We start from the raw sequence: 144,179 nt of genomic DNA on the forward strand, positions 1-144,179 counted from the left end.
CGAAATGTCAACTGTTCATTTCCCGCCATAGATGCTGCCTGACCTGCTGAGTTACTCTAGTATTTTTTGTGTTACTCAAGCAGTATGGAACCATGTCCTCCATCATTCATAGGAAAATAAATGGACCTTTCTCACAACCCAGAGCACAAGCAGTATTGAATACATTGAAATCTTGGAAAGACCTCATTGCGGATGTTTGGTTAGGCCCTTGTGGAGATGTGAATCCAGAAAGCTAGGATGGATATAATTTAAAATAAAGCCACATTGTTTATTTTATTTTGAGTAGAATCAGAAGATTTTTAAGAATAACAAAAAATAAATATTGGAGAGCAGAGAGTGATTTGCAAAGGCAAGGTTAAATTGCTTGGACAGTATAGTTCAACTTTGAATGTGAACTGAATGTGTTTGGGTATAGAGACCTCCGGGGGGAGTCTGTAATTTTAATGAAGAGACATTATCTGCTGTCAATATTATGTACACTTTTATGCTGCAATATTCATCACATTTACTACTTTCATTTATATTTCAGTCTGTTGTATGTTATGGCTTCCAGTGCAATACTTATCTCACTGGTAGAGTTTTATCTTTGAACTGGAAGCATATCAAACCATAACCCAGCTATTTACAACACATTGATGGTTAAGACTTTAAGTTGGAAGTGGCGCTGTTTGGATGAGACTTTCAGGGCCTATCTCCTCCCTCCATTGGATAGAAAAGAATTCAGCGCACATTGCTAATAAGAACATAAGATTTTTCCAGGATCCTGGCCAACTATTATTTCTCATTTAACACTGAGAAACAAATGATCAGGAATTTATTTCATTGCCATTGGTAGAATTTTGCTGGACACAAATTACTGTCATCTTCCCTACATTACAACAGTGACTTGTATTTGTGAAAGGAAATCTATTGAATGCTGTTTTTTTAAGTAAAATTCCACAGTGCAAATACTGTGGAAAAAGTATATAAGAATTCACTACTGTTCCTTATCTTTTGTCCATCTGTCCTTTTTCAGGAGCTGCATTCTCAAGCTGATGGTTTGCACTTAGAATTGAAGCGAAAAGAAGCCCATTTAAACACATTGCAGACTGAAAAAGAGAGACTCAGCAACCAGCTTAAACAATCAAATGGCAAGTTCTGTGATTGACATTTGTACACAAATGCTATTTTACTGGGCTGATAGGTTTTTTGGCCTGGAGAAAGCCTCTAATTAGTACACAGCTTTTAATTTTGGGTTAATACCAAAGTTACTTTATATTCAAACCTTAAAATTCCAGCCTTTTTGTCTACCATAATCAGAATGGCATCTTTATCTGCAAAAGAAACCGATGTTTTATAAAGCTGTACCATAACCTCCTTGCTCTCTTGTATTCTGTTCCATGGATAATGAAACCTGATATCCCATATGCCTTCTTCACTACCTTATCTACTTGTGCTGTCACTTATAAGGATCCTTGGACTTGTACTCTAAGGTCCCTCTCTTCCTCAACAGATTTCCTCAAAAGGGCCCAACCATTCATTGTGCATGTCCTACCCTTATTAGCCTCCCAAAGTGCATCATTTCTCACTTATCAGGATTAAATTCTGGCTCCCATTACTCTGCCCATTTTACCACCTCATCAATAACTTAAAGACTATTCTCATCACTATCAGCAACATGATCAATTTTCATGTCATCTGCAGACTTACCAATCACACCTCCTGGATTCGTAAGAAAACTGTTAACGTGTATGACAAACAGCAAGGGTCCCAGCACCAATCCCAGTGGTATGCCACTTGTCACGGCTTCCATTCACAAAAATAATCCTCCACTTTCACCCTCTGTCCCCTATCGCTAAGCCAGTTTTGGATCCAATTTGCTAACTTGCCTTGATTCCCATGGGCTCTAATCTTTTGAACCAGTCTCCCATGTGCAACCTTGTCAAAGGCCTCACTGAAGTTCAGGAGGACTGCATTAACCACGCTGCCCCCATCAACTATTCTGTCACCTCTTTGAAAAATTCTTTCAAACTGGTCAGACAGGATCTCTCCCTAACAAGGCCATGCTGATTATCTTTGATTAATCCTTGCCTTTCCAATATAGATTAATACAGTCCCTTAGGATAACTTCTTAGTCACACTCAAACTAGTTACCAGGCTTATCCCTGCTGTGCTTCTTGAATAGAGTTACTACCTTTGCTGTCCTCAAATCATACGGCACCTCACCTGTGGCCAGTGAAGATTTAAAAATCTTTGTCAAAGCTCCAGCAATCCTTGCCTTCCATAGCAGCCTAAGCTACATTTCATCAAGCGCTAGACATTTATCCATTTTTAAGCCAGATAAGGCACCTAATACCTCCATTTCAATGCTAATGTGTTCTAGAATTTCACTGTGCCCTCTCCCCGAATTCTCCAGCTATAAATGTCCTTCTCAGTGACTACAGATGAAGATTATTCATTATGACCTCACCAATACCCTCTGGCTCCACACACATTGCCATTTTGGCCCCTAATGATCTCCACTCTTTCCCTGGTTACCCTCTTGCCCTGAATATATTTATAAAATGATTTGAGATTTTCCTTACTTCTGCCTGCCTGCGATATTCCATGCCACCTCTTTAACCTACTGATCACTTGTTAAGTACCCACTTCACTTTCTATTCTCCTGAAGGGCCTCCCCTGTTTTCAATTCTCTTTATCTGCCATATGCTTTCTTACTTTTTCTTTATCCAGTGCTCAACATCCAGGGTTTCCTGAACTTACTGTCATTTCCTTTCACCCTTACAAGAAGACACTTGTCATGAAATCTCAATATTCCACGTTTACATGTCTTTTACTTGTCCTTCATAGACCTACCTACCTACCTATCAATGGCTGCCCCCAGTCTACTTTTGCCAGGACCTTTCTTGGAATTGGCCTTTCCCTGATCCAGGACCTTTCTTTCCAAAGCAGTCTCCCTCTCCATAATGACTTTAAAAGTTACAAAGTTGTGCTCACAATTTCCCAAATGCTCTCCCACTGACACTTCAACCTACGTGCCTGGGTGCATTCCATTAAGCATTCCAGTACTGGATTAAGTCCAGTACTGCCCCTTCTCTAGTCAGGTTATCTATGTGCTGGCTCAAAAATCTCTCCTGAGGACTGGTGGGGAGGGGAATCAAAATGGCTAGCATCTGGTTTCTCCATATCACTACGGCTCTCCTATTTTTTTCCTCCCTTCCTATATAGCAGAGCCATCTGTAGTACCATGGGTGTTTGGCTCTTGCTGCTTTCCCGAGAGGTCATTCTCCCCAACTGTATCTAACATGGTGTTATATCTGTTTGGGAAGGGGATGGCCACCCCTGCACTCCCTGCCTGCATCTACTACTCCACCTGGTGGTCACCCTTTGCTTTTCTGCCTATGCAACCAATAACTGTGGGATGACCAGCTCGCTAAACTTGCCGTTCACTATGCCTCTAGCATTGGGTCTCTGATTTCCCACATAGCACAGCAGGAGTGTACCACAGGGCCGGGTTCTCCTACCATGGATGACCCTCAAATTAGTTGAAGGGAATAACTAATTATGTTAGGGGCTTTATTTCACTCCAATCTAAAGTCCCTAATTTTTACTAAGAGAATTAAAGCAGTAAAGAAAGGTAGAAATACCTACCTGTTGCTACTCACCAGACACCCTCCTCAACAAAGCCACCACCCTCAACAAAGCCGGCAAAACCACACAGTCCATCCTGTCGTGAGTGACTGAAGGTCAAGCCTGAGAATCAGATTAAAGTCTTGGCAAGGCAAAGAAAAAAGATTCACCCTGTAGAGGTGAATCCTTGGCCTGTAGGGAAAGCCAGACCTCATCTGAAAGTCTTTACCACAACTGCCGATAGAACCTGTTCCTCTCAATATAGGGGCCAGGAAGTTAAGATCAACTGCAACTTTCAGGTAAAATGCGCTTAGAGGGTGGGAAATAATTAAATGGATTCAGAATGATTCAGACTGATATAATAGGATCATTATTTTAAAGTCATACATTCTTCCTAGAACAGGATAATATTGTTGAAGGTTAAGTGGTATTTAGGTAAATGAGGGGAAAAGGCACTAAATGGGTGCTGTGCTAATAGGACACCCCATTGAAAGTCTGAATTTCAGCTTTCACTTTTGTACTGAATTGCTGATTACTGGGGTAGATTAGCTATGGTCATATTGAATGGCAGGGCAGGATTGAAGGGCCAGATGGCCTACTCCTGCCCCTATTTTCTTGTTCTTGTGTAATTTGAAATTGCCAGGCAGAACTACAACAGACACATTTCAGGTTAGCACTCAAGTGCTTTCTCATGAAGGAGTAGCGTGGTCTCCATACACACTTCCATTGAAGGTGTGGAATGCACAGGTTCAGGGATCAAGGCAGAGATGTTTAGGATCTACAGAGAGGAATTAATCCACATCCACTCCTGCAGCTGCTGGTTCTGCTTGGGCTGGCCTCATCCGCCTCCCAATCCTCTTGTTGACCAAGAAGCTGCTTATAACCAAGACCTCATTGGACCTTTGTGAAGTGTCCAGTGAGATACCATTTGGTGAAATCCTTCATGAATTTCTGAAGCAAAAGCATGAATGTGACTTTGTTGTGCTTGAAACTTTCTGAAACAACTTGTTTATCCCTTGTAGCTGGTTGCATTGGGTAAAGGTATTAGCTGAAGTGCTAGCCAACAAAATAGCATGCACCCTTTTATAATGTGTGTTCATAGCATTTTAATTGGCAGCCAGGACACTTAATCTTCCTGACATCTGTTCCTAGTGGAAGCTTCAACTCCGTCATCAAAATGGATTCATGTTCTAAACACAGGCTAATCCATAATTGTAGTTCAAAAGTCCCACCTTGGCCACCTCAGAGATTCCTTTGTGCTTAAAATCACCACTTATGAGTTTCTTTAAAATACATGCTGAGGAGGTGGGAGATGCAAAAACTAGCACAACTAGCACCAGGAGCATGTAATTGAAAAGTTCACAACTAAAACGTTTACAAAGGTACTACGGGTGTAGGAATTTATAGTAGAAAAATTTGCCAGAAGGTGCAGAGTTAAGTAATATCACAGAAATGAAAATAGCAATCTTGGTGATAGCTTACCCATGAGAAGAACAACAATGGTTTATGTACTCTGCTATGTAGTTGGAGGAAATTTTTGCTCATTCAGTACAGGATGTTGGACCAGTAGTACAATAATCTGGACAGTGGAGGTGACGTATGATGACCCTGTGCAGGCTATGTGAAGTGCCTTGCCATGTTCTTGCAAGGTAAAGGTGTTACATATAAACAATAATTTTTTGATAAGTAGGGAATAATTTTCAATAAATTACCAGTCACTGGACCTAGTCTGTTGACCTTACTTGCCACCTGTGGTGCCCACCCACCTGCCTTCACTAACCTGATCCAGACACAAGAGAGCCAGCAAGTTAATCCTCCATGCCAGTGAATGCTTCTGTGAAATGAGGCTGACTGCAAGTCGCAACAAGGCTTCAAGCAGTGTGTCCTGAAATCCCACCACTGGAATGTCCTGACAGCACTCCTGTCAACAGCCTTTTAACTCTGGCAATTCAAATCAGTTCAAATAGACTTAAATAATTTTTAACAAGTAATAAATTTAATTTTAAAAATCTTAAAATTCTAGAGGTGAATTAAAAACATTAATGAGACGTAAAATAAAGAAGAACAGGTAAACCTATTATTTCCATTTTTTACTCAACTCCATTCCAGCCCCTCATCAGTATGTCTGTGCTGCCCTGCCAGTGATGAATTGGGAGGTTGGATGCACCTGTATCTGACCTCCTGTTCATCTCTGGCTTACACATTTCAATGTGCTAGTACAGAAGTTAGAGACAAGCTGACTGACAAGAAAGAAGTAGTTTCCTATGCAAAAGGAGAGAACAATTCAGCTCATTATATAGTGCATAACCTTCAGCAACATAAACTATTATTAGAGGTGCGTCAAGATAATTCTGTTTATCCTGCAACATTCTCACATACATAGGCTTCCTTAGTAATGTCTAAGGATGTTGCTTATTTACAAACCACAGATTCTCAGTCAAAGGAAAAGCAGTCCCTTGTGGAAGAGATAATGCAGCTAAAGAAAATGAAGGAGCTCACAGATAGGGAGCTCTCACACAAAGAAATGGAATTACTACAGAGCAAACAGGAACTGGAACGACAGATTGCTGACCTAAAGAACACCGAACACAAGGTTATCAAATTAAAGGAACAAGTAAGTTCAGCATGACAGCAATAGATAAGCTTAAATCACTGATCATTCAAATTAAAGGAGGAGGCATCTGAGTGGAGCTGAAACTTGTATAAAAGGGGAAGTGGAATGTCTGTTTATTTCCAATGGCAGATAAATTTGCGAATCTGGCTTTGCCTCCACTGATTCTGGGATCCTGGTTACAGTTTTGAACTGCACATGAACTTCGTCTAGTCAGTGGCCCTTAAAGACCTCTCAAAAATATGTGCCTGGAGAAATTATAATCTCTTGCACCCCAGTGTTCAGCTGTCTTCTAAAACATGATCTAAAAGCTTGATAACAAAAGAATCATCTGATTTTCCCGTCCTCCACAACTAACTGGCAAGATGCCAGTTTAGTGCCCATAACACACATTTAAATTAGGTATGAATCAAAATAATTCAAACCTGTCAGCACTGGGAATAGTAGACAATGTGGGGGAAATGCAAAATTGTCTTCAAAAGTGAGGAAACACAACAATAGGACAATTAATTGTTTGGGGCTAAATCTTGCATATTAGTAATCAGCTGATTCCAAACAACCATACTGAGGCTACAAAAACAAACAGAGAAGCAGCTGATAAGCGGGAAAACTGTGACACACAGAAGGAAAAAAAAATGTTATTTTCCTTCTATCCAAGTTATCCTTTTCTTTCAAGGCTGTTTGACTCCTCACCTCATTGTGTCACACCAATTTTCTACCACCACAACTACTGGCAATCAACTCATACTGCCAGGTCTCTCAGAGTAACGAGAAGTACTTTGAAAAGAGAAAATTCATGTGGAAAATAAACGCTAACGTAGAGTAGTTGAACAAAATGACCTGTTATTTTATTCTAATCAACCTCTAAGATAGCCTTCTCCACTGTGTTCAAAGTCCAAGACTAATGTTCCAGTGATTTCAGAACCCAGCAACACCCTCGCTCTGCTCTGTCACACAGTCATACAGCACATAAACAACTCTGCTAATAATCAAACATCCATTTGCACTAATCCTATACTAAGCCTGTTTTTTTTATCATCTTCACATTCCCATCAACTTCCTACCATATCTACCACTCACCTGTACACTGGGGCAATTTGCAGTGGCCAATTACTCTACCAACCTGCTCATCTTTTGGATGTGGTAGGAAACCAGTCACAGGGAAAATGTGCAAACTCCACACACAGAGTGCCAAAGGTCAAATATGGGTTGCTGCAACTGTGAGGCAGTAGGCCTACTATCTGCACTACTGTACTGACCCTCTGATATTATCGAAGACGCTAAAACTCTTCTCAAAGATGGCTTGATGCTGACATTCTTCCCAATACTATAAGACCATAGTTTTCCAATTCTAGACCCCAGGTTCCAAGGCCATTCCCAAAGCTAATAAATAAATGGTCCTCTCATATTAATCAGCATAACAGAGCACACAGGTCTTCGCTGTGAGTAACACCAAAAGATGTTCATCAATAAGCTAAAACAACAATTTCCAAATTTTGAAAAGTGCTCTATAAAATCAAATGTTGAAACCCACCTGATTTTGTATGGAAATTGAAACCATGCTAATTGTAGTTCATTTGTTAAAATTGGCTCTTTCCAGATTGGACAAAGATCAGATCAAGAGAAAGTGGTTGTAACACAACTAGGGGAAGAGCGTATGAAGCTTTTAAAAGTGCAGTCGGCTCTCCATGAAATGGAAGAAAAGTACTATGCCAACACAGCTGCCGTGCAGGATAAAATCACACGTGATTACAGGTACTGTCTTAAACAGAGAAAATTGGTGAGCTAGGAGATGGCTAGTCAAAGATGACGGATTTCAAAATAACGTTATTGTCTTTGCTGCCCTCAAACCACAGTATCAGTAATCTGCACTTGATCACCACCTTAAATATTTCTAGAAAGAGGAAAGTACCATTCAACATAGTTGAGGAATTTTCCACGTTTTCCTGGTGTAGAGTAGGTTGCATCAAGAGCACATGGAAGGCCTAATTGGTGGCAAATATATAACCAACAGGCCCCATATGAACAGCTTTTGGCTTTCAAATAGCAATGTGCAGATGATTTTAGACAAGGATAATTAAGGCAAGTCAAAAGGCAAAAGCCCAGTTCAGTCCAAATTTGTTTCTCCTCATTTGCATAGAATGCTTCATCAGCTGCTTCCCATCACTCTCCTTCATTAGCAACTATGTTTCATTAATTCACATTAAGGGATGATATGATATTCTCTGTGTATTATTGCTGGCATGCAGCCTATAGAAGTTATGGGTCAGAAGACCTGCCATCTTCCTTTCAGTCCAATAGCTGAACGTTCTTCAAAGTTATCCATTTACAGTATTTATTAACACAAGACAGCAAAGCGTGGCAACTGTCAATGTCTTACACTTAACAAAAGCAAAAGAAGATCCTTGCTTTGGAAAGTTGTGCTTTGAGTCATAGAGTTGTACAGCACAGAAACAGGTCCTTCAGCCCAGTTCGTCCATGCTGACCAAAATGTCTATCCAAGCTAGTACCACTTGCCTGTGTTTGGCCCATACCTCTCTAAACCTTTTCCATCCATGTACCTGTCTAAATGTCTTTACACAATGTAATTGTACCTACCTCTACAGCTTCCTCTGCCAGATCATTCCATATACCCTCTGTGTGGGCGAAAAAAAAATTCCCCTTAGGTCCCTTTTAAATCATTTCCCTCTCACCTTAAATCTGTGTAGTTTAGTTTTAGACTCTCTTGCCCTGGGGAAAATGACTGTGACCATCCACCTTACCTATGCCCCTTGATTTTGTATACCTCTATAAGGTCACCACTCAGCCTCCTACATTCCAGGGGAAAATGTCCCAGCCTATCCAGTTTCTCATTATAACTCAAGCCTTCCATTCCTGGCAACATCCTCATGAATCCCTTACAGCTTAATGGCATTCTTTCTAAAACTGGACGACCAGAACTGCACACAATACTCCAAATGTGGTCTCACCAATAACTTGCACAGTTGCAACATGTGTCCCAACTCCTGTACTCAGTGCTCTGACTGACAAGGCAAGCGTGCCAAACACTTTCTTCACCACCCTGTCTACCTGTATCACAGGGAACTATGTACCTGTGCCCCTATGTCTTTCTGTTCTACAACACTCTCCAGGGCTCTACCATTTACTGTGAAAGTCCTGCCCTAGTTTAACTTCCCAAAATGCAACACCTCACACTGTGAGTATATCTTCATTTCCACCTGAGCAATGAAATTGGTGATCCAGGTTGAAACTCTGTGCACCAGCCCCTACCATCACCTCCCCCTTCCCTACTCCATTCTTGAAACACCTCTGACTCTGAGATAAGGATTAAATATCATTTTCAATTCTAAATGCTACGTTTTATAATGGATGTTAAGAATTTGGAGGAGTTCTAGTGCAGCATAAGGTATTGTAATGTTTTCTTCCTCCACCAGAGATGAAATCCGTCTCCTTCGTCAACAGCTGCGTGAGAAAGAGATGATGAGGGAACAGGACCGTTTCCTCAGAAGCAAAATGACAGATGATTGTGCCACTTTGATCAAGGAAAATGCCCAGCTACATTCACAGATTCTTGAGCTGAAAAAGCAATTAGACAGGGTATGTAAAAACTCTTCCTGTGTTTAAAACTAGGTTGAGTAGTTAAACGGAGCTGAATATTTGCATTTGGTTAAAGTTAACTACCTGATATAGTTGAGGTTAGATTCAGGTTACTGTTTCTGAGGACAGTTGGTTGAAAGAATGAGGGAAAAATTAGTTCAGTGGTACTTAGGCTGACGATCTATTCAGTGGTAAATGCAAAAGAATGATACTTCATTTGTAGTATTTACTTCAACTCTGAATCATGACAAATATTTTTAAAAGTGCTTTATATAATCCAATGTAGGTATAAACTACTATCAATTGTTATATTTGGATAACTAGGATTTATATATTCCAAGGTCAATATTTTTTATTTGCTGGCATGGCTGACATTTATCGTCCATCCCTAATCATGCACTAAGCCGCTTCAGAAAACAATTAAAAGTCAGCCGCATTGGTCAGTTTGGCCTCGGAGGTAGGTCAGAGAAGTTAAGGATGGAAGATTTCCTTATCTGAAGAAAATTAGAGAACTCGTGGGTTTTTACAAAAATTGGAGAGTTCGATGGTCACAATTACTGGTATTAGCTCTTTATTGCAGATTTTAATTAATTATATGAATTTAAATTTCCCAGCAGCCCAGATCAATAGTCCAGGCCTCCAGATTCTAATCCAGTAATATAACATGATGTTACTGTACCACACAATATGAAATTTCCTGACCAGGATGTGGAATCTCACTGACAATGGAGTATTGGTAATACGGGAGTCAGTGGATGATGGTGGGAGGCCTGGAAAATTCATTGAAAGGAAGAGAAATGCAGTAATTGCTGGACCAATGAGACTTTCAATCAGTTAAAAAGAAGAAGCTGTAGCATAATTCTGAAGTAATAACATATAAAAAAAGGAACCAAATGAAGTGTTGCAGCTTTCTGGAAGTATGATTTTGAGATTTTAGCTCGGCTGTCTAAAAATAACGATGCAATTCTAAGGCAGGTTACAGAAAACCAATAAATTCAGCTAGCCATGCCATGTTGTCAGAATGGCAGAGACCTCCCATGGAACAAAATCCCATGTGAAGGAAGGAATTTAATGATCCTACAAACACAACAACAATAAGAGATATTGCAGGCAACTGTCTTTGTGAAACTCCTACAGGCAAAATATTGCTCCATGCCTGCATAGCATTCCCAGCCAATGTTTTAGAAAAGTTTGCGACTGCATTTTGGTAGGCTATGATTAGGCCAAACTTTGTGGTCCAGGATTGCCCCATGATTAAAAATTGGTGTGTTCCATAACTGAAATTAAGCCAGCGATTGAACTCCTTGTAATTGTCTCTTGTTCCCAATCTAATCTTGTGCTTGTAGTTATGTTTTGTTTTCTCCCATACCACAGTGGGGTCCCATTAGTTCTCTGTGTATTTTACAGCATGATCTGCTTGAACCTAAGTCATGTTTTCAACTGGTTGACACTTTCCACCTGTTGACAAGCTCTGTCCGAATTAGGATTTTTTTTATCCTAAGCCCAGGGATACAGAAGACAAATGTTGCTCTAGTTGAGGTTGACCAACTCAAAGTATCCAATCAGATCCCTCGATACTATACCACATTTACCACCTAGGGCACTGGGGACTTCCAAATGATTGCATTCTTAATTCGATCTCATTGAAGAGACTCTTCCTGTATGGGAAGCAGTAAGAAATAATAATCATATTTGATGGAAGAGATTTTTCTCCTTTTTATTGGTACTTTTTATTAATGACATTGCTGCATGATGCATTGCAGGAGAGGATGGTGAAAGAAGAGACTGATTTTTGCCGTACTTCAAGTGTGGTTCAACTGATTACTGTGAAGGATCATAAGCAGCAACTGGAGTATGAGGTGAAGAGACACAAGGAGCTCCTGGAAATTAAGAAAAACAAATTTCAGGAACTTATGGAAAAGGTAATTGATGGAAAATAGTCATTGAAATATTTCAGTGTAAACCAAATAAATAAATTCGTATTTTTGATTAGGTGCTATATTTATTGTTGTACTCAGATGTTCTGGGTAATTCTAAATTGCATTATGTTCATGCTACTCACCGGCTTAGTACTGATCTCATTATTCATTTCCTTTTACAAATGGATTGACAAACATTAATTAAATATGTGAAAGTGATTTTTTCTGAAATAATTCTAACTTTGTTGTAAATGCCATCCCTCAGATTCTTCTCCTTGAACAAGGGAAGACCTCGCTGGAACTGAGCAAAGCCACTGTGCACAGTCGTGTAGCTGAGATACAAAGCAGAATTGCGAATACCGAAGAAGAGAACCTGCAGTTGCAAAGAGACAAGGCTCTGCTGGTTGACCTCATCGCTGATTTACAGAAGCAGGTATCTATTCTTAACCTAATTATTCATTCTCTATAATTACTGATAAACTGAAAAACCTGTCTCCCTTCACATTACAGAGGCCAACTGCATTCTTCAGGTTGTGAAGTAATTTTATTAATCAGTTGATACCCTCTGTCTTTGCTGACAGCAGTTGGGAAAAATAATTTTTAAAATGTAGCCATGAAGAATGCGCAGTTATACGTAGGTTGTCTGTAATGCAGATCACAAAGATGTTACTTGGCTTTAATAGCTTGGTTTTCATAGCTTGGTTTCTCTAGTCCGGCATTCTGTGGTCTGTCAACTCCCATGGTCTAGTGTGTTTTGAATTTGTAGTACAGATCTATATTAATTAACTAATTCTAACTAATATCTAAAATTAACTGAGATCTGTAATAATCTATAGCTAATTAACCTACCAGTGCAAGTTTCGCAATCTCAGCCGACAGCATTTTTGACTTACAGAAACCTCGGTTCTGGGCAGTTCTCAGAACCTTCCAGCTTCCATTTCCCACAGGTGTTCCACCATACTTAAAAAGAACAGTTCTCTTGCTCAAAGGAAGATGATCAGAGGACAACTTCTCTGGTCCAGCATTTTCTGTGGTCGAGTACCAGTCAGGTCCCAAGGGTGCCGGACTAAAGAGTTTCAACTTGTAGTGCTGATGGAGCTAATCTCTATTATCTGCTCTTTCTCTGCATTATTTGATATCATTACTACCGATCTACTTATCCAATGCTGTCCTAAACTATATTAAAACCAATCCCTCACCTGCCATATGCAGAGTTTCACATTCTCATCATCTGTTATCATATGTTTTTATTAACCTAACTTTCTCATTACTTGTATTAACTCTGATTTAGATTCCTTCACAATTTTCACTCAGATGCTTTCATTATTTGACATGAAACTGTGCAATTCAGCACCACTTACTTCCTGTTGTGGGCCTGTCACATAAAAGTTAAGTATTCAAGAGGCCTACATCATTAGACAGTCCTGAATGGGCCTAATACAATTTGATTTGTGCATTATGCTTTTGCAGAGAGCACAAAGGAATATAGCAGCTATTTTCCTGAGGGTGTTGGGGAAAAGAGGGTCAGGTCATCAGAATGGGGCCTAGGTGTGCAGAATGAGAACCATGGACTGGGACCTGGGGTATGATGAGGCCCTTGGATCAAAGCCTGCGGAGTAATATGGTTCTTGGATCAGGAACTGGTGAGATGTGATCTGGCCTGTGGAGTGGGGTCCCAACAGTTATGAATTGGACCCTGGATGCTGAGGTCAGTAGCTGGGTGGGTAGACAGTTGGACTGTGGTCAGGAGGTTGGTGTATTAGGGGATTGACCAAGGATCAAAGGGTGGTTGTCAAAGGAATTTGCAAGTAAGTGACTAAAATAAAGGGGACCTCCCTGAGTCCTTCTCCTAGTACTGGACTGAGACACTTTCAGAAAGCCCCCTTTAAATAATTCTAATGCTGATTAAGTAATGCTACTAAAAGCTTACTACTCAATGAGGTCCTGCCAACAGGCAACATCGGATCCGTGTGGACAAATTTTCTCGACAATGCACAATCTGAACTTGCCTGCAGGTGCACATATAGAATGAAGGATACAATTTGTGACCATAGGACGCTCAAAGCGGCTGCGCAGGTTGACTCTGTGGTTAAGAAGGCATATGGTGTATTGTCCTTCATCAATCGGGGAATTGAATTTAGGAGCCGGGAGGTATTGTTGCAGCTATATAGGTCCCTGGTCAGACCCCACTTGGAGTACTGTGCTCAGTTCTGGTCGCCTCACTGCAGGAAAGATGTGGAAGCCATAGAGAGGGTGCAGAGGAGATTTACAAGGATGTTGCCTGGGATGCGGAGCATGCCTCATGAAAGCAGGTTGAGGGAACTTGGCCTTTTCTCCATGGAGAGACGGAGGATGAGGGAGGACCTGATAGAGATGTATAAGATGATGAGAGGTATTGATAGGGTAGATAATCAGAGGCTTTTCCCCAGGGCTGAATTGGTGGCCACAAGAGGACATAGGTTTAAGGTGCTGGGGAGTAGCTATAGAGGAGATGTCAGGGGTAAGTTTTTTACTCAGAGTGGTGAGTGTGTGGAATGGGCTGCCGGAAATGGTGGTGGAGGCTGATACGATAAGGTCTTTCAAGAGACTGTTAGATCGGTATATGGAGCTGAGTAAAATAGAGGGCTATGGGTAAGCCTAGTAATTTCTAGGGTAGGGACATATTCAGCACAGCTTTGTGGACCAAAGAGCCTGAATTGTGCTGTAATTGTTCTATGTTCTATAAGTGCCTGGCAGATTTTACCTGGAAATGAATGTATTCCACTGGGGGAGGAAAAAGTTAATATTTGTGTAAAGAATCATTTCTAGCCCATTCATTTTTTTAAAAGTTTTCCTTGTGAATATTAATCTTACAGTGATTCTTCCATGCCCTTTGTGGATAAATATCATACTCTTGAATGTTTTTCTCTGTTTATAAAAGAAAATTAAAATACTTGCAAAGAAATGTCTGCTATTAATGCTCCTCTTTAATCACTGTCTCTCCACCTTTTCTCCATCATGTTATTCCTCATGCTAATTTCCTTTTAATTGATTGACTGTCTAGTTTTGTTTTCCCTTACTTTTGTTAATTTCCCTTTTTCCTTCCCATATATCTATCACATGTCTCTCTTAACATCAAATTTTGCTGTAATCTCTCTTTCTGCATAGAATACCACCTTTTAGTCTAATCATTTTGTGTTGAATTAGAAAATATTTAATTTGTACTTAATCCAATGTTGTCCTTTACTATGGACCTCCAAGTACTGGTTGATTATTTTATCTGCCCTTTTTGACAAACAAATAATCTGTGTTAAATCGTCTATCATCCTACTTAATTACCTAATTGCCATCCATAATTTTTATTTTTAAATCTTTGGCCCTGAAAGTTCTCAGTAACAATGGCATATAACATAAAGCAAGCAGAGCTTGGAATCTGTGCAGGACTCAGAAATACCAAAACCCATCCCAGGACAGAAGTTAGAGTTAAGTAATGCATCAGTATTTGGAATATTACTATATCAGTATATTACTATATTAAGAATTACATTAAACGGTTGTTCCAAATGCCTTGGTATAATTGAATAGCTTTGGAAGAGTAATCTTCAAGACTTGGATTCTAATTTTACCCAGATTGATAAATAAGGTCATCAGCCTCCTGTCTCTATGTTAGAAAAGGAAACACTATCCTGTCTAATCCCACTTTGCAATTCCAAGTCCATAACAGATACAGAACTTAATGAGTGTCTACAGGTAATTTTTAAATGTCTCTGCCATCATTTAAAGCAGTGAGTTTCCAACACCCCTGATCTTGAAAGAATTTCTCCTCATCTTCCTTTTAATGTTTCTACCAATTTTCTTAAACTAATGTCCTTCATTATTGACCTCACTGTTCTCTCAGTTAGTAGAGAACAGGAGGATGACATTAAACCCATCAGGTCCAAGCTGCCTCCTGGCAGAGCAATCCCATTAGTCCCATTACTCCACTTATTTCCCTGTAAAGCTGCAACCTATTATATCCCACACACCTATCAACTTCCCTTTAGTTCTTAAGGGAGACTTACAACAGCCATTTAACCACCAGCAGATCTTTAGGATTGGGAGGAGAATAGAGTGCCCATTGGAATCCAAGCAGGGAGAACATGCAAACTCCACACATGCAGTACTTGAGGATTATCGGAAGGCAAAAAAACTGCAGCTGCTGCAGGTCTGAAATAACAACAGAGCATGCCAGAAATATTCATTCAGCCGGGCACCTCTGAGGAGAGACTTCTGCATTAGTGTTTTGGGTTGCTGACCAGTTTGATTGAATTTTTTGAAGAGATAACTCATTGTGTTGATGAGGGTAGTGTGGCTAATGTACTCTGCATGAACTTCAGTAAAGCTTTTAACAAATTCCAACATAGGAGACAAGATAAATCAGCAAATTGGATCAAAAAATTGGCTTGGTAATAGGAGCCAAAAAATGATGGTGAAGGATTGTTCTTGTGAGCATGTGGTCAGTGGTATGCCATCGGGATTGGTGTGGAATCCTTAGGGCTTGCAATATAAATTAACAATTTGGATGCTTTCATAGGAGGTGTGGTTAATAAGTTCACAGGTGAAGGGAAAATTTGTGGTGTGATTAACTGTCTCACGCTAAAGAATGATATTGTTGACTTGGTAAGGTGGACAAAGCAATGACAGATGGAAGGTAGTCGTGATAAATCTTGGGGAATCTAATAAGGCTTGAACATGCACAATGAATGGTAAAACCCTAAGGACCCTGAAGGGACCCTGGAGAGGGACAGTGCAGAGGGACCCTAGAGTACAAATCCAAAGATCCCTGAAGGAGGCAACAGAGTATATACGATGGTTAAGAGGAAACTTGCCTTCATAGCATAAAATATGAGAGCAGGGAGGTTATGGTACAGTATTATAAAACATTAGCTAAGCTACAACTAGACTATTGTGTACATTTCTGGAAATCATGCTATAGGAAGAATATGATTGCACTGGAGAAGGTGCAGAGGGGAATCACCAGGATGTAAATTGGTTTATTATTGTCACATGTACTGAGGTACAGTGAAAAACTCTGTTTTACATGCCATCCATCCAGATCATTTAATCACATCAGTGCATTGGGGTAGAACAAAGGACAATAATAATAGAATGCAGAATAAGGTGTTCTATTTACAGAGAAAGTGCAATGCTGGCAGACAATAAGGTGCAAGGCGATAACGAGGTAGATTGTAAGGTCAAGAGTCCAATAGTCTTGTGACAGTGGGATAGAAACTGTCCTTGAGCAGGGTGGTAAATGCTTTTAGGTTTTTGTATCTTCTGCCTGATGGGAGGGGAGAGAAGAAAGAATGTCTGAGGTGGGTGGGGTCTTTGATTGTGCTGGCTGCTTTACCGAGGCAGCGAGAAGTCCATGGAGGGGAGGCTGGTTTCCATGATGTGGACACAGCTCGGCACAACTCTCTGCAGTTTCTTGCGGTCCTGGGCAGAGCAGTTGCTATACCAAGCCGTGATGCATCCAGATAGGATGCTTTCTGTGGTGCATCTATAGGAATTGGTAAGGGTCAATGGGGATATGCTGAATTTCCTTAGCCTCCTCAGGAAATTGAGGTGCTAGTGCACTTTCTGGGCCATGGCATCTACATTTTGAACCAAGACAGGTTATTGGTGATGTTCACTCCTAGGAACTTGAAGCCCTCAACCATCTCTACCTTAGTGCCATTGATGTAAACAAGAGCGTGTGGACAGCCCCCTTCCTGTGGTCAATGACCAGTTCTTTTGTTTTACTGACATTGAGGGAAAGGTTATTGTCATGTTGCCTGAGGTGAACTGTTTCAGTTATGAGGAGAGGCTGGATATGCTGGGTTTCTTTTCTTGGAGTAGAGGAGGGTGAGGGTGGAACCAAACAGAGGTACACAAAATTATGAGAGGCTTAGAACGGGTAGACAGTAAGGAACTTTTCCTCATAGAAGAGGTGTATAAAATCAGAGGACATAGATTTAAGGAGAAGGAATTTAGAGGGAAAATGAGATTAATATGGATGGGTAATAGATGATCAGCATGGACATGGTGGGCTGAAGAACCTGCCTCTATGTTATTTGACTCTTTCCCTGATAAAACATCATGAACCTGAAGGGTTAATTCTGTCTCCCTCTCCACCGAGGCTACCTGACCAGTGTTTGTAGCATTATCTTGTGTCAACAATTACCCTCTGTTTCCTGTGGCTGAGGCAGTTTTGCATCCAACTTTTCACTTTCCCATGGATCCCTTGGGTTTTAGGTTTACTCTCACTTCTACCACATGGAACCCTTTCAATAACTTTCTTAAAAGCCATGCAAATATCAATGTTGATGTATTTAAAATGTTAGCATACACTTAATATCCACTTCAAAGAACAGACTTCAATTAAGACAAGTCAATTAAGAGGTATTTTGTGCTTGGTTAAGTGATTTTGTCCATCAGCATCAATAATTAAGAGGGGCTCTAGAGAAAGATAATTTAACCCCTGTTTGATATACGTACAGTGAATCCTATTATTAATGCCATTATGGATTGAAGATGCCAAAGCAGGTGATAAAATAGAACAGGCTTGAAAGCAGAATACATTTGCCTGCATTATATACAATTTTTATTCCAGTTTCTAATGTAACCACTAGTAAACACCTAGTGGCACAATATTGCAATTGTCAGCAAATCATTTATACAGCTGTTGGGCAGTGGATCGGAGTTTAAAAATGGAAAAATTTTGACATGCCACAGCTTTTTAAAAGGAGGCCATTAAAATTACCATTTTGTGGTGACTCACCGTTTAGTCGGGCGAACCGGCTCGGCAGTTGGGTCGCGCGGCGTCGGAGCGACGAGGCCCAAGATGGCGGCGGGCCTCGTCTTTCCCAAGCGACGGGGAGAACCCGCGCGCAGGAAAGTCTTGATGACATAGTACTTAGGTCATTGCCGGTTGCTTTGGGCGGGAACAGTCTCCCTTAAAGGGCCCGCGCAAGGCGGGAAAATAAACCACTTCTTGTTCGACAATCCTCCGACTAGTGTCTTGTTTTATTTCACGGTAGCAACCGCTACATTGGTGACCCCGACGGTCCAAACGGACTTTGGACCCGCACAATGGCCGACAGTGCAGCAGCCAACGCAGTGGCCCTCAAGCTGCCCACCTTGAGATGCTGGCATTGGCCGAGGGACACAAGCCATGCCTGATGTTCGAGCAGGCCTTCCTCGAACAGCTCCCCGATGACATCCACCTGTTGTTAGCTGACGCCGACTTCAGCAACCCCCGTGAGGTGACCGCCCGGGCAGATGTCCTGTGGAGGGCCAAGCGCGAGAGCGGCTCGTCCGTCAGTCAAATCACCAGGCCGCAAGCCCAACGCCCGCCTCGCCCGGCCCCAGCAACCGAGCAACCACACCCCAGGAATGCAGACGACGACACGGGTGACCAGCTGTGCTTCTACCATCAGAGGTGGGGTGCAGAGGCCCGTCGATGCCGCCCACCCTGCAAGTTTCAGGGAAACGCCAGGGCCAGCTGCCGCTGATGGCTATGGCGGCTGGCCGCCGACAGAGCCTCCTATGCGTTCAGGACAAGAAATCTGGACAGCGTTTCCTCGTTGATACTGGAGCGGAGGTCAGTATTTTGCCCCCGACCGGCCGCGACACTCGTAACAGGCCACCTGGTCCTCAACTCAATGCTGCCAACGGTACAACGATACGGTCTTTCAGCACCCGTACACTTCAATTACACTTTGGCGGCAGCCGTTTTACCTGGACCTTCACCCTTGCCAAGGTCACCCGACCATTCCTAGGAGCTGATTTCCTTCGGGCCCACAACCTGTTAGTCGACCTGCGAGGGAAGCGGTTAGTCCACTCTAGCACCTTCCAGACCTATCCCCTGGGAGAAATCAGCACACCAGCCCCGCGCCTGGACTCCATTTCCCTTTCTGGCGATGATTTCGCCAAGCTCCTAGCCGAATTCCCATCAATTTTGGCACCTTTGTTTACGAATTCTAGGCCCAAACACGGGGTACGACACCACATCATTACTACAGGGCCACCCCTTCATGCCCGAGCACGACGATTACCTCCAGACAAGCTCCGCCTGGCAAAGGAAGAGTTCCGTCACATGGAGGAGCTGGGGATTGTTCGCAGGTCAGACAGCCCCTGGGCCTCCCCCCTGCACATGGTCCCCAAAGCCACCGGAGGGTGGAGGCCCTGCGGCGACTATCGCAGGCTGAATGACGCTACCACCCCAGACCGCTATCCCATCCCTCACGTCCAGGACTTCGCAGTGAACTTACACGGGGCCCGCATCTTTTCCAAAGTGGACCTCGTTCGGGGATACCACCAAATCCCGGTCCATCCGGATGACGTCCCCAAGACTGCGATTATCACCCCATTCGGCCTGTTTGAATTCCTTTGGATGCCGTTCGGCCTTAAGAACGCCGCGCAGACCTTCCAGCGGCTGATGGACGCGGTAGGCCGAGACCTGGACTTCGTGTTCATTTACTTAGACGACATACTGATCGCCAGCCGTAACCGCCAGGAACACCTTTCCCACCTCCGCCAGCTGTATTCCCGCCTCCGCGATTTCGGCCTCACAATCAACCCGTCCAAGTGCCAATTCGGACTTGACTCTATCGATTTCCTCGGCCACAAAATCACCAGCGACGGGGCAACACCCCTACCCGCCAAGGTGGACGCTATCCGCCATTTTGCCCGCCCCGACACAGTCAAAGGCCTACAGGAATTCCTTGGGATGGTCAACTTTTACCATCGGTTCATCCCTGCAGCAGCCTGTATCATGCGCCGTCTGTTCTCGCTGCTGGCTGGTAAGGGCAAGGACATCACCTGGACTGACGAGGCTGCGGCTGCTTTCGTTAAGGCCAAAGACGCCCTGGCAGACGCCACGATGCTTGTACACCCTAGGACTGACGTCCCGACTGCCCTCCCGGTAGATGCGTCCAACACCGCGGTGGGTGGGGTACTGGAACAGCTACTCGAAGGCCGCTGGCAACCCTTGGCATTTTTCAGCAAGCACCTTAGACCGCCCGAACTGAAGTACAGCACTTTTGATCGGGAACTTCTAGCGCTGTATCTGGTGGTCCGGCATTTCCGATACTTTCTAGAAGGCAGGCCTTTCACCGCTTTCACCGATCATAAGCCTCTGTCCTTTGCCTTCTCCAAAGTCTCCGATCCCTGGTCAGCTCGTCAGCAGCGACATTTATCCTACATTTCCAAATTCACAACTGACATCCAACATGTCTCCGGAAAGGATAATGTCGCTGATGCACTTTCCAGACCAACCATCCACAACCTATCCTTGGGTGTCGACTACACGGCCCTAGCTGACGCACAGCAAGCCGACGACGAACTGCCCAGCTACAGAACCGCAGTCTCGGGTCTACAGCTCCGAGATTTCTTGGTTGGTCCAGGTCAGCGGACCCTACTTTGCGACGTTGCGACTGATCAGCCCCGCCCTATAGTCCCTGCAGCCTGGCGGAGACGCGTTTTTGACTCGGTACATGGGTTGGCGCACCCGTCCATCAGATCTACTGTCCGACTGGTCGCCAGCAAGTTTGTCTGGCATGGCCTGCGCAAACAGGTCAGTGAGTGGGCCAGGACTTGTCCGCACTGCCAGACGTCAAAAATCCAGCGACACACCAAGGTCCCACCACAGCAGTTCGAGCCTACCCGTAGGAGGTTCGACCACATACACGTCGACCTCGTGGGCCCTCTGCCGGTTTCAAGAGGAGCCCAGTACCTCCTTACCATCGTGGACCGGTTCACGAGGTGGCCTGAGGCAACCCCCCTGACTGACATCACAACTGATTCCTGCGCCCGGGCACTGCTCACAACTTGGGTCTCACGTTTTGGTGTTCCGGCCCACATCACTTCAGACAGAGGCACCCAATTCACTTCCAGTCTCTGGGCTGCATTAGCGAACCTGCTAGGGATGCAGCTGCACACCACCACGGCCTACCATCCTCAATCAAACGGGTTGGTGGAACATTTTCACCGCCATCTGAAATCAGCCTTGATGGCCCGCCTGAAGGGTCCTAACTGGGTTGACAAGCTGCCTTGGGTCCTGCTCGGCATACGCACTGCCCCCAAAGAAGACCTCCACACTTCGTCAGCTGAGCTTGTGTACGGGGCGCCCCTAGTTGTCCCCGGGGATTTCATACCTGCCCTTCGGGACCAAGGGGAACAACCCCCAGCAGTCCTACAAAGACTGCGCGAGAAGCTTGGCAACTTGGCCCCGATTCCCACCTCACGGCATGGTCAAGCCCCATCCTGCCAGCCCAAGGAACTACGGGACTGTAAGTTTGTTTTCGTTCGCAGGGGCACACCTCGGGCGCCATTGCAACGACCATATGAGGGACCGTTCCGAGTCATACGGAATAATGGATCCACCTTTATTTTGGACATTGGAGGCAGGGAACAGGTTTTCATGGCGGACCGCCTCAAACCGGCCTATTTGGATCTGCAACAACCTGTTGAGGTTGCAACGCCGCGACGCAAAGGCCAGCCCCCTAAGCGGCAACTGGCATAGCCCACGGACCTTGGGGACTGTGTCGCCTGTTCTGGGGGAGGTTGTGTGGCAGCTCACCGTTTAGTCGGGCGAACCGGCTCGGCAGTCGGGTCGCGCGGCGTCGGAGCGACAAGGCCCAAGATGGCGGCGGGCCTCGTCTTTCCCGAGCGACAGGGAGAACCCGCGCGCGGGAAAGTCTTGATGACGTAGTACTTACGTCATTGCCGGGAACAGTCTCCCTTCAAGGGCCCATGCAAGGCGGGAAAATAAACCACTTTTTGTTCGACAATCCTCTGACTAGCGTCTTGTTTTATTTCGTGGTAGCAACCGCTACAATTTGAATCTTAACAATGAGGATACAATATCAACAACTTAGTGCAGCCTGAACATGTGTCAAAATTACCAGATTTATTGAATTTTTGGTCCCTGCACAGGAGGATTGAAAGCAAAGCTTACAAGGTTTATGATCGTTCAGACTATTCATTTATTCTTTTTAGAGGATAGATATAGATAACAAATTCAAATTTGCCCCACCTTAGTTTAATACATTGGTGCATCGAATTCTCATATGTCTATCTATTGCAAATGAAAATTTTTAAGTATTTTGGAGCATTCAATATGGAAAGGGAAGACAATAGGGAAGAAAAAACAAACTTTATTTCACATCTACTGATTGCAGAGCTAATTGGATTGAAGTCCTTTTCAATACAACTAAACACAAAAATCAAGGCTAAAGAGGCCATGCTGCACTGTTGGAGATGCCACACTTTGGATAAAATGTTACACCAAGGCCCTCACAACTATAGCAAGGTTTGTGTTTCACACTATTTTATGCTACTGCATATGTCCAGGCTCCTCCATGCATGTTAGATGCATGGGGAACCAGGATGAAAAATTATGCACAAAATAAGAAGAGTAAGTTCCTAATTTCCATTACAGTTGATCTTTCTTTGAAATCAAAACACATAGTGTACCGAAAACATAACGCTACATGATCCATTTTCTAGTCATGCAGGTCTTTCATTACTTTCCTTTAATAGCTGAACCATTTCTGGATTGAAAAACGAAGTTGCGAATGTAATCCAACTCTCAGGGAGTTTTATGAATTTTCACTGTCTAAGCTCTGACTTTACTCAGACATGAGGCTGCAGTGATCCATTCTGATGTGGCAAAGACAGAGAAGGTCCACTTTACTTACTGGGATTGTTATTTGTGACTCAGTTGGTGAATGCAAGACTGCTTAGAAAATCATTTGGTTCAAAATCCTAAATGGTTACAACTTCTTCAATTGCCTTTAGATCCCGTAGACTTCCTCCTGTCCAGCCTGAAATCCAGTAACCCAGCCAAATGAGCTTAAGTGTGCCTTAGTATTTTCTTTCTGCCTTCCTCTCCAGAAATACATTAAATGATAACAGAAAGTTATGTTGCAGCTTTATAAAACTCTGGTTAGGTGGGATCTGGAATATTGCATTCATTTCTGGTCACCCCATTATAGGAAGGACTTGGAGGCTGTGGAGTGGGTGCAAAAGAGGTTTACCAGGATACTGCCTGGATTAGAGGACATGTGCTATAAAGGAGAGGGCTGACACACTACGGTTGTTTTCTCTGGTCTCACGGAGGCTGAGGGGAGACCTGATGGAAGTTTATAAAATTACAAGAGTCATAGATAGGGTAGAGCTGGGTCAAAATGTCTAATACTAGAGGACATGCATTTAAGGTGAAAGGGGGAAAGTTCAAAAGAGATGTGCAGGGCAAGTTTTTTACGCAGAGGTGGGTGCCTTGAATACGCTGCCAGGGTGGTGATGGAGGCAGATGCGACAGAGGCGTTTAAGAGGCTCTTAGATAGGCACATGAATATGCAGAGAATGAAGGGATATGGACCATGTGCAGGCAGAAGGAATAAGGTGTCTTAGCTTAATCAGTTCAGCACAACATTGTGGGCCGAAGGGCCTATTCCTGTGCCGTACTGTTCTATGTTCTATATGCCACCTGTTCCTGATGCCGACTTGTCCTCTTGCTGGAATTTGAGACAGCTTCAATGCCAAGGCAGAATCTTGGCTTAAAGTCTGCCAAATATCAGTGAATTTTATACCTGAGATTAAAAATTCAATATCCTGCTCCTAATTCATTAATGGATATAACGTCAAATTCTGGGAAGTCCTATGTCATCTAATTCTTTAATTGGGTAAAAGAAATATTAATTATGCACACTCAGCGCACTGGCTGATGCCGCTGGGAGGAAATTGAACTTTTGGCCTTGGTGTGAAATGGGCACTATCGGATTGGCAGCACTTATGCGCTTCTTTCAGTTTAATCAATCTGCTGCAATTGATTTTTTTGTTCATTATGTTTATGCAGGAACACATTGAGGTTTACAGTAAAACACTGGTAAAGGTTTTGATTATTTTAATGGGAGGACAGTAAGATGTTTTAAGGAATAATGTTTTATTTTCATCTGAAAATACAACCTGTTTGACATGTGAAATTACTTCTCATGCAACTATGTCTATCAGTTCAACTATTAGTTTTTGTTATGAATTGGTCAATTACGGCATCATCTTATAAATGTCTGGCAGAAGACTGACGATAATTCAGTTGGATCGGTGTTGGTAACACGAGAAACACTAGAGGGCAGCAATAAGCCAAACAGCCATTTAAAATAAGATATCTTTATTAGTCGCATGTACATTGAAACAGACAGTGAAATGCATCTTTTGCGTAGAGTGTTCTGGGGGCAGTCCGCAAGTGTCACCACACTTCCAGCGCCAACATAGCATGCCCACAGCATCCTAACCTGTATGTCTTTGGAATGTGGGAGGAAGCCGGAGCACCTGGAGGAAACCCACGCTGTCAAGGGGAGAATGTACAAACTCCTTGCAGATAGCGGCCGGATTTGAACCCTGGTTGCTGGGGCTGTAATAGTGTTACACTAACCGCTACACTACCTTGCCTGCCTATTTACACCTGCTTGAAGTGTGCTGAAATTGCAATCATATTATAAAATACCATGTTACATACTCCGTTAGTGTGTTTTTTACCTGCACATGGAGCTTTAAGAACATCTGCCACTAAAGGCAATTATAATATACAGCCTTTCATACCAGTTTGGTGAGACGATAGCATTCTTGCCTCTTGGTCAAAAGTCTTGAGTTCAAATCACAGTGGGATTTGAGTACACAATTTAGATGGAAACTTCAGGGGAGTGCTGGATTCTCTGCCAGGTGCCTGATCTGTAAAGTTACCGTTAAGATCAAGCAGCATGTTTTGTATATTGCACTGTTATTGACTTGTATTCTGGACCAAACTTTATTTAATTTAATGGAGACACAAGAGACTGAAGATGCTGGAATCTGCAGCAAAAACCAAACTGCTGGAAGAACTCAATGGGTCAAGCAGCATCTACGGAGGCAAAGGAATGGTCAACGTTTCGAGTCAAGACCCTACATCAAGAATGAGAGTGTAGATGGAAGATAGCTAGTATATAGAAGTGAGAGGGAGGAGTGAGACACAAACTGGTAGGTGGAAATAGATAAGGGATGGATGATGTGATGATGGGCAGGTGGAACCGGCTGCAGGAAGAATAGGGGATAGGAAAGGGAGAAAAAACCCAGGTGGATTGGTGTGTGGGTAATGGCAGATTGAACCAAATGGGGGAGGGTAGTTTCCAGGTAACGAGGGAAGAGTGGATGGAAAAGGTAAATAAAGGGAGCAAGAACCTGGGTGGACAGGGTGGGTTCAACTGATTCACTGAAATTTTGAATTGGAATTTTTGTTCTTGACCAGTCATATTGATTTAAGTTGAGTAAACAAACCTAAAAATAATAATTGGTATTTACGAGCTACAAATATCAACTCCTTTTTCACAGTTTTCAAGTAAGGAAGAAGAGCTCTCCCGAATCTACTCTGAGATACATTTATTTGATGAAGACATTTCCACTCTGAAATCCCAAAATACACTGGAACAGTCCGTTCAGTCCGAAAAATGGCGGGAACTCTCCAGAGTGTCCAGTTTGGCAAAATTAACTGGGCCAATGAGCAGGAATGGTAGAAAAAATGCTCACTAAAGTTTTAGTCAACATGTAGTGTAATTTACAGCTTTATATAGATGAAATAAATAAGCTAAAACCTGTGCATTCCAAAATATAAGAATTTTTTCTTTGACAATTAGCTTTAATATGCAATTTGTAACAGACCTGCATTTTGTTTTGTATAACACTGTAAACTGCTACTTTGTAACAAATACTATGAACAAATAACATTGCTGTGTCTGCTTCCTTGAACAAACAAACAAAGTCCATTTGGCACCTAGTTGGTTCCACTGTCCATCATCATACCAGGGTAGACCACAACTCTAGAATCATTATGGAAATTATAGAAAATCTTTTCCCCAAGACATCCACTTCTCGGCTCAATTCACCTTCAACTGTTCATTGTTAGACACTCATTGATTTTTTTTCTGTCACCGAGTTATATATCCATTTTGCTCTCTGTTGCTCACCTTCCTTTCCTCTCGCCCATCATGTCAAATCATACCCAACAGCACTAAATTTAATTCTGAACCCTGTTTGCTAATTTTTCCTTATTCTCTCTGCATGTACCTCAATCATGAAACCCAATTCATGGAAGCAAATCATACAATTGCTACAGCCCATCAAGTCTGTACCATCAGTCCCATTATCCCACTTTTTCCCCACAGCCCTGAAAATTATTTTCTCTATCTAATCCCCATTGAAAGCATTGATTCTATTTCCACCATCCCTAGAGGCAGTGAATTTTAGATAATAACACTTTTTGTGGTATATTTCCCCTAAAATATTAAATCATTTCCCCTGGTTCTTCAATCATCCCTTCACGGGAACACTCTTCCTCTGTCTCTCTATCTAAATAAACCAGCCACGATCTTATTATTAAATTTCCTTTCAACATACTGTGGAATCTGCAATCTATTTCCATAAAATTCCCCAACATGTTTTTCTTTATTTTTGTTTCTTTTCTTTCCAAAGTAGACGTGTTTGGACCTTGTGGTGAGTTGCAGCCACTCTTACACCACGGGGCTCCCTGCTCATCCGATCTTTAACCAAAATCTTGTTTCAGAAATTCAATCATTTTGCTGTGTTCTGCCAAATACTTAATGTGTTGAAACATGCAGATTCTGATTCAACCTGTTCTATATGATGATTAAATAATAGCTTTCTTTGTACCCAAAAATACTATTTATGGTTAATTTAAAATTAGCACATTGGCCTAACTTTTCATCTTCTGGATAACTTCACAAAAAACATATGCATATTGTACAGGCTGGGTGATCCACAGCACCAGGCAGTGAAAACAAGAATCTATTCATCATATCTTAGATGAGATATGACACCAATTTCTCCTCTGCATACTTGTGAAGATGTGAAAGATCTTATGGTAGTGTTTAGAGAAAGGAACAAGCACATCTGAAAGACAATCCTGTCCACTACCTCCCTATCAATGACACTTCATCCCAAACCCAGGATTTTACAGGGAAATGCTTGCAAGTTTACAATTCCCAATGTTCCTTTCACCTGTTTACCAGGGTGTTTCCAACGGTGCTTCAACTTTGCAGTGCAAAGAGAGGAAGCAAAGTTATGACAGTCCCCATCACTCAGGATGGGGAATTCACATGAACAATCTGTGCCGGGTTAGACTAGTGCAGGAATGGCTTCACTTATTTGAATGGAGGTGAGTGGCTGTAAGAAACTAAGGTAAGTTTTAATTTCACTTTTTGAATTGCTTTTGTTCATTTAAATTATTAAATTTCAAGTGAATTTAAGTATTTAATTTTGCAACAAAATTATTATAATATTTAAACATGTTTAATGGTTTGATTATTTTCTCATAATTCTTGAATGCTATGGCAATCAGCTAAACCAGGGATGAGACTAAGCTAACTTCCAACTTGCTTTCAGCATTTTGTGTAAGGGGACTTGTCCAGAGGAAATATAGGGCTTTGCTGCTGAGGATGGAGCCACCTTCATCTAGCAAGCTACCTGAGGGAAAACGGCATGTAGGTCAACAGCAATTTAGGGTTTGGTGCTGACTACAAATTCTAGATCATTATTGAAAGTATTGTTAGTGCTGCAGCAAACAAAGTGATCACAGTTCACTCCTTTTCATATGATATTTGAATCAAGGCACGTATAAGATATTTATTTACATGAACATCGAAACACACAGTGAAACATGTCTTTTTGCATTACTGAGAATGTGCTGGGGGCAGCCTGTAAGTGTCGTCACTCTTCAGGTGCCAACATAGCATGCCCACAGCTCCTAACCTGTATGTTTTTTTTGGAATGTGGGAGGAAACCGGAGCACCCGAAGGAAACCCATGCAGACACAGGGAGAACGTATAAATTCCTTACAGGCAGCGGCAGAATTGAACAGGACATATCCTTGATCACTAGTGGTAAACATAAAGTCTTTAAATTCAGTCTAATGGCTCGATGGAATCGATTATGTAGAAGGTGAATTCAACCAGGGGTCATTACTCACAAACATCCAGCACTAGTGACCAAAGGTGAATTCCTCTGCCTAATTGTAGTTATTGTAGCAGTATAGATCAGATGTTACTTAAAAGATGGAACACAGAGTACTTTTTGAGACTAAACATTTGAGAGGATGAAATTATCTTTGGCAGTATTGTGGGTTGAATAGTTATGAATCAACCATTATTTTACATTCCACTCTTTTCCACAGTACATGTCAATCACGCTGATGAATTCACTATCATTTGTTTTGTTATACTGCTGAGATCACTTAGTTCATGAACTGTCCATTCACTTGTACCTATCCACAGAGAATTTGAATAATTAGCTAATTTGTGAAGCATGTTGGAAATTATAGGGCTTTTATACAATATGGCAAAACACTGTGAGCCAATTAAGTACGTATGCATGTACAGTGGAGGAAGGAAAACTATTTTAATAAAGAAGACGGTATACTCTCCAATTGTTATTCAGTGAGCTTCGTAGCTCCGCGTTACCTCTGCAATTGTGCAACATATTATGTAGTGCCAATAATGAACAATTTTTAGCAGTATGTCTTTTAAATTTATATATTGCATTTAATCTTGCACCTCAGAAAGCAAACTGGCACTGAGATTTCACTGAGTTGTGCATGCTACAACTGCAGCATCGGTTAGATCTTGTGCTCACTTTATTTGGCTAAATTGTGCAAAGCTGTTCTCATTCTAATTTGTCTTTATTAGGCCAGTGGGAAAGCAGATGCCAAACTCAGGAATTGCAATGGCAGAGGATGACCTGCCCAAACTGCTGACTTTCAGGATGTTCTTGGCAAGTGTCTGACCTCCCTCAATGCATCATGCATCTGACACACACTCAATAATGCCTGACTCCCCAGGCAGAAATACGCTCAAGAAATCTAACCAGCATAAGTTCCCTCCCAGGAAAGAACTGTAACAAGGAATATTGCTCCAGTTCTATGGGAATTTTGTACCCACAGGAATAACTAGCCACCTCATGTAATACTGTCTAATATTTGCAACAAGGGAGATAAGATATCTTTATTAGTCACATGTACATCGAAATACACAGTGAAATGCATCTTTTGCACAGTGTTCTGGGGGCAGCCTGCAAGTGTCACCATGCTTCTGGTGCCAACATACCATGCCCACAACTTCCTAACCTGTACGTCTTTGAAATGTGGGAGGAAACCGGAGCACCCAGAGGAAACCCACGCAGACACAGGAAGAACATATAAACTCCTTACAGACAGTGGCTGGAATTGAACCCAGTTTGCTGGCGCTGTAATAGCGCTATGCTAACTGCTATGCTGTGTTCAAGCACCAACATAATTTCCCTAGCACTAAATTTGAACTGGAGTATAGAACAAACTGCTGGAGGAACTCAATGGGTCGACCAGGATTGATGCATGGTCTCGATTCAAAATGTTAACAATTCCTTTCCCCTCACAGATGCTGCTTGGTCTGCTGAATTCCTCCAGCAGTTTGTTTTATTTTTGCTTCAGACCCCAGCATCTGCAGTCTCTGGTGTCTCCAATAAATTTAAACTAACTGGCCTGTAATTATTTGGTTTACCCTCTTCTCCCTTTTGAAATGATGATATAATTAATAGTCCTCCAGACCTCTGTAAACATTGAAGATTAGAAAATGATGGTCAGAGTTTCCACAATATCTTCTCCTGTTTCTTTTAACAGTAAAGGATATACTTCATTCAGGTCTGGTAATAGTATCCACTTTCAAGGGTACTAAACACTTTAATACTTGCTCTCTTACTATTTTGATTGCATCCAGTGTTTCATACTCTTCCTTCTTTAACTTTAAGATCAGCATAATCCACACATCTGTGAAGATTGTCACAAAGTATTTATTAAGAACTTACATCCTGTGCCTCCATTAACAGCTTATCTTTTTGGTGCCTAATAGGTCCTACTCTTGGGTTAATTGTCCTCTTGTTCAATGTACTTATAAGATAAATCTGTATTTTCTTTGGATTTTACTTACCAGTATTTTTACATGCCTTCTCTTTGCTTTCCTACTTTCTCTTTTAGTTTCACATGCACATTTCTCATACTTGGCTAGGCTTTCTGCGGTATTAACCTCTTGGTGATATAAGCTTCCCTTTTTTTGCCTTAACCTCTGTTCACCTTGACATCCAGGCTGCTTGAGTTTTGGCAGACCCACTGTTTTTCTTTATGGGAACATGGTTCTACCTCAACCCATTGAATCTCCATTTTGAATGCCTCCCATTGTTCTGGTCTTGATTTATCTTGAAGCGGCTGTCTTCAGACACTTCTGCTAAGTCATTTCTCACAACAATAAATCTGGTTTTGCCTCAGTTTAGAACCTTACCCATGACTATGCTAAATCAAACTGAATTTCAATCACCAGTACAAAAATACTCTGTCACTGATTAAATGCCTGGAAATCCCAGCCATTTATTTGCACACAATTTTTATGTGCATGTTGGTCCTTCAGGAAATTGGCCTCAGTATTTCTGGATGAGGTTCCCTCAGCTTGGCTGATAGTGTCTTGGCAACAGTTATGCACACAATGACATCATATGGTTCACTGCTGGTGGGAATTGGACCTTTTGGGAGAAACCTACAACTTTTGTTATTTACTCTCAAAAAAAATCAGGAGCACATGGTTGGGAAGGTGACACCAAGTAAAGACTCTGCCAGGACACTTTGATGTCCTGCACACATTCCGCAACCTCATTTGTTAGCTTTGTATTTGATAATTCTCTGGAGCTCCCTGCACTGGCGACAGTCTTTCTTTGAAATTACTTATGATCTGCATACAACGAGCACTGGCCTTTGATCAACCTGCAATAGCTTGGGGCCACGCACCACAGGAGAGGTTTAGGCCAGTCCATTGTATTGGAAGATGGCCAGACATAGTGAAAAGTACCATGTTCCCTAACCCCATTCATCCCTACCCCTTCCTCCAGTTTTCCCTCACCTCCATGGCAGCCATTTCTGCCTCTGTTCTGTGGTTGCAATGGAGAATATTCCTTAAGCTCTGATTCACTTTCCAGCAGTCAGCACGGCAATGATACAGAAGCAGCAAGCTCCACAGGCACCTGTCATTGAGAACTCAGGTAATGATTCTATACATGGCGCAGTGTGAAAACACTGGCACTAACCATTTTTAACTCACCCTTTCACCAATTTTGCTGGGGGTGGGGTTTGCAAGTCACTTGATTGGGCATTAGCGTAATAAAGAGTGTTGGTTTAAAGCACAAAAATAAAGTGAACTATTTCCAGTCAACTTGCTTTCCAGCCACCTAGCTTTATTCTCTAAAACTAAATTCAGGGTTGTACCTACCAACTACCCCCAGCCTCCTCCCCTACCACCAGCACCACCACCGCTAGCCTTCTTGTTGGGTTGATAAGTACTGGCAGTAAAAAGTTCTTGTGAAAATAATGTAGGAACTCTGTGCCCTCTATTTCTTTAGCACTGATTTAATCCAAATTAATATTAAGGTAACTGAAATCCCATGATGTGATTGCCTTATTGTTTTCGCGCTTGTCAGGAAAAGTGCCTGGCAACTTGCTCTTCCATCTCCCTCGGATGGTTTGGAGGTCCACTGTACATTCCAGTAAGGTTTTGTTCTTTAATTTAACCAAAGTGTCCTCATTTGATGATCCTCCAGCCATTTCACTAATTCTCACAACTGTAATTGTCTCTTTAGCCAATGTTGCTGCTCCAGTCCTCCTCTGATCCCCTTTGCTGTCTGTAACTGGGAATTACGAGCTATCATGGCTGTCATCATTTAAGGTATGTTTCAGTAATCATTAAAATATCAAACTTCCATGTTATTATCTGTCCCCTCAGCTCCCCAGCCTTATTCACTACCCTCCTTGTATTTGGCTTTATACTGTTACAGACTTTTTAAAAATCTTTTCTCCAGTCTTTGTTCCCAATTAGTCTTTTAGAATCAAACAACTTTTATGATAGTATGTTGAGTTGAAGGATTTGCCATTTATTTGAAGATGGCTACACAAAAGTTATGGAAATTGTGGTGAAGGTACGACATTTGATAGGTGTAAACACTTCATGGATAGGCTCTTATCCACTGCAGCCAAACCAATGTACAGCTGACCAGACTCCCACGTTCGATCCTCTGTAAAATCACACCTCAACCCATTCACATGCTATCCTGTTCTTGCTGAACTACTGATTTAAAAAATATTTTGATTTTAATGTTCCCATATTTTTTCAAATGGTTCTACAACCTCACCCTTCCCTATATCTGAACATCTCCTCTATGATGAAATATGTGCAATATTTGTTCCATCCTGTCCTCTTGAGCATCCTGAATTTAATTGCTTCATTCCTTATTCACAACCATTCCTTCAGATGCCCAAGCCCCAAGTTCTGGATTACCCTTTCTGCCTTTCTAAATCTCCTTCCTGCTTTAAGACGATTTTAAAATTTACCTAATTTGACCTAATTATCGTTATGTGACTCCAGCAAGTTTTTCTTTGGCAATTAGCCCATAAAGCATCTTAGAATGTTTTACCACATTGAAAGTTCTATAAAATATCAGTTGTTGCTGTTGCAGAATCTCTACACTATCAAATTTAATGTGTTGTAGCAGAACTGTCGCTTTTCTTGCAACAGAGGTCATTTTCAATCAGCGGTAATGTAAAACAAGTGATAGCTAATCAGTAGTCTGTTTTATTACCATGGATACAATATCACCACATGTTTGTTGTTAACAATAACCTACTCAGCTGATACAGCTTTGTACGTGTTCAAATTTATTGATAAGAGTTAATACTGTTGAAATAACATTATTGCATTTCATAGCACTGTGAAAAAAGGTATATGGAAATTGTTGAAAGAGATTAGCCATAAACTGCTTTGTTTTTTTTAATCCCTAGATGAGAATCATGTGATTTGAGTTACAAATGGATTTATATAAGGTACCTATAATTAGGATCGCAAAGTTACTTTTGATGAGTTACCAGGACAAACATCTACCATGGTGGAACCTATTGGCCAGGAAGCAGTTATACTCAAAGGTAGGTGAAAAGTAGCTTTTGTGAGGAAGACAAAATTCTGCTGATAAGCTCTTATAGTCTTAGCTTTGCTTTCTAACAGCTTTGCAAATGTGTTCAATCAGTGGAAGAAGAGTGAAAAGCAAAGAACCATGAAAAAGATTCAATTACTATTAATTTAATTTTCAAAGTTTAATTGGAGTTTTCTCTGTTTTAAACTAATTACTGCAGCAGCAGTTGTTTGAAGAAATCAAATCCTCTATGAATCTCATATTCTAATTTCTAATGCCAGTGACCCAGATGAAGAGAGGGAAATATGTTATGAGCAAAGATATTAAGAGACAAAGAGACCAACACAGTTTCTTTCCTCAATCTAATAGCTTTAAGTTAAATTTTGAAAACAATCATGACTTTTGGAGGGAAACAGATACGATAGGAAAAAATGAGAGAAATAGGTAATAGATGAAGATGGGGGGGGGAGCGGGGGTGTGGTCTCTGTAACCTGCCAACTTCAAAAATGTTCCTCAAAAGATCTGAATGTAATACAACCATGTGTACCAGTCAATCCAGTGGTTATTGCTCACACTAAGATTGAAGGCTGCATCCAAAGAAGATGAAAGAGAATTTTTCCTTAATCAATAGAAGCAATACACCGATCCAACAAATACAATCTGTTGTAAGAACCATTACAACAGATGAGGATTTTTAGGACAACTTTCATTAACTGGCCACAATCAGAAGGGTTAAAGGGGAATTGAGGAAAAAAATTATTTAATTAATCTAAATGTCCATTTTTGACCAGGATGGACACGATGTGTTGAATGTCCTTCTTCTGTGCTATGGATTTCTGTGATCCTGTATCTTTTTGTGAAATGAAGTGTATTTTCCTCTGCTGTGACTTTTAATTACAATTTCTTGTTTAATTGACGGTACCTTCAGTACCATTTGATTAATGTAACTAATCTTAAATACACACTAGGAGACTCCTACCTCCGCACAGAGGATGACATTGCCCAATCATAATGGAAGACCTTCAAAAATATCTTTACACTTGCGCATGGCTTGTCAGTGGAACCCAAGGCACTGGTGTCTTTTTATTTAAATAATTTTAACTAGTTTACATTGAGGAAGTATCATACTCTTAATATTTATTTCTACTTTGAAGATGCTACAATAGAACACTTAATACTTGAAAAGATTATAAAATTCCATTAATAAAACTACATTGGAAAAGGTAACTATATAATACAAAAAATATTAGAAGACATGCAGATTGCATTATGAAAACTGAATGTGATTATTTTCAGTTGGTTATAATATAAGCAAAGTGGCATTCATTGCTATAACTCCAATGGGAACCTATCATATAATCATGCTAATATGTAAATTACTGTGCTATGCTCAGGGTTCTCAAATGTAAACTCATATTTCAATTTTTTATCATTTTTTGTACATGTTCCAAGTTTTACTCAATGTTTGTGAATCACAAGGACATTGAATAACTCCAGCCACACTGTCAGATTTGGCAGCCTGTCAGTCTGACAGTAGGACCTCACTGACTATTATCACCATGCAATGAATGCCACAAACTACCTGGAAAATACATCTTCTGGGCCACACTGGAATAAACAGGGTGAGCGAGGAGCAGGTGAGGTAGTGGAACATCTTCCCCCATTGATTATATTTAATTGAATTATCCATCTTTACAAGCAACTTCACAGGATTTACAACTAAGCTTTGTGAGACAAAGCTTCTGTTGACCTATTAGGCCTAGAAATTGAATTTTAGTGTAAAGATAACTATGTAATATGATCTGTGCCAGATAGCTCGACCTCACATCCAATTGATCTGTTCCATGCACACACCTGAAACAAGTAGAACATTTTTGCCCACTCACATAATCCATCTCTAATCATTTGAAGGCTCTTTGTCTCATCCTTACATCTTGCTAACCCGTCTATTTTTGAACCATCCGCAAATCTGGCTACAGTACATTTGGTTTCTTCATTCACGTCATTAATATAGATTGCAAGAAATTGAGGGCCCAGCCCTAATCCCTGTGGCCTCCCATGAGTTAGTGATTGCTACTCGCTAATCTAAAAATGACCCATTATCCCTTTTCTGTTTTCTGTTAGCCAATCCCCTTTACAGGCCAATATATTACCCCCAACTCTGTGTGCTCATGTGCAGTGATCTTTTATGTGACACCTCACTGAATACATCTGAAAATCCAAATGAACTACATCTACTGGTTCCCCTTTATCCACCTTGTTTGTTACATCTTCAAAGTCTCACAAATTTGTCAAACCTGACTTCCCTTGCATAAAATCATGTTGACTCTGCCTAATTGTCTTATAATTTTTTAAATCTATTTCCACCTTTCTAATGAATTCTGACATTTTCCAAGTGATAGATGTTAGGCTAACTGGCCTACAGTTTCCTTCTTTGTCTCCCTCCTTCCTTGAATAGTGGCATTACATTTTGTAGCTTTCTGATCCTCTCAGAACTCTCCAGAATCCAAGCAATTTTGGTAGATTACAATGCATCCACTATCTCTGTAGCCACTTCTTTTAAGAACATTTGATACAGACCATCAGCTCTTGAGACTTGTCAGCCTTTAGCCCCATTAGTTTTCCTAGTTTTTTTTCTACTGATTGAGATTGCTTTAAGATCCTCCCGCCCTATAGCCCCTTGATTATCTATCATTATTGAGATGATTTCAGTGTCTTTACCATGAAGACTGATCAAAAATAATAATTTAGGATCTCTGCCATTTCTCTACTTCCCATGATTAATTCCCCAATCTCAACTCCTAAGTGATCAACATTTACTAGTACTTTTTTTTGTGTACCTATCAAAGCTCAGACTCTCTATGCTGGTTTGTAAAAGTTTCCTGATCCTCTAGCCTACCATTTATCACCACAACACTGTATGCCTTACAATTTAATACCGTCTTTAACTCCCTTAGTTAACTACACGTGATGCATCCTTCTCATAGAGCCTTTCTCACTGGATTTATGCTGATTAATGAAATATCTTTTTAAGTGTCTGTGAATAAATAAGAACTTTCATTTTTCAGACCAGTGAGGTTAAAAATCATATGGAGTTAAATTTGGCTTTCTTTTGATGTCCTTGGGAGACTTATGTTTCTACTGCTAAGAAAAATCCTCCCAGGATTGAGTTTCCCTCCGGGTGCTAAGAATACTTAGAGTAATTGAGCACTACAGCACAGAAACAGGCCCTTTGGCCCGTCTAGTCCATGCTAGCCTGGTTTTCTGTCTAGTTCCACCTACCTGCACCCAGACCATAGCCCTCCATCCCTCCCTCATTCATGTACCTATCCAAAATTCTCTTAAATGTTACAATTGAACCCGCATCCACCACTTCCGCTGGCAGCTCGTTCCACACTCCCACCACTCTCTGAGTGAAGTAGTTCGCCCTCAGGTTCCCCTTAAATATTTCACCTTTCACTCTAAACCTATGACCTCTAGTTCTAGTCTCACCCAACCTGAGGGGAAAAATCCTGCATGCATTCACCCTATCTGTACCCCTCATAATTTTGTGTACTTCTATAAGATCTCCTCTCATTCTCCCGCGCTTTAGGGAATAAAGTCCTAACCTATTCAACCTACCCTTGTAACTTGGGTCCTCGAGTCCGGGCAACATCCATGTAAATTTTCTCTGCACTCTTTCAAGCTTATTGATTTCCTTCCTGTAGGTAGGTGACCAGAACTGCACACAATACTCTAAATTTGGCCTCACCAACGTCTTATACAATTTCAACATAACATCCCGACTCCTGTACTCAGTGCCCTGATTTATGAAGGCCAATGTGCCAAAAGCTCTCTTTATTGGTATTGGTTTATTATTGTCACTTGTACCGAGGTACAGTGAAAAGCTTGTCTTACAAACCGATCGTACAGGTCAATTCATTGCACAGTGCAGTTACATCAAGTTAGTACAGAGTGCATTGATGTAGTACAGAGTGCATTGATGTAGTACAGGTTAAAAAAAAAACAATAACAGTACAGAGTAAAGTGTCACAGCGACAGAGAAAGTGCAGTGCAATAAGGTGCAAGGTCACAACAAGGTAGATCGTGAGGTCATGAGGTCTACCTGCGATACCACCTTCAAGGAATTATGGATCTCTATTCCCAGGGTCCCTTTGTTCTATTGCACACCTCAGTGCCCTATCAGTCACTGTGTAAGTCTTACCCTGGTTTGTCCTCACACTTGTCTGCATTAAGTTCCATCTGCTATCCTTCAGCCCATTTTCCCAGCTGGTCCAGATCACTTTGCAAGCTTTGACAGCCCTCCTGTCCACTACACCCCCAATCTTGGTGTCATCCGCAAATTTGCTGATCCAGTTTACCACATTATTATCTAAATAGTTAATATAGATGATAAACAACAACGGGCCCAGCACCGATCCCTGCAGCACACCATGTGCTGTGTGCAATATTGCTCCAGTTAAGCCTGCTATACACATTATATTCCATCTGCCATGTTCTTGCTCATACACACAGCTTGCCTATATTGCCTAAAACTATTTACATCCTCCTCCCTACCCCTAATCCCCTCAGATCTGTATTGTCAATAGATTGAAAAAAATGACATTTAATCCCCTCAGACAAATCATTTTTATAAACTATGTGCAGCTGGGACCTAAGCACCAATTCATGTGGTACCGCACTAGTCACAGCCTGCCAGCCCCTGAGGGACAGATGTTCTTCCTGCAGTTTGTTATGAACGAAGGTTCACATTTATGCCTCCGAATTGATTCCGATAAAATTACCCACTACTGAAGTTAAACTAACAGCATGTAGTTGCACAGCCTGTCCCCTCCTCTATCTTTAAACAATAGTAACTATATTTCTAAATAGTAGTCCTTCAATACTCCGGCACTGTGTCTTTCACCAGGGATGATTGAAACATGATGGTCAGAACTTCTGCAATTTTCTCCCTTGTTTCTTTTTACACTGTGAGATCTAATTTACCCAGGTCTTGTGATTTATCCACCTTCAACTCCTTGATATATCCTCTTTTATAATGAATACTCTATTCAATATTTCACACACTACTTCTTAAATATAGCATAAGCATTTCCTCCTCTGAAGGGGTGAGAACAGAGGTGGAAAAAAATTGGATGAGATGCAGTGAAGGACTCAGTTAACTACAATAGAAGAGAAGCCACTGTTAGGAAGAAAACATCTGAGAGGCACCTGTAAGGTATATATCATCATCAGTGCGGAGACGAGAGAACTGGGAGAATAGAGTTCTTAGAGAAGGTAGGTAGGTATAGTTGAGATAGCAGTGGGAATCTGTAAGCTTGTAATGGGTGTTTGTTGATAGCCTAGCCCCTGAGATGGAAACAGATAAAAATCCAGAAAGGGAAGAGTCAGGGATGGACATGAGAAAGTGAGAGCAAGGTGGAAACTGGCAGCAAAAATAACAAAATAATTGAATTCTGTGTGAGTGCAGGAAGCGGCACCAATGCTGTTGTAGATGTATCCAAAAAAGATTTGAGGGAGTAGACCCAAGAAGGATGGAAACAGAGATTATTCCATAATTTCCACAAAAAGAGGGGTGAAGTTTGGACCATGCAAGGGCTCATAGCTGCATTTTTGATTGGGAGAAAGTGACTGGGATTCAGGGAGAAGTTGTTACTTGTGACAACCAGTTCAGCCAGAATTAGTGTTGGTAGTACTGTTCAAGGAATAAGCAGAGGACTCCCAGACCATCTTGGTGTGGAATGGAGGAAAAGGCTCATTAGGCTGAATGGACAATTCCTCTGAATATGTTACTTTATCACTTTGCCCCTGGATTCCAAATATTGCACAACGTACATAAACCAAAGGCGAGTCTCTTTTCTGATTAGCCTCAGTGGTGTTGTTGTGTACTTCAGCTGGAAGCCCTCCGAGCGGCGGCGGCGCTGCTGTTGTGTCCCTCTGGCGCGGGTCCTCCGGGCGGCGGCGGCGCTGTTGTGTCCCTCTGGCGCGGGTCCTCCGAGCGGCGGCGGCGCTGTTGTGTCCCTCTGGCGCGGGTCCTCCGGGCGGCGGCGGCGCTGTTGTGTCCCTCTGGCGCGCGTCCTCCGGGCGGCGGCGCTGCTGTTGTGTCCCTCTGGCGCGGGTCCTCCGAGCGGCGGCGGCGCTGTTGTGTCCCTCTGGCGCGGGTCCTCCGAGCGGCGGCAGCGGCGCTGTTGGGCTGTCAGGTGTGAGCCCAGCTGTGGCCGCCCTTCAGCGAACGGTAGGGCGCAGGGAGCCGTGAACCGAGCTGAGCGGTCGTTGAGGGGGAGCGGTGGGAGAAAACACCGGCCCCTCTGGACAGAGGCTGATGGACGCCACAGAGCGAGGCCAGTGCAGCCGCTGGAAGGACATGGACTGTCAGCGCAGTAAGTTTCCGTGAACAGATGGACAGCGGGCAGGGTCGGTGTGTGCCGGCCGCTCCGGGGATCCAGCTGCCCGCCTCCTGCGGCCCAGCGTTCCCCGGGCTGGGCTACCGACTGCCCACCGGGCCGGAGTAGCGGAGGGTTGGTGTTGGAGCCGGTAGGAGGGTGGAGCTAAGTGTAGGTGGATGGGAAAGGAGGGTGTTGGGTGCCAGGGGAGGAGGAGTGGAGGAGGGGGCTGTTAGGTGCCAGTGGGAAGAGGATGGGGGCTGCTGGGTGCCAGTGGATGGCAGGGGGAGGAGGAGGAGAGGGGGCTGCCTGGTGCCAGTGGGAGGGAGGAGGAGGGGGCTGCCGAGTGCCAGGGAAATGGAGGGGGGAGGAGGAGGGTTCTGGATGCCAGGGTAGGAGAGAAGGGGGAGGATGCTAGGTACTAGTGGAGGAGGGTGGAGTTGGGTATTGTTGTAAGGGGGAACAAAATGGATGAGTAGGGTAGAGGGTGGAGTTTGCTGCTATTGTTGGGATGAGAAATAGATCGGGTGGAATTTCGAGTTGATTTATATGTGGGGAATGGTGCTGTGTGTTAGAGATGCAGGAAAAAGCTAAGAGTCCTGTTGAGATCAAGTCTGGAGATGAGGTGCTTGGTATTAGGGATTGGTTGTGGGAGGATGTGGTGGGGATAGTATGAGTTAAATGAGGGGTGAAGATGCCTGAGGGGTAGAGATAAATAGTTGGTGAAGGGGAGATGGGTGCCTTGTTAGGGGTTTTGGGGAGCAAATGGTGGGTTTCAGGTTAGGAAAGGAGGTAGATACCATGGGGTAGTAAGGTTGGATATCAGGAGGGGTGATTCTCTGGGAAAGAGTTGGGTTCTTGTGTATGGTGTGCTAATGAGGTCCCAGTGGTAGTAGTTGAGAAGGTTTAACCTTGTTCATAATGCTAAAAGACAGTTATTCACAACCTAAATATGGTATATAATCAGTGATATTGTACCTATTGTAAGACCATTTCCTAATTTAAGTTTGATTTAATTTGTTTGATTTGATTTAGTTCAATTTTATCTGCATTCATTTTGAAGACTTAATATCGAATATTAACTTTGCAGCAACATTAAAGCAAATTAGCATGAATTTGATCAATGTTTTTGGTATTGTACTGATTGTTTCAGTTATACTGCAAATTTTGAGAACCTGTTCTATTATTTTGATCACACTATCACCATTTTAGAAAAGTTTTTGAAGGGAAAGGAAAATAAATGTGCCACAATAAATCGCTTCATTCACCTCTATTTCTCACTGATTTCTTTGCATTCATCTGAACTTGGCATTGAAAATGCGATGAAACTTAGGATTCAGAAAAATAAATTGTGTGATTAAGATACAATATGTTAGTACAGCTTAATAGAACACTTTAAGTGTTTTGTACCAAGTGTTAGAACTGAGGAGTCCACAAAGTGTTTTTTTTTGCATTTGAAGCACCGTGTATACAAAACATGTTTCCCTCCAACTTCCTCATCCAAACACACAAAGATGATTTGTAAAAATGCACTGAAAGCCACAGCATGAGCACATTTCCTATCCAGTGGGTTATTCAGAGGCTGATTTTTAATTATAATGTGTTTGAGAAATGATTTATGCTCCTCATGAATTCTCCCTCTTACTACTACTCCTTCCTGCTCTCAACATTCCTTCCTTTGCCCTTCTCCAAGTTGTGTTTATCTAACTTCTGCTTGCATCTCTGATAGTTACTTTAGTCATGTGTACATTTCATATTCTTACAACTCACAGATTACAGAAGTTCCTCCTGAAGTCACCATTTCAGCTCTCTACTATAACCAGTATATTTTTTCACCATTGGGTTTTTTCATTTGTAGAGTAAGGAGTCCCAGTCTTTGCACTAGTTCCTGACTGGCATTAGTTTTGGTATCAACAATAAAAATGTTTTTCACTCCAAAAGTTGCTTTAACCTTCAATGAGAATCAAAAAAACTGCAGATACTGGATATCTGACATAAAATACTAAATACTGGAAATACTCAGCAGGCCTGGTGGTTTTTGTGGAAAGAAAATCCGTTAATGTTTCAGGTCTAGGACTCAACCTGTCTCTAATCTCTTTCCATTCTCTTCACTGCTCATGTTCCCAGTTATCATCAGCCAACTTGGAAGTGTTACATTTGGTCCCCTCAACCAAATCATTCATCAGGTTGAGAATAGTTGGGGCCCAAGTACTGATACCTGCAGCACCCGACCAGTCATAGCCTGCCACCCTGAGACGGATTTGTTTATTCCTATTCTTCAAGTGACGTGGGTGTTAAACATCTCAGAGGATCTATCTTGGGCCCAACACATTGGTGCAGTCACGAAGAAGGCACGCCAGTGGCTCTACTTCATTAGGAGTTTGAGGAGACTTGGTATGTCACCAAAGACTCTTGCAAATTTCTAAAGATGTACAGTGAACATTCTGACTGGTTGCATCACAGCCTGGTATGGAGGCTCCAATGTGCAGATGGAAAGAAGCTGCAGAGGGTTGTAGACTCAGCCAGCTCCATCACAGGCACAACCCTCCCCGCTATTGAGGGCATCTTCAAGAGGCAGTGCCTCAAGAAGGCGGCATCCATCATTAAGGACCCTCACCACCCGGGACACACCCTCTTCACATTACTACCATCAGGGAGGAGGTACAGGAGCCTGAAGACCCACACTTAACATTTTAGGAACAGCTTCTTCCCCTCCACCATCAGATTTCTGGATGGTCCATGAACCCATGAACACTACCTCATTATTTCCTCTTTTGCACTATTTATTTTCGTACCTTATAGTAATTTTTATATCTTTAGGCACTGTACTGCTGCCGCAAAACAACAAATTTCACAACGTATATCAGTGATTATAAATCTGATTCTGACATTTAAAGCTAAACACTTTGTGGGGATTCAATCTCTGCTTCAAGTTTGGCAGTTAGTGTCACTATCCACCTAATGGTCAAGCTAATTGCAATAAATCCTTCTGATTGGAGGTGGTATTGCACTGCTGCAAAATAATAGGGCAAATAGGAGCTAAAATTAAAGCAAAATATCTGATGCAGAAGATCTGAAATAAAAAAAAGAAAATGCTAGAAATTCTCATTAGGTCAGGCAAAATCTGTGATAGGAGAAACCGAGGTAACAGAGAGAAACAAAGATTGTCTAATTCTGATGAAAGATCAACTACATATAAATGTTTTGCAAGCAGCTAAGGAAATCCTTAATGTAAAAGCATCAGAAAAGTCAATGTGGGACACCGGTCAGTTCCCACTTCCTTCTCCCTGCAAAGTGGAAACTGAAATTGAAGTTCTGGTCAGTGCAGGAGAGAATTTCCTATCTTCAAATTGACAGAGTGATACAAGGAGAGCTGCGGTATCATGGAAGGTGATTGTCAATGCTATTACTTGGCATATATCAGCACAAAAAGTTATTGACTTGCTAAACAATGGAACAGATATCTGAAGATTGGATATAGTAAGAATTACAACTGTATTTTGGATTTTTAATCATATTTCTTATTGATGAGAAATACTTTGGTTTGAGTTTTGTTTTGGTTGTGTTTGCAAAGCTATTATCTCCAAGCCCAGCACTGAGAAAGGATTTTTGATCATTGTCTTTCCTAGAGAGGGGAAAAATCTGCAGGTAGATCCATGGCTTTTAGATCAAGCTTGCATTCAAATATTGCAGTTATGATTCATAAATTAAATTGGTTTATTATTGCCACATGTACTGAGGTACAGTGAAAAACTTTGTTTTGAATGCCATCCATACAGATCATTTCATCACATCAGTCCATTGAGTTAGTACAAGGGAAAACAATACAGAATAAAGTGCTACAGTTGCAGAGAAATTGCAGTGCAGGCAGACAATAAGATGCAAGGCCATAATGAGGTAGATTGTGAGGTCAAGAAGAAGCTGTCCTTGAGTCTGGTGGTATATGCTTTCAGGCTTTTGTATCTTTTGCCCAATGGGAGGGGGGAGAAGAGAGGATGTCCGGGGTGGGTGGGGTCTTTGATTATGCTGGCTGCTTTACCGAGGCAGTGAGAAGTGTAGGCAGAGTCCATGGAGGGGAGGCTGGGTTTCGTGATGTGCTGAGCTGTGTCCATAATTCTCTGATGTGATGAGCTCTGTCCACAATTATTTTGTTTAAATAAAACAGCCTGCTGATACATGGAAGCATGGCTCTTTTGTTAAGAAATAACAATTTGTACATATTAAATTAAATGATTGTTTTCTGAGCAACTAAACTGCACAAGAGGTTAATTCTGATTCTGCCTCACTCAAATATGGTAGAGGCATTTCAGAGGCTGTTAGATAGGCACATGAGTGTGCAGATAATGAGGGATATAGACATTGTGTAGCTAGAAGGGATCAGTTTAGTTAGGCATTTAATTACTAGTGTAATTAGTCTGTCACAACATCATGAGCCGAAGGCCTTGTTCGTGTGCTGTACTGTTTAATGCTCTATGTAAATACAAGTAGTCTGCCTTCTAAACAAGTGGAAGCACACAAGGATACCTACAAAAATTTGATATCTATTTCCAATGTCAATGAGAACACGCTATTGAATATTCTGTTATTTGATCACCTAGTGTGGGTCAACTTAAAAAGATACGATCATTAAGGAAAATCCCAAGGCCTTTTTCAAGTACGTGAAGGGTAGAAGGATGGCTAGGATGAAGGTAGGTCCGATTAAGGACAAAGGTGGGAGAATTTGCCTGGAGGCAGCAGAAGTGGGAGAAGTTCTCAATGAGTACTTCTCTTCGGTATTCACCAGGGAGAGGGGTCTTGATGATGCGGAAGGGAGTGCTGGTAGGGGTAATGTTCTCGAGGTTGTTGATATCAAGAGAGAGGATGTGTTGAAGTTGTTAAATAATATTAAGACAGATAAATCTCCGGGGCCTGACGGGATTTTCCCCAGGCTGCTTCGAGAGGCTAGGGAGGAGATTGCTGAACCGCTGGTAAGGATCTTTGAGTCCTCGTTGTCTACAGGGGTGGTGCCGGAGGATTGGAGGGTTGCGAATGTTGTCCCCTTGTTCAAAAAAGGTAATAGGGATAGGCCAGGGAATTATAGACCGGTGAGTCTCACGTCTGTGGTGGGTAAGCTGTTAGAAAGGATTCTAAGGGATAGGATTTATGAACACCTTGAGAATCATGGACTGATTAGGGACAGCCAGCATGGCTTTGTGAAGGGAAGATCTTGCCTCACAAGCCTGATAGAGTTCTTTGAGGAGGTGACGAGGAAGATTGATGAGGGTAGTGCGGTGGATGTGGTTTACATGGATTTTAGTAAGGCATTTGATAAGGTTCCTCATGGTAGGCTTCTTCAGAAGGTCAGAGGCCAAGGGATCCAAGGAAGCTTGGCTGTGTGGATTAGGAATTGGCTTGCATGTAGAAAGCAGAGGGTTGTGGTGGAAGGAGTGCCCTCGGATTGGAAGGCAGTGACTAGTGGTGTCCCGCAGGGATCGGTTCTGGGACCTCTACTTTTTGTGATATTTATAGATGACTTAGATGAGGGGGTGGAGGGCTGGGTTAGTAAGTTTGCAGACGACACTAAGATAGGCGGTGTTGTGGATAGTGTGGAGGGCTGTCGGAGCTTACAGAGGGATATTGATAGGATGCAGAGCTATACTGACAAGTGGCAGATGGAGTTCAATCCGGAGAAGTGTGAGGTGGTACACTTTGGAAGGACAAACTCCAGGGCAGAGTACTGGGTGAATGGCAAGGTACTTGGCAGTGTAGAGGAGCAGAGGGATCTAGGGGTTCATATTCACGGTTCATTGAAAGTTGCCTCACAGGTGGAAAGATCAGTTAAGAAGGCCAATGGGATGTTGGCTTTCATAAATCGCGGGATTGAGTTTAAGAGCCGCGAGGTGATGATGCAGCTTTACAAAGCTCTAGTTAGGCCACACTTAGAGTACTGTGTTCGGTTCTGGTCGCCTCATTATAGGAAGGATGTGGAGGCGTTGGAGAGGGTGCAGAGGAGATTTACCAGGATGCTGCCTGGATTGGAGAGTATTGAATACGAGGAGAGGCTTAAGGTGCTAGGGCTTTATTCTCTGGAAAGGAGGAGGATGAGAGGAGACATGATAGAGGTATATAAAATATTGAGAGGAATAGATAGAGTAGACAGTCAGCGCCTCCTTCCCAGGGCACCAATGCTCAAGACGAGAGGTCATGGCTTTAAGGTTATGGGTGGGAGGTTCAGGGGAGATATCAGAGGGAGGTTTTTCACCCAGAGAGTGGTTGGTGCATGGAATGAACTGCCTGGGGTGGTGGTGGAGGCAGATACATTGAACAGGTTCAAGAGCTTGTTGGATAGGCATATGGAGGAATGTGAGATAGAGGGATATGCGGGAGGAAGGAGTTAGGTAGTGTGAGGGTGGTCTGATGGACGGCACAACATGGTGGGCCGAAGGGCCTGTTTTGTGCTGTATAGTTCTATGGTTCTATGGATCAGATTATGAGACCAATTGAAGCCACTGAACTAGAGAAGGGCAATCAGAAGATTTTAATTTGTTACTGTCATTTAAAAAAAATTGTTACCAGGATGTTGATGTTTCTGGAGAGGCCAGCATTTATGGCCTTTCCCTAATTGCCCTTGAGAAGGTTGTGCTAAAGTGCCATCTTGGACCACTGCAGTCATGCTGGTGGTTCATTCTGCATACAGTAAGGCCACTAGTGACAATGTTATTTGAGGGGCAATAATTGGCCTAGAAACAAAGCTAGTTCAGTGTTTTCTGAATGTAGAAAATATCTAGCATTTTTAATCCAAATTTTAAAAATCTACTGCATGTTTTTTGCCTAGAATATTCCTTTTAATTTACTTTTTTGCCACTCCATTAGGAAACTGATGGTCTTATCTGTGGCTATCACCTAGAATTTAAAGGTTAAACTATTGTTTACCCAATGTGGGAATTCTGTCTAGGCCTAGAAAGGGGTTATCATTCAGATTTTAGCCTGCAACTGGTGTCTGACAAGGCCTGAAAAGAAAATATCCATCTGCTTTGATCATGGCTCTGACATTTGAGCAAGGTGGACAAAGGTGTAATTTTTTTCACATCATCTGTGGCCTTGGCATTGCCCTCTGGCACTTCCGGCAGCATTCAGGATTCTGTCACACAATCTGTTGTCATGTCCTGGAAATCATGTTAATTGTAATTATTAATGTTCTTTGTATTTTAAATTATCATTCAAAGTGTCTCTTATTCAATAATTCTAGCATGAACGTGGAATATTTGATAAGTTAATCATTCTTTATAAGCTTGGTTGATGACCAATGTTCAGTACTATTCAAAACATATCTGATACGGAGATATGCTAGTTTGTAAAATTACTTATTAAGTGGAAGTCCTAACTTTTAATTGGTTTCTGAATGATTGCAGTCTAAGTATGACCACGTTAATGAATTTTTGATCCAATTGAAAAGGAGCTGATTGATTGGGTCTGTCACAGTATTCTTGTTTTCTCACAGCTCTTCTTGAAACTGCGTGTTTTAGTGACCCAGATGCCAATATTGACCTTGGCACACAGCCTGAAGTAGAAAAGGAAGAACTTCATGTGGAATTGGCCAAGGTAAGCTGAGATATATAGCTTTATTATGTTAAGTCGGTTCCTTTCGGGGGGCGGCGGGGGGAACATTGGTATGTGATTATAAATTAGCCTTTTCTATATTCTGACAGAAATGCAGTAACAGTTATAAAATAAACATTTATAGAGAGTATCCTGAAACAAGGTGGGGGGAACAATCCAAAGATCCTTGAATGACCATAGATTCTCACCTGATCCCTCACAACATAGAAACAAGAGGTAAATATGTAATCTATCAAATCCAGTCCAACATTAAATGAGATTATGGCTGATCTGTGATCTAACTCCATTTACCCCATCTTTTCCCCTTATCCCTTTTGGTTAATAAAAATCTATCATTTTGAGATTTAAACCTAACCATTGATCTGACAATAATGGTTATTGAAAGAGAATTTCTGCCTCTGTGTGCAGTATTGTTTACCCCTGAAAGGGCTGGATTTAATTTTTTGACCATGTCCCCTTGTCTTGTAGTCCTCAACTAGTGCATATACTTAATAAGTTCTCCTTAATACTCTGAAAACTTCCATCAATTCAATTCTGTTTTATCATCATAGGCATAGATGGAATTTATGTAAAGTGTCTGAATCCATTTCTTCCCTATTTATGTCTTGCTATCTCCCTTCTACATCAGTCTGAGGGAACATGTCTATAACTCTGTTCTTTAGTTCCCATATCTGTAATCTTTGAATATTTCTTTGATTGTTCAGCTACATTATGCACTACAAAATAATAAAAATTATCACTTTAAAAAAATATTGAAAAATATTACATTAAAAGAAAAAAATAGGTTTAAGTCACAACTGTTCAAGCTTCCCCTATGGTTTTGACTTATTGATTAGCTAAGCCACACTGATCCTCAGAGTCCTAGGTTCAGTCTTGGTTTGTGTTTAATTCCTTCACATTAACTGGAATGATGATCAAAGTAATGTGTTTACTCAAAAATTGATTGTCCCTCTATTAGAATCATAGAGACATACAGCACGGAAACAGGCCCTTTGCCCATAGAGTTCCCGCCAACCATCGTGCACCCATTTACGCTTATCCCATTTTCAATCTCCCTATATTCCCATCAGCTCCCACCAGATTTTACCATTCACCTTCTCACAATTTACTGTGGCCATTTAACCTACCAACCTGCACATTTTTGGCATGTGGGAGCAAACTGGAGCATTTGGAAGAAGACCGTGTGGTCACAAGAGAGTGCAAACTCCACACAGATAGCAGTGGAGGTCAGGATGGAATCCAGTTCACCGGAGCTGAGGTAGCAGCTCTACTAGCTGTACCATCTTGCCTATTGAAGCAGTAGTTATTGAAACACATCTTCATTGGTTTGCTGATGTTTGTTGAATGGTTGATTGCAGTCTCATGAAACTATTGCTAAGCTGGAGCCAAATGCATATTTGCAATCAGAAGAGAGAGAGATAAATGTTTGGAATCTAATCTGAAGGAAGCAATTTTGAGATTAATATGCAAGAGGAAACTGCTTTAGACGCCCAACAATGATGACCATTTGTATGGAGGCTGTTAATGTGTTTGACTGAGAATGTAGATAAATGGAAGGGTAGAATTAGCAATATATTTTAGTCTGCTTTCATTGTGCAATCAATAGTGGTGTCTCTTCACGTATCAGTTTTATGTTCAGATATGTTCCTGTAAGGTTGGTTTGAAAAGCCATCTGATAGCTTGTCTTTTTTGCTGTGAACCATCTTATTTGTATGCCATCAAGAATAAATTTAGCTGATCTCAGCCTGTGTGGATGTAGAGAAGTTCGAATGTCCTGAATTAAGGTGATTTAAATCATCCAAGAATTTATGCCCAGATCAGATTTTGGTGATCCCTTTTCACCTTCAAATACATTTCTGTTGATTTTATAGTTGTCCCTCATTGAGATCATATATACCCCATTGAACATGGATAGTTTGCCTAGGCTTAATCTAGTATTAGTCATTTATTCTTATTTGAGGTATTATAGGGTGATTCTTCCCTATAAATAACCCATTTTCTTTCTGCATCTACCTGAGGAAAAATATTTCAACAAGCCTACACTCCATTCTCTAACTCTCAACCATATAGGCTGGGGTTCATCATTTGAACTACCTGTGCAGTCACTGATTTGCTTGCCTATATCCTGTAATATCCTTAACTCAGCAAAACTTTTACCCTCTGCCATTTTAATCATTCCCCAAGAATTTCTCTCATCTTCGTTCCCTTAAATCCAAATTACGCAGATCTGAATTGATTTATATAATGGGAAGATAGGTTAATATTTTGGAAGAATAAGATCAAATAGGCCAATGTTATTTTCATCTAAATATGTCCTGAAGCTGAAATTGTCATGCTGGCAATGTATTGGAAATGAGTTGAGGAGGTAGAAAAGAAAAAAATTGAATATCCAGTACACTTGTTCTCCATTTCCAGGTTAGTATATGCCTCAATTGCACAAAAAGTATTGATTAGAAAATCATGTGTAGCACTTCTCCAAGTTCCATACAAGAGGACTCAACTAGCAAAGCATCCCACTGATATCCAACTTGAAAAATCATTCTTTACACATTTGTGGATCTATGAGCTCTGAATTTGCACTTCTGCTCGTCGCATGAGAAATATTATGTTTATTTGAAGAATGGATACAATAAACTTGATCCAAGTTTCTTGCATAAATCTTTTTAGCTCTACATATAAAATTACTTCCAAGCTTTTTCACTTATTACATAGAGACTATTTTCTTTTGGCATGTAACCAAATAATTGTGTTTGTTGAGATTGCATTACTAGGCAAGATCAAAAGAAAAACAAAGTGATTTTCTAACCATATTTTAAAAAAATACAAAATGTAGAACTTTCACCATAAACCTTTTGGAAGCAAAAATTATGTTTTGGATTGCAAACTGATTGCATTAATTTTACGTAGTGGTCTATCTGTAAATAAATTGTGATAAAATGTCCAGTGGGTTAGATGGAAATAATACAAATTACTGAAATGTCTGCTTAAGATATAAGATATTTATTAGTCACGTGTACATCGAAACACAGTGAAATGTGTCTTTTTGCGCCACTGAGAATGTGCTGGGGGGGCAGGCCACAAGTGTCGCCACTATGTAAATTGTTTCTTTTTAATACCAGCTGGAAGATGAAATCTCTGCATTGCGACAAACTCTGATTGCCAAGGAGAAACATCTAATTGAAATAAAACAGAAGATGGGTATTACCCCACTGAATGAAATAAAATATAACTTAAGCAAAAGTTGGCATGATATGCAGACTTCTATAATGTAAGTTTTTGAGTGATGGAGCTTGCCACTATTTGATTTAACCCTGGAGTACACTTTCTGCTTCATATGCAGAAATAATTGACTTTAATTTTAACAAACATTTCATACTAAATAATAACTACATTAATAAATTTCATACAAAATTTGTTGTTGGATACTGATTAAACTCTAATGGATTCAAGGATAATATCTCTTAAAAATGAGGTGTCCCATTGGCATTGGTAAGGTAAATGGTCTTCAGGTTTACTGATAAGTTGGAAGCTGTACATGTGTATATTGGGTGAGAATAGTTTTGAACTGAGCTGCAGTTGATTTTTTTTTACAGATGCTTATTACTTTTAATAGTCAAAGTACTAGTGTGTTTATAATACCACAAAGCTTTATACATGAATCAAGGTGCATAAAACCAATAGTAAATGTGGTAGCTAATATTTAATGGAAAATTTATTTTGCAGAACATGGAAGCATAAATAACAAATGTGGTCCATAAAAATACTGCAGCCTATCTGGCTAAACTCGTTTCATTTCAATATGTGTAAACAAATGAGGGCTTTGTGGTGTTTCAAGTAGTTAAATGCTTGTTTGCATGGCAAGTTGATGTATGAAATGCTCATCTTTATCTGAATTGAGAACTGAATATATTCAAATATAAACAATCCAACCTGAGCCTGACAACATGAATAATTTGATATGCAACCCAGTTATTGCCATTCAGGTTTCTAATGCACTCAACCCAATATTGCTGAGTCCACTTTGGCCCCTTTTAAGATATAATAGTGTATGTATTTATAAAATGATGTATTTATTAACATACTCCAAGGCATTAGCACATTTATTAATAAAGTGCCATCCTAACCTGAGCCCAAGGCATTATAAAGTTTATCAATGCCAACCCGACAATTTTGTTGCACTGCAAAGAACTAAGGAATCAAAATGGATGATCTTTCTCTTCCCATTTCCTCATTCTAGAATTGTGATATTTGGCCAGGGAATAGTGCAGAGGGGAGACATTTTAATATGTGAATGGGAAAAAAAATCAGAAGACTTGACCAGTTGTACACCCCCATAACAACTTTCACAGAGCAATCAGGATATTAGAAACTGGCTTAGGGTTTCCTAGTCAAAATATGCAGTACTGATAGTTTTGCAGTTAGTTGAAAACCTGGTAATGGAATAGGTTGCAAATATTCTACTGTTGATATGATCATTTGAAACTAATAATTGTGTGAGTTTATATTAAAGAGTAAGACAAAAACCAGATCAATTTTTGATACAATGTTATAGAACCATAGAACCATACAGCACATATAGCTAGTTAAAACTAAAATGCTACAAATCATGCATTTTAATTTGTTTGACCAGAATGCACTCTGCAAAATGGTTATGTAGCTTTCTGTCACAATCAAAAGGAATTGGAATTGGTTTATTATTGTCACGTGTACTGAGATGCAGTGAAAAACTTTTTGTTTCTGTGCCATCAGACAAATCATTGCTGTACACAAGTACATTGAGGTAGAAAAAGAAAACAATGCAGAATATAGTGTAGCAGCTACAGAAAAAGTGCAATGTAAGTAAACAAAGTGCAAGGGTCACAACAAGGTAGATTAGGAGATCAAGAATTCACCTTTAGCATATGAAGATGTCCGTTCAAGAGTCTGATAACAGCAGGTTAGAAGCTGTTCTTGAGTCTGGTGGCATGTGCTTTAGGCTTTTTTATCTTGCCAGCTGCAGAGGGGAGAAGGGAGAACGATCAGGGTGGGAGGGGTCCTCGATTACGTTGGCTACTTATCTGACTGCAGGAAGTGTAGGCTGAGCCGATGGAGGGGAGACTGGTTGCTGTGATGCGCTGGGCTTCATTCTCAAATCTCTGCAGTTTCTTGCAGTCTTGGGCAGAGCAGTTGCCATACCAAGCTGTGATGGATCTGGATAGGATGCTTTCTATGGTACATCTCTAAAAATAGGTAACAGTCAGTGGGGGGCATGCTGAAATTTTTTCAGCCTTCTGAGGAAGTAGAGGCATTGATGTGTTTTCTTGGCCTTAGTGTCAGCGTGGCTGGACCAGGATGAACTGTTGGTGATATTTACACTTAGGAATTTGAAGCTCTCAACCATCTCCACCTTGGCACCATTGATATAGACGGGTGTGCTTCCTTCCGATGATGAGCTCCTTTGTTGACATTGAGGGAGAGGTCAATGTCTTGCCACCATGCCACTAGGGTCTCCATCTCGTTGTTCTTTGATATTTGCCCTACTATGGTGGTGTCACCTGCAAACTTGTAAATGGAGTTAGAGCAGAATTTGGCCCCACAGTTGTTAATGTATAAGGGAGTATGGGTCTGAGGGTGTAGCCTTGCGAGAACGGTGTTGAGGATAATCGTGGAGGAAGTATTGTTACGTATCCTTACTAATGGTGATCTGTTAGTCAGGAAGTCAAGGATCCAGTTACAGAGGGGAGGGTGCAGAGTCCTCTGTTTAGGAGTTTGGAGATGAGTTTGTTTGGAATTATGGTGTTGAAGGTGGAGTATGACTCAGATTGCTCCAGAGACTTGGAAGAAGAGTTTCTGGTACTGTTTTTGAGCTGCATGACTTTGGTTAGATTCCACATGCCTTGTTTTTGAACCATTAAAGATTGCTTCAACGACTATGTGTTCGCCATTTCTTAACATTTTACCAAGGTGTGGTCGAATACAAGTTCCAGCTATTTTTGGAAGTATGTGAGCATACAGACCAATTGCTTCATAGATGCTTCTGATCTATTAGATATTTTCAGCATCCTTATGTTTCAGATTTACTACATCTGCTGTATTCTGGATCTCTCAATTCCGACATATTTTCTTTCCTTTCTCTCTTTAACTGCTGGCATTATTCTATCCTAACACAGATACTCCCTCTGTCCACTCCACCACTCATCCTTTCTATAACTTAAAACACTCTAGTCTTCTAATTTTTCCAGTTCTGGTGAAGTGTCATGGACCTGAAATGATGACTCTATCCACAGATGTTGCCTGATCTACTCAATATTCCTAATATTTTCTGGGTTTTTTTGTTTGAGGTCAGCTGTTAATGTCAATATTTCTTCCCAGAAGCCCCCCAGGGACTAAGGCTGATTTGCTTCCACACCAATTCTGTATGTTCTGATGTGACTTCTGAGGCCAAAGATTGATCTTCAGAATCTGAGATGGGAAGTGTTTGATCAGATGGGTGGGTTGTTTGGGAGGCAGCACACCCCTCTTGCCATTTGTACTGGGCTTTTTTTGTGTTCGCAACACACGGACACAATTCTCCATATCATTCCAAATGTTGCTCTTCCATTTTGGGTTGACATAGGCCAGAGAATCCCATGAGTTGGTGGCATGGTTGCACTTTACAACAAAGGCTTTAATAACATGCTTGAATCTTTTTCTCTACCCACTAGAGGAATTCTTTTGCTGTGACAGAACACAGAATTGTGTGCGTTTCTGGAGTCTACTCTCAAGCCTGCAAATGGTATGGGCTGCATGTTAGACCCGAATGTAATTCAGCCCTCAATGCTGGGGCTGTTGTCCTGGGAGAGGGCACTGGCATTGATTTGCTTATCCAGCCAGTGCATTTGGAGGATGAGACATTGTTGGTGTTGTGTCTAAAGGGCTTTGAGGTTCCTGCTGTAGGTAGTCCTAGTCTCAGGGGCATACAGGAGATCAAAGGTTATTGCTGCCTGGTGGACCAACAGCTTTTTGCTGGTTTTGACATCTTGATCTTCAAACACAGATGCTTTAGATGCCCATAGGCTATCCTGGCACACCTAAAGCATTAATGAATTTCATCATTGATGTCTGCCTTCAGTAAGAAGCAGCTCTCAAGATATGTGAAGCAGTCCACATTTTCCTGGGTCTCACTGTGTAGGTTAATTGTTCAAGTGTGCGGATATGTAGGTGGAGGACCACTGATCTGTGAATGTTAAGTGTAAAACTCATCCTATAAGCTTCAGTGAGCAAGTTGACAATGATTTAAAGCTTGGCCTTCCAAACATACTGTATATACGTAAGCATAGTGTGCATATACTGCAGTTTAACTAATGAGGTTGAGCTGTTGGTTTTTGGAGTGAAAGTTGCCTTTGGCCTAACCTGGCTTACTCCGCAGACACAGAAGGATGGAATATTCCCATTCCGAGAAAACATTCTTTTCAGGATGTTTTGGAATGAGCTTCCAATGACTGATGCCATCTGAATAGCTGTTTCATCTGACTTTTTGATGTGTTTTCAGCAACTGCCTTGCCTGTGAATCTGATCAGTTACTTTTTACCAAGCTTCCCTTTAATGGTAAAATATTGAAAATCCTGAAACATGGCAATGATAAAATGAAACATCAGATAATAGTTCGCATTGATTTCAATTCTGAAACTCTAAGCATTCTGCTTTATAAATCCGCTTTATAAATCCACTTTATAAGTTGATTCATTTTCCTGCGTGGTCACACTGTGGGTGGTTATTTGTTGTTTCTTTAGTAAGTCAGCTGATATACGTAACATTGCACAATATTCAGTCAGTTACTGTTCACCCACGGTACAGGCGTCTCCCATTGGAGATTATTGTTGCCAGGGGAAGATATTTAAATGCAAGTAAGTTTGTGAGTAATAAGATGCAAGAGCACTGACTCAGAGAAGGCAAGTAGATCAAGTTTAATTACTCATGCTGATGGTCTCTAAGTTTGTAATTAGATTTCAGTTATTGCTCTGGGTGTTTGCTCATCTTATTAGGGAGATCAAACTGGAGCAGGGTTTTTTTACCTCCGTACATATTTGTTGCACAATGTTTTTTGAAGGAAGTACAGTTGTAAACATATTATTTTGTGGGTAATTATATATTTGAAAATAAAGAAGATGAATGATGTACAACCTATCCCAGTCATTAGGAATAAATGCAGGAGTCAAGAAATCTGTTGTCGTTGATCTTGGAATAAGTGTCTGACTCTTGCAGAACGAGTAGATGCACAGAAAACCTTCAAATGAGGCTGTTCTTTTTCATAGTGAACAATGATACCATTGCATACAATAAGGTAAATTAGGTATTAGGTCTTGTATTTCTTTATGTCCTGAAAGCTTTGAGTAATTTCTAAGAATTCGTGTCCTTCTCCCATCACACACTTTGAATTGGCCTAGTTTTTTTTAAATCTGTCATTTTGCCTTTCCCAGGAGAGGAAGGAACTAGGGTGCAAATTCATTGTAAGGGACAGATGAGTTGGAACCCCTGGTGTTTTTCAGTATGTCCTCATATGTGACACTCAAAGCTGTACTCTTCATTGAAGTATGATTAAATAGAGACTAAACTCTTTCTGTAACTAACTGTGTCATGTCTAAATTATTTTTATTTTTTCCAAAAAGATACAAAAAAACACAGGAGACTCTCAATAACACTGGACAGAAGGCATCAGCAGCTTTAAATAATGTAAGCTCAACGCTTAGTAAGAAACTAGGAGAGATGAAGTAAGTTTAAAAAAATATATATAATTCTAATTTAATAAATCTGAATGGGTAGAATTTTTATACATTTTTAAGTAGATTAGACTTCTTATTCCACATAAGCTATTGTAAAAGTTACCTCTATTGGGTTGTTTCTGTATAACTTCCAAAAGTAGGGTTATGAAAATGTCTGTAGTGTCTGTAGATATATTAACTTTTCATGTTTTCAAATGTATTGACAATGCATTCTTTAGTATACTCTCTGTGCTGTATGATATTTACAACTAATTAACTGTTTTACTGTAGCTTGCATTACTTAAGGCTACTACTCCCAAGCAGGTGAGATTAAAATAGTTTTAAATGTTTTCTATGTCTTTTAAAATATCAATGTAGTTTAATTTAAAATTCTACATTCTCATTTTGGTTAATGTCTTTGTGCATATACAAATGGTTGACTGCAATTAATTCTGAGTGAGCATTTCCTTAATGAAGAATTCTCACTAACATTTCTTTCTCGAGTATAATATTTTCTATATGGCTATCTGGCACAAGATCATGTTATAACCCAAGTACATTCTTAGCAATAGAAACATTCAGTTGATTCTTCCAGTTTGCAATTTTCATTTGCTGAGGCACTCCTTTGGATTCAAGGATGACTTGCTTCCACTCTAATTTTATAGGTTCTGAGGTGGCTAATAAAGCCCATGAGGGGGCTACAGATTCTTCCACAGATGGGGTGGATGGCTGGGTAGTTTGTCAAGTGGTTTACTTCTTCAGCCCCCAGTTCATAGCGTTCAGCTTCTCAATACCATCTCTGATGCTCCTTCTCCATTTCGAGTAGTTATGGGGCAGAGATTCCCAGGAGACAGGGCCTCCTTGAAAAATGCAAGATCTGCGCTAAGTTCATCCTTGTGCCTTTTTCCCTGTTCAACTGGAATTCTCTTCCTATGATAGAGCTCAGGATAGCTTGTCTGTTTCAGGAGTCTGGTGTTGGATGTGCCAACAATATAGCCTACCCAATAGAACTGATTGAGGGCACTGGGAGAGAATGCTGACATCTGTTTGCGTAACCTTCCAATGAGGATTTTGAGGATATTTTGTTGGGAGTATTTTTCCTATGCTTTGAAATGTCTGCTGTAAGTAATCTAAGTTTTGGAACTATTTAGGAGGGGCAGGTTTTGTGCCAGGTCTGAGGTCTTGATCTTTAAATATCCTTTTCCTCAGTCGACTAAAGGGTCTGCTGGCTCTTTGAAAGCAATGGTGAAAAGCAGTGTCTGCTTTTGCTGAGAAGTATCTGCCAAGATGTGGGAAGTGGCCCATGGTTTCCTTGGTCTCACTGTAAACCTGTATTGTCAAAGAGCAGTGTGGTGCAGCAGGAACAGGTTTGTAAGGGGCCTTTGTCTCCATCCTCTCGCCTAATTTTGATGAATGTTGTTTTTAGCTTGAAGTTTGAGCTCTGAGCATGCATAACTGCAAGCATAGTCTCCATACTGCAGCTCGACTATGAGGTGACCTTGGTTCTGCAGTGTATTCATAATTGATTGAACAGTTTCTTATTCCAGAACATCAAGGCCACCTTGTACACTTACGAGCACTAGAAAGGTACCACCAATACTGTACGTGGAAAATCTTCCAATTCCACCAGTCAGATAAGTGAACCAATGCCAGCATACTCTCCTAAGCCAATATACCCGACATCAAGGCTCTGATGGGCAGGCCCTATCATTCACACACCAGACACCAGTTTCCAGTAAAGGTACACTACTCTGAACTCTTTGGCAAGAGATTACTAGGAAGATCAGAAAATGCTTCAAGAATGTTCTCAAATCCATCATGAAAAATTATAACATCCCCACAGTGTTGTGGGAATCCTTGGTTTATTACTGATCTTAGTGGAGAAGGAGCAACTGGGCTGGCATTGGAAGCTTCAACTGTAGTAGGATCTGTGGATCCCATAGTGGCTTCACCAGACCTTCAGAATACACATAACTGGAATGGAGGCAGTCAAGCTTAACAGCAAGGAAGAAGACTGGAGAAAATTCAGAGAACATGAACTCAAATCCTGATTAGTTTTAAAGAAGTGTTCACTAATGTCTTTCAGGAATTAAGTTAGGAAACAGTTCAAACTTCAGAACAACATGCAATAGATTGAAATTTGGAATACTATTCTGAAAAAGGCAGCTGATGCTGGGTAAATTATTAATTTTTGTTAACCATTAGGGAACTTGGTCCCAAAGTGAGTATATTGTGTTAGATCACAGGTCAACCGTGATCTCATGAATATTGGAATAGGCGAAACAAGCTTCTGTGTTCCATTGCTAATATTTCACATTCTTAGAAAATGCCTGTCAAAAATAACATTACTCATTTTTTTGCCCCTTATGTCAGATGATGAATGCAACTGGGTTGGCCTTGATTTTTCAAGATCTTATCCTGTCCATTAGGGAGAAGAGTTCAAAATTGGGGCCAAATTGTAAAAGAGAAAATGTTCTTTTCACTAGGGTTTGTCCTTTATCCTGAGCAAAGAAAATTGTAAAAGCTATTAGAATGTTGTTTTCAATTTATTCTACCAAAGAAATAACATATTTTAGTTTTATTTTGTCCCTTTACAATATCATTTATATTTGCAGTTTTTGAAACATGATAATATTTTTTGTAAAATATTGGATTCCAGATTTCTGAAAACTGAGATTTATTTATTAGAAGTTTGCCAATGTGTAGAATAGAACTCTAAACATCCCAAGTATTGGTACCATGGTAACAACCATGAGAATGAAACTGGATCAAAAGGTTATATACTGTCTTTCCATTCTCTAGCCAATGATAGATTCTGTTTCCTATGTGATGATTACAAGTAAATGAAGGCAGTAGTTTTACAGTTCTTTAGTAATACACCTGACTCTGAAGAGTGTTTATTCATTGTTAAAATGATACAGTTTTAAGCATACAGTTTGATTTTTGTTGCAAGGAAGTATTGGACATAAAGCAATTTCTTTTGAAGTTGTTACCTAGTTCAGTGGTTCCCAAGCTCAGTCCATCTGTGGGGCTTTAATAACAATAAGGTAATCCAAGCAGAAATTTGACACAAAAGTTTTTAAAAAAATAACCTCCATGCATTAGTTACTCAAACTTAAATGGCTGAAGGCAAACTCCGGGAATCAGTGGAATAGCTCAGCACCTTAAAAGGGGAATGTCATGACATCAGATGTTTATAGGGGTACCTAGCTTACTGATCGTGAACAAGTAGGACTACCTTTAAGAAAGGCTGAAGACCACTGATTATTACATTTAGATATGTTCCAGTGTAAAGAGTCTCAGTAATATTTGAAGCGTGGTTTTGAAGTTGGGCGACGAGACAGACCAGTGAAGTGAGTTGTGAAAGACATGGATTAGTGAAGAGGAGAGATAACTGTGTGTAGTATATTAATGCAGTTAACTTCAATGTAGTTGTTTGTATCCTTCACACAACTGCTTAAGCCTGGAAAGTGTGACTTAACTATTTTTGTGGTCAGGGCTTGTTCAGGTCCTACCACATGATGCAGTTTACAACTCCAAGGTTTTGTGAAGCTCAGGACCTTGTCAAGTACATTGGAACCAACTTTTAAGTTATTGCTAGAAGGTCCATTTTGACTGTGTGCAGGTAGGGAGGTAGCCTATTCAGGTAGATTTCCACTATTAGGGAATTCTAGGGCAATTTTAAAATGTTTAAAATCTCAGCAAAAGATTGGGCTTGTATTTACCTGGTTTGTTATCTGTACTTATCCTTCAATGTGATTGGCTGCTCAGCCAGCTTGAAGACATTCATTGTGGCTGGATGTCAGAAATCCTCTTGAAATGAAGCCTTACAGTATCCAACAGTGGAAAAGGGGGAAGTCCACACATCTTCAAGGTCAGCTGTGGGTCTGTCATTTTGGTGATATCTATATCTGGTCCACCACCTCTGCTCGGTAATTCTGTGATGATTGATTAACCAATAGAGCATATGCAGATACAGAGCTTTGTGGAAAACTCAAGACAGTTAGATTAGTTTTGAATTGCTCTAACAAAGAGCAGGCCTGAACTGTTGAATGTGCTGCTGACATTTGTGGTTCACTTAATTTTGTTTTTGTTGTTGACTAAACAATGCCTTTTTTAATGGTTAAGTAGTATTTTCAATAAGTGTTGTAATGGTGGCCTATTTCTTCACATTGCTTGACTGAAGGATGTCTATTATTTTTTCTTAATGCTTCCATGCCAGTTACCCTGTCCTGCATTCAATTAGCATGCCAGCTGTGAGGTAATGTGTCTTGTGTTGATAGAACAGAGGCATGGCTAAGCAATAGCTTTGATACTTGCCTGTGCCTTACTAACTATTTGATAAATGTATATTTATAATTTTAGGAACAAATTAGGTGTTACAAATCTTTGTAAAGTTTGTTAATATTTTTCTTGTGAACTGGCATGTCACATTGATTTCTGGTAAATTTTGCTCAGGTTTAGTATAAGTGCATGCTTATCAGTTGAAAAGATAATGCCAGAATCAAACTTAAATGTTATAACCTTCATTACTGTACCAAACAAATTGAACAAAACAAATGAGATCACCTTCAGTACCCTGTTTATGGTTATTGGAATTAGCTGAACTAATACTTGTGGACATCAAACAGCTATTTTCACTAAATAATATTTGTTCTAAATTGTCATTGTGTACATCGTAAATCAAAGATGCAAACTTAAAACCCAATTTTCAAGATGATTTGGAAATATACTGGTTCATTTAGGATAGATGCAAAAACAGCCAACGGGAACACTTTTTGATTAGTGTAATAGCCCCTCTGATCCTCCTGGGAAGTGGTTTTGGAACCACCTATTCGTACCATTTGTTATCCAGGTTAGTGTTTATTCTTGGATAAAAATGTATTTTTTTTTAGAAACATTAACTCATGAATTTTTGTTAGTGATGCTAGCATATAAATCTTTAGCAGATTAATTGGATAAGCCTTGCTCTAAATAATTGTCCCAATTAAAATGGTAAAATTTTTAACTGTAATCTCAGATATATTAGTTTAGTACAGGAGTGATTTTGGTGTTTCTGAAACTGATTTATTCACAGAGTAGTATCAGCATTTGATTTGGCAGTTCCCATGAGTTCTATCCACTGTGGTCTCGTTGCTGGTGAACCTGCACTACATTATAAATGGGGCAAAACCATTGCAAATTTATCAACTGATATGTACATGAAATCTGATTTTTGAAAGGTTCTAACTTCTGTATCTAATTTTTGTTATTTATGCCTATATTTTAAGAGCATCACTCTTATTTTGAGCCATTGGATGTGGAATGACTGGCTATGGCATCAATAGTATGGAATTGCATTAAGTGAATTCAGCTTTTATATTAAAAAGCAATGAGTACTTTTTCTTGTCAGTGTAAATTAGAAGTGTATGTGGCAGAATAGTTGATATAAATGTGTGATTTTTAATAATCCTATTTAGTGAAAAATGGGCCAATTATGCAAATCGTATAACTAAGAACACAAATCGATCTTTTGTTACCGTAGGAATTCTCCTACTTTCAAATCCCTTGAAGAGCGGATGGAAACTACTGTCAGCAGTCTAAAGGTAACAGTTTTACTGTCAAAGTTGCTGAAGGTAGCATTGCCATACTGCTCAAACCTACTCAATCACATTGATTTGATTGAATTAAGCTGCATTTAGTATTGATGTTACTGTATATATAAAAATCATTGACTGTACCTTCATTTATGTATTTAAAATTTCAGATAGCTGTTAATTTGTAACTAAACTTTTGGTCAAGATGTTATTAACATTCTCTAGAAAAACACAACCTTACATTTCTAAATTAATTTTACATTACCATTAATTGAATTGAATGGAAGTAAACATTGGAAAGAACAGATGCAGTAGAGATGACAAATAGAGCCCTTGCAGGGTCGTAGTGCATGCTGGGTGCTAACCTATCCCATGAAATGGAGTCAAATATGCATTATGTGACGGTGAGAGCAGGGTGGTAATGGTACTTTCCTGTTCTGTAATGGGAGCAAGAAGTAGCCCCAAACTATTTGGTTGTTTCTCTGCAATTGCAAAAATTGTTCCTAACAAAAATGTGTTTCTGCCATTTAGTGTAAAGTTGGTGTACCTACCCACAGCAGTGGAAGTTTTGAAGATGTGTTGAATTCTGCTGCTAATGCCAGTGTTCAAGAATCAAGCTTGGGATATCAGCAAACTAAAGACTTTGGAGCTTTTTGAATCTTTCCATAATACTGCTAAGTTTCAATGTGTAAATTTTGGTGTTGTAAGATATTCTTTAAAATTCACTAATCAGTCTATCCTGAGTAAATTTAGGAAGAACCTGGAAATACTCAACACAAAAGTAGAAACTGTTCCTGATGTCATTTTGGTGAATAAGTTGTTATTTATGAAGTCCTTATTCTATAAGTTATTTACATTAAACAGAATCTGAAGTTCACAGTAGCTCCTTTGACCAAAGCTTGTCATGAGGACTTTGTGTTGTACAAAAGAGACGTCTAGTTACCCAGTTTCTAATTTCTTTTATTTTACTTGACTTCATGAACATAGATTATTCCAAAAAATATAAGCAAGAATTGCAATAATAGGGCATTCAATTAAATTTGTTGTGCAATATTTCTAATTCTGTAAATGGGTGCTTGATGGTCAGAAGAGCCTGTCTCTGTGCTGTGTAACATTAATGTTAAAAATTTTACATGTAGAATTATGTATGCATTAGATTAATTGCTCAACATTTGGTAACACTACTTTGTGGACTAAATTTCATTTGGCAAGCTAAATGATCAAGATAATATTGGTGCCTTAAATAAAAAAGATCTAAAGGAGTCATTCCAGAAATTTTCTGTTTAATTATTTTACTGCAACTATTCCAATGTCACTAACACTGTCAAAATGTTGAATAGCACTTATAAATTATTATTATACAATTCTGTTTCCGTACTGTTGGGGAGGATGATGAGGAAACCAATTTGAAGCCTTTTTCCCCCTTCGCTCTAATATTTGAAATGAATAGTGGTAAAATTATAAAAAAAAACATTGACCTGAGTGCTGAAATGCACCAATGAAGTCCTTGAATTTTGGGCTATAAACATAATGCATCAACGCACTCTCCTGAGAAGTCTCTGTGGCTGCCTTTTGTCTCTCTGGAATCCCTTTCTGCATTCAAAGTTGCCACCAGTTGAAGAATTTCAGGGTGATGAAATTTTCCTGCAGGACAATCAGATAAATCTTTAAGTATAGATCACCAATGGGCAAAAAATGGAAACAAAGATTTTCATCTAGAGGAGTTTTAAACAATGTACCACACAGTAAATAGAAATTACTAGATGTCCACCATTGAGGACATCTTCAAGAGATGGTACCTCAAGAAGGTGGCATCTAAAATCAAGGACCTTTATCACCCAGGACATGCCCTCTCCATGTTACTACTATCAAGGAGGTGATACAGGAGCCTGAAACCCCACAGTGATTCAGGAACAATACCTCGTTATTCCTCTTTTGCACTATTTTGTAACTTATAGTAATTCTCATGTCTTTGTCTTGCACTGTACTGCTGCCACAGAACAAGTTTCCACAACATATAATCAGTGATAATAAACCTGATTCTGAAATTATAACATAGAATTCAGAAGAGTTTCTCATGAGCAAATATGCACTTTTGCCTGTACCATAATTTAAAAATAAAACTCCACAACAGGAGAAGCAGCAGTTCAAGTTGCCATGCCGTGATGTAACCCAACACATTTTTCTATAACACAAAATGCTGGAAACACTCAGCAGGTCAAAAAGCATTTGCAGAAAAGAGAATTAATGTTTCTGGTCAAAGATCATTTGTTAAGATTTTAAGGTGGTTACTGTGTGGAGAAATCTTGAACTAGACAGTGCAATCTCAAAACAAGACATTTAAGACCAAGACAAACATTTTTTTTTCCTCTCAGGGTTGTAGACATTGATTAACGTCAATTATTATGGTGATATGGTTGGAAAGTGGAATTGAAGCCAACAATCAGATCAACCAAGCAGGCTCAGGCTGAATGCCCTACTCTTATTTCTAATGTCACTAAATGGCTATGATAGTAATCCCTTATTTAGCACAAGACAATAAAATTAACCTTTTGTTGAATCATAAAATTCTTGTAAATGGCCATGTTTTTCTTCCATCTCTTCATATTCAAAAGCTTGTACAATCATTTCAAACCGATCCAGTTCTTTCACATATTTGGCTTCATTACTTGACTGGTTTTCATATTCCTGTAGAAAGATACATACAAATAATTCTCACTTTCTGCATTTACCAATAATAAATAGTATTCCATCATAAAGAAAACACAAATCATTAATAAAATTTTGCATAGCACTTTTAGTGACAAAAGGTGTACACAAATAAAAATATACTTTGAATTTATAAAAATATAGATTATATAAAAGTGATGCAGGTCCTGCAGTCCCATCACCATAGCCAAGCTTATGAATCACTGAGCAAGCTTGTTGGTATGGGCAAATTTCTCATTTTGGGCTTTAAGACATGTAACATAGTTCAAATCCTGGATGTGGCATACTGATAGAGCAGTTACTGCTGGGCACGGGGGTGGGGGCATATTAGAGAGAATAGGTTACAGGGAAATAAGTGGGGGAATGCTCTGAAAGTCAGAATAGGCTCAGTACTGACTGGCACTGAATATCATAAGAACTATGAGAAAACCTCTCTTAAATTTGCAAAGTGTATGTATCAGCAGGGAACTGCTTGCCTCATGATTCAGCTTTCTTCCATTTAACTCATCCAATTGAATTTCCGAGCAATCTAGCCATCAAGATATTTTTTAAAATCTAAATTTATTTCTCTTTCTAAGTTGGTTTCAGGCTTCGCTCAAGCACCATTGCAATTATACTCAATATAGGCAGTGGAAATCTGAGGGAGTACTGCACTGCCTTCCAAACTGAGACTACGTGCCTGGCCTCTCACATGGATGTAAGAGTACAAAATGACAATTTTTTCTGTTGTCATCTTTTCAGTCCCATCATCTCTCTTAGCCTCACTGCATCCCATCTCTGATGAGGCCATCGCCATTTTCTTAAACTCTCACATTCTACCTTGCACTAACAACCTACAAACCGAATCTTTATCTTTGAAAATGGCTCCTTCAGCAGCCTCTCAAACTCCCTCAAATTTCACTTTCTTCTGGTTGTTCCACTTGTAACATGATTCCAATAAGTTACTGAACCATTAACACTTCTGCATGTAACTTTGTTCCAAGCAAATTGTTTTCTCCCCAAAACCCATTGCTTCTCCTACTACATTTCTCATCTTCACATCTTAAAGTTAGAGGCTGCAGCCATGATGTACAATTGGTCCACTCAACTATCATCATGTTTGGCAGAACCATCTCCAGTTCCAAAACTTCACTATTAGCCCAAACTAAAGGAAACTCAAGATCATTTGAAAAGGCAAAGCCATCTCTGGGCTCCTTTAATCATCAGGCAGCCATCCCCAAAACCACTTTCTCCAACTTCTTTTCGAAGGGTTCAAGAAGTTCACATTGTCTAAAGTCAAAACCATTTGCACCAGTGTCTCTGCTCGGAGTTTCCCACTGCTTTTCCAAGCTTCTCAATAATCCATCCCTAACTCTCAAAACCTTCAGCTGCATTTCTCATCTTACTGTTTCCAAATTAATTTCTTTCTATAGAATCACCTTCTATTCCATTTAATTATTTCCAAACACTCAACCTCCTATCTATTATTTCTATTCAAACCCCTCAACTCAATTCCCTCTTCCAGGCTCCCAGAACAGGCAACAAACACTGTCAACAGTTCCATTTATTCTAACATCATCTTTTGTCGAGGTAGCTATATAATTCAATCCACTCATTACAAAAGTTTATTCCTCCATAACAACTGCCTCCATCTTTGACTTTCTCTTCAACTGTTAAGTATACAGGCGTAATCACAACTTCAACAGCATGTCCATCTTGCCTTTAATCATCTATTATTAATTCTGTTAACCACAATCAAAACAGCACTGCACATGACAATGAAGAAGATAATCAAGTTTTATAGTGCCTTTTGTCACATCACATCTTCAATTCCACTATGTTCGGTCCTGGCAGCCAACAACATGAGACAAAGTGTGAGCCTTTTTGTCAGGCCTAGTGTCCCCTGCATAATTTCAGAATTTCTTATATTTGCAGTGACATGAGGCACAAGAAGAGTGCAAGAAATAGAAGCAAGTGTAGGCCATACAAATCCATAATTCTATTTTACCATAAAATAAGATCACAGCTGACTCGATCTTTGGCCTCAACTCCAGTTAGGGGATTGTCCCAGCCCAATCCCCTACCCTCCGATTCTCCCAATCTGAAATACATCTCTTAACTATACTCAATACCCACAACATTGTGAAACAAAGCCTGTGAGAGAAAAGATTCCTCTTCATTGCAAATTTTAATGGGACAACCTCAGCCTGAGACTATGCCCACATTTTGAGATCTCCACACCAAATGAAACATCCTCACAGCGTCCACCCTAACTCCACCCCACTTAGAGCACACAATGTTTTGTATGATCTACTTATATAAGTAGCTAATGATACTGAACCCAAGAAATATCCATAATGGAAAATTTAAAAGTGAGATAAACCTAAAATAGGAAATGGTACAAAGAGTCTTAGTTATTGGCCTAGTAAAAATACATGGAAGTATAACAGACAGGTCAGTTTGTTTTTTCAGCAAAATTATGCAAACCCTCCATTTCCAAGAAGATAATTTCACATTAGTAAACTACACCCATTTGAACTTCCAAAATACAAGAATAAGAGTTAAATTCTTGCCTCTTTTAACACAACTTTGTTCCATACTCCTGATATTCACACATATACCTACTAGCCTAACATCAGAAATTCACCGCAGTCTTAAAGACCTTCTTTGCATTATCCAGAATTCTGGCATTCATTGAAGGTTTAATAGATATTACTTCTTATAGGTATCTCTGAAAAAAGTCCATATTTCTACTATATGTTAATTTTTAAGATAACATGATGGGAAAGTAATAATGTACAATTACAAGTAGACTTGAAAAAAAACTACATTCTCATAAAACAAAGAACAGGAGGGATCATTGCTGTATTTTTACAAAATCAGAAACAGAAATAATGTTCAATCTGTAACTCACCTGCCAAAGCTCTAGGATCTCTTTACTTGCATCATTGCTTAAGAGTCCTGTTAAACGTTTCATAGCCTCCTACAGGAAAACATGAACAATTCTGCATCAATGCACATTATCCAAAGGAAGCAATAACTTAATTTATATACAATGGTCTTCAGTGTGCACTGGGGAGTAAGCTCATGGTCTGATCATTTTCCTTTTGGAAATGGAGGGCACAGATTATTGACAGCCCTTTTCTCATGTTTACAAATTACAGATTTTCCTCAGTTTTACACCTGGTGTGTTTCTGTGAATTGAAATATTATTTCACCTTTCTATAACTGGGAAATTCTTTTGCCCTCTTATTGTCCCCATTGCCTCACTGATGATCTTTTTTCAGTTGCTTTCCATAAAGCAGTCCAGAGGCCATCTGCTCCGTTTTGATAATTCTCTGTCCTTTTCATTTGTTTCCAAACTTTGTTACATAAATATCATTATTTATATTTTACCTTTAAACTCTAACAAAGGATCCAAGCTCAAAATATAAAAATATCTTTGGATGCTTTGTGTTTCAAGAATTTTGTTTCAGCATTTGAAGTTTTACTCTTTTCATCAAGCCAAATTGTTACCAACAAGATCATTTTTTACCAGCTACACGTACCAAATAATAAAGGCAAAAATATCGGAGAGCTAAGGAAAGAGGCCGAAAGATGTAGCAGCACTTGCTTTCAGAGACCACAGGGAGAGCTTAATTAAATGGAGATATTGTTGGAGTACAGGAGTACCGATGAAAGAAAAATGCTGGGTTGCAGTAAGACTTGGGGAAAGAATTGCTCAACAAAGAAATACCATATTCCAATTAGTTACAGGAAACCAAGGTCTATTTAAAGCATTTAAAATTTAAAATGAAAACTTGGTTATATCATGTCTGAAGTTCTGCATCAGTTTTGGGAAACAAGCCTCTGGAAGGATATTTTGATAGTGAAAGGAGTACAGAAATATACACCAGTATACCATAGCTTAAAGGATTAAGTCATAAGAGAGACTGCATAAACAGTGATAATGCACCTGCACTTCAAAAGGTTGGAGGGTGGCAGATCAAGACAGTCAATAGGGTAGATGCATAGAAAAAGAAGGCTTGGTTTAAAATTAAAATTAGGCTATTTGGAAGTAAAATTTGGAAGTGCTTTTTTATACAATGAGTAATGAAAATCTGAAGCTATTTCTCCCAGTGGCTGCTGGTTCAACTGAGATGTTCAAGAGTTAGACCGATATTTTTTGGATTAAAGCCTTAGAAACTGAAATAAACCTTTCAGCCCCTTGCCTCTGTTCCCTCACTCAGTTAGATCAAGGTTGACAAATACAAGCATAAGGAACAAAATGTGGTAAATGGAGTTGACATAAGAATTAGCCAGGATACAACAGAATGAAGGGCTGACTGGCCAGTTCCATTTCATGTGCTAAGACTAAGTAGATAAATGAAGAGAAAAAGTTACTGATGTGCCACTTGCCAATCAATGTTAGAAAGGGACAAAAGGGGATATTTTTAAGTATGCTAATTTTTGAATGAAACTATATTGCTTATTTTGTGATACAAATCAGTGTTTGAGTGCAATGTAAACTTGGATAGTTGTGATCATTTTTAAAAATTAGCATACAAGGTATGCATAAGCAAATGCACACGGTAATTCTCGACCATGTTCTTTCAACAGTATTAGTAAAACACAAGTATTTCATAAATGGAGAGCTCAGTCTTTGATCAACCCAGTAAAATGAATCCTTTTCCAATCAGTTTCCCATTACTTACAAATCACCCTAATACTCCAAACCTCACTTTATTCAGAGGGGAGCAGAAAGAATAATGAAATCAGTTCAGACTGGGTTTTGAAAATTGTCCCAACATTTGTAACTGCTGTTAATTTTTTTTTGAACTGTAGATACACCATGCATTCAGAACATGAACCCTAAAATAAGAAATCCCAGTAGTACTGGGAAGCATCCACTTGGGAAGTTCAACCAGTGAAGTCTCCATTGGAACCTACTTCTTCTCTTCTATGTTTTTCCTCTTTACTAATATTGTCTGCTGGTGCTATGTCACCCACAATGCATTCTGCCATATCATGAACCAGGGCCAATTTAATGCATCTGCAAAGAAATGGATACAAGAATGTAAGAAACAGAAGCAGAAGCAGAATCAACAATCAGCCTCTTCAGACTGTCCCGCCTTTCAATGCAATCATGGCTGATCCAACCTCCGCCTCCATGCCACTTTCCATTCTCTCCCCATACCCTTTGACTCCTTTGTAGTACAAATGTCTCTCAGTTTCTTCATTGAATATATTCAAAGACTCTACCTTCACACTTCTTTGGGGGTAGAAAATTCCAAAGATTCAGAACTTCCTCTCCCGCCTGACGTAGCTACCTCCTTATTCTGTGTCAGAAGTTCTAGATATCGCACCAGGGGAAATGTCCTGAGTATTCCCCTCATCAATCCTTTTAAAATCTGGCACGTTTCAATGAGATCATCACCTCTCATTTTTCTGCACTCCAATGCGTGCAGGCTTAACCTTTCTTCATCCATCAATCCCTTCATCCCAGAAAGCTACACAGCAAAACTTTACTGCAGTATCATCAATGCAAGCACACCCTTCCTTAAATTTGGAGACCAGAATTATACACAGTGCTCCTGCTGCAGTCTCACCAGCACCTTGTAAAGTTACATCAAAATGTCCCTATTTTTGTACTCCATACTTCTTACAATAAAGGCCAATATTCCCTAAGTAATTGCTGTAGAACAGCACAGTACAGGCCTTTCAGCCCACAATGTTGTGCTGACATTTTATCTTGCTCTAAGATCTATCTAACCCTTCCCTCCCACATAGCTCTCCATTTCTCAATCAATCATGTGTCGATCTCAGAGTCTCCTAACGTCCCTAATGTATCTGCCCCCACAATATCCGCAAGCAGTGCGTTCCACACACCCACCACTCTCTGTAAAAAAAAACTTACCCCTGACATCCCCTTATACCTTCCTCCAACCACCTTAAAATTATGTCCCCTTGTGTTAGCCATTGTTGCCCTGGGAAAAAGTCTCTGACTGTCCACTCAATTTATGCCTCTTATCATCTTGTACACCTCTATCAAGTCACTTCTCATCCTCCTCCTTTCCAAAGAGAAAAGCCCTAGATCACTCAACCTATACTCATAAGACATACTCTCCAATCCAGGCAACATCCTGGCAAATCTCTTCTGCACCCTCTCTAAAGATTCCACATCCTCCTTATAATGAGGTGACCAGAACTGAACACAATACACCACCACCCTCTGTCTTCTGTGGGCGAGCCAATTCTGAATCCACACAGCCAAGTTTCCCTGGATCCCATGCCTCCTGACTTTCTAAATAAGCCTTCCATGAGGAACCTTATCAAATGCCTTACTAAAATCCATGTACACCACATCCACTGCTCTACCTTCATCAATGTGCTTTGTCACATCCTCAAAGAATTCAATCATCAAAGATCCTCAAAGACCCATCAATCACAGAAGATCTCCTTTACCAATTTTTAACTCATCTTGTATCTCAACTGCAGCTTCTTCTTCCCTTGTAAAAGCTGATTAAATTCCTTATTTCTTGCATTGTCCATGCCTTCTGCCTCCATGTGTAGGTTTTTTTGGTCCTTGATCAGTCCCACCTCTCTTTCTTGCCATTTACAGTTTACATTCCTAGGGAAGATATTTTGATTCCTGGTTTATGTTTTCTAACAATCTTTCCTCATGCTCTGTCTCTGCACCTCAGATTTCCTTCTTTTACTCCCCTGTTGAAGTTTCTGCTATTAACCTGGTTTTCAGTTATGTGTTTTTTTAAAATACATTTTCAGGATAAGGATGGGACATTGGGAAGGGCAGCATTAATTGTCCAATCCTAATTACCTATGACAAGTTGGTGGTGAGACACCTTTTTGAACTGTTGGGTTTGAATGGGTGTTCCAGGATTTAGACCCAGTGAAAGCAAAGGAGCAGTGATATATTTCTAAGTCAGGGTGGTGTGCTACTTGGAATGGTATCTGCAGCTGATTGTGTTCCTATGTGTCTGCTGCCCTTGTCCTTGATGGTGTAGAGGTCACAGAGTTGTCAGGTGTTATTGACTTGATATCTGTTATACCCCTTTTTTTCTTGTTTATTATACTTGCTACCTTTTGGGTCTTTGAGGGAGCAAAGGCTTTAATTGCCTCACATATCTCATCTGTGGCATACCTACATACTAACTTCTTGTGCTTTGTGTACAAAGATCCCCAGATCTCTTTGTACTGCAACATTTTATAGTCTCACTCTATTTAAACTGTAACTTGTTTATTTGGCTTCATTGTAAAGTATCATTGCTTCAAACACCTCTGACTGCTTCATTTCCAAATAAACATGGGCTACTGTGGCCTGAACCTGCAATTTAACAAGCAACGACTACGTCATAATCACCAGACTGGGACATGTGAAAAAAGTTGTTCTAAAATACAGAGAATTTATGATATTAATCATTTAAAAACTAAACTAATTTAACTGTGATGTGTCCAGTCCATTTGATATACACTGTTTAAAAAACTGAAAACTGCCAATTATTAAACCTTAAAATAACAAAACTTCATTTCAATATTATACTTTAAATAAACTTATGCTTTGAAGATATGATTTTGAGGTACTACACCTTTCTTTGTTGAGTTTTTGATCTTCAATTAAGAATGCCATAACAGCCATCCGGTACATGTGGTCTGACACACTCTCAGGCTTTTTCACATTTCTATACACCCAACCTGTTCGAGGTACCCGCTACAGAAACAAACAGATTATTACATTTTTTCAGATAAGGGGTGGCACAGTAGTGTAGCGGTTAGCATAACACCATTACAGAGCCAGCGACCCCGGGTTCAATTCCAGCCGCTGTCTGTAAGGAGTTTGTATGCTCTACCCATGTCTGCGTGGGTTTCCTCCCACATTCCAAAAGTCCTGCGGGTTAGGAATTGTGGGCATGCTATGTTGGCGCTGGAAGCGTGGCGACACTTGCGGGCTGCCCCCAGCACATTCTCAGTAATGCAAAAAAGACACATTTCACTGTGTTTCGATGTACATGTGGCTAATTAATAAATAAATAACTTGCTAAATCCTGTACATCACGTCTACAATTTACTCCAACTGCTCTTGATACTCTGGATTCCTCAAAGCAACCGCCTCTGCAGGGATTTCTCCTTCACCCAATGTATGTTCAGCAGGTGAGCTGTGGATACTCTAAGAATGTGGTGTCTACTTTACTGTGTTACACTATAAATTTCTGAGGTTCAGCATTGCCTCAATCTCATCAATTAAAACATCAAAATGCTAATTTCAATCGCATAATAGCATGAGAGAGGACCTGGCGAAAGTGGATTGGAAGGGCATGCTTGTGCGTAAAATGACAGCTGACAAGTGGGAGGCAAGAGCTAGTAAGAGTTCAGGGATAGCATGTTCTAGTAAGCGTGAAAGGCAAAGATGGCAAAATTAGGGAAACTTGGAATGACAAGGGATATTTAAGATTTGATCAGGAGGAAAAAACAAGAAAACATGTGGCAGGCAACTGGTTACTACAGATCTTCAGATTCCTTCCAATATTGTATATTCAATCTTACACAATTGCATCTACAAATTACGGTTTGAGGGAGTCCCTTGAGGAATATAGTGTAGGAGAGAACTCAAGAAGGAGATTAAGAAGGCAAAAGGAGGCCATGAAATATCCTTGTCAAGTAAGATTAAGGAGAGTCCATAAGTATAATCAGGTGCAGGAGAATAGCCAGGGAAAGAGTGGGTCCCCTAGGGGTAAATCAATGTGTGGACCCAAGCAATCTGGGCAAGATCTGAAATGAATACTTCTCATCTGTATTCACCAAGGAGAAGGATATGGAAGACAGTGAGCTCAGGAAGCGATGCATGGTCAATCTGGAGCTGATCAGTATTAAGACGGAGGAAGTGTTTGATGCTATAGGACACATAAGGGTTGGTAAATCCCCAGGGCCAAATGAGATCCATCCCAGGTTGTTACTGTACGTTCTCCCATGTCTGCGTGGGTTTCCTCCGGGTGCTCTGGTTTCCTCCCTCATTCCAAAGACGTACAGGTTAGGAAGTTGTGGGCATGCTACGCTGGCGCCAGAAACGTGGCGACACTTGCAGGCTGCCCCCAGAACACTCTACGCAAAAGATGTATTCCACTGTGTGTTTCGATGTACATGTGACTAATAAAAATAACTAAATCTAATTGGAAGACTATGATAAGTGCTGTAATACAGGGAGTGGTGCTGGGACTCTTACTATTATATACATTAAAGACATGAAGATGAATGCAGGCAGCATGATTAGTAAGTTTACAGATGACAACAATTGGTGGTGTTGATAGTGAGGAGGATAATCCTTGACTACAGGATGATTTTGATCAAGTGATAAAATAGGAAGAGCAATGGCAGATGAGATTTAATCCTGATAAATGTGAGGTGATGCACTTTGGTGAGACATACATGGTAGAGTCCGAGGAAGTATTAAGGAACACAAGAGATTCTATAGATGCTGCAATCTGGAGCAACACACACAAAGTGCTGGAGGAACTCAGCAGGTTGGGTAGCATCTATGGACTGAAATAAACAGTTGACATTTCAGGTCAAGACCTTTATCAGGACTGGAAAGGAAGTGGGCAGAAGCCAGAATAAAAAGGTAGGGGAGGGAGAGGAGCAGGGATGTTGGTGTACAAACCTAGGGATCCCTGAAGGTGGCAGCACAGGCAGATGGTGAAGAAAGCATACAGGATACTTGTTTTAACTAAATAGGTATCCAGTCCCATGTATATTGAAACACACAGTGAAATGTGTCTTTTTGCATTACTGAGAATGTGCTGGGGGCAGCCCACAAGTGTTGCCACTCTTCTGGCGCCAATGTAACATGCCAACAGCTCCTAACCTGTACGTCTTTGGAACGTAGGAGGAAACCGGAGCACCAGGAGGAAACCCACACAGACACGGGGAGAACGTACAAACTCCTTACAAACAGCGGTGGAATTGAACCCAGGTCACTGGCACTGTAGTAGAGTTACGCTAACCGCTGCACTAGGGGATGGAGTAAAAGAGCATGGAGGTAATGTTACAACTTCAGAAACCTTGATTAGGCTACAGCTGGAGTACTGTACAGTTCTGGATGCCACACTGTAGGAAGGACGTAACTGCACTGGAGAGGGTGCAGAGGAGATTTACCAGGACATTGCCTGGGATGGAGCATTCCAGTTCTGAGAAGAGACTGGATAGGCTTGGTTTGTTTTCCAGGAGCAGGGGGTGGTGGTTGAAATGGGACCCAATGGAAGCATAAAAAATTGAGGGATATAGAAAGGAAGATAGTTGGAAACTTTTCCCCAAAGCAGAGGTGACTAAAACTAGAGGGCATAGGTTTTGGTACAGGATGAGAAATTTAGAGGCAATCGAGTCAGAGAACAGCATGGATACAGGCTCTTCAGCCTAACCAGTCCACGCCGACCACAGTGCCCACCCAGCTAGTCCCAATTTCCCGCATTCGACCCACATCCCTCCAAGCATCCACCAAGTGCTTCTTAAATGATACTATTGTACCTGCTTCAACCACTTCCTCTGGCAGCTCATTCCATCTACTCACCACCCTCTGCATAAAAAGGTTGCCCCTCAGTTCCCTTTTAAATCTTTCCCCTCTCACCCTAAACCTATGCCCCCTAGTGTTGGACTCCCCGACCCCATAGATAAGGTGGATGTTACCATCCACCTTATCTATGCCTCTCATAATTTTAAACACTTCTAAGGTTGCCCCTCATTCTCCTATGTTCCAAAGAATAAAGACCTAGCCAGGCCAACCTCTCCCTTTAACTCTGGCCGTCTACTTCTGGCAACATTCTCGTAAATCTTTTCTGCACTCTTTCCAGTTTAACCACATCTTTTCTATAATAAGGTGACCAAAACTGTACACAGTTCTCCAAATGCAGCCTCACCAATGACTTATACAACTGCAACATAATGTCCCAACTCCTATACTCAATGCTGATGAAGGCCAGCATGCTAAACACCCTTTTCACCACCTTGTCTACCTGTGACACTGCTTTCAACAAAATATGCACTTGTACTCCTTGGTCCCTCTGTTCCATTAGACTCCCTAGTTCCCTACCATTCATAGTACAAATCCTATGCTGGTTTGACTTTCCAAAATGCATCACCTCACACTTACTTGTATTGAAATCCACTTATCACTTCTCAGCCCAATTCCCTAACTGATCAAGATCCCCTTGTAATCTACAATAACCTTCTTCGCTATCAACAACACTCATAATTTCATGTCATCTGCAAACTTACTGATCAAGCCTTGTGCATTCGCATCCAAATCATTTATATAAATAAGGGCCCTAACACCGGCCCCTGCGGCACACCACTAGTTGCTCAGAGGGAATGTCTGAGGTGGGTGGGGTCTTTGATTATGTTGGCTGCTTTACTGAGACAGCAAGAAGTATTGACAAGAGTCCATGGAGGAGAGACTGGTTTCTGTGGTGTGCTGAGCTGTGTCCACAACTCTCGGCAGTTTCTTGCTGTCTTCACTATCAACACCACCAACTGTTGTCATCTGTAAACTTACTTATCCATACTGCCTACATTCATCTTCATGTCTTTAATGTCTATAATAGTAAGAGTCCCAGCACCACTCCCTGTATTACAGCACTTACCGTAGGCTTCCAATTACAAAAACAACCCTCCACCGTCACCCTTTGCCTCCTACAACCAGGCCAATTTTGGATCCAATACAAATCCAAACCAAGCCAATTGCTTTGGATCTCTTAAATTCTGTTTCCCATGTGAGACTTTGTCAAAGGCCTTGCTGAAGTCCACGTAAGCAACGCGAACGGCAGTGCCCTCATCTGAGCATTTTGTTACCTCCTTGAAAAAATTGGTCAGAAAGAACCTTTAACCACCACCCTCTGCTTCCTACCTCTGAGCCAATTTTGAATCCACTTAATTAGCTCTCCCTAGATTGCATGGGACCTAACCTTCCAGACCAGAGGGAGATTTTTTTCACCCAGATTCTGGTTGGAATCTGGAAATGCACTGGTGAGTGGACAGTAGAAGCAAATACTCTCACAATATTTAAGCATCCAGAGGAGCAAATGAATTGCTAAGGCAAAGGCTGCTACAGACCATGTGCTAGTAAATGGGATTAGTATGGATGGGGACGATGGTTGTCATGGACATGGTGAACCAAAGGGCCTGTTCCTGTGCTGTTTGATCTTATGACCCCAATGTAGGTGTGTGGACAAGAAAAAGAGAGAGTATATGTGCTGGCGGTACAATAAATGTCAGTAAGGAAAAGTAAGCAATGTGTTAATTTATTAATGGAGACACAAGAGACCACATATGCTGAAATCTGGAGCAACAAACGAGATGCTGGAGGAACACAGCGAAAAGTCTCAACCCAATATGTTGACTGTCAATTTCCCTCCACAGATACTGCCCTAGCCACAGAGTTCCTCCAGCATGTTGTTTCTTGCTGTTAATTTATTAATGTGGATGTTTTGCCAAAGTGGCCCCCACTTAAAATAAAAACATTCTGATGGTCAGTGAAGCAGAGGATGTACATCAAAAAGTAATGGCTAGGCCAAATGGCCCTTCGCAAGGTGAACATTCAACCCAAAGGCTCAGTGAGGAGAGCCAGAGCGTTACCGCAGGGCGACCGGTGGGTAGAACACGGTGCCATGGAATGCCGCATGAACAAGTGAGGTAGGGAGAGAGGGAGCGGGGGGAGGGCAGGGGGGGGGGGGGGGAGGACGGTGGTGTCAGAGGACGGGGTGGGGAGGAGGAGGAGGGGGAGGGGACGGGAGTGGGGGAGGAGGATGTGGAGGGGGGAGGGGAGTGGGGGAGGAGGACGTGGAGGGGAGAGGGGAGGGGGGAGGGAGGGGAGAGGGGAGGGGGGAGGGAGGGGAGAGGGGAGGGGGGAGGGAGGGGAGAGGGGGAGAGGGGAGGGGGGAGAGGGGGAGAGGGGAGGGGGGAGAGGGGGAGAGGGGAAGAGGGGAAGAGGGGGAGAGGGGAGAGGGGGGAGGGGGGAGGGGGGAGGGGGGAGGGGGGGAGGGGGGGAAAGGGGGGAGGGGGGGGAAGGGGAGGTAGGGAGGGAGGGAGGGAGGGAGGGAGGGGGGAAGGGAGGGAGGGAGGGAGGGGGGAAGGGGGGAAGGGGGGAGGAGGGGGAAGGGGAGGGGGGAGGAGGGGGAAGGGGAGGGGGGAGGGGGAAGGGGAGGGGGGGGGAAGGGGAGGGGGGGAGGGGGGAAGGGGAGGGGGAGGGGGGAAGGGGAGGGGGGGGAAGGGGAGGGGGGGGAAGGGGAGGGGGGGAGGGGGGGGAAGGGGAGGGGGGGGAAGGGGAGGGGGGGAGGGGGGGGAGAGTGGGGGGAGAGGGGGGGGAGGGGCGGGGAACGGAGCCCCGGGACGCTGCGTGAACGTGAGATAACGGGCACCGTTCATGGCGGGCGCTGCCTCGGCCCCTCCACCACCCGGTCGGGCCGCGCTCACCTTCAGCTGCCCGATGAACCTGATGAACTGCAGCAACTTCGCCGCGTCGCCAGCACTGCCGCACGCAGCCATCGCTTCCGACCCGGAACTGGCGTCACGGGCGACACCGGAGCACGGTGCCGGCGGGTTCATTCCCAGGGCGGGCGGTGGGACCATGCACAGGGCGGGGAATGAAGTCAACGGGCTGGATTGAATATCGGTACAAATGCAAAGCAGTGCATGTGCTGGAAATGTGTGAACCTACAAGGGAAAATGCAACCTTAGATCTGGTCATGTGCGATGAGACGGGTAGAATTAAAGAGCTTGTAAGTTAGGGATCCTCTTGGAAAGAATGGTTACGGTATGACTGAATTTCTCACGCAAATGGAGGGTGTAATAGTTTGATCTAAAACTAGTGCATTACGTCTAAACAAGGGAGACTACAACGGGATGAGGGTGGAGTTGGCTTGCGTAGACTGGGAAAACAGGCTATATGGTGGGACAGTTCAGGAATAGTGGAAGACTTTCAAAGAGGATTTTCACGGTGCTCAACAAAAGTATATTCCGGTTAAAAGGACAGTAAGGGTGGGGAGAGCCAGCTTTGGATAACGAAGGAAATAAAAGAAGGCATCAAGCTAAAAGCTCATACGTACAAAATCGCCACAAGTAGTGGGAAACCTGAAGATTGGGAAAACTTTAAAAAGCAACAAAGAACCACTAAGCAAGCAATAAGGAAAGGGAAAATAGATTATGAAAGTAAACTAGAACAAAATATAAAACAGATAGTAAAAGTTTTCTGTAATTATATAAAGCAGAAAAGGATGGTTAAAGTGAACGTAGGTCCCTTGGAAGATGAGAAGTAGGAATTAATATTGTGTAATGTGGAAATGACCGAGGCCTTGAACAACTATTTTGTGTTGGTCTTCACAGTGGAGGATACATCTAACATGCCAAAGAGAGATGTTATGTATGCGATGGGAGGTGAGGACCTCGCTACAATCACTTTCACTAAAGAGGTAGTGATAAGCAAACTAGTGGGCCTAAAGGTAGACAAATCTGCTGGTCCTGATGGGATGCAACCCAGTGTACTGAAAGAAATGGTGGAAGTTATAGTAAAGGTGTTTGTGATAATTTACCAAAATTCTCTGGGCAGATCCCAGCAGATTGGATGACAGGAAATGTCATGCCACTTTTAAAAAATGGATGTAGGCAATGGGCAGGGAACTACAGCCCAGTTAGCTTAAAGTCTATAGTCAGGAAAATGCTTGAAGCTATCATTAAGGAAGAAATAGCAAGATATCTGGATAGAAGTGGTTCCATCAGGCAGACACAGAATGGATTCAGGAAGGGCAGGTCCCGTCTGACAAACTTACTGGAGTTCTTTGAGGATAAAATGAGCGCAGTTGATAGAGGGGAACAGGTGGATGATGTATACTTTGATTTCCAGAAGGTGTTCAATAAGGTGTCGCATTAAAGACATCCATAAGGTAAGGACATATGGAGCTGGGGGTAAGGTATTAGCATGTATCGAGGATTGGTTAACCAATAGAAGCCAGAGAGTTGGGATAAATGGGTGTTTTTCTGGTTGGCAGTCAGTAGTGAGCGGGGTGCCTCAGGGGTCGTTGCTGGGCCCACAACTGATCACGATATACATTAATGATTTGGAAGAGGGGACCAAATGTAACACATCTAAATTTGCTGATGGCACTAAATTGAGTGGAAAAGCAAATTGTGCAGAGCATGCAGAGAGTCTGCAGAGAGATATAGATAGGTTAAGTGAGTGGGCAAGGGTCTGGCAGATGGAGGACAATGTTGGTAAATGCGAGATCATCCACTTTGGAAGGAAAAATAGAAGATCAGATTATTATTTAAATGGTGAAAGATTGCAGCATGCTGTGATGCAGAGGGACTTAGGAGTGCTGATGCATGAATTGCAAAAGGTTGGTTTGCAGGTGCAACAGGTTATCAAGAAGGCAAATGGAATTTTGGCCTTCATTGCTAGAGGGATTGAATTTAAGAGCAAGGAGGTTATGCAGCAACAGTACAGGGTACTGGTGAGGCCTCAGATGGAGTACTGCGTGCAGTTCTGGTCTCCTTACTTGAGGAATGATATATTGGCTTCGGAGGTGGTGCAGAGGAGGTTCACCAGGTTGATTCCAGGGATGAGTGGATTAGCCTATGAGGTGAGATTGAGTCGCCTGGGACTATACTCACTGGAATTCAGAAGAATGAGAGGATATCTTATAGAAACATGTAAAATTATGAAAGGGATAGATAAGATAGAGGCAGGAAAGTTGTTTGCACTGGTCGGTGAGACTGGAACTAGGGGACATAGCCTCAAGATTCGGGGCTATAGATTTAGGACGGAGATGAGGAGAAACTGCTTTTCCCAGAGAGTTGTGAATCTGTGGAATTCTCTGCCCAGGGAAGCAGTGGGGGCTACCTCATTAAATAGATTTTTGCATAGTAGGGGAATTATGGAGAAAAGGTTGGTAGGTGGATCTGAGTCCACGGCCAGATCAGCCATGATCTTATAGAATGGGCGAGCAGGCTCGACGGGCCAGATGGCCTACTCCTGTTCCTATTTCTTATGTTCTTATGTAAAAGAACATAAGGTAGGATTGGGCCATGCAGTCCTTCGAGTTGGCCTTAAGTAGGAGATTTGCTGCTACCACAGCATCAACATGGAACACAATTTTGCGCATTATTTTCTTGACCTGTGCAACCAACCCACCCAGACTGAACCCCAAGCTGATTCCGAGCAAAGATTGCCAACTGTACTGTTTTGAACAAGACTTCAATTATTACTTGGAGACACAAGAGACTGCAGATGCTGGAATCAGGAGCAAAAAGCAAGATGCTGGAGAAACTCCAGCAACTTTTTTTTTGCTTCAATCATTGCTTACTCTCCCTTGAATCAGCTCCTATTTAGCTCCTATTTAGCATTTCTTGCACTCTCTCCCAGCTCTGAATGGTCCCTTGTCTCCTCCCTGCCCCAAGCTCAAGTCCACTTTCCTGCACCTTGGTCCCTTTAAACATCAAAATTTTCTGATTGGTCACCACTTTTATATTATTTTTCTATTCTATCTTGTGCATCATACTGGGTGACCACATTTCCCCCTCCTTTGTATTCCATCTGCCATGTTCTAGCCCAGTTGTTGATCCCATGAAACCACTTTGCATCCTCCTCTCTACCCACAATCCAACCCTTTTTTATATGATCAGCCAGCTTAAAAAGTATTACATTTGGCCCCCTCAGTCAAATAATTGACATAGATTGTGAATAGCTGGGTCCTAAGCACCAATTCCTGCAGTACTCTGCTAGGATCATTCTGCTAACCTGAGAAAGATTCATTTACTCCCACTTTTGGCTTTCTGTCAACCTAGGTGATTCATTTTGTTGAGGGGACCAAATGTCATATTTCCAAGTTTGCTGATGATACTAAAGTTAGAATTGGGTGGGATTGTGAGTATGGAGGAAGATGTAAAGCAGCTTCTGGCTAAGTAAGTGGGTGAAAGCATGGCAGAATGTGGGAGAAACGCGAGGTCATTGACTTTGGTGAAAAGAACAGAAAAGCAGAGTATATGTTAAATGCTGGGAGTGTGGGTAGGGTTGATTTTCAAAGGGACCAGAGTGTGCTTGTACACTAGTCACTGAAGGTCAACGTGCAGTTGCGGAAAGTGATTAGGAGGACAACTGATACGTTGATCTACATAATGAAACAGTTTGCTTGCAGCAGTCACAAAATCTTGTAATTGTATAGGGCCTTGATGAGACTGCACCTGGAGTATTATATTCAGTTTTGGTCTTCCTACCAAAGAATATAATCACCATAGTGGGAGTGCAGCAAAGATTTCCTACACTGGTTCCAGAGACGGCAGGATTGCCATAAAAGGAAAGATTGAGTAGACTGGGACTGAATTCTCAGGAGTTTAGAATAAAGTAGATCTCAAGTTCCTAGGAGTGAACATCACCAATAGCCTGTCCTGGTCCAACCACGTAGATGCCATGGCCAAGAAAGCTCAACAGCGCCTCTACTTCCTCAGGAGGCTAAAGAAATTTGGCATGTCCCCTTTGACCCTCACCAATTTTTATTTTTGCACCATAGAAAGCATCCTATCTGGATGCATCACAGCTTGATATGGCAACTGCTCTGCCCAGGACCACAAGGAACTGCAGAAAGTTGTGGACACAGCTCAGCACATCACAGAAACCACCCTCCCCTCCATGGGCTCTGTCTATACTTCTCACTGCCTTGTAAAGCAGCCAGCATAATCAAAGACCCCACCTACCCAGGACATTCCCTCTTCTCCCCGCTCCCATCAGGTAGAAGATACAAAAGCCTGAAAGCACGTACCACCAGGCTCAAGGGCAGCTTCAATCCCACTGTTATAAGACTATTGAATGGTTCCCTAGTACAATAAAATGGACTCTTAACCTCACAATCTACCTCATTATGACTTTGCGCCTTATTGTCTACCTGCACTGCACTTTCTCTGTAGCTGTACACTTTACTCTGCATTCTGTATTGTTTTCCCTTGTACTACCTCAATGCACTGTAATGAATTGATCTGTATAAACAGTATAAAGACAAGTTTTTCACTGTACCTTGGTGCAATAATAACCCAATTCCAATTCATCAAAATCTGCAAAATTCTAAAGGCCTCAACAGGCTAGATGCAGTGAAGATGACTGAGGAGTATAGCACCAGGGGTTGCAGTTTGGGAATGACAGAAAGGCTATTTAGGACTGAGATAAGAAAAATTTTCTTCATTCAGAGGGTGGTGAACCTTTGGGATTCTATAGCCCAGAGGACTGTGGAGGTCACAATGGAGCGACTTAGTCATTGCCTTCATTCAAAACAAAGATCAATAGATTTCTGCATATTAAGGGATTCATGGGATATGCTGACAGTGATGGAAAATAATGCTAAGAAAGAAGATCAGTGGGATCAAAGGACAGGATCACCTTCTCCTGTTTCTGATGCTCTTAAAGCTTTGTCAAGTAGAACTTTGGGTCCTTGGGACGTATTACCTTTCAGGACAAATTTGAAAATGATTCACACCTGGGGATTTTTTTTCCAAGCAACTAATCCAGAGACCATTTAGACACTAGGCTGCTGTGTTTTATTGACATGGGCGTTCACCAGCATCAGACATACAAGGAGAAGTTGATCCAGTGGCCTGCTGACCAGAAGGGTTTGAGTTTTGGTGTGCACACACAGGTCTGAGTTTGGATAATAATAGTTTGTGGGGAAGTCCCCAGCACCCTGCTAATCTTCACTACTGGATAATCTGAGTCAAAGCTAATATTTTCTGGGTATGAAACTGATAAGGTTGATGCACTCTGAAATACTGTCCATTTCTTGATCTTGACTCATTTCCTTCATAATGACAGGCTCACGAACTCATGCAAGTTCCAATTAACATCATTATAGAATGACACAGAATTGTACAATTGACTTTATATTACTTGTACCAAATCTTTTACTTCACAGCTGCTTTAAGCTATCATTTTGCCACATCTTCCTGAAATCTCATACTTTGTTCTTCAATGTTTGCTACATCTTCAAGTTTTGTGTCATCTGAAAATTTTGAAATTACATCCGTCTAAATCACTTGTACATATTACAAAGAGCAATATCCTAACACCATCTCCTGTGAGGTGCAATGCACTCCAGTTTGCAAAGCAATTGTCAATCTCTTCTTTCTGGTTCCTTTGTCAATTTTGTATCCATATTCCCCTATCCCTATAATCTCATGGATTTTAATTATATTGATAGCTAATAGAACAATACCTTCTGAAAACATTCAAATCTAATCCTTCATCAATCTTCTCTGTTTCTTCATTAAGCCAATGGCAAGTTAATTAAATACAATGTGTCTTTATCAAGGTTTCAGATTCTGATGCAAAGTCAACTACCTTAAATGTTAACTCTGTTTCTCACTGCTCCCTATCTTGCTGAGTATCCAGTATCTTCTGTTTTTATTTTGGATTTGCAGCATCTGCAGCAGTTTACTATGGATGCCATTATCCAATCTGTGCTGACTTTCAATTCACAGCTTTCCAAATACCGATAAACATAGCAGATTATTGTCAGCGCTCAATGCTTAAGGGCTACTGCTTACCTTCTATTGTAGCAGAAGGATTACCAAAGGAAATAGTCCCTGCAGTAAATTTCATCACCTGAGTGTATGGTTTTGATTGCTGTACTGAAAACAATTTTGAACTATTTATCCATCATAAATTCATCATTAGTTACTGAATAATCCAGTAAATTAATCTTAGTAGAAATAGAAGGGGGAAATTAAATTTATTAATTTCTCAGTGACTAATATTGTCATAGAACCATACAGCACAAAACAGGCCCTTCGGCCCACCATGTTGTGCCGTCCATCAAACCACCCTCACACTACCTAACCCCTTCCTCCCGCATATCCCTCTATCTCACATTCCTCCATGTGCCTATCCAACAAATCCTTGAACCTGTCCAATGTATCTGCCTCCACCACCACCCCAGGCAGTGCATTCCATGCACCAACCACTCTCTGGGTGAAAAACCTCCCCCTGACATCTCCCCTGAACCTCCCACCCATAACCTTAAAGCCATGCCCCCTCGTCCTGAGCATTGGTGCCCTGGGAAGGAGGCGCTGGCTGTCTACTCTATCTATTCCTCCCAATATTTTATATACCTCTATCATGTCTCCTCTCATCCTCCTCCTTTCCAGTGAATAAAGCCCTAGCACCTTAAGCTTCTCCTCATATTCCATACGCTCTAATCCAGGCAGCATCCTGGTAAATCTCCTCTGCACCCTCTCCAACGCCTCCACATCCTTCCTATAATGCGGTGACCTAAACTGAACATAGTACTCTAAGTGTGGTCTAACCAGAGTTTTGTAAAGCTGCATCATCACTTTGCGGCTCTTAAACTCAATCCCACGATTTATGAAAGCTAACATCCCATAGGCCTTCTTAACTGCTCTATCCACCTGTGAGGCAACTTTCAGTGAACTGTGAATATGAACCCCCAGTTCCCTCTGCTCCTCTACACTGCCAAGTACCTTGCCATTTACCTTGTACTCTGCCCTGGAGTTTGTCCTTCCAAAGTGTACCACCTCACACTTCTCCCAAGGTGATTGGCAAGGAACCAGGATACCCTGTTTGCAGAACGAATCTATCAACTGAGTTATTCCGTCGACTGCTTCTCTCCGAAGGGGATACTGTGGGACGGAAGGCAGTTGTGCTCCCAGTCTTACACGTTGTTTTTGCTAAATTCAATAATTTACGGGTATGTTAATAGACAAGTCTGAAGTGTTCTTGTTTGGCATTGGTTTATTGATATTCCACAATGTCCCTGAGTTGCCACAATAATTTTCAGAAACAGATGAAGTATCTAAGGGTAGCCAAGCATATCATCTGGACTACTTTACTTTCAGCCTCATTGCTTCTTGTTCTCTCTCCAGGGAGGGGGATTTTGAGATACTGCTACAGGAATTTGTTCAGTGTATTTATTTAGCGCATAACAAGTGAATAATGTTAAGTGGGAAACTTTAAATCTTGGTTCACAAACCATAATGAATTTCTTTTTATAGTATTTATAATTAAGACTAAGAGTTACCTTTATGATGTCATCCTAATCTTAACTACTATTAATTTCTAAAGTAAAGTTTAACACCTGTATTATCTGGTGATAAATCCTGCAAGCAGTAGTATCTATAGGAGATACTGGCCAGAAAGGTTCTGACCAAGAGCTGATGGTTCTGAAAGGAATCACCAGCTAGCAGCCATTATTACCTCAGACACCGTAGATGTCAATGTGTGCGCAGTGAATGACAGAGGTCAAAGGCAACCTCAGGGTCAGGTGCCAGCATGGTGGTTCCTCATCTCAACTCCTTGACAAGCATGAGGTGCCACTCGTAGTATTATTCCTGAACTATTTCACAGTTCCAATGTTTAGTGCCCAAGCAGTAGCAAAATACAAAAAAAATTCTTGGAGCAAGTGAAGGTTACTCAATAGCAATATTGAGTGTTCATGGCCTGTAACAATTAAAATTTAAGCATAAGTGACCTTAAGTTTTGCGGAACAAGAAGAGAACTGGGTTGTATAATTAGAAACCAAACTTGTTCTTGAAGTAACAAAGAATAATTACAGCATTGTTTCACTTTCTACCTCTCCACCCAATCCAGCTGTCCATCTCCCGCAACTTTTCCTCACAGCCCCGTAACTTTTAATGTAATGTCAACCTTGTTTCTGACTTCAATTCATTGTTGTCAAAAAAATCTTCCAATTAAACAAAACACATCCACTTTCATTCTAGTTTTACCAATTCAATTGCCTTCCCCAGTTGTTCATCAGTATCCTGTTTGATCCTGAATTTGTCCAAACCCTATATTCAGTTTATCACTAAAATTATTTTTTCTTCTTACAAAGTATTGCCTGTCTGCACTTTAACTCACCAGTGACCATGAAACTTTCACCCAGGCCATCACTTTCAAGTTCCAACTAACTAATACCCTACCTGTCTGAGATGCACATGGTGAGAGGGGAAAAGCAACACAGGCCATCCCAGTATTCATTAAGGGCGCATATATACATGCATCTTTCTATGCTATGTGTCTTTATTGTGCCTCTACAAACGTAGTCAAATTTAAATCTCTCCACCTTCCCCAATGGTCTGCCAGCTTTCTGAACCATACAGTCCTTCAGACCCACAATCATACCTGAAAGCTTCAGCAGCTCTATCCTGATTGCCTTTTTAAGAGCTTTATTTTCCAAGGAAATGTTCTTAGGGATGTGTGCTTAGCCACTGCTCCACTGTCTCTACACTCATGACTGCTTGGCTAAGCACAGCTCAAATGCCATTTATAAATTTGCAGATGACACCACTGTTGTTGGTAAAATCTCAGATGGCAACAAGGATGCGTACAAGGAGCAAGATAGATCGGCTGGTTGAATGGTGTTGCAACAACAACCTCGCTGATTGTGGACTTCAAGAAGGGGAAGTTGGGAGAACACACACCAATCCACGTTGAGGGGTCAGTAGTGGAAAGGTAAGCAGCTTTAAGTTCCTGGGTGTCAACATCTCAGAGGACCTATCCTGGGCCTAGCACATTGATGCAATCACAAAGAAGGCACGCCAGCAGCTCCATTTCATTAGGAGTTTGAGGGGATTTGGTATGTCACCAAAGACTTGCAAATTTCTACAGGTGTACGGTGGAGAGCATTCTGACTGGTTACTTCACCACCTGGTATGGAGGCTCCAATGTACAGGATCACAAGAGGCTGCAGAGGGTTGTAGACTTGGCCAGCTCCATCACAGGCACAACCCTCCCCACCCGTGAGGACATATTCAAGAGGTGATGTGGCATCCATCACTAAGGACCCTTACCATCCAGGACATGCTCTCTTCACGTTACTACCATCAGGGAGGAGGTACAGGAGCCTGAAGACCCACACTCAATGATTCAGAAACAGCTTCTTCCCCTCCGTCATCAGATTTCTGAATGGTCCATGAACCTATGAACACTACCTCATTATTCCTTTTGTTCTGCACTATTTATTTATTTTGTAATTTATTGTCATTTTATGTCTTTGCACTGTCTGCTGCCACAAAAAAAACAAATTTAACATCATATAAGACAGTGATAGCAAACCTGGCTCTGATTCTGAAATGTTAGCACCAGAATCTTATTGCCACTAAATCTTACTACCACTAATGTATAATGGAGATAGAAACAGAGTCAACATTTCAGGGCAATGTTGAAGTGAAGAAGTGAGAAATCAAGTGCCTTGCATTGCAGAAGGGGGATGGGTGGATAGAACAGGAGCAATGTCTGACAGAGATGGCACATAGTGATGTTGAGGTCTTGCCAGTGTATTCTTCATGGTTTAGATCTTCTTACCTAAAAAAGGATAAGCTTACCATAGAGGGAGTGCTATGAAGATTTATCAGACTGGTTCCTGGGATGGGGAATTTGCCTTTTGAGGAGAAATTGACTAGGCCTGTGTTCTGTAGAGTTGAGAAGAACTAAGGGGCAATTGAATTGAAATGAAATTCTTACAGGATTCAACAGGCTGGATTCAGGGAAGATGCTTACCTTGGCTGAGGACTGTCAAACCCAGGGTCATGTCTCAGAATAAGGTGCAAACCATTTTGGACCTGAAGATAAAAAATGCAATTTAAGTATTGAGTCCTTTAAATAGAACTAATTTAAGGGCAACACGATTAGTTAAAAACTAATTTGACAATATTTAGGACAGTTTTATGCTGGAAAATAGTGCTTGGGAGAATGAAAATCCCACTAAAATGAGGAGATGAATTTTCTGACAGACCTCAAAAGAGTGCACATAGTTGCTCTGTTCTGAGTTAACCTAATTTCAAATGCATGGCATTGTTTTGGAGTTGTGTGAAAACATTTCTTTTCCGAAAAGCGTGCAATAGAATATGGACATGTTACATGAGTGGGCAGAAAGATATTAGGTGGAGTACAATTAAGGGAAATCTGGTTTTGGTAAGAAGAATAGAAATGTAGTGTTCCACTCAAATAGTGCAAAACTAGTAAATTTTAGTGTTCAAAGAAAGATAAATATCCCTGAAGAATTGCAGAAGATTAGCTTACAGATACAGAAAATAATTAAGGTGGCAAATGGAATTTTGTCCTTTATTCCCAGAGGAACAGAGTAGAAGGAATTGTTGTACAGGATTTTGGAAAGACCATTGCTGGATAACTTACAGTATTTAAGGATGAATATTTGCTTTAGTGGTGGTGCAAATTAAGTTCAATAAATTCAATCCTGGAATGAGTTGGTTGTCCTATAAGGAAGGAATGCTGGAGTTTAGAAGGATGAGAGGTAATTTCATTGTAACATTTAAGATTTTGAAAAGGTTTGTCATGGTAGTTACTATGAGAATCCTTCCCTGCTTTCGAGCTAAGAGCCATTATCGCAGGATTAGGGAGCAACCTGTAAGGAAAAGCTGAGGAGAAATTTCTTCTTTCAGAGGGCTATGTATCTCTCGAATTTAAAAGTAATTAATTATAATTATTATAGTAACTTTCAAAAACTTAACCAAAATATGTTTATTAGCAATGTACTTTAACCAAATTGTCTTGAATCAGATAGTACATTCTTGAGACGTTCTTCAGTTACAGAAACTACGATTAAGAATTAACTTTGTATTAACTCCTACTGAAAACACTGGGAAGGTTTCAATGCCTGTACTATATTTTATATGCAGATCAAAAGGTATTGCTTAACACAAGTTGCATGATTGATATATGAACAATAGGTGGTAGTATGCACCAGCTAGGATGTGAGTTTGCAGCAATACGAGTTTGCCTAAGTTGAGTGCTGTTGGCTGCAAATTATTTTTACTATGCTGAGTTTAGCTGCAGGATATAATGTTCACAGCAGTACAGAGAAAAACATTGTTTACATACTGAGTACAGTGGTGGTGTGGTTGTTACTGGCTTAATTACCCTGTGGTCAAATCCCACCAAGCCATTTTGAAGTATTTTTAAAGTTTGGAAATAAAAAACAGATATCATTATCTTGTTGGACGGTTGTACAAAACCAACTGGCCCACTAATGTCTTTATGGGAAGGAAATCTGCTGTTCTCACCCAATCTGGTCAATATGGGATGTTCCTCCTGCACCAGTTTGGTTAACTCTTAACTGGCCTAAGGAATGGCTTAACAAGCAACTTGGCAGAATTATACCAGTGTGAGGGCAACAAAGGATGTGCAATAAATGCCTCCCTAACAAAGAACTCCCATACCTCAGTCTTGTATGTGTATTTGCATTGTTCTTCTGTTATTGAATTTGTAATCATACCTGCAGACAGGTTTCTCTGTGTTGTTAATACTGGTATATATGGGTTTGTTGATCAAATAATTCTATACGTGGGCTTGTCAATGTCTGCACATGTGAACATGTGTGGACACATTTGAAAAACTGAGGTAACTCAGTTACTGTATGTAATAGATTTTATTGTGGGCAGATTTATTTGTTTTATTTATTACTGGCAATGTATGCAGATGTAGGGGTGAATGTAGCGAGACAAGCCAGGAAGGCTGTTAAAAAAGCAAAATAATCCTTAGCTTAAAAATAGAGCCTAAAATACAAAAGCAAGGAAATTATGTCAGCCTTTATAAAATAGGCATATTATGCTCACTTCTGGCCACCACACTTTTGGAAGGATGTCAGTATGCAGTCAATATTTATTGATATCAGAAATGAAAGATTATAATTTTGTAGAAAGACCAGAAAGAGTGTGATTCCTTCTGTTGGAGGAATGAATGTTAAGGGAGATTTGATAAAAATTCTCAAGATCATAAAGGATTTGGATAAATTAAATGAGAGGAAAACTGTGTCCAGTGGGAATAGAGACAGTAACCTGTGGACACAGATTTAAGGTAAGTGCCACCAGAACCATAGACAACATAAGTAAAACATTTTTACACAGCAAAATCTTGTGATCCAGAATGCACTGCCTGAAAAGGTAATCTGGGACATTCTGAAAGGGATATCTAAAAGGCAGTCCCAAAGGTATAATAGACATGGAAGACTTTCTTTCAGTGGTGGCTTTAAGACACTCCTTAAAACGTACCTCTTTGTCCAGGTGTTTAGTCATTTGTCAGAATAATGTGCAGTTTAATGTGCACTTCCTTGAAGCTTTGTGGGATAATGTGCGAAGACACCATATACTGTATGTGTAACTGATTATCGTCATTGGATGGCAATCAAGGGTAGGGCAGAAAAGGCAGGAAAAGTCCTGTTTTACTGTGTGATTAAGCAAAATTTCCCTTTCTAAGTAAATTAATCATATCAGAGAGTGAAAAATTTGCTTGGTACAACCATTGGATGCAAGAAAGAAAGCCAGTTCAATTAAAGGGGAGAATTACTGTATCTGTATTTGAGGTCTGGACAATTGATCTAGAGATGTGAGTTCAAATCCCATCCTGGTAGCTGGGAAACATAAATACAAGTAAATAAATGAATCTGGAATTAAATGCTGGTATTTACATTGGTAAAAAAAACCATGTGATTCACAGGGAAGCACATCAGCTCTCCTTACCTGGTTTGACCTGTGTGAGACTCCAAAACAACCAATAAAATTGACTCTGAAATAGCCAAGTAAACAACTCAGTTTAGGGGGAATTTGAGATAAGCAATAAATGCTGGTCTTGCTGGTAAGGACCACATCCATTTGGGGGCTGCACAATGCACAGCAGATAATGCTCCATGTTTGATCCTGAACTCAGGTACTATCTGTGTGAAGTCTGCATGTTCTCCTTGTGACTGCCTGGGTGCTCCAGTTTCCTTCCACATCCCAAAGATGTGCTGGAAGGTTAATAGTCTCCTATAAATTAACCCTTGGCATAGGTGGGTGGCAGGTGACTCGGGGGTGTGTTGGGAATATGAGAGAGAATAGGTTACAGGGAAATGACTTGCAAGAATGCTCTGAGAGCTAGCATATACTCAATGGGTCAAATAGCCTAGATCATAAGAAATAGATGTGAATTAACCATTACAGTAGATTACTAATGTTACATCTGTAGAATAATTTTACATAAATGGAACACTTTTTTAAAAATCCTATGCTCAAAACTTTGACTTTTACTTAGTTTTTAACTGTAAGATCAATAATGATGCATTAACTCATGTCACGGTTGCAACCAGCTAACGTAGCGTAGAATGGAAAATCAACAAGACCTTACAGACTATGTGGATTAATGCTATAGTGACCAGAGCTTTCACTAACTCAGATGGTATTTTCTTCAGGTATCCACATAGTACCATACCTAAATTTTATTGAAATTTGTGCTTTTACCTCACTAATTTTCACATCTCCAAAGTTCTCCTGATCCTAGTTACTGTATCATATTAATTTTCACAAGGGTCAGAAAGTTTTGAGTGGCAAACCCGTTCTTAGAACCATCTAACCTAACACCGTTAAAGTCAGTTCCACCATCTTTTCCGCCATCCTCCAAAGTTGTATAACTCAGAATGGAACTTGGGTCCTCCGGCTCTGCAGGGGTCAGCTATTCATGAGATGACCTCGCTGAGTCATTAAAAGAGAACATATTGCAAACTTAACACCAAAATGTTGAAGGTCAAAGCTGTGAAAACACAAGCGAACGTCTTTCCATTAAGATGCTCTGTACCACAGTGGGCCTGCATTAATTGAGTCAGTATATCATGGAAGGTGGTAAATGACAAGGTGACTTGTGCTTACTTTTATTGATCATAGTATTTTTCAGTGAAGAAGCCAACACCATGACATAGCAAGTTGATTGCAACTGACAATATAGGAACAGTGGCTGTGTGTGCATTGACATGCCTGTTAATGTGCTCTCTGCAACCAAGTGTAATTGGTGCTGGCATCACATGATAATGATGCAGCCAGAACTACTTGTGCTATTCATTGGCTGCAAGCCAGTTTTTTTTGTGGGGGGAGGGAGAGGGGGTTTGGGAGGAGAAATCAAACTTCACAGATTCTCTTTCCAAGACAGTCAGTATTCTTGAAGGGGAGGTACACTCTGACCACCGACGGCAGAGAACTCTACTAAAGAGAAAATTGGCAGCCAAAGGTTCAAACAAGGTACCTTGTGGAATAGAGTCTGATTTATATTCCCCATTTTTTTCTTATTCAACCAATGCTCAGAAATTCAGTGTTGACACTGATGGTCTTTAAAAACAATTTGTTGTGGTTCCCCTGATAATTGCACAAAAAAGCTGTGCAGATGTTAAGTCACATAAATTGGAAAGGTCCCAGGTACAATCTCTGTTCATTAATCTCTCCTAGGGTGGGGAAGCACAAGTGACTTCAGTGCCTCCAACACCAAAAGGAGGAAAGCTGAACAAGGTTCTTCTTCTCAGAAGGCAGCTGTAGGCCTGTGTTTGTGCTCTCAATTCTGAGTCAGAAAGTTATGGTTTCAATTCCTACTCCAGTGATGAAAGCAGTTCAGTGCAGTTCTGAGGGAGTGCTACAGTTCCTCCTGGCACACTGCCCAATATTTATCCCTTCAACCAGCATCACTCAAATCAGATAATTACATCATTACCTCATTGCTGCTTTGGGAATTTACAGTGCTCACGGAGCCTGTGTTTTATTGTTTTTAAATTGGTTGGTGATGACCTGAGGGAGTGAAAGGTAAAGTAGAAGTTCTTGCAGTACACATGAAGGCAAAGTGAACACTGACTGGAGCCACTGCAGCAATTTCCATCCACTGCTGACCTCTGCATGGATTCAACTGAGGTATGCGGGGTTCAGTGTTGGGCACACAGCAGGAGTGTGCTAGAATTCAGAGCCTTAGTTTCTGTCTTGCACATGAAAAATGGCCATTTTGATGGAATTTTGGAAGGTGAGTGTTGCCTGTAAAATGGTACCATGAGCTTCAGAAGGAGGGTTGTTAGTGCAGGAGGGGTCAGGGAATATAGTAACCACTACCTTTAAATCATTGGCCTCATTTTTACTCCTTCTCCAAAAACAATATCCTTCTAAAAATGTGTACAAGAGTTCAAGAAGTAACGTTGTTTAAATGTGGTGCTATACTTTAATAGATGAGTACTGCTAATTCACAGAAACCACATAATTGCAAATGAGTACTATCTGACCATTGCTTAACATGTTGGTCTAAAACTCCCCTCCCTACTGCATGAACCAGCACAATGAGCACAAGCCACAGACATTAAATGGATGGCAACTACCATTAAGATAGTAGAAGAATTTCAGAAGAACACATTAAATTCCCAGATCCTATTACTATCACACTACATTTCTCTTATTCAGCTTTGCAGCATGATTATATTCACTGGCATCGTACAATTCCCTTATTTATGTGAGACCAGTACAAACACAGAGAACATTTTCCCACAGTGTGATGAATATGTAAAACAGACTCCCAGTAAATGCAATTAATTTTCTGTCAATTAACTCCTTCAAAGAAAAACAGCTGGGTAAATATTTGCTGAGGGACTGGATTGAAAACTACAGGGAAAAATATAAACTGAAATTATCATATAATCCTCAGAACATGATGTTTCCTGTGCTTAGAGGCCAGAGGGGTAACATCCTACCTGGGGGGTGTCCATCATACTGAAGTACTCCAAATGTGGATACAGGGAAATAGATAAAGATTTTGAAGTTGTACTTAATTGAATTTGAACAAGATATTTACATAGCCCCATTGTAAAGAGGACCAAATAAAATGCCAAAACCTAATAACAACACAAAAAAAAGAAAATATAAAGTTTTTTGGTATGGTCTTTTAACATTCATCTTGGAACAGATTAAAACAGACTTACTCCCTCGTTTCCCATTTTTTTCAGCAGTTGCCCATAAACAAAGACCATTCCACAATGAAAACATGGCCAAGAAATGTTTCCCAAGGGGTCTGCCAATTCTACAAAGCCAGTGGTCAAGATCAGACAAGTTAGGCTTGCCTTTGCTTCACCACCCTGCCTTCCTGTGGAGAAACAATGCACCTCCTTACAATCCTTCATCTTGAAGACAAGGCTGGCAGTGTAAATTCACCACCTAAGTAACATTGGATACAAACTTGGCTTCTGCTATTTGTCACTTCAGCTCATTATCACTCACAGATAGAAATAGAACATAGAACAGTACAACAGAACCTTCAGCCCATGATGTCTGTGCTGACCATGATGCCAATCCAAACTAATCCCATCTGTCTGCACGTGGTCTATGTCCCTCCATTCCCTGCCTCTTCATGTGCCTGTCTAAACATTACCATCATATCTGCTGCTGCCACCTCCAGACACCTACCACTCTCTGTAAAAAAAAACACAACTTGCCTCACACGTCTTCTTTAAACTTTCCCTCCTTACCTTAAAGCTAGTATTTGACATTTCCATCATGGGAAAAAGGCTTTGAATATCTACCCTATTTATGCTTCTCATAGAATTATATAAAATTATCAGGTCGCCCCTCAGCCTTGACACTCCAGAGAAAATAATCCAAGCTTGATCACGTGCCCATTACCATCCAGGCATCATTCTCAGATAGTGTTTTTACCAGAGGTTGGAATTACACCATTGGGATCATTATTCTTTTGCTGGCAGTCTATGCTTTGGAACTGCACTGAAGCCTTGGATAATCTGGAAAAGCCAAAATTATACTGGCGAGAAACATTGAACAAGAGAAAGTTAGGTTTAGGTAAACTTTGAAGATCCTTTCCCATGTATTAAAACGAGGTAAAATGACATTAAAAATATTATCAGGTTGCTAATGTAGATGTAATAACTTGCTAGACCTCCATGTTAGTGGTATCAGGATACTGCTGCATGCCAGCTTATCAAAGAAAGCCTTGTACTGAATACTGTTGCTTCTTAGTATGCGTAAACAGTACCATGTCTGGTTAAAATTTAGACTGCCTGTGTGTAAATACAGTAAACATATCTGCTTTCATCTTCTCTTGTGATTAATACCAACCAACAGAAACTAGCTGTGACTTTTAAATTGGAAATTTGGACTGGACAGTGCCCTTTACTTCATAAAGCACAAGCTAAAACATAAAACAATATATACATCAAGAACTTCAGCTTCAATGGCAACAGCTCCTTTGATTGGCCATCAGTTATTTCGAAACTGTATTTTCCTTTTGGTGGCTGATAAACCAGGAGGAGCATTTGTTCCAGAATTTAAAGACTGTATATTTGATTGAATTTTACACCATGCTACCTGAAAGCATGAGCCTCATCTGTGTTGAGATTTACTCGTTTCATTATGATAGTGTATTACTGTATGGGTGGGTGGGGAGGGGATAGGGAACTTTTTTAATTTATGGTGCTATTATTTTGTCACTTGACAAGTAAACCTCAATACTCACTGATTAGAAGGCAGATTTTTTAGCAGCTGTACAAAAAGGCCACTTGAACAGCTTTGATCTCTTAACTAAACGTGTTTTAGAGTAGGAGAACAGCTTTATCAAGAAAAACTAAGGAGAATCATATAAACAAAAAACATCTCCTAATTTCTAAAAATCAAATGATTTTCACGAAGTTTTTGAACTCTTAGAAAAATAAAGTTTCCCTTTGAACATTTTGTATTGTGTTGCAGGCTTATTACAATGCTGTTCTTGCTTTTTAATGGCCCTGTTAGGATTTGAAAACTGCCTTATGAAGAACAATGTCATGAGTGTCAATGCAACATTTTTATATTAACAACAAGCTAATGAGGTTTCCAGTCCTAACATTTCTCTGTCCTCGTTCTAACTCTCTTTACAACCAGGTGGGACATAGAAGTTGATCCATGTTTTGAGATATTAGTATTGGTAAACACTGAAATAGAAAAATATGTCCAGTCTGAAGTCAAAAATGTATTTTCAATACAGGTAATTCAGCTATAATGCAATAGTTACATTCCTGAGAAACCTTGTGTTATAGTAAGTCACATTATAGCAGAACAGGCTGCAGTTGCCCTCAAAGAGCAGAATTAAACAAGTTTTCCTGATCACAGTCTTGCTATAACCAATGCAGCCTGCATAATGCAAATAGTGTTTCCTAATCCATCAATTATGTTATAACCAATTCACTTTATGGAAACACAGAAATACCTGTACTTTAATATTTTCTGTAATTTTGCCAACCTGTCCAGCATTATGACCTTGCATCATATGTAACCTTTTAACTTGGGACATATCATTGTAAACATATGCAAAGAAAGGGGGTTCAATCACATTCAATGTTAACTTTTCTATAAAAATCTCAAGAAGCTAAATTAATAATTTCCAGGCAATGGAAGTTCTGCTTACACAATCCTTTCAGATGTTTGCTTCAATCTTGAGACATGAATATGGTTATGATTTCAACAGATGTTCATCATCAACCTAATGGGGAAAAAGTTACCATTCTACTAAAATGACCAATTATCTGTGATTTGAAAAAGTAATTATTTTTTAACATATGGGGATATCAGTTAAATAACTTACATAAAACTACTGGTTTTTTTCCACAGAAGTGCATCATAATTGTAAGTAGCAAATTAACGGTTCAGCAAAACATGAAAACAATTCCATTTCAAAATAGGGCCAGATTCCCTTTGAAAAAAGTGGCTGTGATTTGCACCAAATTTACTTAGACACTCAGACATGTAACTAGAGAAAACATCAAACCAGTTCACAGTAAGCCTCGGGATATGTTTGAATTTATGAAAACTGTCAGAAAACGCCTTTTGCAAACTTCCCTGAGCTTCCATTATCCAAACAATTAAGGCTATAATTTTCTTTTTATTTTCAGGAAGGATACTGTTCCTTCCTAATTCTGCCTTTTATTTAACAGCACAGCAGAAAACACACAATTCAGATATTGAACAGTGAACTGACAAGTTCCATTTATCTTGCAGCAAGACTGGGAGCTAGTATTGTCTTTTATTATTTTTAGCGTTTTTCTCTGGTATGAATCACAACATTTAACTCCTGTATTTGACCTGAGCTATAAATGTCTCTGAAATCTATAAATAGCCTGGGAAATAATCTCCAGGATTTGGAGCAATACCCTGTGCTGAGATTCCACCCTGCTCCCGAAAGGCACATGTGTCTGACACAGATCCATTCAGGCTACAGAGTTTCTCATGAGAGCAGACTCACTTCCCCAACAGCCAGATCGTAACGCATATGGAGAGTTATTTTGGGAGATAAGAGTTGCATTGAATGTTCAATCTTTAGGTATTAATAGAACTTTTCATATTTTAAAACACATTGCCCCATGCTACATCAGAATCTACAAACATGATTCCGGATCTGTCTTGGATGAGTGACCCCTTACTTTTAAACTGCCTGTGGTTCACAATGTGTGGAATAAAGAGGCCAAAGGAGAGGAAGAAGGCAGTCACAATTTTACAGTGGAAAATTTGTGTGGTATGTTTGATACCAGTCATTTTGGTTTCAGAGTCAATCATCAGTATAGTCTCTTCTGGAAATGAACCCATGAACTGTCTTTCAGTGATCTGTTATTTGCACATTATTTAAGCTAAAGTGAAAATGAAATTGGCTAAACATGATTAGCTTCCCAAAATATTTGATGGATAACAGATTACCGAATTATTTTATTTTTGTAAGGTTATATGTTCTGCTATTATTCTTTCTCTCTGCTCATTCCTTTACAAATCCCTAACTCAGAGCTAGCAAGGCAGCAACTTTAGTTTGATGTCTCCATTTATAAAGTTCTGTAATCAATCACTGGGAAGTACCTGTGAAGCATAGAAATTAACCATTCATTCGTTTGCAAAGACGAGCTGCTGGAGGAACTCAGTGGGTCAGGCAGCATCTTTGGAGAGAAATGGACAGTTGATGTTTCGGGTCAAGACCCTTCATCTGCTCCAGATTCCAACATCTGCAGTCTCTTATGTCCCCATACATTGCTTTGTGCCAGTTTCGAAGCTAGTTATTGAAAGAGAGCCTTTTCCTTCACTTTAACCATATGGAAAATCAACTGTGATTCTCCCACATGCTTCTGTGCCAATCTGATGTGTAGAATGTCAGGCACCAAACCTTTGTCTACCAACACCTGGGCACATAGCATTGCTCTTCCAGGCAATATACTGTAACTCTGGTCATTGCCACTCTTTTTATGCACTATTAATGTATTTTCATTTACCTGATGGAAATGAAGCAAATTGCTCTTAGTTTCGTTTACAGCAATGAAGGATCGAAATTGAAAGAGCCTTCAGCCATACTCCAGATATGGATCACATGGAGCCAAATGGGGCCATGAGATGTCCTTGGAGAGCAGGATCAAGGAGAATCCCAAGGCATTTTATACTGATGTTAAGAAAAAGAGGATAACTAAGGAGAGGGTAGGTTCTCTCAAGGATAAAGAAGGGAATTTGTGCTTGGGCAAGTGGCTGAGGTACTAAATGAGTACTTTGTGTTGGTATTTACCGAGGAGAAGAAACTGGAGGATAGTGAAAACAGAGTGGGTCATGCTAATGTGCTGGGACATTTTGAGATTAAGGAGGAGGTAGTGCTGGGTCTTCTGAAAAACATTAAGATGGATATGTCCCCAATGCCTGATGGCATATATCCCAGGATATTGAAAGAAGCAAGTGAGGAGATTGCTGGGGTTTTGACAAGGATCTTTGCATCCTCAGTAGCAACAAGTGAGGTCCCGGAGGACTGGAGAGTAGTAAATGTTGTGCCTTTGTTCAAGAAGGTTAATAGGGATAATCCAGGTAATTATAGGCCAGTGAGCTTTATGTCAGTGGAGCTATTGGAGAGGATGCCGAGGGATAGGATTTATTCACATTTGGAAAGGCATGGCCTGCTTAGGTTCAATCGGAATGGCTTTGTGTGGGACAGCTCATGCCTTACAAACTAGATTGAGTATTTTGAGGAGGTCACAAAGGCGCTTGATGAGGGCAAGGCAGTGGATGTTATCTACATGGACTTTAGTAAGGCATTTGATAAGGTCCCTCATGATAGGTTGATTCATAAGATAAAGATGCATGGGGTCCAGGGTGAATTGCAAGATTGAATTCGGAACTGGCTTGCCCATTAGAAGACAAGGAGTCAGGGTGGAAGGCTGCTATCTGGCTGGAGGTCCGTGACCAGTGGTGTTCTGCAAGGATCGGTGCTGGGACCTCTGTTGTTTGTTATATATATCAATGATTTGAATGAAAATATAGATGGGTGGATTAGCAAGTTTGCGGATGACACCAAGATTGGTGGAGTTGTGGACAGTGTAAAGGACTATCAAAGAGTACAGCAGGATATAGATCAGTTACAAATATAGGAGGCAGAGAAATAGCAGATGGAGTTTAATCCGGGCAAGTGTGAGGTGTTGCACTCTGGGAGGACAAATGAAAGGAGAAAGTATACGGTTAATGGTAGGCCCCTTAATAGCATTCAGGTACAGAGGGATCTTGGGGTCCAGGTCCATTGTTCACTGAAAGTGGCTATGCAAGTGGATAAGGTAGTAAAGAAGGCGTATGACATGCTTGCCTTCATTGGTAGGGGTACTGAGTATAACAACAAGGAAATCATGCTACAACTATATAAAACTTTAGTCCAACTGCACTTGGAGTATTACGTGCAGTTCTGGTCAACCCATTATAGAAAGGATGTGGAGACTGTGGAAAGGGTGCAGAAGAGGTTTACTAGGATGCTGCCTGGATTAGAGGGTATGAGCTGTAAGGAAAGGTTGGAGAAACTTGAGTTGTTCTCCCTAGAGTGTCAAAGGCTGAGGGGAGACCTATTTGAGGTTTTTAATATTATGAGCGGCATAGATAGGGTAGACAGTCAGAATCTTTTCCCCAGGGTAGAAATATCAAACACCAAAGAACATGCTTTTTAGGTTAGAGAGGGGAAGTTTAAAGGCATTGTGAGGGCCAAGTTTTTCTACGCAGAGTGGTAGATGCCTGGAATGGGTTACCAGGGGTAGTAGTGGAAGCAGGCAGTTTGGTGGAGTTTAAGAGGCTTTCTGATAGACACATGAATATGAAGGGAATGGATGGATATGGATGATACACAGGAGGAGGACATTTAGTATAAATTGGCATCAAGATTGACACAACATCATGGGCCAAATGGCCTGGCCAGTGCTGTACTATTCTATGTCCTTGATATTTTAAATTTAAATAAAGTTTTTTATTGTAAACCTTCCCTCAGGCCAAGAACCATTTATGGCAAGTTGCAGCCTCCTTTCATGGTAATTTTCCAGTCCTTGGTATTACCTAACAACTGGACGTTGGACATCAGAATCAACCACTGCTTGAAGAGGCCGTGTGTACCGTAATCATTTAGGATTGTCTCTGGCTGTCTCAGCTCAAGACTCAGGAAATGACAAAGCTTGATTTAATAGATTACTACAGCATTTTCATTACTTATGCCAGTGTTATTATCAGAACTTGTTCTACAATTAGTAAATTTTAAGAACATACAACAGTATTGAAATATATGTACCCTAAGTAAGGACTAGCAATAAATACCACCTAACTAAACTCTTTTTATTACTTTACATTGTGGTGACGTTTGCTAGATGCAGGCACCAGCTTCTGATCAATTTTTAACTAGAACATATTAATAGTTTTTAAGCATTCTTCAGAGAATAAATAAATCTTACATCCTTTTCTGTGTTGCTAGGAGAACAAGTAATTGATATTACTGTCTGGAATCTTCCCAGCTGCTTGTTCTTGATGCCACAGCATGCTATTTGCTGTGGGCTATGTGTCAGTGCTGATGCCGTGGAAATTGTGGCAAACAAATAGGCATCACTTGCACTCTCATGTCAGCCCATTGTGTCTAGTCTCTGTCAAACACCAGAGGTTCTGTTTCTTTTCTTCTCTGTGAATGGGCTGAGGTTAGGGCTGGGGCAGGTGAAACATGAGGCTCTGTGTAGTGGGAGAACACTGACTAACAGAAGGAATACACAACATTCTAGGCAGAGGATGGAGAAAGGTGGTAGATTAAGAATATTTTTATGGTTTTACCAACAGACAGTGGGTTCAAATTCTCCTTTGAACTTTTCTCATATCTACTGAAAAATTGAATGTACCATGAAACACCTTAATCAGAGTGTTATTTTCTACAAAAGGATTTTTTTTCCCGGAAACATTTCCTGTTTTAAAGTTTCACATATATTTTTCATGAATTGTAACCTGATTTAACAATAAATAAAAGCATTTTAAAAGAAATTTGATGCAAAAGTTAAAAAATTAGTAATACAAGTACTTTTTTGCTTAGTGTAGACTGGATTCAATAGATAGGCATTTTGTACATAGAAAGCATGTTCTTTGAAATCTAATACCTTATTATTACAATCAAAGCACTCAAAAGAAACTTCTGGTACACATTATACTTTCTAACTGTGAGATTATGGTACCATATGTAGATTTTTTGACATTTCTGACAAAATGTTGTTGTGCAATACAAAGCAGACGCAGTTGCCTTTCTTAAAATTTTGCTGTTGCTTCGAGCCTGAGAAACTTAATTCAGTGCTATTAAATGCAGGCAATTTTCTAGCAAATAGTGTACCACATAGAAATCTTAACTCTTATTGATGTTGGTGGCATAGGTTCATTTACCTCCAGCAGTTGGCAGTGACCTTTTGAAAGCTTTAAATGATTAAAAACAAATGCAAGGGAGAATGGAGAGGCTCACAGTAGGCAGTTGCCCTCTTAAGGTCTACTCCCATGGTTTCATAACTGATAGATCTCTACATTCCCGGTATGGTGCCAGCCCACAAGTCTGAAACTCAGCCCAGGCCACAAGTCTCTCAGCTCCACAATGAGAGCTCAATCCCCTCCTCCGCTTCCTACTCTGTGCCAAGAAGGCCACCGCATGCCAGCTCACTTGGCATGTACTGCCAATTTGCACAGTGCATAGGGTATGTGGAGGAGTAACTCCACGATTGGCTAGAAGTTCACAAGGAAAGAAAATGCTGAGCCACAATCTCAGAAAAAGGAAAAGATCAATATGTTCTCTGCAAAGTCCTTGAGATTTTATGAGAAGCAAAAATAACTCAAAGCCTTTCCTGGGAAAAAGCACTTGATACTTTCTTCCAAATAGATGTGCAATGGTTCCCTTGCAAGATTAAATTGTTGATGCTTCAGTAGAGTTTATTTTCCAACACGTGATTCACACAGCCTTATCTGACAAAAGAAGTTGTCTGCATGAGGTCAGTCAGAACACTTCAGAAGGTTGATAGGAAGAGGTGTATGATGCTATAAAAGATGAGAATGAACTTTATAGTTTAAAACCCTAACAGCCTAAGATGATCACATCATCAGTTTTTTTTTGCCCTGCTACTTTTACCATAGCAATGCTCAATGCAAAGCCTATAATTTTATTCTCTGTTGTTAGGCTTCCAGATTCCTTCATAATGACTACAGTCATAAATATAACAAGAAAGACACCTGGCAGTCACTTCAAACAATCTCCCTCAACTAATGGGTTGTCTTTTTGATATTAGACACTGTGTTAAGTCAGAAGGAAACATGCTCACAAATTTAAAGGTACTTTGGCTCTGTAAGGAACAATAAAAACTCTTCAAGGACTGCAAACAAATATCCTGCAGAGTTTCATTTTGTTTGAGATCATCAGGGGCTTAAATAGTATTTTTACAACATAAATTCTATAATTAATAACAGAAATTTTTTTAAAGAATAGACATTATTAATTACAATTATCCTTCCTAGTTTCCAGCAAGCTCAATTCAATACATTCCAGCCAAAGTATGGATGCCAGCTTCTTCTATATTTTTTCAGCTTTTTTTCCTTGTAGAAAGGGAAATTGTTCCGAGGAGAGTAATGCAGCTGTTATTAACAGGATGAGATGTCCTCATTTGCTATAATACTGCACGTGTAAGCTCTTAAGCTATAGCCAAGCTTTCATCAGTGCAGTCATCACTTCTCAAAGGAGTTGCAGTAATTCAAGTAGGCAACTCACTGCCATCTCTTCAAGGGCAGTTAGGATAGGGCAATAAATGCTGGCTGTGAAGACCAGATCAAAAAAAAACAAATAAAAATAAAATTTCCAGTCCTAGCAGCTGAATCTGCTGTAAAACCCAATATTACTCTACTGGTTTAAGGGTGCTAAAACCAACTGTAAGCAGCCTGAAGATTGCAAAATGAACCTGTGACTTTCTGGTCTGTGTTATTCAGTTACATGATACATTCTGGATCAAGGCATCAAGGGTAAAAAGGCGTGAGACTCCATTTGCTTGGTGGTTCAATATCTAGATAAATTATATGGACTCCTGCTGAATTATATGGACTACAAAAGTTCCAAATTCCATCAAAGCTCTTTAAATTTGGAATTGTGCCTTTGGATTAGAAAATTGTAGATGTCACTCCATCTTCTGGTTTTAATGGTATTAGTTTGGATGTGGTGCCCATCATTAACTCTAGATACAAAACATTAAAATAGTTTCATGAAGCTCGTGTCTAAGATTATATCTGTCGCTGATTCAAAGTAGGCCATCTGAGCTTCTATAAATTCAGGCAGGTAAGCATGGTTGGATGGAGCAAGCAGGTTGGCTTTCTAACATTGCTTATTAGCCAAAATGAGCAATTATACATACTCCCCAACAACAGCACTGCCTTTCCCACCTCACTGTACCACCAAAGTTACCTGCTTGTATCCCAACAACTGAAACCTTGGAAACCTTGGAAACCTTGTGATTGCAATCCCTTCATGATTGAATCCCTTATTGTCCATTCCCAATCAACATCTGACATAAGACATCCAATCCCCAACCCTCCCACTGATGTCCAACTCTCACCACTTCCCTTTTATTACCTACTTCAGAGTGATTAAGCACTTGGATACAAATGAGGTAATGAAAAATAGTCAATGTGCATTTATGAAGAATAGGTCATGCCTGATTAATCTAGTTATTTTAATTTTGAGAGGATTACTAGTCTGGTAGATGGGTGAGTGTCAACTCCCAGAAAGCATTTGATAAGAGTTCCAAAAGACATAACTTGAAAAATGAGAGGACATAGAACTTGAGATGACCTTGTAACATAGATTGATAATTATTTGGGAAATAGAAAACAAAGACTTGGGAAAACGTGATGTCATATTCCTCAGGGATCTGTACTGAGGCTGCAACCTTTCACCTTCATATATTAATAATTTCATTGAACATACAAAGAGCTGTATATCAAATAATATAAATGTATGCAGCACCTTCATCATAGTTTAGCATGCTAACTATGAAGAAGAAAATAAGCGGACACTAAGCCATGCAAAGGCACAAATAGGAGAAGGAAAGAGACTGAGAGGTTTATGGAGGAAAACCCAAAATTAAGGGCCTAGGCAATTGAAGGCACAACCAGTAAAGATGGGAATATGAAACTAGAGATGCAACCAAGGCCAGAGTAGGAGAAGTACAGTGATCTCAGATAGCTGTGGAGCTGCAGGATGATACAGTCAAAGGGCCTAGAACAGGGCAAGGTACCTAATCAAGTTTGCAGATAGCACTGTTAGAAGACACAAGTAGTGGATCAGAGGAAAATATTACAAAGGATCATGAACAGGTCAGTGAGTGAAACTACAGTGGGCAAATGTGAGGTCGTGTATTCTGGATCTGAAAGAAAGCAATCAGAATGTTTTCGTTAAGTTGGAAAACTAGGATCTGCGGAGAAGCAGACAGATTTATACAAATTATTAAAAGCTAGCACATAGGTGCAAAAGTAATCAAAAAGTTAAATGGATTGTTGGCCTTTATCTCAATAGGTAGTTGGTAGTTGGTTTATAATTGTCTCATGTACTGAGATACATTGAAAAAATTTGTTAAGCATGCCGTCCATACAGTTCATTCCAAACGCAAGTACATCGAGGTAGTATAAAGGGAAAAACAATAACAGAATGCAGAATATAGTGTTACAGTTACAGGTACAGACAAAGTGCAGTGCAGGTAGACACATAAGGTGCAAGGGCCATGACGAGGTAGGTTGAGAGAGGAATCGTTTGTCTTTATTGTACAAGAGGTCTGTTCAAGAGTCTGATAGCAGAGGGATAGAAGCTGTCCTCGAGCCTGGTGGTGCGTGTTTTCAAACTTTTGCATCTTCTGCTCAATGGAAGGTGGGAGAAGAGAGAGAATGACTGGAATGGGAAGGGTCTTTGATTGTGTTGGCTACTTTCCCGAAGCAATGGGAAGTGCAAACAGAGTCAGTGGAGGGGAGGCTGATTCTTGTGAGAGACTGGGCTGTGTTTACAACTCTCGGCAATTTCTTACGGTCTTGGGCAGAGCAGTTATACTGAACATTAACTAACCACATCTGGAGTTCTGTATCCACTTCTGGAATTATACCTCAGGGATGTGTATTGGACCAGGTAGAACAGCAAGCAAATTCGTTAACATGGGAGGGTTTAATGGGCGAAATTATGAAAGACATGCATCTGACTTGTATTACTTGAGGTTAGAAGATTTGAGGGGTGATCTCTCCAAAATGTCTTAATTGATTCAAGGATTTGTACAGAAGGTGCATGCAGAGGAAATTTTTCCTTTAATGAGGAAATCTAAAGTGATTGGGCATAATCTTCAAATTACAGTGAGGACATTTAGCAGTACAACCAGGAAGCATACCATATCAGTCACATACATACATAAATGTTGCAAATAACCTCTCGAAGCATTTCTTTCTTTATAGAAGTTTCATGGAACTGTTAGGAAGAGGTGGTTAGCTGGGGTATTGGCATAAATCACTTCATATGTTGATATTCTTTTCAGAATTACAATTGTCTTAGAAGTGATTTTGAATGAAAGTCTCTTTACTTTTAGCTTGCCTCAGAAATGGGAGGTACATTAAATTGGAATGCAGTTCTCTTATCTGTGTGATTTGATTCCAATTCAGTTCCAGACAGTTGGGCCAGGCAGTCTCAGTCTAGGTCCCATAGGATACATTCCACAATTCACCAAGAACTGTGGAATCTTTCACAGTGAGGTTTTAAGGATATTTAGTGTGGGAAGTGAACATATCATTCTGGTAGAATACAGGAGGTCCTAAGATTGAGGTTTTGGTGGTGGTTGGAGCAAACAGTGGATGTTCTGAACTATACGTGTCTATCAGGTTTGAAGCTGCCACTGGGTGCAATAAGCAAGAAATACTTCATTGGATCATGTTGTTCTCCATCAAGCAGATAGATGTAATTGCCTATAAATTCATCATTGATCAAGTGGTGATAAATATGCCATATCCCATAAACACACTGGTTTCTATCGAGTGTATTTCAAAGGCAAGATCCAACACACTAATGTATCCATACTGGTGTAGCAATATCTGCAGGAAGCATGGTTGACTGTACCTTCATTAACAGGGCTGGGTGGCTGTACAGTAAGGACAGTTTGTGGTTCACAATTCCAGAAATTGACCAAAAGTTTAAGATCCCTGGATATCTTGAGAGAATCAAGGCTGTGAATATACATGTGATGAGCGACAGAGATAGAGAGGTGGAAAGAGAGAGTGAGAGAGAGATAGAGGTAGAGAGAAATTATTTGTTTACGTAATCATATCTTTCTGTGGGTTTTGACCATTCATAGAGCCATAATATTCATAGCACAATCATAAAATAGGCTTCTAATGTACTAGTTCTATTCTCAGAAATCTTTGGAAATGCTAATGGTCAAAAATTATTTAGTTAATTAAAAGCCCTTAGAAAGAGTGCTGAAGGATTGCTTGTTTACGTTTGACATTTCATGTCACTAATGCAGTTAGCTTCGTTTGAGCCGAGAACCGGAAGACTTTAAAGTTTTTATTTTCCCCACCTGATATGTAACCTCATTGTGGATATGTCATTCTACTGAAACCATCTTCTTTCTGATTTGAATCCCACTGGAGTGGAGTAATCCCATTGTTACTATTGAAATTGTGCTTGACCACAAAAAATTCTATCAAACAGCTGACACGGATACCAGACAGGAGACCTCTTTTGCTCAGGCCAGGAGAAGAGGGAGAAGTGTGAAATTGTCGGATCAAAGGGAAAGCCAAAATTACAATTGTTTATGACAAGCAGGGTTTACCATAAAAGCAATACTTCTCAGCTACAATGGTGCAGCAGTCAACAGGGGTGATCTAGTCAGTCATCAGAAACTATAGCCTCATTAGATCATGGGTACGCACAAGGTTTAGCTCATAGCATAGAGGAGAAGAGTGAAAAGGAAGCATATTCTAGTTTGAGCTTTTGTATTAAATGATAGGGTCTTTCAAAAAGATCTGAAAATAAATGTGATTGGCTTTGATGTACACAAAGACTATTTTTTTATATAAATCTAATAAATATTCAATGAATCATTTTACAGGACCTTCCTTTCTTTTATCACAATTACTTACATGCAAGTGTATTCACTGTCAGCATTTGTTTAGCTTATGTCTCCCAAGTTATATTCTGTAGACTATTATCTTTGGAGTGTGATATTTCCAAAAATGTTATTCTGTGAGGTTTTCTTTGTTCTGGATTTTTTAAAGCTTTCTTTACCTGTAAACCTTTACAAATGCATTTCCTCCTTAATCTTCTCTCTAGACATGATGGAGAGAAAAGCAACTTTAAAATAATTTCAGCCACCACAAGTGGTTTCTTCTTTTCATGCTTCATATTGTTTGAAATTCAGATCCCCAAAGGAGTGTTCACTGTTTATCTGAAGAGAATGCATCCATAAGCTAAAATCAACAGTGCCATCACCAGCTGTATTAGCAGTCTGACTTTACTAGAGCCTGGGGATTTGTGGATCATGTAAATAACAGGGATTTTGCAGTGAGATGTTCATGGAAAAACCAGAGGGCTTTACAAGAGTGTACCTTTGTAGTGTCTTTCAACACAACCTATTGGGTTTGCATGTTTCAATAGTGCTCATGGTTTCATTACTTAACTCTTTAAGGAACGCAATATTTTTGGCGAATACATATCTCAGTTTGTAGTATTCATTGGACACAAAGAAATTAACAAATGCTCATTACACACTCTGCTAATTTTTCTGTCATTCAATATTAGAATTTTTTAGTTATTCAATAAATATAATGTGTAATAAAACAAGAATACTTTGTGAACAGAACTTAATACTCGGAACTCATATTTTGCATCAAACGGAAAATCGCCATTCAGCAACTTGTCATCATCCCTCAGAAGATCTACTCTCAGCTGTTCCCTCCACATAAACCAAAGCCTATCTACAATTGTCCATTCAACAAACATTACAATCAAAATTTGTGAATGCCACACCTAACAGCACTGAGGATAGACCTTAACCACATAGACTGCAATGGTTCAGTAAGGTGCCTCACCACCACCTTCTTAAGGGAAATTAGGAACAGATAATAACTTCTGACTTTTCCAACAACACATGCATCCCATAAAAAAAAGGTATTAAAATAATTTCTCCTGATTCTGTGGCATCAGGAAAGGCTCCTGATCGCTCAATCATCATGGCATTCCAAAGTATTGTGGTGTCTTTCACCAATGGTGAAAAATCACAAAAGTTCACATTTTCAAATTAGTATCCTGGCAACAGATACAGAGAACTGAGATACTGGGAGTAGGTGGTGTCAAATACTCAAGTGAGGTCTGTCTGGGACTGTAACAATTCTGATGTTTTCATTGGCCCAATATTCATGTGAAACCTGAAACCATGAACAGAAGAGTCTGATTTTCAGTCTCTCCTTATAGGGAAGTCCCCTTATCCCAGAAATAAGTCTAGTACACTATCCTTAAATATGAATATATCTTAGATATGCAGTTCAATTCTGCACTCAGTATTCCAGATGTGGCCTTACCGATGCTTTATATTGTTATTGTAATAATTCAGTATATTACAATGCCTTCTTGTAATAAAAGCTTTCGTGCCATTTGCTTTTGTTACTAACATAGAACAGTACAGCACAGTATGGGCCCTTCGGCCCACGATGTTGTGCCAACCTATAGAAACCTACTCCATGATGAACCTAACTCTTCCCTCCTACAAAGCCCATAACCCTCCATTTTTCTTACATCCATGTGCCTATCTAAGAGTCTTTTAAATGTCCCTATGATATCAACCTCTACCACCAGCCCCAGCAGTGCATTCCAGCCACCCATCACTTTGTGTGACATCTCTCCTAAACTTTCCTCCTCTCAGCTTAAACAGATGTCTTCTGGTATTGGCCATTGCTGCCCTGGGAAGAAGGTGCTGGCTACCTTATTGCTTGCTAAGATCCTGGGATTTGTGTGCCAGGACACCTCAAAATCCAACCTTTCCCATTCCCTCAACTTTAAGAAAAATGGGTTACTTCTCATTATATTCCAACTGCCATATTCTTGACAACTTAATCAACCTAGCTAAAACTATTTGTAGCCTCTTTTAATCCTCCTTACAGCTTACTTTCTGAACTAGTTTTGAATAATCAGCAAACATAGATACAGTTTACTTTTTCACCTCAAATAGGTCCTTGATAAAGATAATAGATAGCCAAGACTTGCAGTACTGCACTAGCCTGTTCATTCCAAAAGATGAGTGCATTTCTATTTTTGTGCATTAAACAATTCTTAATCAATGTAAATATATTACTCTGAAAGACATGATCTTGTGTTACAACCTTTAATGTGATGCTTTATCAGAAGTGTCCAAAAGACCAGATACTGGAGGGAGGGAGGGAGGGAGGGGGAGGGGGACGGGCAGGGGGAGGGGCATTTGCTGATTTGATTAAATACTTCTTTGGCAAGAGCTACTTTCATTCTGCTGAGGACGTACACTTAAGGATAAAGCAAGAGTTGTCAATGTGTTAATTGGCATTCAACAGTGTTACTGCATGTTCACAAATGCATGGATTAGCCTCTTCAATTCCATATGGTCTTCATCAAATTTACAGATACTTTGCATGGAAATAAGGGATTTAGCAAATGGTCCTGCTGAAGATAGTCATCTCCATTGATAAACAACAAGTACAATGTCAGATACCCTGAGCACTGAAGGAAAGGCATAAACCATGCTAAAACCAGCAGAAGATTTGTTTTCAGCAGTCACTGTCACTTGCTTTTTCTTACCTGAGCATTGAGAGTTCCACAATGTTCACTCTCTATGTCCTCACACATTTTTATGCTGGTCCCTTTGACAGAAAGGATTAATGACACAAAGCAGAAGCATATGCTGCCTTGCTTATGACCTTAGGCTGGGATGTCAGTTTTTCTCTTCCAGAAACTTATGAATCATAACAGAATCATTGACTGGCAGCAGCACAGAAGGAGACCATTTGGACCTTTGAGTCTATTCCAGCTCTCTGTGAAAGCAATATATCAGCATGCACTGTTTTTTTTTCTAATTCTGGTCTATTTCCATTTAAAAATTCAATTTATCTCCACCCACAGTCAGACAAGAATCAAGGGGAAAACACATGTCAAAAATTTCTTCCAGAAAGTGTGGTATATTTATGTGGGAGAGGTACAAAACTCATGTGGGCATTGGATGTAAGGGCATCATTATACATGTTCTCCCCTTTTTACTGTTAAATCTGAAATAAGTATGAAACGTTTTATTTATTTATTATTTTGGGGGAACTAGGAATCACATACAAGGCTAGCATTTATTGCTCATCCCTAATTGCCCTCCAGAAGGTGGTGTGAGAAGCATTCTTGAGTGCTGCAGTCCTTCTGGTGAAAGGGCTCCCAAAGTGTTTTGGGGAGAGAGTTCCCGGATTTGGACGCAGTGATGATGAAGGACCAGTGATATATTTTCATAGACGAATGGTGTGTAACTTGGAGAGGAACTTGCAGGTGATGGTCGTCCTATATGCCTGCTTTTCCAGGAGGGTGTTGAGCTTCTTGAGAATTCTAGGCATTGCACTCATCCCGGCAAGTCAAGAGTATTCAATCATCTTCCTGTGTTGTGCATTGTAGATAGTGGAAGTCTATTGCAGTGTGAGGACATGAGTCACTCACTGCAGGATAACCAGAACAGTGGCTCTTGCAGCCACAGTATTTATGTGGCTAGTCCGGTTGAGTTTCTGATCAATGGTCGGTCCCAGAATGTTGAAGGTGGGGGACTCAGTGATAGTAATGCCACTGGATATCAAAGGCAGCCAGTTAGACCCTCTCTTGTGGAGATGGTTATTGCTGAACACTTTTGTGATGTGAACATTACTTATTACTTATGAACATTGCACAATCATCAGCAAACATCCCCACTTCCTACCTTATGCTGAAAGGAAGGTCTTCGATGAAGCAGTCCTGAGGAACTCCTGCAGTGATATCCTGGGTCTGGGATGATTTACCTTTTCAACTATCTGCCTTTGTATGAGATATGTCTCCAGCTATTGGAGTGTTTTCCCTTTGATGCCCATTTGCTTCAGTTTTACAAGGGCACCTTGATACCAAACTCAGTCAATTGCTTGGACCAAGGCTGTGATGAAGTCTGTAGCTGAGTGATCCTGGCAAAATCCAAACTGGACATCGGTGTGTTGGTTATTGATGAGTGAGTGCCACTTGATAGCACTATTGATGACAACTTACATAATTTCGCTGACGATCAAGAGTCAACTGCGCATTAACTAGCTGGATTGGATTTGTTCTGCTCTTTGTGAATGGGACATACCTAGGCAATTTTCCACATTGTTGGGTAGATTCCAGTGTTATAATTGGAACAGCTAGGCTTGAGGCATAGCTAGATCTTAAGTCCAGGTCTTCAGTACTACAGTCAGGGCATTGACTGGTCCTGTGGCCTTTGCTGTATCCAGTGGAGTGAATTAAATTGACTGGCTCTGTTAATGGTGGGGGTCTCACAATGAAGCACCATCTATTGAGCATTTCTGATTGGATATGGTTGTGAATACTTCAGCCTTTTCTTTTGCACTCACATGCTGGGCTCACCATTGCTGAGGATGGACATATTCCTGGAGCCTCTTCCTCCCATAACTGTTTAATTGTTCATCACCATTCACGGCTAGATGTGGTGGGACTGCAGAGCTTTGATCTGATCTGTTAGTTGTTAGCTTGCTTAATTCTGTCTATTACATGCTGTTTTTGTTGTTTAGCTCACAATTAGACCTGTACTACATCTGTTCTAGGTAAACTGGTAAGGACAAGGTCAAGTAAATTTATCTTTTGTGTAGGTTCACACACCTCCTGCCATAGACCAACTCAATCAGTGGCGGTGCTGAGAAAAAAGTTGCTTTCTTTTGTTCCCTCTCTCCAGCAAAGTGCCTGCACATTCCTGACGTGGTTTCCCATCACTAGAATATTATTGGCCATGAATAACACCTCCATTCTCTGCATGTAAGGGGGTGAGATTCACAACCGTTCTTATACAGCCCCAGGTTGCCTGTGAAATCCATCTGTGCTTGAGCCGTTAACCTTTCAACACCAAAACAGTGCCACTGCACTGAAACCTCCTGTGTCTTTGCTCTCTACGCCTGGCATTTTCCTTTATTTGCAGACTCACACTGCTTTTCTTGCTTAAATTTAACCTTAAAATCAGTCATTGTCTTAAGATTGATTGCAGCTGCCTGCAAATTTAAGAACAATTGCGACTGCCTACACTTGTTTTGCTTTCACCATAACAGTGATTGCTGCTGCCTTCCCTCTCCCTCTCCCTCTCTCCTAGCTAGCTTGGTAGCACCCATGCAAATTCAGTAATACACACTATAATTGGGAGTCCCACAGTAGGGGACATCTCTGGCTTGCAAGCACAGAGTTTTTTCTGGGTCTGAAAATAACTTCAGTAACGAACAAGCCAGTGGAGCTGCAACAAAAAATAATTAACAATGGCTTTTCCCACATTGTTAACCATAAATTATTAAATTTTTGAGGCTGAGCAATGAACTATGTTGGGAGTGTTGGTAAATTAAAACATTAGGAGATATGGTCTAAACATGGATCAAAGACATGTTCCAGAGGCGCAGTGAGACTACTGTCCTGCACATCAAGGCAGCATTTGGCTGTCTGTGGCACTGCCCTGGTAAAACAGAAGTCAACTGGAATCCAGTGGGTAAACACTCCGATTATTGGGGTCATACCTTGCACAATGAAAGATGGTTGTGCTTGTGGTCAATCATGTCAGTGCTAGTTTATCACTGCAGGAGTCCCTCATGACAATGTCCTCAGCCCAACCATCAGCCATCACTTCATCAATGATCTTCCTTCTATCACAGGGTCAGATATGTGGAAGTTCACTGATGACTGTACAGGTTCAATTCCACTCTCAACTCCTCAGCAAATGAAGCAGCCATGCCTGCATGCAATAAGATTAAGACTGATAAGTGGAAAATAACAATTGTGTCACAAAAGTGCCAGGCAATGACTACTTTCAACAAGAGAGAGTCTAACCACCTGCCCTTGATATTCAATGGAACTGGAAATACTCAACAGGTCAGGCAGCATCTCTGGAGAGAGAAACGGAGTTAATATTTCAGGTCCATGACCTCTCATCGGAATCATTCCGATGAAAGGCCCTTGTCCTGAAATGTTAACTCTGTTTCTCTCTCCACATATGCTGTTTGACTGCAAGAATGAGTGTCTGACAATGGACTACAGTTCATTTCACATTTGTTTGAGAGTTCCATGCAATGTAATAGCATCAAACATTCATTATCCCTTTATATCAGCCAGCATCCTGTGGGGTAGCAAAGAGATCTGTACTTGTATTAAGGAAGCCTTGAAGAAGTAGCATTCTAACGTTCCTTTAGCTTCACAATTACTGGCTGCCCAACTTCTTACTTAAATACTATACCACACTGCACTTTATTTTGGGTTTCTCTCTAACAGGACTGTTCATGGATTTGCACTTTTACAAGCAATCGGTACAACTTAGTATAGCTGAACTTAGAGGGAAGGGTGGAGAGTCAGCAATTATATCAAAAGATAATGACAAAAGATACTTCAGTCAAAATCACAGAGTTGAGAGCAAATCTGAGACACAGAAGTGGGACACCAGTGAAGTTTTCCAAGTATGTAGTCCAGAAGCAATTGAAAATCAAAAATCTGCAGATGCGAGAATTCTGAAATAAAAACAGAAAATGCTGGAGTTAATTTTTCAGGTTAAAAATCCTTCATTGAAGACATTTTGACAGTTCTGATGAACAGTCTGCAATGATGGATCTTGGACCAGAAAAATTAATCCTGTTTCTCTTTCCATAGCTGCTGTCTGACCCGCTGTGTATTTCCAACATTTTCTTTGTTCATTCCCGTAGTCCAAAATGTTATTTGGTAGGCGATGAAAATATGATCAGAAGTATCCCTAGCAATCAGATGATCACTGCAGGGGAAATATACAAATACTGAAGGCACATACATGATGAATCCATTCCTGACATAGACAGTAATATGTGGCTGTAATTCACACCAAAATATTTTGTGACACTCTTTAAACTGAATATCACAGCACAGCAATTTCTAAGCTTTTGATTGTAAATATTTTGAAAACTGAAGGGTCATTCTTTGTTACCAAGATACAAATCCCCTTTCCATCAGATTGATTCATTCCCAAAATGGTAACTTCAAAATATTAAATGTTACATACAAGTATGTAAGCAAAGAATATTCACATGGGAGACATAATAATGCGTGATGAAGCCCAACAGAAAATGTATTAGTTTTGGATCTAGACTGGAAATGTAATCATTGTTTCCAAAAAGTAAAAGTGCCACAAGAGAGCATAAGATTTGCAAATTCAATAGTTAGCATAACGCTATTACAACACCAGCGACCCGGGTTCAATTCTGGCCACTGTCCGTAAGGAGTTTGTACATTCTCCCCGTGTCTGCGTGGGTTTCCTCCGGGTGCTCCGGTTTCCTCCCACATTCCAAAGACGTACAGGTTAGGAAGTTGTGGGCATGCTATGTTGGCGCAGGAAGCATGGCGACACTTGCAGGCTACTCCCAGAACACTATGCAGAAGCTGCATTTCACTGTGTGTTTTGATGTACATGTGACTAATAAAGAAATCTTATATAAAAATATAAATATTGTAAATCTTAGTTTCATTAATTATGCAATGTACAAGTTCTTCTAGGTAAAGTGCATCAATATTTGACATCTGCATTTGAATGAGCATAGAAAATGGGAGTGAAAGGACATTTTAGTTAGTGGGCAAAGAAGCTGTTTGGTAGATGACTCAGTGACTCTATGACATGTTTGGAGCAAGGTCTTTACAGAGAATAGTTGTTAATTATTCCGATTCTGTATGTGAACCTTAAGTGCACATTCAACTTTCACCTGCTGTGATGAATGGATTATGACTACTCCCAGTGTTTCTGGAGTTGCTCAAAGTATCAACAATTCTCATTAGGATATTCTTATGAGTTGAAGAAGGCTTCAAATGGCACCTGTTCAAAGCCATAGGAAATCCTGTGGGCAGTGGGTCACACTTTTTCTTGTGATCAAATGGGAAGAGGGCAAATGAGTATAGAGTTTCAGTAAAAACACATACTTTTGTGAAATTCATAATATGTTAACTCATTTGATGTTGCTTCTTGAACCCCGGAATCCAAAGCCATGAGAACTGGCCTGTGAGAAGTGCTCACTGGAGTGCAGCCAGCAGAGTCAGCTCTTTTCACAGGCCCCCACATTTCCACTGCTAATGTACAAGTAGCTCCAAATACAAGCAGTGTTTCACTGTCTATGCTGTGTTCCTCTTCACATGTCAGAGCTGGCAGCTACTCAGTAGAGTGTTGTTCTGCCAAATGGCAAACACGCTGACACAAGGAAAACAAAATGGGGAGGGTGTTAACAAAATAAGAGCATAAAGTCTGGATATAAAAAACAAACTAATATTGCAAAATTGCTTTTTAATGTCCTGAAACTATGACTTGTTATGTTAATAGCATAAGTAGTACTTACACAGTAACATAAAAGAGTCTTGTACATATGGCCTAGTTTCTGCTTTACAGAGACCTCCTTTAACCAAGCCAGGGTCCTTTGTGTCCCTGGATATGCTGTTACTTCACAGTTTCAGTTACTTATTGTAGGTTCAACCCGTTTTCTTGATTAGGTTATTAACTGCTTGTTAAAATGTTTTTACATCGGCCATAGAGATTTTCATTGGATAAATCTAAACATATTTCTTTTTCTCACAAGGATGTCTGAAGATATTCTCCATGCAAAACCTGTACTAGTTATGTGCGTGAAAAATCTTCAACCATTGTATAAGTCTCAGACTTTCGGTGAACAGTAACTGATCTGGATGCAGATAGATCAACAGTTGAGTAAGCTGGGAAAGAAATTTAAGCTGTACAATTGACAGAGGCTCAAGGGAGTTGATCTGGAGGAGAGCCCACTCAATCTACATTTGCAGCAAAGCCAAAAGAACACAGTTTGAGCATACACACTGATATTCTCACTCTTTACAAATCTTAAATTGAACATTCCTTCAGACTTCCCCTAATTGTCTTGTAGAAAGGGGAGGGCGACCGGGTTACTTACGTGGATTTGGTTCTGACCCAGTTAAAATAGTGGCATTGGCGCAGTGGGGAATTTTCAGACAAGCTCAATTCCTGAACATTGCGGAGAGGCTACATTTCAGCTGATGATATCTGGGCTACAATGCAAATCTTCGTGACGTAGATTTGGTTTATAGTAGTCAGGTTTCTTATTTTTAGAAAAATAACAGATGATAATGATGATACATATATCAAACACAAAACAAATAGAACTTTTTTCTTTGTAACTAGATAAATTGCTTTGCAAGATTGTAGGACTCTGACCTTCTCATTAGCTTAGCGAAGGTGTTAAACAATGGCACAATGAATGCTCAACAGGCACACTACCTGAAGAGGTGAAAACAAAATGGCAGGGACTTGGCAAAGCTCTGCACAATCAGGCTTTACTAACCACCTTGAGATCATAACAAAAATGTACTTTTAAATTAATTTAAGAAAAATATGTGCTCCATTATATGCTGCCGACCCCTCTTCCTTGGAATTAGTAAAAGAGGCTCTGCACTCTGCACATTGTTCCCGCTGCAGGTCCAAATCTCCCTGGATTGCAGTATAGTGTGGAACACAACACAAATTAATTATTCCGGACATTCTGACTGCTGCATACTAAAGGGCACCTTTAGATCGACCCAGCCACCTGATATTCCTTTTTCAGATGGCTTGTTCTTCGACACATCTGGTTACCATATGGCTTTTGTTATACTGTTTCACAGTAGTGTCATCAGTGACTTATTAAGGAGGTAAACCCTTAGCAAGAAGATAAACCCTATCTCCAAGCAGCCAATGAAGAGGGCAGGAAGGGTGGATTGGCACAGGAAGAAAGCAATGTGACAACATCCCAGCAATATTGCACACACCTGCATAAACATTCCTATTGTCATTACCCAACACACAATGATAGAAGTAAAGCCCTTATGGTTGCTGAGAATTTATGATTGTCCTGATCTGGGCAATGACACCTTACTCCTGAGGGAAACCAGTGTGAGCTGCAAACCCAAGTGCCCACATATTAACAAAGTTGATATAATTGGTTGACAAGATAGAAAGACCCAGTTGTCATCTGCCATATGCACAGTGAGTGGCTTACTGCAAAATCCTATGAGTTTCTTTGGAAGACCCTGGAACAATCCCAAGGCAAAGAAGTTGAGGACAATGCCTAAATATGGCCATCAAATCCACTTAGTCAGCAGGTCTTGTTCTAGCAAGCTGGAACCATCTGACCAGAGATGCTGTGTGTCTGCTGACACAGCCTTCCAACATCTTGAGGAGGCTAAACCTCAGTCCATGCACACTGTGTAAAGGATATGGCACCAACCATGCTAATCTGATACATTAGATCAAGTGGAGATCACATGTACCACCCTATTGTCCAAATAACTTCTCAGCTTAGTTACTCTCAACAAAACATCTCAAACAAGCAGTCAAGAAAGCAGTTATGAGGTTTCATTACTTGCTGGCATGTTTTCTTGTTTAGTCTTCATCCCCTCAATTGCTGCTTTGTTCATGCCTTGAATTCATTGGCAAGAAGCTTGGAAAACCCATGGACTCTCAGTTTAATTGGCTTCAGTCTAACACACGGGAGTTAAAACAGAAACTGATAAGGTGTAGCCAGCTTCCCAAGGAACAGTAAATTTCCTCCAATTTCACACTCTTCACAACGACTCACACACTTCTGGCCATTAAAATTCCCCTGGAGACCACTGGGTATATAAAAAAATGTGTAAAACATACAGCATTGTGGTTTTTGTTATTGTTTGCTTGCTTCACAATGACATGGTGAAAATTAACACCCAGAGAAATGTTTTTTTTCCCCAACTGATGGGGATGCCAGAGCAGTACAGTGCCTTTGAATCACAATCATGGGTTTAAGACTTATGGACTTCAGCAAATAATTCCAGCCAAGAGCAGCAAGGAGAGTTACACCATCAGAGGTGCCATCTTTCTGATGACGTATTAAACTAAGATGCAATGTAAAAGATCGCAAGGCACTATTTCAGGACAAGCTGTATGGTTCTCCTGTACCTTGCTTGATGTTTCTCACTCAACTAAAACCACAAAAACACCCATATACTACCAAATATACTACCCATGTGCATCAAAGACAGTGAACAATGCAGCACTGGTCAATATACATTGAATTTATTTTCCTCATTGTAAGGTCCAAGAAGAAATTTCTTCACCCGCGGATTGGCCTGTCTTTGGAATTCACTCTCCAAGAGCGGCACAGTGGCACTGCTGTTAGACCTGCTGGCTCACCGCACCAGGCACCTGTGTTTGACTATGACATTGGATAATGCAAGGGTTTATGCTGGGTGTTCTGCTTCCTCCAACATCCCAAAGATGTGCTGGTAGATTAATTGGGTAGATTATCCCTTAGTGCAGGTAAGAGGCAAAAAAGAATGAAGAAGAATTGATGGACATGTGAGGGAAAATAAATTGCAGGGCTACAGGGAAATAAGAAGGGGTATGGCATTGATGGAATTGTTCTGCTGGGAGCCAGCATGGATCTAAAGGGCTGAATGGTCTCCTTCTATGTCATAATATAAAACAACAGTAATGGAGGTTCCGTCACTAAGTATATTCAATTTAGAGTTCAATAGGTTTTTAGTTATTAAGGGAAACAAGAGATTGTGCAGGAAAGTGGTGCTAAGGTAAAAGATTAGCTATAATGTCATTGAATAACGCAGCAAGCACAAGGTGCCAACTGGCTTACTCCTGCTTCTATTTATTATATGATCCATTTGTATGTTTTTTTAAAGTTAATTTTACATATAACACCGTAAATAAAGCTATTTAAAACCCTTTAATTATGTTGCAACTGATATTTGTGTCAACCAGTGATGTTGCTGAATTATTCCACATTTTTTCTAAATTTGATATACCATAGGCTGTCATTCAAAGGAATTAAGAACCTAGTCCAGTGCACAACAAACAGAAGTTATCTGCAATTCAATGAATGAATGCTAATTATAATATTCTTTTTATATTCATAACATCATTAAACATTATGAATGCAGGAGTGAACATGTGTGCAAATTAAAATAGCTGGATTCATTTGGCAACACTTTTACTTTTCTATTGGAATTTTGATGCTTTTTTAAAAATCTGACCTGATCCTGTGAGACTGAGGAAGTGCAGCATTTTTTAAAATGTGTTGTCTGGTACACTCAGGTAAAACTTTATTCCCAGACATTGTTCAGGTGGATGTTAAATGGGCAGGGAATCCTCCCAATATCCTATTGACACCCAACTTCAACCTTTAACTAATGCCATTCCAAAGAAATTAACTAGTTATTCACCTCATTTCTGATCATATGACTTGTTCCGTTCTTTACCAATGTTACAATAGCATTCTACCTGAAGATGCAATCACTAGGAAGGTGCACCAGCATCTTTACTTATTTTGAAGGTTAAGGATGTTTGGCATGCAACCGAACACTCTAACATATTTCTACAGATGTATTCTTGAAAGTACTCTGACTGGTTGCATCAGGGTCTGGTACAGCAATTTGAATGTGCAGAAACATAAGAAGCTGCAGAGAGTAATGGACTCAGCCCAATACATCACGTGTGCATCCATCCCCACCATCAGTAGTATCTATATGAGGCACTGCCTCAAGAAGGCAACATCTATTATCAAAGATCCCCACCATCCAGCTCATGCCATCTTCTCACAGCTACTATTGGGCAGGAGGTAGAGAAGTCTGAAGTCCCACACCACCAGGTTCAAGAACAGCTACTTCCCTTCAACTATTCAGCTCTTGAACCAACCTGCACAACGCTAATCACTACCTCAGTATAGCAACACTATGGCCACTTTGCACTGCAATGGACTTTGTTTTTTTTTTGTTCTAATTGTGTTCTTTCTTATAAAAATTGTGGATAATTTATGTTTGAGTTTAGGTTTTTACTTTGAATGTTGTGTATCTAATGCTATATGCCTGTGATGCTGCTGCAATTAAGTTTTTCATTGCACCTGTACATACATGAACTTGTGCATATGACAATAAATTTGACTTTGAAATCTTCACAAGACTTTCAAGGGATGCTCTAAGGTACTGTAATTAAATAAATGTAAGTGTTTCCTTCATTACTTCTGTTAACTCAAGATTTGCCTTGTGCCTGATTTTGAAATGTTTTGTCTTGTTCAAACGAATAAAACTCATTCTATTATCATTATCAAAAAAAAAATCCAGGCAGCCATCCAATAAAATGTGGCAGGCTAATTGCTAGTGCTGTCTCGTGTATTTGCAAAAAAAATGGAGCCAGATTCCTGGGACCTTAGAGATAAATGTGAATTGTGAGCCTGTTGTGAGTTGTTGATTGCTACTTTGCTGCTGAGTATTTTCCTCTCTTTATATATCTTTGGAAAGTAATCTGTGGTTATTCAGACAAGGCTAGATATTTTGGTGATCTTGAGTCTTTAACTTAACCAAAGACATACATGGCAGCTTTTAGTATTTAGGAGATTTTAGATACGTTAATGTGAATAATGTGCGCTATGCTGATTACCATAATTGCTGACACATTCCTGTGGTACACTTGACCATCACACCAGTGGTATTAAAACAATATTTCTTTTCAAAAAAAAGGAAGTCAGTAATCGGGTTGTTATGCTTCCATGCCCTTCATTTCACAGCAGTGATTATATTTTGCATATTTGTTCATTGTTTAACGGAGCATGTTGATTCAAACTGGTTGTTGAAAAGGCCTGACTCGTTAATGCAATGCTATCTTAAAACCAAAAAGCCAGTCAGTGCAAGCTTCAGTGTTCTACCAGGTGCACTACACAAAACCTGGTTATCATTTAGCACTCTGGAGACAATAAATTGAAAAAAAAACTCCTCATAAGTTTTAAATGAAAATACTTTGCCATTGAAGGTTTACTGACAAAATGCAGAAGTTCTCAGGCCTACTTACTCCAAACTTTCTCAGTGTATTGGCTCAGGGTCAAGAAAAACTGTAAATAAAGTCTTAATCAGAGAACAATTGACTAGTCCAAAACAGAAGAGGTCTGCAGATCTCTGGAAATCTGTCTTTTTTTAATGAATATCATCAAATTTCATCCAAGAAGCTATTGGCTCATATTTAAGCATAGACATTTAAGTACCAGAAAGTTCTTTGCCTACTGGTTACACCTCAGTCGAGCCAGATTGTGCTCTCAGCCCATGCCCACACTTGGCCAAGTTTTCCTCCCATGATTGCTGGTGGCAGTTATAAAATTCCAAGTAGCCATTTTGATTGGAGATGACTACAATCACAGACGCAATTCAGCACTGAATGGGGCTATTTATTCCTCTGCGTCTCTCCCAGGTCTATCCATTTGGTCCCACGTTCCAGGACTTTCTCCACAGACCTGTAGATTTCTCCTTTTCTCTTACACTTCCTTCAAAAATTACCGTTGAATCTCCTTCTACCTTTTCAGGCATTACATGTCAATTAAAAACATTTCTCCTCATCTTCACACTTCTCAAATATAAAAAAAGTTCTCCTCTTCACCAATTTTTTTCCAATCCATGTTCTCTATTCACTGCTTCACCTGTAGTGGAATTCTTCTTCTTCTTCTTCTTAGACAATCCCTCAGGACTGAGGATGACTCCACTTAAGTTTTGTGACTTCTCAGAGTGGCTGATGAGGCCAATATGGGAAACACAGGGCTCTTCCACAGATGGAGCCACAAACAATCTGCAGGAAGAACTCAATGAGTCGAGCAACATCTGTGGGGGGAGATGCTGCTCAGCCTGCTGAGTTCCACCAGCAGATCGTTTGTTGATCCAGATTCCATCATCTGCAGTCTCTTATGTCTCCTCTCTTCCAAAGATGGGGTAGGTGTGGCTGATAGGATGGGTGGGTGGGTAGTTTATAAGGAGGTCCACTCCTTTTGCCACTTGTGCAAGGCCTCTGTGTGCTCCCAATGCATGGCCTCAGTACCACCCTGAATGCTCCTTATGCACTTTGAGTGGTCACTGACTCCCAGGAGTCAGTGGGGAAGTTGCACTTAGAGTCATAGACCAATACAGCACAGATACAGGCCCTTCGGCCCAACCAGTCCATGCCGACCACGGTGCTCACCCAGCTGGTCCCAATTTCCTGCATTCAGACCAGATCCCTCTAAGCTCCACCCTTAAATGATACAGTTGTACCTGCCTCAACAACTTCTATATGCTCACCAACCTCTGCTTGAAAAAGTTGTCCCTCAGGTCCCTTTTAAATCTTTCCCCTCTCACCCTATGCCTCTGCTCCCTAGTTTTGGACTCCCCTACCCTGGGGAAAAGACTGTTACCATCCACGTTATCTATGCCTCTCATAATTTTAAACACATCTATAAGGTTGCCCCTCATTCTCTTACATTCCAAGGAATAAAGACATAGCCTGGCCAACCTCTCTCTATAGCTCAGGCCCTCTAGTCCTGGCAACATCCTCGTAAATCTTCTCTGCGCTCTTTCTAGTTTAACCACATCTTTCCTATAACACAGTGACCAAAACTGTACACAGTACTCCAAGTACGGCCTCACCAATGACTTAGACAACTGCAAAATAATGTCTCAACTCCTATAGTCAATGCCTGACTGATGAAGGCCAGCATGCTAAACGCTTTTTCACCACCCTGTCTACCTGTGACACCACCTTCAATGAACTATGCACTTGTACTCCTAGTTTCCTCGGTTCCATTATCTTCCCTAGTGCCCTACCATTTATAGTACAAGTCCTACACTGGTTTGACTTTCCAAAATGCATCACCTCATACTTATCTGTATTGAAATCCATTTGCCACTCCTCATCTCACTTCCCTAACTGATCAAAATCCCCCTGTAATATACAATAACCTTCTTCACTAGCAACAACACCTCCTAATTTCGTGTCATCCGCAAACTTATTGATCAAGCCTTGTGCATTCGCATCCAAATCATTTGTATAAATAACAAATAACAAGGGTCCCAACACCAACCCCTGTGGCACACCACTAGTCACCCACCTCCATTCCAAGAATCAACCTTCAACCACCCTCTGCTTCCTACCTCTGAATCCATCTAACTAGATCTCCCTGTATTCCATGGGACTTAACCTTCCAGACCAGCCCACCATGCGGGACCTTGCTGAAGGCCTTGCTAAAGTCCAGATAGCCAACTTCCACTGCACTACCCTTATCTACCTTTCTGGTTACCTCTTTAAAAAAACTGTAAAAGATTTGTCAAGCATAACTTTCCATGCACAAAGCCACGCTGACTCTTCCTAATCAGACTCTGTCTATCCAAATACTGGTAGAATCTGTCCCTCAGAATTCCCTCCAGTAACTTCCCCACTACTGATATCAAGCTGATGAGCCTGTAGTTCCCTGGCTTGTCCTCGCAACCCTTCTTGAACAACGGAACAACAGTGGCCACCTTCCATTCTTCAGAGACTTCTTCAAAGAGGCTTTGAGCATATCCTTGAATCTTAATCCTCTGTTTACCTGGTAATCTCCTCCCATAATAGAGTTTACAATAGGGAGTCCTTATCTACTGTGTCATTATCCCTCCTAATTTTGAATGCTTCTGTCAAATCTTCCCTAACTTTTGCTGTTGTTAGAAGAACAATCTGAAGACTAACTGGTCTTTTCATATGACTGACCCCTCATCTTTGGAATCATTCTGGTAAATATTCTCTATATCCTCTCCCAAGCCTCCACACCTTCCTGGAAGATGTGAGAATCTAAATCTAATGAAGTGAAATATCATGATCCACCTTCAGAGTTTTCCTGCTTCTGATTCCTACCTTAGGTGAATGTATGAGCTTCAGGTTAGGAAGATTCAGACTCAGCCATGATCTTTCCCTATGTGAAAGGTTTGCTCATTTAGATGAGATATGAGAGAGCATGTGACAGTGGCGAAACAGTATAGTCAAACTTCCAGGGAAGAGGTAGAATTTACAAACAGGAGAAAATGTTAATTCTTGGAAAATTTTGGAATATTGGTGATTCTCCCAATCAACACTAAAATGTAAAACTTTCAATTATGAAAATAATTCAAGAAATGTGCACTTTTGTCAGGTCTCCAGTTATATAGTATAATCAACATCATAAATAATATACATCTTATTTCAAATAAACCCATAACAAAGCCAACAGTCAGTCATACACAGAGAGAGGCTTTCATTGTTTGGAAAATGCTTGTACTCAAAATGAGCAATGCCCCAGCATTGCCAACAATTTGGAGAAATTCCACTCTCGTTTATATTGGATAATTTTTTTGCACATTACTGCAGATTAGTTGGTGTTATCACAATTATAATCCAACACTTACAGTAATTACTGCCATTTCGTATCATTCATACAATTAACATAATTTATACCTAACAGTTCAAATGTTGATTAAAACACCAATTAAGACAATTATTCACAGCCATCACACTTGAACAAGCAAGCCTGGATTGCCCAGTTCCTTCTGTTGCCGAAAAGTACCATATTAAGTTTGAAGCAGAGTTTGATAGTTCCAGTGTGTTATATTTATGCTTGTTCACATGTATTTTTTACATGTACAAATCAATACAAAGATGTGATCAGCAATAGAACCTCACATTGAACTAATTCCCAAAACATTGCAGAAGATAATGATGATTATATCAGTCACTTAATTTACAGTTAAAATACAATTATTATTCATACAAATACAGTATTAAAGAGCAATGCACCAAACGCAAAATATTTCTTTTCATATAATTAACTTTCCACTAAACCAAATAGCAGAGGCAAACATGTTAAAACATTCCCAGATCAAAAATTCCAGTGTGCAAGAGACAATGATGCTGATCTGTATGTGCTCTTGCTGTGTTTTAATACAAAATTACAACTGTTTACTTGCCTTGTGGAAAAAGGACCAAATTTTCTGCAGCAATTCCTGAATAAAAAAGATAAAAAGGCCAGTTTCCCTCCTCCCAACACCTCATGTGTGCCAGCTGTAATGGGGTTAGGATGATGAAAAAGAGCAGAGACCTCCACTACCGGATATCCACCTCTTTGTTCTTGCCATGCTTTTCTGGCAGAGAAACCTCCCACCTGGAACAGGTGGATGCTTCATTATAACGTACACTAATGACAGACGGCCTGCTTCTCACCAGTTCTATTGATCCCTTGAGTGCCTCACCTTCTCAAATTATTTGTTCAACATCAACATGAATCACAACTTCCTTCAGCTTAACTTCAAGAAGTGGAGGGTGAGAGGGAGGATGACTCTTAACTTTAGCACAGGTTTCAACTGGTAATATTGTGCCGGATTTTGCTTGAGCAGTGTTCAACTCCTGCAATATCACTGCGGCCACACTAATATTGTGGGACTGCCCAGCTCCCTATGACCTGGAGGCCTGGCTGCCACAGCTGTCCCGTGTCTGTGGTCGGCAAGCAGACCTCAGGGAGCGAATCCCGAGTCTATGCTCCTGACTGTCCCGACTGCCCTTGCTGGCAGAAAGACTTGCCCACTGTCTCCAACTATCTTCCATCATTTGAAGCATTCAGAAGCCATTGAAATACATTTAAATAACTAAAATAAAAGTTATTTTTGATAAAGTTAAGAAGTAACAAATGTAGTTAAAATCATGTTTACATCAAGTAGTGCTGCAGTATGAGCAATACAGCAGTACTGCAATTCATCTACAGCAAGTCAGAGTGGAGTAAATCTACAGGACAAATGGGAAACTGTTCAACATTCATCATCTCTTCCAGAACCAAAATCACCCACTTCACTCATCAATTTATTGTATGCCAATGACTTGTGCTTGTGTTCATAATCAGACCCTGAGCTCCAAGTCATCATCGAGTCCTTCACTGAGAGAATGGTCCTTACCCACCACCTGGAAGTCAATGGTCCTCTACCTTCTTGCGCTGCCACTCAATGCCAGCCCTGACAATCAAGACCCATGATGAGACCATGGAAAACATGGGTCCCTTTCATTTCTTGGGAGCTGGTGAAGGCAGATGACAGTGACAAAATTTACCACCACTTCCAGTATGCAAGTTCAGTGCTTGGCCAGCTGAGGAAAAGTGAAGTTAGGGTTCAAAATCTTAACTCAATACCACTGTCACAGTCTACCAAGCAGTAGTTACCCCCACCTTCCTGTATGCATTGGAGACATTGCAACCTACAGCAGGCACCTCAATGCACTGGAAATATGCCACCAATATGATCTCTGCAACATCCTGCAAGTACATTGGGAGGATAAATAAACCAACATAATGTCTTCTCCAGGCTAACATCCCCAGCATCAAGGCTCTAACCACACTTGACCAGCTCTGCTGGGCGGGCTACAATGTCCGCACACCTGACACCACTTTCCCAAAACAAGCACTCAGTTCCATTTTGGCAGGAGGTTACCAGGAACACAGAAAATATTTGCAAGGATATTATCAAAGTCTTCTTGTATCATTCTTACCGATTCTTGGGAATCCCTGGGCTGAGACTACAGAAAGTAGAGAAAAAGCATTAATGACGCACTGAGCATATTGGGTTTGTACGACAGGAACACATGGAGGCCAAGTGCAAACACTGGAAAATGCACTCACCATCCCAAACAGCCACCCAGCTGCCTGGCAAACACCACTTGCACCAGTTGTGGCAGAGTACGCAGATTCACAGAACAGGAGTGAAACAATTCATCCCCGACCCCATGGGGCCGCATAAGAAGACAAAATGGACGTACGGTTTGACTAACCTAGGAGGCACCAAACAATTTTCTATCTGGGTTACTTTCATATTAACATCATGACTTCTCTCAGTCTTCTTGCCATTAAAAACCCTTAAAGCCTGTGGCACCTTTAAGGAAGGTTGCCGTCTCTGCATTCACATCTTCAGCTTATTCAAACCTTTGCCTTCCATTTGCTTCATTGTACTGAGCCCCACTTACTCAACTTGTTTTGACTTGGCTTATCTACATTAGCCACTCAATCCCAAAGTTCAAGAATTAAAGTCCACACCCTTGTTAATAAATCCTACATAGTAACATCTCGCCTTATTTCTCTAATATCTTCTTTCAATCCACCTCCTCCATTTGGCCCACCATTGTCAGCAAAGCCTTCAACCAAATGGATTTTATTGTGTGGTAACTATCTTTAAACACATCAACCCTCCAAACAGGGTGACACAGTGGCGCAGCGAGTCGAGCTACTGCAACTAGTCGAGCTGCTGACTCACAGCTCCAGTGACCCAGGTTCGATCCTGACATTTGGTGCTGTCTGAATGGAGTTTGCATGTTCTCCATGACCCCATGGATTTCAGTTCAGCTGCTCCAGTTTCCTCCCAAGTACCAAACACATCTGGGCTTGTGGGTTAATAGGCCACTTATAAATTGTGACACTTAAAATCTGCAGAGGGTTGATGGTAGCATGGAGAGAATAAAATGGGATTTGTGTAAAAGGATGCCGGATCCTTTTACACCAATCCTCACTGGGCTGAAGGGCCTGTTTCTCTGCTGTATCACTATCGCTTCTCTATCCACCTATAAGAATCTTGCAGAATCCCACTTCTTTAACAAGTCTTTTGGTCATCCTTAATACTTCAGACCACCTGCATAAAGATAAACAAAGTCCAGTCCATCACAGGCTCGTCACTTCCTTCCATCCAGTCCATCTTCCTGATGTGTTGCTTCAGGAAGTCTAACAGTATTGTCAAGGATACCTGTCACCCTGACCATTCCATTTTCTGCCTTGTGGGAGAAGATAAAGGAGCTTGAAAGTCCAGACTTCAGAACAGTGTCTTCCCCACTGCTATCAGAACCAATCACCTCTTTCACACCCCCTTCCTAGTGGTGCTGCCTCATTTTCATACTCTTAATTCTACCTTTCTTGTTTATTCTGTTAATGTCTCTTTAGCATTTCTTTTTGCACCACTTTAGTTTGCACTACAATCTTTGTACCATTCTGCTGTTTTGTACTGTCGTTGTATTTATTGTTGTATTTATCTTTACTATGTATACTGTTTACTCTGTGAGTTTCGTGCACCCTGGTGCGTATGACAATAAACTGATCTGAATCTAGTTGTAAAGGAACTTAGGACATTCCTTTGTGTCAATGAAATATTTGAATACACTGTCACTCTATTTTAAAGATTCCTGAATCAATATTAATGAAAGTGTGTTTCAGTTACACCTAAGCTCTCTTTCAACCTATCCTCTTATCCTAATCACTTTTAAGGCACAGTAGAATAATTTTGACACCCTTTAGTTTAAGAAAAAAGGTTTTATGCTTTGACCCTTTTTTTCCAGAGATCACATGGCTGTAAACACCTTCTTAAAAAAAATCTGTTTCTTCACTATACCGCACCCCTAGTGAGAGTGGAAAATCTGTTAAAGTAGTTTCAGTTGTTAAATTGGTAAGTTAATATCATTCCACAGACAAGTCACTTGACAACTCAATTACCATCAACATATTGTATGATACAGGCAATATACGCTTAGAGTTCCATAATGTAATATGATCTGCTTGAGAATGTTTATCTTGCAAACTGCACCCATATAAGATTTCTCATGTGTATTCATTTAAAAAGGGGTTTCTCTCATAAATGTGGAATCCATAGATTTTTGTAATTTAGCTTTTGCCCTCAGAAATGATTGACATGAGTGCTGGAATGTTTTCTTATTTTTAGATATGGCAAGAACCATTCTCAACACATTTTCCCTTCTAATTTAATGTTAAACTATTCAGAAAGATGATTATCTTACACAATGATTGACTTGTATTTATGCAGCATCTTTCACAATCTCTGAACATCCCACAGCACTCTGCACCCAATCTATCATTTTAGGTACAGTTGGATCGAGAGGTCTGGACCATTTATCCTGAAACATAAATCCAAGTCCACCAAATGAAGCCACAAATTTAAAATTATGTTGGAGTTTAAAAAATCTGGAGTTTAAAAAATGATTGTCTTAGTAATGGTGACCATGAATCTGGATTGTTATAAATTCACATCATGATAATTAATGTTCTTGAAGGAAGTAAATCTGCCAGTTCTACCCAGTCTGGCTTGCATGGGACCAAGTGCTTGATTGTTAACTGCCTTCTCTGTTCAAGGACCATTATTTATTTATTTATTTTTTGGAATTTTATTTACAGCGTGGTAACAGGCCCTTCTGGCCCAACGAGTCCGCACCGCCCATTTTAAACCCAAATTAACCTACCCATACGTCTTTGGAATGTGGGAGGAAACCGGAGCACCCGGAGAAAACCCACGCAAACACGGGAGAACGTACAAACTCCTTACAGACAGCGACGGGAATCAAACCCCGATCGCTGGCACTGTAATAGCGTCGCGCTAACCACTACGCTACCGTGCTGCCTAGATAGACATTAAATTGTGACCTTGCTAGCAATGCCCACATACTATGACAGATTAAAAGAAGCAGTTGTTTTGAAATGCTGCACGAATTAGCACAAAGCAAACTCTCTCATACAGAAATGGATGAATGATCAGACACTCTTCCTTTTAGTGATGCTGTTTGTAGGATGTTGTTAGGGGACACTGGGAATAACCTCCCTGGCTCTTCTTTAAAACAGTACCACTGGCTTGTTTACATCAACCTGAGAGAGCAGACAGCCTCAAAGTAATATCTTATCTCAAAGATGACCCCTGCATAAACACAACCCCGCACTCATTGAATGTGGCACTGGATTATCAGCTTTAATTCTTACTCTTTTGTGCTCAAGTCTCTGGAATGGAACCAAAATAAGTTCTGATTCAAAAGGCAAGGGTGGTACCAACTGAGTCATGGCATTCACATATAAAATGATGAACACTTGCAACTGGATTGAGGCTGCAGCAATATCTTGTTTAGGATATTTACAAGGATCTTTACATCCAAGAGAGAGACAGATCAATCTATCCCACAGTATCATTGGAGCTCTTATTGAAGGTATCCTGTTCCACTTCCCTTAGCATAGTGCTTAATGCCTAGTTATTCTTCTCTGCTAGATCTAGTTCAACCATACCAAACAATACCAAACTCTCCCCCTGCTTTAGGGTCATTTACAAGGACAAGTACAATGCCAAGCTCCAATTCACAATGATCATCTGACTGCACTTGTATCTAATGCCTCCAAGGAAGGTTCAAATACCTGCCTGGGAAGTGTCCATGTTTGAAGCAAATGAGGTCACCCACTTGCTCAACTATCTGCTTTCCACAATCTCTGCATTGTACATGTAATTGTTGATGGTTCACCATACCATGGAACAAAAATCCATAAATATGGGCAAGGCTTCCTTCGGCTACTGACACCCCAAAAGGAAGGAAGTGCTTGGGAGTCCAGCTGCTGAAAGGCTGGAAAACAGACCAGGAGACAGTGAAGCCACAAGCTGGCCAGCAGTTGTTGAGAACTGGCAGCATTATGAAAACAGACTGCTGCTTCTTCCTGTGCAAGTCTGTGCAGAATTCTGTTTCCCTCTCCTATTATTATAAACTCCTTTTCTTAATTCCTACAGTGGAGGTTTCATATCATGAAGAACATACCTGAAGAAGATGCATCAGGATCCTTTCCCTCCAAAGTCACAACTATATCCTTATCCATTTTATCACACAGCCAGTCCCTGACAAGAATCAGCCCAGTGATGTACAGGATGGTGAGAGCACAATAACAATCAAATATCAGCACAGGATGAGTGCGCAGGAAGACAGAGAGGGGCTGGCATTCATGAAATGGAGGTAGATGAACTATTGGCTGAAGAACCTGAAAGTGGAATGCTTGCTGAACAGCATATCTATGTTTGGGAAGAGTAGATCTACTGGATCCTGTATTCTCATGTTGACTCTGCTGCAACTTCAGTGCAAGGGTAATCAAACCACTGAAAGCTCTTGGAATTCTCTGCCTCCAGGACTGTGAATGTTAAGTTGTTGAATATATTCAAGGCAGAAATCAATCAATTCTTGGCTACTATGGGAATAAGAGGATTGGTGGAGAAAGAGGCATGGAGTCAGCCATGATCTTATTGATAGTGATGTTCTGAGGGGGCACATGGGCTACTCCTGCTTCTATTTCTTATGTCCATTAAATGATGTGCATGTTAGATCTGGGATGTTGATCAGTTGGAGAAGGCACCTATTTACCAATGTGATACATCAAGGATGGATTTGTTGCTGTAAGCACAGCCCAGGTACATGAAGCATCCTCAGGCATCCTCTTATGTAACTATTTCCTCCCTGATATTTCTCACATTGCTATTCAGGTTTTAGATTTTCACTTCTCTAAGGACTTGTTTTAATCAAATTGGCAACTGATTGTAGCTGATCATTAGGCAATGTTTCTCTTATTTAAGAAGTTCCTTTCAGTATTCATTCCTACAGACTGGTGGCCTGGCAGAGGATCATTTACTAATTCCTCTGCACATAATCGCTGCAGTTGCAAGGGGTTATCATTATCCAGTCAGAGTTAGGCCACTTATGAATGAAATCATTGAACAGTGTCTCACACAAAAGGCTGTGGAGACCTGGAACTCAGTCCTCCAAAAGGCTGAGGATGTTGAACAATTGACATTTTCAAGACTGAACTCAATAAACTTTTGTTATCTGAGGTACCTAAATATGGACTACAGCTGGAGAAAAGGAGTTGGGATATACCAGCCACGATCTAATTGAATGGCACAAAAGGATTATGCCACTAAATAAACTACTCCTAGTCCTTTTTTTTAAAATTCTGTTAACCTTTTCCAATTATTCTTCCCGCTATCCAAACACTGAGTAATTCCATCTTTAATAAAAGATTCAAAAATTTTCCAAGCACCCAATATTAAATTAATTGGGCATTAATTATCCACTAATTCTCTCTTGAAAATCTCCTGTCCTCAAGCACAAAATTATGAAAGTTAAATCATAGGACCCACCTATTTATTCCATCCATTTCCTCTGGAGTCATTGGATGTACATTGTTAGCTTCAAACACTCAGGGACACATCTTTCTGACTTGTTGAAACCATTGACATTCTATTAAATGATATGCATGTTAGATCTGTTGAAACCATTGACATTCAGCTGTTCTCATGGACCTATTACAAGTCTGAATGACAGATGCTGACACACCTGTTCCATTGGTGAAGTCCACATGGAGTCCAGTGCCAAAGTCTGGTCTTACTGGGACTGACCAGCAGCACACTGGACAACCACTTCTGATCCTATGGCAGGTCATACCTTGCGTAGGATTGGTGCCCCCATTCAACCTTCTAAATATGGAAAGTTTATTATATCTAATAATTTTACTTGGCTGTAATGACTTTTCATTTTAGTGGTTTAATTTTATCTTTTAAAATAATTCAAAGTTTTAATTTTTTTAAATATTTCCATCTAAATCAATTTTAATAGTTTTTAAACATTCTGAATGTCAGAGGCATTCAAAAACTGTTAAACCATCTCACAGCTTTGATATGAGGCAAAGCACTGCCCATAGCTTTACCTTCTGACAAAGCTTGTCTCAGTGCTGGGCCCCCAGGCTTGTGCTGCCTGAGGCCGACATGTCACTGAGAGCTCACCACCCAACTCTCGAGAGCAAAGGGCCAGGAATATTGGCCCTCCACATCCAATTCAGGTGAGTACAGATGGGCAGGGAATGTGGGCATCAATTCTAGGCAGCAGGATTTATAGCTTAAATAATCATGCAACTTATTACTTTTTTATTTATTATCACCTCTGTCATCTCACTTTTAATTACTTCTATATTTACTTATTCACTAATCGGCTTTTTTGTAAACACCAAAAAAAGTACTTGATCAGTGTGCCAGTCAACTTCTGCTTATCCTTTGAATAACTCAATATCTTCTCCTCTCAGGAGCCCACTTTATTTTTAACAATTAGCTTTTGAAGGAACAAGGGTTGAACTTGTACTTGGGTACTGCATTTCACAGCCTCAAGATGACCCAAAGTGCTTTTGGCTGTTCAAGTATTTTTTGAAGTGTAGTTGTGATGGAAGAAACACAATTTAAACACATCAAGCTCCCACAAACAGTAAGGTTATAATGAAGAGGTAATTTTGTTTTCATGATAATTGGTTCAGTGATAAACTTTGTCCTGAACAGTGTGCAGAGAACTCCACACTGTGTAATTGTTTTTGTGTAAGCATGGTGTTTTTAACTTGGAAACACAGGCAAATAGAAACCTTAACCCTTTTTGTTGTTTGTTGCTAATTGATCTGATTTTCCTCCTCGGTTCAAGTTAGGACATAGCAGTAGAATTTTTGGTAGCCTTAGGTTCAAAGAGGGTAGAACATGAGAAGCCGTTCAGGAGCATATGGAATTGTCAAATCTAAGTTCACAAAGGAATAGATGAGGGCTTCAGCAGCATTTGATTTGAAGCAGGGTCACAATTAAGATCAGACTTAGTGATGGTTTGGATGTGTGGTCCACAGATGTAATCAAAATGAAAATTGTAAGCTGCTTACAATAATCAATGTCAACATGTTACAGTCTTGGAAGTAAATATTTGTGAGTCCAACATACAGTCATATTCTTATGCCCTCTGACCTTTCTGTTCTGCTATGTAGTCCAAATTACAGAGTGTCAGTTTCAATTATTCTAATCTTGTATTAGAGTCCTGGGAAGGAAAGGGTAGGGGGTTGTTGTAATTCCATCAGACTTTTAACTTCCTCACACAATGGGCTGCCTCCTCTTAGAGGACAAAATGAACCACCTATTGTAAAACAGCATGATTTCAGCAGAAACAAAGGCAGACAAAAAAGATCAAAGGACACTCATCAGAATCTCTCACAGAAAGGGGAAAATAATCACCAACTGTTCATTCATTGTTTCCTTGATTTGAAAGGTTTTTTTATTAACTTCCTTCTCCCCTCTGCTTTGTCATCCCATTCCCCTGTTAGTACCCAACGTTCATTGCTATCCTTCCTGACCAGTTGGTTCATCCACTGTACAGCAGGATGAATTGAAATTATCACACAAGGCTCTTCAGCCCCTGATTTCCTCCCCAGTCACCACCACTAGCCAGATGTTCTTTCCATTGTTGCCATGCGCCAAGCCTGACGAGTAAGAAATCTAACATTTAAGGATCAATTTTAATCCCTTCCACATCCAACGTGAGAAAGATGTGAGGAGAGCAAAACTCATGCCACTGTTGTATTCGTATGCCATTCATTGACTCTGGACCATGTTAACAGCCATGGGTTAGCCTATGTTTGAGAGACTTGCTGAGACTGAATGTTGTATTTGATGACATAAATCAGACCCAAAACTAATTTAATTTACCAAGGAAATCCAGCATCAGGGAAGAGCCAGGAACAAAACAGGCCAGGCAAGTTAATAATTCTTATTTTTTTCATGACTTTCTTTTCAGGTATGGGGACCCAGCAGACATGTACTTTCAACTCCACAGGATCTTCCCCAGAACTCCCCTCTTATGTTTACTTTTATCAGGGACTGTTCATGTGTGGCAATCCCCTGCCCACTCCTGCTACTGTTGCCACATCATTGATGCCAAGTTTGTCGGGAAATTATTTAAATGCAACCCAGATGTTAAATTGGCCCAGCTTTGTCATAGCAAACTAGGGAAAGCCAAATACCAGTCATGTTGGCTCCACAGTTGCCCCTCATTCCCCAATTAAAAATCAAAGTTGCAGGCTCCAAATGTCAAAGCAAGTTATCCTTTTTTTGTTCAGAATCTATCTTTGTTTTTTGGCTACATCTATTATTATCTGTGTTTATAAGTTATAAACAAAATCAGCTAGTGTCAGAATAGGAGAATAACAGTGTTTTGACTTCAGCTTTTTTTAATACAAGCACATATCTGCGATTAAATAATTACAGATATACATTAAATAACACAGTGCATGCACTTTTCACTTTATTCATTGTGCTTTCTGAAACACATGGGAACAATCCTTACGTTAATTGCGAGATGAATGGCAGCATTGTGATAAGGGCTGTACAGCAGCGGGTCAAAGTGAGTGGCTTGTACAGCAGTTCCATTCCCAGAGCCTCACTTCACTGTTTGTAACCAACTTGAACAGGTGGCTTTCTCAAACGGCTCTCATTCATAATATGTTTGATGTGCTTGTTTACACCGCAGCCTCCTGAGACTTCCTCTTCAGAAACCCGTCTGACTCTGACCATTACAGGAAGAGGGGTCTGATTATTCTCCACTGTGCAAGGGATCTGAATCACTGCTAACCGGAAATTTACTGTAATTATGTATATAATTAAATCAGTTCAAAGCAGAATGTTCCAAATCACTCTAAGGTGCGAGTATGGTCTAAGATATGCAAGTTATTATTAAGGCTCTTTTTGATGTGGAGCTTTCCAACCTGTGTTTTTAATAAGGCTAGAACACCCACAATGAATTTGGAAACAAATGTCATCACAGTTTAGGTGCTAAACTCAGAGTTTATGTGGGAGAAATGGCACAAGGATACACTCACTTAGATTCTGGCACAGAGCAAAAGTTCTTAGTCTAATATTTGTGGTAAATATCACATATTCTGAAACCCATAAAGTGTACACTTAGGAAGAAGGTACATTAGGAGTTATGGACTTGAAAGTTGGAAAATAATGATGTGAATGTTTCCAAGATTGTCCAAGCTGACTTCTGGGAGTTAATTTCTGAGAAAGTCAGATCTGACCATGAGCGGTTTCAAAAAGAATTTCCACTTATGAATTGATTCCAGGAGGTGAAAGATTTTGAACTTTCTGGTGCACTCCTTCCATCTGTGGGAATATTGCACACATTTCATTTTGTAGTGAGGCTGCAGAGAAGATAGACTTTTAAAATTAAGCAGGCAGCAGCCGTTCTCAAACACAGTGTAGCCAGACTGTATCCCATTTATTGGAGAGATCACAGTTGTCCACTGACTAAAACTGTGGGAAATATGATCAGTCCAGCAAATTCACGATGATGAACCAGGATCCCTTTTAATTAAGATGGTAGTAAGGCTACTGATAGTGATATCAGATTCTTGGTTAGGCAGAAAAACCAAGCGGAATTCCAGGTCCTGATTGTTATCCAGGTTCTGATTGATTCTTAGTAGGTGAAAATTGGATTGGATATTTATACCTTTTGCATTCAAATAGTCCATCAACATCCCCTCCCCCAGACAGAAGAGAGAAAGAGTTCCCTTCATCCTCACTTTTCACCCTACCAGCCTTCACATTTCTGCCAGCTGCAACGGGATCTCACCCCCCAGTCACAGCTTCCCCTCGCCACCCCTTTCTGGCCTCCACAGGGATCATTCCCTCTCTGCGACTCCCTCGTTCGCTGATCCCGACCCACCTACCCCTTGTTATCCCCAGCCACTTTCCCCTGCAACTGTAGGAGGTGCAACACCTGTCCCTCCACCTCCTCCCTCACCACCATCCAGGGACCTAAACAGCCATTCCAGAAGAGGCAGAGATTCACATGCATCTTCCCAACTGTATTCGGTGCTCTCGATGTGGCCTCCTCTACATCAACGAGACCAAGCATAGACTAGGCAACCGCATTGTAGACCTCCTGGATGCATGTTATTTCAACTCCCCTTTCCATTCCCACACTGGCCCCCGTCCTCGGTCCCCTCCAATGCCAGGGTGAACCCAAGTGCAAACTGGAAGACAGTACCTCATATTCCACCTGGGTGGTCTGCAAACCAATGGTGTGAACACCGAATTTTCTAGTTTCAGGTAACCCACACCTGTGCTCCTTTCTCTCTTTTTCCGGTCCATCCAGATTCTCCCAACATCCACACCCCAGATCCTCTCCCCCACCTGGTTCCATCTGCCTATCATCCACACATTTAACCTACTCGTTCTCCTATCCCCTCCCCCAACTAATTCCACCCGCCCATCATCCCTCCCTTATCTGGTTCCACATCACCTTCCTTACTTGTCTGATTCCAGCATCTGTAGCCTCTTGTGTCTCCATTTATCACCTTCCACTGTGTCTCTACCCCCCAACCCACTGGCTCTATCTGCCCCTTTTTGTCTTCCTCCTTATCCGTCTCTAGCTATCACCCACCATCTCCAAACTCTGCCCCAATCCCTCCCTCCTCCCAGCCACCTGTCCATCAACTCCCTCCTCACCTGACTCCACCTATCACCTGTCAGCCCCTGCCTTCCCCCTCCCTCTCACCTCATTATATTGACTATGTCCACTCTACACTCAGTCCTGATGCAGGGTCTAGATACTTAAATGCTGACCATCCCTTCCCCTCCACAAATACTGAGATCCTCCAGCAGTTTGGGTATTTTAACTCCAGATTGTATATCTGTAGTTTATCAACATAATAGATTATAGATTATGGTCATAAAGGTATGCAGCATAAGAATATGCTCTTTTGCCCACTGCATCTATACCAAAGCCTATCTATACTAATCGCACTTGCTGCATAAATTCCTTATTCTTCTAACTTGGTAAATTAGTTTATTATTGTCACATGGACTGAGGTACAGTGAAAAGCTTTGTTTAGCCTGCCATCCATACAGATACAATGGGGCATTAAGGTAGTACAAGGGAAAACAATAACAGAATGCAGAATAAAGTGTTATAGTTACAGAAGAAGTGCAGTGCAGGCAGACAATAAGGTGCAAGGTCATAACAAAGTAGGTTGAGAGGTCAAGAGTCCATCTTATCATACTAGGGGACCATTCAATAGTCTCATAACAGCGGGATAGAAAATGTCCTTGAGCCTGGTGGTACATGCTTTTGTACCTTCTGCTGATGGGGGGTGGGGGGGCGAAGAGAGAATGTTCAGGGTGGGTGAGATCTTTGATTATGCTGGCTGCTTTACTGAGGCACAAGAAGTGTAGGCAGAGTCCATGGAGGGGAGGCTGGTTTCTTTGATGTGCTCAGACGTGTCCACAACTCTGCAGTTTCTTGCAGTCCTGGGCAGAGCAGTTGCCATACCAAGCCATAATGCATCGAGATAGGATGCATTCTATGGTGCATCGATAAAAATTGGTCAGGGTCAAAGGGGTCACGCCGAATTTCTTTAGCCTCCTGAGGAAGTAGAGGCGCTGGTGAGCTTTCTTAGCCATGGCATCTTCATGGCTGGACCAGGACAGGCTATTGGTGATGTTCACTCCTAGGAACTTGACTTCAGCACCGTTGATGTAAACAGGAGCATGTGCACTGCCCTGAAGTCAATGGCCAGCTCTTTTGTTTTACTGACATTGAGGGAAAGGTTGTTGTCATGATATCATATCACTAAGCTCTCTATCTCCTTCCTGTACTCAGACTTCTTATTTGAGATTCAGCCCACAACAGTGGTGTCATCTGCAAACTTGTAGCTGGAGTTAGAACAGAATCTGGCCACGCAGTCATGAGTGTATAGGGAGTAGAGTAGGGGGATGAGGATGCAGCCTTGTTGGGCACCAGTATTGAGGACAATTATGGTGGAGGTGTTGCTGCCTATCCTCACTGATTGTGGTCTGTTGTTCAGGAAGTCAAGGATCCAGTTGCAAAGGGAGGTTTTGAGTCAGAGGTCTAGGAGGTCAAAGATGAGTTTTCTTGGAATTATAGTATTGAAGGCGGATCTGTAGTCAATAAACAAGTCTAATGTAGGTGTCTTTACTGTCTAGATGTTCCAGGGATGAGTGTAGGAGCCTTCTGTACCCTGCTCATTCAAAAACCTATCAAGATGCCTCTTAAATGCCATGCTAACTGTCCCCAATCAGTCCTCGCCTTTACAAATGAAGATAAATCCTGTCCCTCAGAATCCCTTTCAATAACTTTCCTACAACTGATGCAAGACTCACCAGCCAGTAGTTCCCTAGCTTATCCCCACTGCCCTGTTTAAATAAAGGCACAAAACCAGCTTTTCTCAATTCATCTAGTACTTCATCTGTGGCTAACAAAGATACAAAAATCTCTGCTAAAGCCCCAGCAATCTCCTCTCTTGCTTCCCATAACATCCTTGGATAGACCTGTTCAGGCTCTGGGGCCTTATTCAACTTCATGTGTTTTAAGACTTCCAACACTTCCTTCTTTGTAATGTTGATATGCTCCAGGATACCACTGTTCCCTCCCCTGAACTCACTACCTTCCATGTCTCATGTTAATTACCTATGAGAAGTATCCATTTAAGACTTCACCCATTTCCTGTAGTTCCAAACATAGCTCACTAAACTGTTCAGTAAGGGAACCTATTCTCTCTCTAGCTCCCCTTTTGCTCAATGTCCTTCAGGATTCTCCTTTATCTTGTCTGCCAGGGATATCTCATGGCCTCCTTACTTCCTAATTTCTTTCTTAACTACACTCCTACATCCTTTATACATCTCAAGGGACTTGCTTGATCCCAGCTGCCTATACCTGACAGATGCTTACTTCTTTTCCTGACCAGACCCTTAATATCCCTCATCAACTAAGCTTCCCTAATCTTGCTGGCCTTGCCCTTCACTCTAACAGGAACAATGCTGGCCCTGAACTCTTCCTATCTCACTTTTGAAAGCCTCCCACTTGCCAGATGTCCTTTTGCTTGCAAACAGCCTTTCCCATGCACAAAGCTATGTTGACTATCCCTAATCAATCCTTGCCTTTCCAGATTCAAATGAATCCTCTCTCTCAGAACCCTTTTCAATAAGTTTCCCAAACCAATGCAAGACTCACTGGTTTGTACTTCCCTGGTTTATCCCTGCTGACTTTCTCAAGTACAAAGAAAAATATTAGATGGGGGAATGGGCTTGCTCTGTGAGCAAGCAGAGACTCATTGGGCTGAAGTGGCTGCCTTCTGTGTCACGGGGAAGTATGGAAACATGTACCAAAACTGAAGTATGAACGATACAAACTGGACAGTACTAGAGGTTGCCTCACCCTGAATGAAAAAATTGCTTGCAAATAATCTGTGCCTACAGCTCAGAAGAAAATTGGAAGAGAAGAATAACTATGATAAGCTGACTGAGTGCTGCTGTTGTCATTCTTTAATAGAACATCTCAGAAGTCAAAACAGAACAACACTTCCCCAGACACCACTGAATAAACTTCTCCACCAATACCAACGAGAAAAAAGATCAAAAATAGAGTATTGAACCGCCTTTAAAGTGCTGCTCCTTGATGTATTGGTTTGCAGTCTCTGCCCCATATACCTGTGATCAAGGCACTTATATGGTTATGATAGGCATTCAGATCTCGTAAGGACAGCTGGAAGGAAATCCAAGGCAGCCTGAACTCCTCCCAGACATGCCTCTTTGACAGAGTGATCAAAATACTTGCTTATACCCACCTGTTTAAATTTAAAGCAACAATCTGATGTGGACTTCTGGTGAAAGTTTTCAACCACCTAACCAGTTAATGCAAGTTTCCCATTTTGTTCCCCAACTGTAAATGGCCATTGGGTACTGTGGTCAAATCCAGCAAAGAGACAGGCAACCTATTTCTATTCTTAAACCCCATTCTCCAGTGGGAGAATATGTAAGTTGACCAGAGCAATACTGCTCCTGTCTTTTTTTTGCTCATTTGTCCACCGCACGGGAAATTGGATAATTAATATTCACTTGACTCTAAAAGAGTTAATGAAATAGTGTGCAACTCTGCTGTGGCAATGTTGTCAAAACTACTCATCGACATCTATTAATGTAAATTACAGGCAGCATTCTTAAAAATATCAGTCTGCCTCTATAAACTCTTATCTCACCACAAAATTTAAACGTAAGACTTAATTATAGTGCTTGCCATGTGCCAAGTACATCTATTTCATGTACTGTTTCTTCCAAAATAATCCTCTGAGACATTCAGAAGGCAAGCATTTTGTTTTTAATAGTTTTACACGTCTGGAACCCAGTGTGAGCCATTCCAACACATTTATTGCTTATCAAATGCTCCCTGGGGCAGCAGCTCAGGAACATGCAGGAATGCCATGGAGGGTCCAATACCAGTTCCCAGACAAGAAGCAAATCTCCCCGGAGAGCAAAAGTGAGCAAGCCTTTGATTAAATGAATTCAAGAGCTTAGCTGAGAGAACAATGTTTATCCCTGTTTATGGACTGCTCATTCCTGCACTTTACAATTCCCATGGCCAGCATAAGTCTCCGCACCACGCCCTGCTGTCTGAGAATAGACATCTTGGTTACATGGTGGGAAAATAAGATTAACTGTGTTTCATCCTGATATTTCTAACGATTGAAGTACACGAGTTCTCAAAGATGCAGCAAATACAGGAAGCAACTTTGGAAAACATAAAGCAATCTGTATTGAAAAGATGCATATTAGTAAAATGAACATGGCCCTTTATCACTTAGGCAGCATGCATTTTACATAGATCAATATATTTTAGCCACAATCCATAGCAACAACTTGCATGGAATTTACTACACAAATTAGATGATGCAGCCCAACTGCTCCTTATGCCTTTAAAGCTGAACAGGAGGCTTTGCTCACCGATGGTGATATGCCAGCATGTATAAAAGTTAGAATCATACTTAAAGAAACAATTGATTAAAGAAAAAATCTTAATTACTTTTTTAAGACCAGGTGTAGTTACAAAATGTCTTCTACTTAACAAAAGATTCACTGGCATTTCTTAAGCTTTTCCAATGAAGTGACATGTTATTTATGTAACTCACGTGCCCAATTGGAAAAACACAATTGTGCCTTTGTTGCTCGAGTGCAGATGATGTAGTTGATTGCACTCACTGTATAAATACTGTATCAAAGCAGCAGCCAGAGATTGTTCTTTGTTTACAGTCAGCACATTGTGCAGAGAACTGGACAAGTGTGATGAGTGGCTGTCATCATTGTGGAAACGTGGCACAAAGTGACTTTCCCTTGCACAGCAGATCATTTTTTTAAAAAAAAAGTTCTTTCCTTATCAAGCACTCATCTAATTAGTCATGCATTCACCAACTGTTATATGTGCACTGTAGCTGCTAGGTAGCAGCAGCCAGCTATGATTCGGAGGTTTAATTATCTCCCAGATCCTTATCTTTCTCTCCTAAAGATATTGAAATGTATACGTTCAAGCATGTATATGGTGCTATATTTTGCTCTTTGTGTTAATTTTGATATAAAGTTGTCGACACTCATAAATTGTGAGCATTCATTCCATTGGTGTCGCTTGTGGTGAGTCACTGAATGTAGTGCTGGGAAGCAGAAGGTATCTGCAGAATGACTTAAAAAGATGTTTGTAAAAGACCTTTAAGTCACTTCTGATTGGTCTATGGAAAATTAAAAATAACAAGAATTTACACTATCAAAACCACACAATTCCTGTGTAATCCTGGAGTGGGAGTTGGAGCTGGTGGGGAAATGGCAAAACCTGATAAGATAAAATTTTGTTATTAGTCACATGTACATCGAAACACACAGTGAAATGCAGCTTTTGCGTATGGGGGCAGCCTGCAAATGTCGCCATGCTTCCAGCACCAACATAGCCTGCCCAAAACTTCCTAACCTGTACATCTTTGGAATGTGGGAGGAAACCAGAGCACCCGGAGGAAACCCACGCAGACACAGGGAGAATGTACAAACTCCTTACAGACAATGGTTGGAATTGAACCCAGGTCGCTGGTGCTGTTCTAGTGTTACACTAACCACTACACTACTGTGCCTGCCCTGAAACAAACTCTTTTACCCCATTTCACTGTTATAACTTGCAGAGACAATTTCAGTCTCCAGGAGAGCAGTGTGGGCACTCCTTTTACCCACCTTCCTCTCATATTTGTGCCACAGTTTGTTGGGAATAGGATTAAGTGTGGGTTGGCATCTTGAGTCCATAAGATCATAAGACCATAAGATATAGGAACAGAATTGGGCTATTCAGCCCATCAGATCTGCTCTGCCATTCAATCATGGCTGATTTCTTTTTCCCCAACCCCATTCTCCCGCCTTCTCCTCATAACCCTTAACTCCCTTACCAATCAAGAACTTATCAATCTCTCCGCCTTAAATACACCCGATCACTTGGCCTCCACAGCTCTCTGTGCCAATGAATTCCACAGATTCACCACCCTCCGGCTGAAGAAATTCTGCCTCATCTCAGTTTTAAAAGGACATCCTTTATTATGAGGCTGTGCCCTTGGATTGTAGACTGTCCTACTAATGGAAACATCTCTCCACGTCCACTCTATCCAACCCGCACAGTATCCAGTAGGTTTCAAGGTGATCCCCTCCCCCCACCATCCTTCTGAACTCCATCGAGTACAGGCCCAGAGACATCAAACGATCCTCATATGTTAAGCCTTTCATTCCTGGGATCATTCTTGTGAACCTCCTCTGGACTCTCTCCAAGGCCAGCACATCTTTC

The 144,179-nt window shown here is 40.8% G+C and overlaps 3 protein-coding genes across 5 annotated transcripts; 2 read left to right on the forward strand and 1 right to left on the reverse strand.

Moving 5' to 3' along the window:
• Positions 1-6,131: 6,131 nt before the first annotated feature.
• LOC127575428 (myosin-11-like) lies at positions 6,132-26,447 on the forward strand. The gene is made up of 6 exons (XM_052025294.1): positions 6,132-6,223; positions 7,821-7,975; positions 9,655-9,817; positions 11,581-11,739; positions 12,002-12,169; positions 26,104-26,447. Exons 1-6 carry the CDS (start codon positions 6,134-6,136, stop codon positions 26,299-26,301), a joined length of 933 nt encoding a protein of 310 aa, XP_051881254.1. The 5' UTR covers positions 6,132-6,133; the 3' UTR covers positions 26,302-26,447.
• A 13,451-nt stretch (positions 26,448-39,898) lies between these two features.
• tpd52l1 (tpd52 like 1) lies at positions 39,899-63,303 on the forward strand. Of its 3 annotated transcripts, XM_052025303.1 has the most exons (8): positions 39,899-40,139; positions 47,623-47,723; positions 50,861-51,009; positions 56,369-56,470; positions 56,753-56,785; positions 60,684-60,722; positions 61,986-62,046; positions 62,569-63,303. In XM_052025303.1, exons 1-8 carry the CDS (start codon positions 40,082-40,084, stop codon positions 62,692-62,694), a joined length of 669 nt encoding a protein of 222 aa, XP_051881263.1. In that variant the 5' UTR covers positions 39,899-40,081; the 3' UTR covers positions 62,695-63,303. The 3 variants fall into 3 exon arrangements, with proteins under 3 accessions (XP_051881263.1, XP_051881264.1, XP_051881266.1); XM_052025304.1 differs by lacking the exon at positions 60,684-60,722; XM_052025306.1 differs by lacking the exons at positions 56,753-56,785; positions 60,684-60,722 and having other exon boundaries at positions 39,900-40,139.
• Positions 63,304-63,447: 144 nt separating this feature from the next.
• hddc2 (HD domain containing 2) lies at positions 63,448-78,316 on the reverse strand. Its single transcript, XM_052025302.1, has 6 exons — positions 78,181-78,316; positions 72,312-72,433; positions 69,655-69,757; positions 67,640-67,708; positions 64,587-64,725; positions 63,448-63,681 (listed from the first exon to the last, which is right to left on the reverse strand). The coding sequence occupies exons 1-6, from the start codon at positions 78,310-78,312 to the stop codon at positions 63,557-63,559; spliced, it is 690 nt and encodes a 229-aa protein (XP_051881262.1). The 5' UTR covers positions 78,313-78,316; the 3' UTR covers positions 63,448-63,556.
• Positions 78,317-144,179: the final 65,863 nt, after the last annotated feature.

This window comes from Pristis pectinata, chromosome 10 (genome assembly GCF_009764475.1).
Source record: "Pristis pectinata isolate sPriPec2 chromosome 10, sPriPec2.1.pri, whole genome shotgun sequence".
Lineage (NCBI taxonomy): Eukaryota > Metazoa > Chordata > Chondrichthyes > Rhinopristiformes > Pristidae > Pristis > Pristis pectinata.

Coding starts and splice junctions, on each gene's coding strand:
- LOC127575428 (XM_052025294.1), top strand. CDS start 6,134: ATGGAATTACTACAGAGCAAACAGGAACTGGAACGACAGATTGCTGAC. Junction 9,818..11,580: donor TGAAAAAGCAATTAGACAGG/GTATGTAAAAAC, acceptor GATGCATTGCAG/GAGAGGATGGTGAAAGAAGA. Junction 12,170..26,103: donor TCGCTGATTTACAGAAGCAG/GTATCTATTCTT, acceptor CCTTTTTCACAG/TTTTCAAGTAAGGAAGAAGA.
- tpd52l1 (XM_052025303.1), top strand. CDS start 40,082: ATGGACGCCACAGAGCGAGGCCAGTGCAGCCGCTGGAAGGACATGGAC. Junction 40,140..47,622: donor GGACATGGACTGTCAGCGCA/GTAAGTTTCCGT, acceptor GTTTTCTCACAG/CTCTTCTTGAAACTGCGTGT. Junction 60,723..61,985: donor ATTAGCATGCCAGCTGTGAG/GTAATGTGTCTT, acceptor TTGTTACCGTAG/GAATTCTCCTACTTTCAAAT.
- hddc2 (XM_052025302.1), bottom strand. CDS start 78,312: ATGAACCCGCCGGCACCGTGCTCCGGTGTCGCCCGTGACGCCAGTTCC. Junction 67,709..69,654: donor AAAAACATAGAAGAGAAGAA/GTAGGTTCCAAT, acceptor GTTTTCCTGTAG/GAGGCTATGAAACGTTTAAC. Junction 63,682..64,586: donor ATTTTATGATTCAACAAAAG/GTTAATTTTATT, acceptor ATTGTCCTGCAG/GAAAATTTCATCACCCTGAA.